This window comes from Perca flavescens, chromosome 16 (genome assembly GCF_004354835.1).
Source record: "Perca flavescens isolate YP-PL-M2 chromosome 16, PFLA_1.0, whole genome shotgun sequence".
Classification (NCBI taxonomy): Eukaryota; Metazoa; Chordata; class Actinopteri; order Perciformes; family Percidae; genus Perca; species Perca flavescens.
In genome coordinates, this window is record NC_041346.1 from 18,791,377 (window position 1) to 18,910,464 (window position 119,088).

Sequence of the window (119,088 nt, forward strand, 5' to 3'; positions counted from 1 at the left end):
TTGTCTTTTGTTTCTCTTTTGCTCACAGCATAAAATCATTCATGAAAATCAATCCAAACATAGCCCGCTCTTCTGTTTCTCAAAACGTAGCCTTCTGCTGACCTCAATAAATCGACCAGTGAGCGTTAAACATTTCACTTAGTGCCCTTAAAGTGGCCTTTCCACAAACATAGTTCTTTACTAAAGGGGGGCAATGAGAGCTGTGTGTGTGTGTGTGTGTGTGTGTGTGAGAGAGAGAGAGAGAGAGAGAGAGAGAGAGAGAGAGAGAGAGAGAGAGAGAGAGAGGAGGAGGAGGAGCATTATAGTAACCACCATTGTAGCTAATAAAATTATGGCCCATTGCCTATTACTAATGATTGTGTCTGATAATTTTAGTTTATGTTATTTTAAGGGGAGGGATCTTGTTCAGTCTGCCCTTTTATCTGAGTGTCAAATGAAAAATGAAAGCTATGATTTGTAGTAATGTTAGCAGCATGCCTCTAGGGATGTCAACGTTGGCCTGTCGGTCAGTCCACCACTTTGGTCCAGACTGAAATATTCTGTGAAATATCTCAACATCAGGATGGATTGGGTTGGTGCCAACTTTTGTACAGACTTCTTAGTGAATAAATCCTACAAACTTTGGTGATCCCTTCACTTTTTTTTCAGCACCCCCCACGTGGTTTTGAGTGAGATATCTCGACAATTATTGGATGGATTGCCATGAAATTTGGTACACATTCATGTTCCCCTCAGGATGATTTTAATTACTTTTTTCTTCCTTCATCTTGCATCTAGCACCATCATCAGGTCAAAATTCAAAATTTTGTGTTTAATGCTTATTAGCTATCATTACCATGCTCAACCTCAAAGAGCAGCTAGAATAGAGTAGAATACACTTTATTGTTCCCGAGGGGAAATTTGTCTTGGACACAGTGCCACATCCGTTGCTTCACAACACAGACACTATGTAACATAAAAACATTCTCAAGTTAAATACAGTAAAATAAAATCAACATAACTAGCATACAACAACTAGCATGGCTGTCAACACTTGTCTTGTTTACTTTCTGGTAAAGTTGTTTGGTGATTTTGAGAAACCACTCTAAAGACATCGTCTGCTTTCCAACCAAGCATGTATTTTTTATCCTGTCCGGTTCAGGGTTGTTTCAGTTCATCCCCCTGCAATCATGACCAGATATTTCCTAAGGGCTGAAACCTATCCCAGCATGCAGCAGGCAAGAGGTCCCAGTATTCCATTGTAATTTCTTTATGTCCTTGGCAGTTTTTCTCTCGGGCAAGGACCTCTTAACCCAGTGCCATGTTGGTCTAAAGTAGGGGTCAGCAACATTAGGCACGGGTGCAACTATTGGTCACTCAACCAATGGCAGACTAGCAATAAGTGTGCAAGAGTTTTTTTTGGAAATGTTCCAATCTGCATGCTAAATGACCTCTTCACAGCCATTGGCAGGAGCACAGCCTGTTATTTACGGTAGTTTGATTGACTTTTTCCCCATCCCCATTCCCCAAAGACCCACCCTACTCTGCCTCTGACTGGCTAGTACTTGTTGGCTTCTTCACAGAATGCGACGCAACAGAAAAAAAATAACACAATGATGATGGCAGGCTTAATACTGACATGGCACACTGATTAACAAGAACATTTTAAAATGTTTATGTTTTAACTTTATGTTACAAAAGGTTACCGACCCCTGGTCTAAAGGCACTGCCTACAGTATTAATTTACAACAGCTACTGCATTACCTTCTATTCAGTCCTCTCCAGTATCCTCTGCTCTCAGTCAGCCGATATTATCTTATCTCAACTTGTAATCTACACATAGCACAAAAGCAGTGAAAAAAACAGAGCTCTGATTTCTCTATTGAATCACCTTTTAGCACCTGTTCCTTTAGAGGGGCAGATGCCTATGAAGGGGCAGGTGCTTGAGAGAAACAATGTAGTCTAAAGACTCAGAGCCAAGTACGTTGCCCCCCCGTTATATTTTGTTTGTTAATATAAGACGTTGAGCAGCATAGACAGCGTTATATGTACTCCATCATTCTGAAAATGCAGGGTTAAATAAAACATATTATCTCAGATCAAAAAATTCATTTTCTTAAAGGCTGGAACCCCAAACAATGCAACTCAAATGAGAGTCCCAGTTAAAAGCCGGACTCCTCCATTCTGTATTGGACCTTACAGTTAAATCAAGAAGATGACGATCGCCATTGTGAAAATAAATTCAAGACTTTATATAATGGAACAGAAAAATGCATAAGAAACTCAGACAACGAAGTACAATCATTTCAACATAACCTTGTAACAACGCCAAATATGCATATAGACATCTAAATACGTACTTTTTCAGCAGCTTCTCTTGACATAATGTATTATGCACTTTTTTTTCGTTTTATTGGACTCTTGATGTTCAGTTTATTTTCAGTTACAGGCAAGTTTTGCGTTACCATATGGAAATGTAAATACATTTTATTATATTGTGGCGAATATATTACTATTTTTTCATTTTTCTCAAATAACATTATGTTCCATAATGTAATTACTCACCTTTTGCAAAGTATGATTTGGTCCAAAATACAGTGTAACCCTACAAACTGTATATAAAATAAAGCAAGAGTGACACATATTTATGTTTGCTTGTCCTGAGAGAAGGATTGTTTTTCTGCATCTGGCTGTTTGGATATCAGTGTGGGGGTGGAGCAATTGAAAGGCTGTGAATTCCTGAAAAAAAAAAGCGGTAAGACGAGTGAGAAGGAGAGAGGGAGGTCTTTTGGCCACTTGTGGCCTTCACAACCCATGCAGACACAAATCATAGAGGGACATGGCAATCTGAGTGACAGATGAACAATACTCCCATTTTCCAGCCCCCTGCGAACAGGCCCATCCATCACAGGAGGGGAGATTAATTCAATTCATCAGCTTTTTGTCTCCTTGGGCCCCTTAATGCCACCTGATATTGCTCAAGGGGGACTTATAAATGTTTGTGGATTTGATCTGAGCCTGCTTGCTTGACACTGAATTAAAACATTATTTTTTACTCTGTACTCACAATACACTGGTTTTGCCAAAAGCCTGCCTGCCAATCCTGCCATAATTCTGATGAAGATGAATTCTTCTGAAAAGGAAAATGTTTGCCAAAGGCAGCGAACAATAACATCAATAGGAGTTTGCAAAGTGAGAAGTGCTTTGGCTGGTGGTTACAGAACAAAATACAGGTCCTGTAAATGTTTCCTAGAAAAAACTTTTAATGAAAAAGATGAATCATCACTGTGAGGATTCAACTTTAATTTAAATATTATCCAGGCACAGAAGAGCAGCTTTAGGCCTATTAACATAACACTGTAAAAAGGCTATTCAAACAATGAGCAATCTATATAATTTATATATATTCTCTCTCTATTCTGTTGGCCAACAAAAGAATATCTTGTTTCTAAATATCTACACAAATGTAGCATACATCAATTATGTAATGATTAGACAGACATCAAATGATTCTCTTCAATGAAAATTTTTTTTCCAAGTTATTCTCTTAGATTAGACATGAATAAAAACATAGAGGACCTAAAGCCCAGTTAAGGTTGGAGTCATGAAAATTATGCTGGTAATCCCAGATCAGTATGCCAACAAAGGGAGCCAAAGTTAAGAGATCAATGGGCTGGTGTCACATATTAAATATGTGATTGTGCTAATTATATACATAATATAAATTCACTGTATAGTGAAACACAAAGCTTTTTCCAACCGTTGATGTGGGGTTTGACCTTTAAATACTTACACCTATGAATAAAATGTTTACAATATTCAATCAAGTTATTTATCAAGAATTATTTTTAAAATGTTCCAGCTTTAATTGACATTTAATTTTAATGGGTGCAGCAGTATACCTTTACATTGTAGCCAACATTGAAAAATCATTAATCGGGTTTAATCATTAAACATGTTCAACAGTCTCAATATCGCTCTCACCGAAAACACTAATTAAATCGTACATGTAGGAAGTGATTCGATGGATACATATTTATTTTAAAGGTCACTTCTTTGGCTTTTGGTGGGAGACGACAAGTATCATTTCCTAATCCTTCGTGCCTCTTCACCACTATAGCCTCAGAGAATATATTCGCTTTTCAGTTGAAAGGGATATTTTGTACATAATACATTTCTAACAAACTTGTTAGTGAACTGTAACTATTCAAGTGGACACCTTCAACACAAAGAGGCCTCATCTCTGGCATAACATTTGAATGCACCAAAAGTTGTTGAGTCATTGTTTTGAAGGGAATTAGAATGGCTTTTTAATCACTTTAGTGTATTCTCTAAACAAAGACTAAATTTGCTACAGAATTCTGTATAGTTTAAAAATTCACCAGATCCATCCATTAATTGAGACAGTCCAAATTCCTTTTTCCATCCAAGTGCCTAAAAACTGACTTCCTAAAATTGTTTACAAATAAATTTCCAATAGAGAACTTGCTGGTGAAAATCTGATAACTTTGTTGGCAGTTTACAAAGCTTACGTAAAAGTGTGGATAGCTGCATTCCTGTCAGGAGGATATGGTGGAGCATGGCACAAACAATGTTAGTGATGACCCCTAGTGGCCATGACAATAACTTAATACAGGATTAGTCAAAAATAGATTTCAAGGGAAGGATTTTATTTGTTTTTTTGTGAAGTAGTTACAAGAAAGTCAGACTTAAGACAATTGTTAATTTTTTAAAACTTGAAGTACTTCACATTCTGCTTGACTTTTTCATGGTCAGAAATCATTGGCAGGAAAGAGAACAAGCTGTAGAAAAAAAATAAAACACCTACTCCATGGACTAAAGCTTTCAGAGTGACGAGACAATAGTTTCTACAGAAAGTTCTTTATTTTAAGCATTATCCTCCCTCTGAGGCTTATAGTGAATTCTGCCTCCTCTCCAGACACACATGTAATAGGTCATGCTCAGAGATCCCACTAGAGACACCAGCAGGACAGATACTACCAGACAGATTTTCCATACTGCCGATTCTCCTCCTTCATCTGAATCTAACCGGAATTAAAAAAAACAAAAAAAAACAAACCAAGTACACAGTAACATTAGTGAATGTTGTCTGGAATGGACAGTTTTAACAAAAGAGACTAATGCACCGTTACCAGCCCACCTTGTTCCTTTCTAGCATATGCCTCCATAGCATGTGGCTCTGGAGTAGTCAGCAAGTTCTGGTCCTCCGGTGTCACCAGTTCAACAACATCGGGGCTCTGGGGCCATATCCTTTCCTCTACTGCTAGAGATTGTTCAGGGTCTTCATACTGGGGAATCTCATCAGGGATAATCCACTGGCCTTGAATGTATCGAGGAATGTCTGTAAACGTTAAAACGTCAGGAGCGTGGTAGCGGAACAGGTGCTGTATTTTGGTGCCTTCCGAAATAAAATGTTACCAAAATGACACCAACAGAAGTTAAACATCACAATCTTCTTCTTACCTTGCTGAGCAGCTGATAAGGCCAAGAGAGCCAGGAACACAAGCTTTAGAACAAACATGACTGTGCTATGCCAGTGTGTGATTCCTTAGCTCTTTATGTGGGCTTTTCATCTATGGAATTGGCTTCAGCTGTGGCACACTAACTCAATCAAGTTAAATTACTGCAACTGGGCTCTCAAATCGCCTGGTCTGATGTGAGTTTGGGTGCTTCCATTTCATTGGTTAAACCCATCCCTTGAATTACACCTCTTTCATCTGACTGTAGGTTACACAGGAAGTGGAAACTGTGCCTGCACAAAGAGCAAGTTGTTGTGCTGCCACTTGAAATCACACTACAGAAAGGTGTTCTTAAGGCCTTAAAGCAGACGGCGTTTAACATAATACTTCTATATTTTTCACTTAACTGAGCTGTCAATCTCTAAATCCCAAAGCTGCAAAGTGGCTCTTCCTTACTTGTCAATATTGATTTTGTATATGATGCAGGAATACAAGAAAAAAAAAACAATGGACTTAACATGGACTCAACACGTAACTGTATTCTTTAAAGAAACAGGCCAATGGTATTTGAAACTTATGTTTATAAGATCACACATCACACAGAGGACGACGGCTGAATATTGGGTGTCTATGGCTTTCATATTTGATCAAATATTATCCACATTGTGAACCATAGCACAAAGTTTGAGGTTTGAGCTCTTTTTTTTCAGCCAAGGCTGAAAATGTCTCACAAAACCCACTTCCGAACACACCACCACCACATAAGAAAACATTGAAGACTTTCACAGAAAAAAAGTAAACCCTTTTTATTTGGAGCATGCAACAATAAAAATCCAAAGATGTTCTGTGTACAATCTGAAATGGTAAAATTGAATATGAATAGATTTTCACAAGGGGTGCACCAATATGCTTATTAAAGCCCAGTTCCAGGGCCATGTTACAATGCACACTTAATCACTGGCTTACTGGGACACTTAAAGAAAGTATGGGCCTTACTTACACTTGTACTTTCCCTGCTATGAAAAGTCAAATTGCCTGACAATAAAAAGATCCATACCCAGCATCCAAAATTAGCACTATCACCTACTAGCTAAATGCTGGTAAAATATGCAAGTGGCTGGTAGATTTGCTTCACTCAGCCAAAAAACAATGGTAATCTATTGAGTGACTGGTAAAATTTTAACATTCACTAGCCATTTGGCTGATGGACGAAAAAGAACATTTTGGACCCATACCCAAGGTAAAAGTAAGCTTTGTGCTTAAGTGAATGAAAACATCCCACACTGCACACACTGGAGCCTTGAGCACATGTTTTTCAATCTTTTAAAATGCCAACAAAAAAAACATTGTGCACTTTGACATGATCTGGTTGTATCATAAAAACATAAGTATAAGTAAAAGTAAGTATAAAACATAAGTATAAGTAAAAACATAATTGGTGCACCCCAAGTTTTAACAATCTTGTCTTTCAGCATAACTCTCCATGACAAAGTGAACCACAAAGAATATGGATTGACACATTAAACAAAAATTATTGCTAGAAAGGTACACTGTGTGTGTGTATATATATATATATATATATATATATATATATATATATATATATATATATATAAATTGGCAATGATAACCATTACCAATACAGCATGTTCCTCTGTCTAATTTCAAGCTAAATTTTGTATCAGATTTCCCTTCTTATTTCACAACAGCAGGAGAACAATCCCTGTCTTTTGCGAATGTACACATTCCCGAGTTTCCCTTGCATAGTTCAGCATGAGATACAGTATATCAATCAATGAATCTGTATTGTATGAGGTACAACCCCAGTGAAATGTAATCCCATCAGAATAATGACGTGATTATATAAGTACAATATATGACTTGGCTCCTCAAAGAAATGCATAAGAAATTATACAGATGTACAGTATCTGTAAAAGAACCCGTTTCTGCATAGGTATGACACTGACCTCCACAAGTATTTGAGAAGTTCAACACTAAATTGAATGTACATGTACTTGATGGGAATCTCCGGATGGAAATCCTGTTTAAATTGTACACCCAAAACTAAAAGCTTGTTTGGAGGAGTATAATATTTCAAAACAGTTTTAACTTAGTTACACATGTATAAAACTGGTATGTAGATATTGGTGAGAAATAATTCAAATACTTGTGAAGATCTATTTGATGGTACTACAAGTATTCTTAGTTTAAAAGAACCTTATACCATTTAGAATAATATAGATTGTAACCATGGTGTAAAAAAGGCTCCCAGTGCAAACCTTGAACAACAGTAAAGTAATATGAAACAATGAAAAAGTCCATCAAAGGACTATTCAAAAGTAGCATTAAACTTTGTTTTCAGAAAAAAACAAAAAACAGTCAAAGACTAACTTTAAGTATGTAATGAATAAGAGGGACATTATGGCAAACTGGCTTTTTTGGCTTGTAATAACAGTACCACTGTGGCTAATAATCACAGCAAGTGTGGATTTGTATTTAATCTCCTTGACATGTGGACATGAGGTAAGCTCAAGAAGCAGATTCTCACTGAATATTTATACATATTTCATACCATTACATTTCTGTTTTAAAAAATGTTGGTGTCACTATCCAGATTGCCCTAAGAGGTTGAAATTAAGGATCCCTAAGGGGATATTTCATGAAGCAGGAACAACTTCACTTACTTATATAAATGTTAATACATTTTTTTTTTTTACATATTTGAATAACTGTGGAGTCTGCCCCATGAAATTCTTCTTCACACTAGTGCTTCACAGTGGTGGATAACCAGCACAGGTCGACGTAGACTGAACTGGTCTCTACCCAGGAGGGGGCCATTTGTTCTGCACGATGCATCCTTATTTGTGCTTCTCCTCCTCATTGTAGACCTTCCGAAGGCTCGAGTCAAGCAGGAAATCCACTGACCTTCATGGCACCGAAAGTGGAAACATTGTGGACACATAAATACAGCATTTCTGAATCCATTTCATAAAGAACAAGAGCAACTTTAGCAATACATTTTTATGACTATAACTTAATAGTCATGTGGATCTCATTGCCATTGGTGGTAAGATCAGCATCCTGAGTGTAATGCTGCGTTCCAGACACAATTTTTAGCCCGTACAATTACGACTTCAAGTCACGACTCACGACTTGGTAGCGTTCCAGGCAAAGTCACGAAAAACCCTTGTAGCTAGTGTTAGTGTTAGCTAGCGGCTACCTACCGTTGACGTTAGCTAGCGCAAGATGATACTAGCGATTTCTAGTCGGCAACATATTTTGGGCTTCATTTAATAAACATAACCTGTAGTAGTACACAATCATATGTGTATTGTTTTGATTACAATGTGCTGAATTAGTTTACGTTGCCTATTTATGTCTATTTATTTCTATTTATCACTGTTAATGTTACCAGTATACTGTGTGACGTCAAAACTGTAACTGGGAGTACAACGATCTGGTACGAGTTCACGAGTAGTAAGTTACGGGTTTGACTGCCGTTCCAGAGCACTTTCACTGGTAGAAGGTTGTGAAAACACGAGTTACGGGTTGCCTGAAACGCAGCATAAGTATAATGAACTTTATTTTTGTTTTATCTAAACTTTTGAGGGAGTTTCCAAGCTCTTAAAATAAAACTTAAGCTTTTGCATTATTTGAAATATGCTGGCAACACATATTGTGATGTAAAATACCTCTAAATAAAGGAATGTCGCGGATTAAAGCTGGAGTGCGGAACTTTTGTCTCCCCCTCTGGCAGTGTGAGTAATTACACAAACACTGTTGATGTGATTAAGAAAAACAGTGGGTTTCATAATAACACGGGCTGCTGCGGTCTCTCCCCCCTTCCTGCTTGTCAAGGTATTGGGTAATAGAGATAGACTTTAAAGCATCCGTCTTTTTCTTATCGTCAACAAATTCCATTAAAACAAAAACAATGTATTCAGTTCACTATCTCTAGTCTGCGGCACTCAATCCCATTTGTTCCTACTTAAGATATAAAAACATCTGAAAAATATATCCTCGGTCCTTTTGTAAAATAGCTGAGCACTGTAGTTTTTAGCAAACATCACTCAACCAAAAGCAAATAGTGGGGACTATTTGTAGCAGCGGATTAATACACATTTGGTGCTCTAGTGAGTATTTCCAGCAGCAGGACGATGTGAGCAGCCTAACCCTTGAAATGAAATATTTCATCTCACAATGAGCAATTTACATAATCCACAATGCATACACAAAGTAACAAGTACATGTGTGTACCTGTCTATAGGAGAAATAATGAAGGGGATTGTAGAGAGGCCTATAGCTGTAGTGGTCCACTTGCGGACGGGCAGGGGCCACTTGGTGGTTCTGCCCAGCAGGTGTAGTGACGCAGCACATACACGGTTAATGGTGAAGCCCGGGATGATCACAGAGGCGAGGGCCTGCCACACAAACGTGTCCACCACTGCCACCGCTACTCGTGTTGTCTTCCCTGGGTTGTCCCCGTGGGCCTTGAGGGACAGATTCAGGATCAGCAAATGAGTGTAGTCACAGCTATGGCAATGAAGTTTTCAAACAGTTGATACACAAAATTAAATGTATTGATCATTTGAATTTCTAGTTTTTCTGTTCTAGCTTTTTTATTTAGGGAGCCAGTTTCTATTTGATCATCTAATCTAAGACAGTGGTATCCAACCAGTTTGGCTGGAGACCCCTGAAAACAAAACAATGTCTAGTGTGTCAGTGATCTCAGATGATGTTGACATCATATTTATTTATACTCCTTTCTAATATAATTTTACTGACTTTTGACCAATATGATTATGAATGAAGATAACATATACAAATGGATATATCTTACCAGAGCTGCTTTCTTCCCTTTGTCCACAGCATCAGCAGTAACGTACATAGAGGCCACAGCATAGCTGCCCCATACCAAACTCACTGGTACCAGAGCACGAAAAGCCTCCCCGACTTCATTGGCATAGCCTGTAGGCATGCACAGATGCAGATAAGTTATAAACCTTTTAGTCTACTCTAAATGCATCATAACCTTAGCTAACCTTAGTTAACATTAGTACTATACATTTGTTAAAAGATAACTAAAGTTTAGTGCCATTCTGAGCAACAGGGCAGTGCACTAAATACTCAAAAGCTCAGTTTCATGATGTAAAATTATAGTGTCTCCCAATTCCAATACATATATGCTGAAACAAAGAAGAGGCTAATAAACCTTAACTTTATCTCTGACACTGTGTCAGTGAAAGAGGGTAACATTTAGAAAAGGATGTAATACCATTCCACAGGGTTAAATGACTCAAACGCCCATGATACCTTGTTAAGAAGTCACTTGTGCCATACGGCAAAGTACATGCATACAATGGGTAAAATGAACTACAGTCACATGAGAAGTATTATCTTTGGTTCAATGACGACAGAACTATACGAGCGTGGTGAAGTCAAATTTGTCTCCATCTCTGGTACTGCTGGTAAAACTGAGGTAAGCACTGTGCAAACTGACTACACTCTACTGTGCTGAAGAAAGCACTTACTTTACAAACAACAATCTCACAGCCAATGAAACACTGCTTGGTGACAATTTATTTTCTTCCCAATAATGGTCATCGACTACATAAATCAGTTAGATTCTTAGTCTTTATTCTCCATTTAGGTTAAAGCAATCAAATCAAGATCAGATCCAGATTATAGATTTCTGTTTATATCTAAATATTCCACATAACTAGTGGATTATCAAAATACACACAAGATTTTTTTTTTTATCTTAGGCATCAACTAAGATAATCATTGGATTAGGCATCATTAGGTCCTTACAAGTTACAAAAGAGCACTGGTATCTGCAGATGCCCTGAGTTGAGGTGTTGGTATTGGGATAGAAAAAGCTGGATCGGTGCATCCCTACAACTTACAAATTGTATTTGCAATGCATGTATAACCTATTTTATATGTTCACAGTGATTAAAATACTGCCTGACAAAAAGTTCCATGCAGTATTCAAAGGGGGATTATGGACTCCCCTTTTCACAAAATTGTGATGGTTGTCATGGTTTTTGGTGAGTACCTGTACCCCCTATCACAACACATTACACTAATAACTCAACAGCTTTTTCTTGTTTGCTTTATGAATTTTATTGAAATTTAGCCTTATAAGAGTGAATCATGCTTCCTCAGCTTCAAGAAGAGATATGACAGCTTTGGTTTTTATCAGTCTGTAAGCAGTAGCCAAAGGGTACATCAAACCCTTTAAACTCAAAAACTTATGGTTTAGCACTGAGCAATACTTGCCCTAATGCTGTAGCAGTGAACATGACAGCAAAGTAACTACTGAATCTGGAGCTCCAGAAGCACCTGTCAGTATAAGGTTATACGAGCTGTACTAGTATAATAAAACATGATAACAAGGAGAATTCCGATAAGATTATCTTGGTTAATAATAAAATGTGCCATGCCCTGGCACAATAAGCTGAAATCCAATTCTGATCTGTGAGCAAAGGCTAAAAGGGCTTTTAGGCCCATCAGGCTGGTGGGCAAACTCATACATTATATTAAGGTGTTGTAAATTTCTGTGCCTGTGAATATGTGATCTAGCCCAAACAAGAAGATAGTGAGCTCCTCAGGACAGACAGCTGATGACTGCAATGAAGGTGGTTTTCTGGATAAATTGCTGCTTGTTCAGTTGGAAAATTGCCAAATTTCAGGTTGAATCCAGTGTTTGTTGCATAACCACTATCTCAGTTTTTCGACAGCAGTAAAGAATAATCTTTTCCAGACATACTGGGGAATCCAACGCTGGGAATAAATTCATTGTTGGCTAAATGTGTACAGAGGCCATGTAATATGCATGGTATGAATATTTATAAAATGACAAAAGAAGAAATGCTACATGAAATATGACAAAGCATGGCTCATATTTAGACCAAAATCACATTAGAAAACTGATGAAACACTTGTAAATGTCTGTTTACATCCATGTCAATAGAGATATTTAACTGCACAGGCAGGATTAAAGATGTGAGCGAATAGATTATGATTTTATGAAGGGGATTAACAGATTCTCATGCAATTATATGACCACTGCTGGTCCATGTAAACTGTGGAGGAGCAGGAGATTAATGGCATGTTCCCCAGGAGAACTGCCCACATAGTGGGAACTGCTGCAGTATGAATGCCCTTTACGTAACGTTACATGCCCTTCTCAGCTAACAGCTCATTCATGGGTGACAGGGTGTCCTAACGACCGCAGGGTTTCAATCAGAGAAGCAAATCAAGGAAAACAGGAAGTTGTAGCTGCCACATATCAACTGCAGTCTGGTCATGCTTACGGGCGTTTCTTTGTGGTTGTCTCAACTTCCTAAACAACTAACGTTGACGTTACCTTTATTGAGACATACCTGAGCTACAGACACAACTCTAACGCTTTACCTAGCTAACAGTAAACCTATAATACGTTATAGAAACAAAGAACGAAAAACAATATTGTCGTACAGTCTTGGACATCGTCCTTTGCGTCCTGTGGTAGCAAAATGACCTTACTATAAATAGAATTTTAACAGAGTGCTTAGCCAGCTATGCTAACTTTTAGCTAGCTAGCATGCAGCTCCAGGGTCATGACGGCGGATCCAGTGTAACGTTAACTTAACTCTCTGTACTGTTCCGTGTGTTGCCGTCTGTTCAAGGAAAACAGTGGACTGAACCGCTACAAACTATACAAATCCGACAATACATACCTAGGAAGCGGACCCATGTATCGCGATAAATGTCGACCGTTTTGCTTGTTTTCTCTTCAATTGGATCCATGCCTTCCTTCCTTTACTCCATCCCCTATACTGTCTATGGTGTTACCACATAAACTCGGTGAGAGCAGTGAGAAAGCCAACACACGGCAGAGACAGTGAAGTGGGCGTGATCTCTACTCACTACAGCATCCAACCAACTGGCTGCCAGAGAAGTCCCAAACTGCTGCTCAACACACAGGGAGGCAGCAAAACTACTACTTTACTGCCAGCAAACAAGCCCTTTCTTTTCCATTTTAATATTCACAGACAGTGGTGGAAAGTAACTACGTTTACTTTAGTAATGTATGTAGGTACCTTTACTTGAGCATTTCAATTGTATACTAGGCTACATAGGCCTACATTTCAGAGGGAAATTTAGACCTGCTCACTACATTTATCTGACAAGCAGATACTTGTTACTTTATAGATTAAGATTTTAATCTACAATACATGATCAATTTATGATATGATATTGTTACAGTATAGCTATTACCGTAGTTAAAATGTGCTCCACTTCATGTTAGAAGAAGCTCAAGTACTGTTAGAATACTGCTTACAGGTTAAAGCATCAGTAATATAATATGATAATATGATATAATAATCTAATATAACTTTCTGAAAGGGACCTTTCTGCCCAATAAGTTATTTATATTTTTTCTTTAATACTTTAAGTAAATTTTAGTATGACAAATGATAAAGTATATTACTAAATCCAGTAGGCCTAAAACAAAACATGTTCCTATCTTGGAAATCCCTTTTTTTCTATATTATTTGTGTCTTTTTAGCTTTGTGTGTGTGGATACATTATTCTATTAACAAACTAGTTTTGATATTGCAAATTTCCACAGACAAACTGAAAAACAGAAAAGCTGGGACAGGGATATTATTCCAGCAGCAGGAGTACTGGTTGGTACTTGATGAGTACTTAAACAATACAATATATGCACAATGCAAAGAGTGTGGGAGGGTCAATATAGGTCTGCACCCACAGTTCACTTTTGCCTGGGGGCTCTGCATATATATGCATCCCTGGAACATGGTGTAGTAGTGCAAGCTTATAGCTGACAAAGCCCTCAGCAGATAGCCAGCTCACAGAAAAGGCCTAGATGAAAGAGGAACAAATGATGTAGTATAAATAAAGACATGGTGACAATGTCACAGCATACTTACTGTTAATTAAAAAAAAAAAAAAAAAAAAAAACAGGTGACAAGCCTTTCATTGGTGGGACAGCACTTGAAAGTAGGTGCAGTAATAGACCATGAGCATTTCCCAAAGAAATACCTGGATTACTAATAGGATTAGATTGATTAAAATGTCATATTATCGCTTTTTACAGCTCTACTACAGCTGCACACTTCCAATTTAATAAGTTCATTGATTAATTTTCACTATTGACATTATCTTAAACAATCGTACAGTACATCCAATAAAAAGCACGCATTCTGATTGACAATTAAACGGACCAATGGCGACGAGCCATGCAACACAGTGAAGCAATGGGAAGGAAGCTGACGATTTAGTGGGATGAGTTTTGACCAACGATGGCTGCCGCCAGCAGGAGCCATTATTACAGGGAACCCAGATCACCATTCAGACGGAAAATAATGCCTTTTAAATCATACTGGACTTTCGCTTTTCTAATTTTTACTGCAAGCAAGTGTTTGGCTGACGATGATCATGAAATGGAAGAGTTTTTGAAGCGGGAGTATTCCCTTTCCAAGCCATACCAAGGTAACGCTATCTTACCCCGTTATAACGTTACACCCCGTGAACTGTCACAGTGATGTTGATGCACAGGGGCAGGCTGAGGGGCAGATGTTTCCAGAACAATGCATTTATTTAGCGATCACTTAATATAATGTCTTGATTTGATTTGTCTTACAACGCCTTCGTTCTTTAGATGAATCTTGCTGCTGATCTAACATTCAGCCTAGACTCGTATAATACTTTACATTGTGATCCATTAAAGGCCTTTGTGTGCTTGTCTACCTTTTCTTCAGTTGTTTTTGTTTAGTAACAAAGCAGAGGCTCAATGAGCTCTACTGTGCCCTGTCATCTGTTTTTCATGCTGATGGTGCTATTTGTGTGCTCAGGTGTGGGATCCTTGGGCTCCTCGCACTGGGAGCTGATGGGGGATGCCATGGTAACCACCGAGCAGGTGCGCCTCACACCTGACATGCATAGCCGGCAGGGGGCAGTGTGGAGCCGCCTTGTGAGTATACACTTTAATATACTGGTAAACTGTATTACTGTCTCGTGATATTCCAGTGCTGTATAATTGAAAGGGTTTAGCAAATATATTCACAGCCAGGAAACACAGGATGAGAGGCCCTTAAGTAGAAGTTAAACATGCTTGTACACACTCAGCCGTCAGTTTATTAACCAAGCTAAAACTAATGCAGTCTAATAAAACAGCCCTGCATTAAAATCCAACCTCACGAAGGCAACAGCAGTCGTCTTGAATTCTGCTGAATTGTATTTATTGCGTTATTCTGAGTGGTGTTCCTAATATTTAGTCTACCCTCATTGCTATAGATGCTGATTTCCTGACAACTCAGTGTATACCATGCAAGTTATCAAAGGGTTGGAAATATCAGCACGATTTGTACAGTAGCCTAGAGGTAATAGTGACTGCACTGACTGTTAATGATTGCAAGTAGGTATTTACTGTATTCTTTGTGGTTTATGTTTCGTTATAAAGTTTCAACTGGTTATAATTAGCCAGTAAAGTAGAGATTGTTAATTATGGGTTTGGTATTTTAGCAACTGGTTTTTGTTTTCAGACAGTGTGTCATCTTTGCTGTAACCGTGTTGGATCTTATCTCGCACTAACCAAAATAAACACCCTCATCGCCTGCTGCCCATGATTGTGGCTGGGTGAATACCTAATATCTCTAAAACGCCGTCCTGAATACTATCTGACTCAACGGAAGACTTGAACGTTTATACTTTATTTGGTGACTGAGGGCCAAAGGGCTCCTCTTGCCTTGACGTCAACCCAACCAGTCATCTCTCTGACACTCAACAGTGCAACAGAAAACACAATTAAAAGTGAAACCAGACTTCAGTATTAGACTAATTACGTTTTGGTCATAAGGTTTTTAAAGGTGTTGGGTCTTACCAAAGACCTTTACTCCCCCAAATCCAAAATTTGAGAATTTCTTATTGCCCTCTTATATATTGCCTAGTTGTTGGAGTAAACACTATGTATTTCAGTGGCTTTATTTAACTCTTGTGTGTGTTTAGCCTTGCCATCTGACAGATTGGGAGATGCAGGTGCACTTTAAAATTCATGGGCAAGGGAAGAAGAACCTGAATGGTGATGGGCTAGCCATATGGTACACTAAGGAACGTGCACAAAAAGGTAAACGCTATGGGACCTTACTATTTATCTCATAAAAAAATAAGTAATTTTTATATATTACCAACACTGTCTTATGTTACAGGTCCTGTATTTGGAAATATGGACAACTTCACTGGCTTGGGTGTGTTTGTGGACACGTATCCTAATGAGGAGAAACACCTAGAGGTATGCTGGAGTAGCACTGCGTAGATCTCAAGTGTTGTGGGAAAGTACAGTAGGGTTGAGGGCGAGCCATGGACAAAGGCCCTTGCAAATATGTGTAAAATGGCTGTCTTTGTGTTCTTTTGTGCAAACATTTGGAGTCAGGCGCAGAAGAAAAGATATACTCCACGCACACAGGTAACCAGCTTTTGGAACATTTGATGCCTTCATTGGTCCTTAATGCTTCTCTGACTGCAAACATACCCTTGTTTTTGAAACAACACTGTGACATTTTCTTAATCAGATTAATATGAATTCCAAAAGGATAAAGGAATACAAGGAAAAAAGCATGCAACTAAATATGACATTCAAGTGAAACAGTGTAAGTGCAAGTTTGTAAATAAAAGTTTTTAAAATTCTAAATAATGAACGGCCTAGATTTTGTTCATGCAGTCTCTTACAAAAAGCCTACATGACCTAATTGCAAAAGCATCATTGCTACATCAGCGTATGATGAGGGTTTAATTAAAATCAAGACAATTTCCTGATCTCCCTCTTTTCCCCCTGTGACCACAAGAGGATTTTCCCCTTTGTTCTCGCCATGGTTGGGAACGGCAGCATCAGCTATGACCACGAGCAGGACGGTCGCCCCACAGAGCTCGGCGGCTGCAACGCCATGGTGCGCAACCTCAAACATGACACCTTCCTCTTCATCCGATACGTCCGCCGCAGGCTCACGGTGAGAGACTCTGTCTTAAATTATCTACAGTAATAACACTGCTTAGCACACGCAGACACTTCCTCATGTCCTCATCCGTCCAACCTGTTATTAGCATGCACTAGGTAGACTGAGTTTGACCCACTAAAATGTATTTATAAAGTGTAGGTTGGCTGAGAAAACGCCCTGTTTAAGGTTACACTGAGAAATAGAATAACGTATACAGACACAAACTGAACAGAATTCCATTATGCTCCATTAAAGCAGGAACAGGCAGGTACCGGGCAATTATTGAGTATAATCTGGCAGCTACACAGAGGGAAATACATGTTTTGATTTTCAACGTCTTTCCAATGTTTTCAAGCAAGGGCTTTGCACATACAGTGGGGGAAATAAGTATTTGACCCCTTGCTGATTTTGCAGGTTTGCCCACTTACAAAGAATGCAAAAATCTACAATTTTAATCATATGTACATTCTAACAGTAAAAGACAGAATCCCAAAGAAAATTCCAGAAAATCACATCATATGAATTTATTAAAATTGATAACCATCTGATGAGGAAAAACAAGTATTTGACCCCTTGGACAAACAGCATGTTAATATTTTGTAGAAAAGCCATTACTGGCCAGCACAGATGTCAAACGGTTTTTATAGTTGGTGACAAGGTTTGTGCACATTTCGGCAGGGATGTTGGCCCACTCCTCCCTGCAGACAGCCTCCAAATCATTCAGGTTCCGAGGTTGTCGCCTGGCAACTCGAATTTTAAGCTCCCTCCAAAGATTTTCAATCGGATTCAGGTCTGGAGACTGGCTAGGCCACTCCAGAACCTTGATGTGCTTCTTCTTCAGCCACTCTTTTGTTGCTTTGGCGGTGTGCTTAGGGTCGTTGTCGTGCTGAAACACCCATCCTCGAGCCATCTTCAGCTCTCTCACTGAGGGAAGGAGATGTCGGTCCAGAATTCCACGATACATGGCCCCGTCCATCCTCCCCTCAATACGATGGAGTTGTCCCGTCCCCTTGGCTGAAAAGCACCCCCAAAGCATGATGTTGCCACCACCATGCTTGACGGTGGGGATGGTGTTCTTTGGGTTGTACTCGGTGTTCTTTGCCCTCCAAACACGACGAGTTGAGTTGAGGCCAAAAAGTTCTATTTTGGTCTCATCTGACCACATCACCTTCTTCCAGGCCTCTTCTGAGACTTCCAGGTGGTGAATGGCGAACTTCATGTGGGCCTGTACATGTTTCTTCTTGAGCAGGGGGACCTTGCGTGCGCTGCAGGATTTCAATCCATGACGGCGTAGTGTGTTACCAACCGTTTCTTTTGTAACTGTGGTCCCAGCTGCCTTCAGTTGATTCATCAGTTCCCCCCTTGTGGTTTTGGGATGATTCCTCACCGTTCGCATGATCAGGGACACCCCACGAGGCAAGATCTTGTGTGGAGGCCCAGACCGAGGGAGGTTGGCGGTGGTGTGGTGCTTCTTCCATTTCCTGATAACTGCACCGACAGTTGATCTTTTCTCTCCAAGTTGCTTTCCGATTCTCTTGTAGCCCATCCCAGCCTTGTGCAGATCAACAATCTTGTCCCTGATGTCCGTAGAAAGCTCTTTGGTCTTGCCCATGGTGGTGATGTTGGATGCTGGTTGTTTGGGTGTTGACAGGTGTCTTTTATACAGGTAACGAGGTGAGGCAGGTGTATTTGATGTAGATAATTGGTTCGGATTGGGGCTGTGTCTTACAGAAAGACTAACTGGCTTGTAGGAGCCAGAATACTTGCTGTTTGTCCAGGGGGTCAAATACTTTTTTGTTTTTCCTCATCAGATGGTTATCAATTTTAATAAATTCATATGATGTGATTTTCTGGAATTTTCTTTGGGATTCTGTCTTTCACTGTTAGAATGTACATATGATTACAATTGTAGATTTTTGCATTCTTTGTAAGTGGGCAAACCTGCAAAATCAGCAAGGGGTCAAATACTTATTTCCCCCACTGTAGATACATACCAAAAGTTATTACCTTTCTTTGTCAGTCAGGAAAAAAAACAGCTGGCTTTGTCATATAAAATGCAGCATTACGTTATGTAATAATTTCTAGTAAACTATGGGCTAAACTCTTCATTCCCCATTGTCCTCCAAGAAATTGAATCAGTCTCCAAGATTTGTTATTTTTTGGGGCTTTTCCCTTTATTGACAGTGGATAGACCGGAAAGGGGGAGAGAGATGGGGGATGACACGCGGCAAAGGGCAGCGGGTCAGATTCAAACCCTTGCCGCTGCAGGGCTCAGCTAACACTCTTACTGGGTGAGCTAGAGGCCGCCCCGAGTATCCAAGATTTTAGGGGATTCTATGTTTTACTCACAAAGTCATTCCCATAACTCAGTAAATCTGCTTTTGGAAACAGAACTGAGATTAATTAGATGCCCCGTTATTTACATTCAGTGGCTCTCTAAAAGTCACTGAATTAACTCTTGTTCCTCAGGTGATGATAGACATCGACGGGCAACATGAGTGGAGGGACTGCCTGGACATACCCGGGGTGCGGCTTCCCAAAGGCTATTATTTTGGAGCTACAGCCATCACTGGAGACCTCTCAGGTAAACAGCTTTCACTGTCCCAAACAGCTCCCCAAGTAATGGGGATTTAAAATCACTATTTTCCCAGCACTTTTTTTCTTTCCTAGTTTCAAAGTCTATTTTATCTGGTAAAAATCATAATTTTTCTGCTACTGCTCGGCTGTGTTTGCATCATTGATTTAGGAGGAAAAAACAGAGCCTTGTAGAAGATACAGACATCACTCACAGGTGTCTTGATGCATACAGTATGCCGTAGCTTGTCATGCCGTGATACTGTTGATGCGAAGAGATAAGATTAAAATTCAGTGAACTAATCCTTTGAGTAATCTGACTGTAGACTGTAGGCTAAATACAGAATATAGAATGTAGCATTAGAGAGATTAAGGAGCTAGATTCGGCGGAAAAGGCTTTGCTCTCTGCCTGAACTAAGGCGATGCTTTTATTTTTGCTCTGTTAGGCATTTGCGGGGAAAGGTGTGAGGCCTTTTAACCACATACTGTATAATCACTTCTAATTGATGTGTGTTTATCTAAATTTAATCATATTTTCTGATTCTCAACTTATAGATAACCATGATATAATTTCCCTGAAACTCTACCAACTGACGGTGTTGCGGAGTCGAAAGGAAGAGGAAGAGGAGGAAGAAGAGGAGATAACCATACCCAGTGTGGATAACATTGAGCTACTCAGATGTAAGACACACAAACATTATTGGGGAATATCAACGTCACTCTCTTCCTCTCTCCTTCTCTGTCTTTTTGCTTCATGTCACTCTTTCCTGCATCTTTTCTCACCTTCACTGTCATTTTTTTTCACCCTTCCTTCTATGTTCCTGACTATTGTCCTCTGTTCCAGTGGGTCAGACTGAAGAAGGGATGAGTGGGTTAGCTATTTTCTTCACCGTGTTCTTCTCCATGTTGGGCTGCATCTTCCTCATCGTTATCGGCCTGGTGGTCTACAGCCACTGGAGCGAGAGTCGACGCAAGCGCTTCTACTGAGAAAGAACAGAAAAAGATGGAGGTGGTGATTGTGATGACTAACTGTGGTCCGTGGACACAACGGAAGTGAGACACCGCTTTCGGCCAGTAGAGCACAGCAGGTTGTTTTCATCCTGAGGACAACACTATGGAGGACGAAGTAGATGTATCACCTGCTACAAATAGCCATTGTCCAACTTTGCCATTGGTCGTCATGAAGCAGTAGGACTTTATTTTTGTCCTGCCTGACACACACCAACTCGGCCTTACCATCTCCACCTCTGTACTTGTTACACAGCAGCAGACGTGCAGTATGACATCTAATGAGCAGCTGCATTTTTATTTTCACCGTTTGCTGCATATGACAACTTAAAATTTCTTTCAACTATTTTTCAGTTTACTGATGTGATTTTATGGCTTTGAGAAACTTAAATATATAAGCATCCAATGTGTCCCCACTCTACAGTGTGACTTGAAGCGCTAACCATATAGCACTAAAAGCCAATGATGCTATGCTTACTGTAGCTCCTTGCTAACTAAAGTTGCAACTCGACTGCTCTTTGAATTAGAAAAAGCGTCTCCGAGTATACTATATAGTATGCTGTATGTTCTCATCATGTAGTTGTAGTGTGCATGACATTTGTTGGATATTTTTTATGAATCATCTAGGCTGCCGCTGTTCTTCGTTACCATGATGCTTTAACTTTTATGTAAAGCATATGCATAAAACTGACCTGTCCCATTGATGCATGTGGCAAAGCAATTTCTTTTTAACAATATTATCTCTCACTAAGTGTTTGTATTTATCACTGTTCCCGTCCCCAGATGTTATGTGAGTATATGAGAAAATTTATCAAAGTTTTTTTGTTGATCAGTTTAGAGCAAACTCTTCTAAATATATTTTAAATAGATATATTTAAATGTCTGAAATGGACTTTGCACTGAAAAGAATTTGAATGACTACTCATTTATTGTAAATCATTTTTCTTTGCACTCTGAACACTAAAATTACTTTTTGTTTGTTTCTTTAGTGTTATATGTAAAAACACCACCTCTGTGTTTCTGTCATACGATATATGCTTTTGGAGTGAACTGAACATGCTGGTTTGGCCTCAGGCTGCCTCCTTTGGATGGAGGTGTTGGCCGGGCCCTATCGACATCTGTACGCTCTGGAAATGGCTGCAGGCCTCATGTCAACAACATCCATTTTTTATGTGGTGCTTTGTTTATTTGTGCAATGAGTAGGGACTTCCTTATTTTCCTGTAGCCACTTTGACAACCGCCCTACCTTATTTCTGTTCTTTTTGTTTTGTATGACAACCGTGTGCCTCATATATCCATTCAGTGATCCATTAATTACAGTTTGTAACTATTCTTGACTTTGTCCTGAACCATTACTATTGCCTCCTTAAAGAGCAAATATTGTTTATTTGAGCTTTCAGCGTGTGTGGGCTAATTTTCGGATGACATAACATCCCGTCAATTCAGGCCAACCGTGTGAGGCGCTTGTCACACAGCCATGTGACGATGCTCCAGATCAATATCTTAGCTTTGTCACATGTCTAGGCAGGGCATGATTTTCACTTAAGTCTTCAAGGTTAATTTCTCCAATTTTTCAGGCTTTACAAACGTTTACAAAAAGATCCTGCAAAAGGCTACTTGAGGTTAAATGAAAGAAATCAACTGTTTTTGAGTCAAGAAATGGCAAGGTTCGGTCAGTTGAGTGTCAATCTTTGTTTTATTAAAAAAATAAAATACAAATGATGACCCAACGAGTACACAGCAGACTTCTTAGCAATACAAAAGCATTTTTATCTATCATTCAGTGCTTTATTTTATTTTTTTACACTTTACTCATTTTGAATTGTTTAAAGTTATTAGGAAAACAATGTAGAAAGAGTTTATTGTGTGTTTGTAGATGTCTGCTTCTTTCTCAAAGTAGGAGGTTTGTAATTTTGGCCAAAAAAAAAAAAAAATCCACATAGCTCAACCATGGCACTTCCATCTGTTTGGTATTATCTATGGTTGAGAACAAAGTACAGTTTACAAGATGTTGGACTGAAACAATGGCACCGATAAGATGTGTCCTGGTCTAATAGTAGTCAACTGTGTTCCATGTTGAGGTCTTTCATATGTATAATATACAAACGTTTTGATGGTGTTGTAATAGCTGAGGATTAAAAAGGGAACGGTCAGTCAAAATTCATCAAGATGGAAAAAGAAGAAAGCTGTTGCTTTAACTGAGAAAAACCAACACGTCGAATTAGTGCAACAATAATGAGGGATGGAAAAGTGGCAAACAGATTAAAGATATCAAACATGAATTCATCCAACAAAAACAACTTTTTCCTCCGGCTTAAACAACCTAATAATGTGGTTTATCTATAGGTCCGGAGTAGAAAGTGTTAGTTGCTCTTTTTTTTCCAGGCAGGAAAAAAGCCAAAAAGAGGGGGGAGGGAGGAATATATAAACTAGAATGGCTTTTTAACTCAAGCCCCTCAGCTGACACTGAAGTATACGTTCCCACCACATCATTGCAGTAGCATTACGTTTTTATTTTTTTACAAGTTTTCTTAAACAAACATGAACACACACACCAACCAAAAGTATATTACAGTACAGTACAGTGCCACAAGTATTCAGAGTTATATTGCTTGTACTGATGCCAACAGACAAATGACAAAGAAAAGGGTCGCAGCATATAACAGTAGGTTTATGTTTTTGCATAGCCTAGATGAGTTAAAGTACAATAGACTACAGAGTTGCGTGATGCAGAAATAACACCAGACAACAAGGGGGAAACAATTATGAAAGAACGGCTTTGGCTTTACGAGACTGGTGGGTCCAAAAAAAAAAAAAATAAAAGTGTTAATTTAAAACTCTAGCACTGCTTGTTAAAGATAACCCTGAGAGTGGGAAACAAAATCGTCATGACAACCACACGCACACCGGTGAAAACAGTGAAAATCTGTGTAGCATGGAGATGGCAGCGACTTTGGTAGATTATTCTGTCGACACTTCTGCATGAGTGGACGTGCCCTCTTGTTTCCAAGGCTACACTTTCTGTTACCAAGACAGAGCGTGGTGGAGGGTGGAGTCACGGTCCACAAAGAGCCAACGGCCCAAAGTAACAGCCACACATGCATCTAGTTATGCAAGGAAGAATCGTTCGCATCGGGAGGGGAGGTTGGAGGGATGTCGCATCACGCACCTCCGTTGACAGACCAAAAAAAAAAAAAAAAAAAAAAAAAAAGGCAAAGTTAAAGCCTATAAAACAAACATACGCAGCCATAAACAATCAGCTATTGTTAAATATGAACTCCACCACGTTAAAAGAACATCCAAACCCAAACACTGACCATGTTCAGACGGTGGATCTCGGCTACCGTGGCTTGAAATGAACAGCACAGAGGAGACAAATCAGTCAGTGAAATAGATGGATGTTTGTCCATGATTGATGACTGATATAGCCCTTAATCTCGGTAAACGTGAAAAACAGGGACGCATAGTGGTTTTTTGGCAATGGGAAAACTATGGACCTCCAGTTCACTCATGCACAAAAGATCCCCTATCCTTCCCCTCATCCCCATCCCCTATTTTGTCTACATATGTATACAAATAAGCAAAAATGCACCTTAGCAAGGTTAGAAAGCAATCTCTTGTTGGGAGTTCATTTTTTTTGTCCTCCAAACACAAATAAGATGAATTGCAACAAAACCATAGAAAACAAAATCGTTTTTCCTCATGCTTTCAAGCCAGATAATCTCACAAACTAATTGCAACCACATCCATGAAACAAAAAAACAGAACGAGCACAAAATCTGGTATTGACTAATTCCATTAGTGCTACAACTAACTAGACACAGTATTTGAAAATTTAACACAACCAACCCACAGATACAAAACAAATAGAAAAAAAACTCTACAGAACATGTGACTGTTTAAATCGTGTGGCTTTAAATGTAACAAAACCACATCCTCTCCTCATAAAAGCAAGCACACTCTCTAAACAAGCTCAGATGCCATTTTCTATCGACACAAAAGCACTTCCCTGCTCTGAAGCAGTCATGCTAGGAACAACACAACTATTACCATTCAAAAGAAACTACATCTACTCTAATAAGGCAGTAGCGCATCCGTTTCTGCATACAGAGGCCATATTTTATTGTGCAGCTCCATAATCAAGACATTTGCTCTCTAGAGATGCAGCAAGGCAGCTTGAGGTGTGTTAGTCAAAAATGCCTTATATTACGTCTGCTAATGGGTGTGCGGTCATGCTCACAGTGTAACAGCTCCTCTGAAAAGGTCGCGGTCATGTTAGTTTGGCTTCATATTTAAGCACCTGCACGACTACGGCAACACAAGGACTGCAAACATCGCAACAGCATGTTGATTAGGCCTATTCAATGAACATGAAACTAAATCTTCTTTCAATGTAAGCCTTAGGCAGCCGTGCATTAGTCTAGTTTCACTCTATATTGATATTGTTTTCCTACGCTTTAGCCACAGCAGTACTTAGTGTAGCTCAAATGGTAGAAACACAAACCACAGCCGGTACAGAGCTCAGGGCTGCTGCTAGCTGGAGGAAACACTTTCATGGGCCACAGAACTGCACGTGTCTTACAATGACATTTACTGCAGAACCCAGTGTCACGTCTTGTGAAGAATTTAATCTAAATGATTACATTAATTTTAATGCCTGTAAAAAAATATATCTGACAAGCTTGAAACGTTAGCATTTACTCCCTACTTTGTCAGCTGGCAGTACTTTGTGAGCATGTGTGCCTGTGTGAAGCAGAAAGACCGACCTGAGTCTTTACACTGTGTCCATTTTGACACACAGCATCAAATAAAAAAAAGTTGTTGAACATTATTCCAAACAAATTGTCAATAAAACATTTAGTGACTTATCAGTTACTGCTCGTCTTGCACAGACTTTTATCTGGCAACAAATCATAAATTTTGTTCTGCGGTAGTTTTCCTATTGACAACAATCAGTTTGACGGCTATACTTTGAATACACACTGTACAGTATATTGGGCAAGCAACATGCAACACAGAGAAGCATGCAGTTAATCACAATAGATTCTGCAGCTGTGCCAACACTGCACAGAGCCTGCATCCATCTCAACTAGCTAAATGCACCTGCCCTCTGCTGCCAAAAATACCCAAATACCACTGCAAATCCCTCACACTGCTAAGCGCTACAGAGACCGCCGACACAGCACCAGATAACTAGCTACCAGCACCGCACAACAGCATAGCATGGCTCACACAGACATAACACAATGAAACTAAAAACCAGTCAATTTCTTTACCCCATATCTGGGTACACAGCTGTGTAGCCACAGTATCCCACTATCATTATGACAAACCGATGAGCAAAGGAAGTAGCACAAGTGCTAGAAAATACCAATGAACTCAAATATAAACAGAAATTCAAGCCTCATGCAAAATACCAGTGCTTTTAATAGTTAATCCACCTCAGTGCTGAGCAAGTGTTACCAGATGCTACAGCACTATACAGATATACAAACACACAAGACTCAACCCTTCCCTACTGCACTATAATATTCACTCATTAGTACACACTCTAGCAGCCCCCGTCAGGAGCTTTGTTGCATTAACGGTGATACCGGCGGCATTTACTGAATTGTAGCTGGTTATGAAATGAAAAATAAAATAAAAATAAAGCACATCCTTCGTTATGAACATCCAAACTCTATACTTGTGTTTAGAATGAGCAAAAGGCTGCTACTACTACTCAGTCTGACATAACACCGTAAATAAAACACAGAGCCACCAAAAGGCTTTTTATTCATTACAAAATTGGTGGCATAGCCCTCTTGGCTATCTCGAATATAATGCAGTCAGACACCGAAGTGGGGAGATGAATCATTCAAAGCTGGTTGTTCCTTACCTACAGTAATGCTAATTTGTGATCACAGAGCTGTGGAGACCACAATATGGATATCAAAAAGGAAAAATGGGCTGGGGGGTGTATGACATTTAACCCAGAGACAAAACAACGAACTCAACTCTTTCTCGTCTCTCTGTTGTTTGTGGGTGTATAGTCTCCCCCACTCTTGATGTGAAAAGTCCCATAGACTTCACACCAGATGCTGGTTGCCATGACCTCAGAGCTGACATCATCAGGCAGCTGTGCCCTAGATTTCACAGCACACACACAAACTCTCATGCACACACAGCTTTGGGGAAAACAAAATGGTGTGCTCTTGTTGATTCATCCAGTTTAAGAGTTTTTTTTTTTTCTTCTTTTCACTCCACCGCCTCAGAGTCACAGTGGGGATAGGGGAGAAATGTTGTTGACCGTAGTGGTATGCTCCGAGCTGACCATCCCACCGGGGGTAAAATATCAGATGGAAGGATGGCTGGAAATGTTGTGATCAAGGAGCGTGGCGAGGCATAAAAACGGAAACATGACAGCAGTGCTCAAGGAGAGGGCAGAAGCAAGTCAATTCTGGTTTCGGTCACAATCAATGGCTGCCCTCTCACCACCCAATGACATTCTCTCATTTAGCACTAAGGGAAAACATACCAAATGGAGCAACGACATGTGTTTGTTGGTTTCCCCACTAAAGAAAAGCAAAGCAAAATAATGTGTCCACACAATGTGTTATTTGTCTTTCCGAATCAGGAGCCATTAAGAATTAGTTATAATCATCATCATCATCATCTTTAACATCATGCCTGTGTGTTAGTTCAAAGAATTACAAACACAAACAGTCTCTGTTGTGGTGATGATGATGATGCAACAGAGATCTTGTGTCACCCTGCGTGAAGCAGAAAGCCTGGCCGGTTAGTTACACTGTGGATCACACCATGTGGTCTCCAGTGCTGGTGCTAGCGGTCTGGCTGGGCAGCTCAGAGGTGTGCTCCTTTTGTCTGAAGGGCTGCTGCTGATGCCCCGGGCAGCAGTCCTGACCGCTGACCTTGCACATGCGGTGCTCCTCATCGCTTTCCTCCTCAAGCCCCGAGCCCTCGTCTACATCCAGCTGGCAAACGCACACCTCAATCCCTGAGTCGCCGGTGACGTGGCGACGCCGAGTCAGGAGCTCCTCATCCTCCTCCTCTTCTGCCGCCATCAGCGCGGCCTCTGCCAGACATTGTGCTGGGACCGGCATAGCCACCGCTTCCTGGTCTGATGATGAGCCTGAGGCCTGACTGTCCACTCTCGGGTCTGCCTCAGGCAGGGGTTGTGGCACCGTGGCGTCTGGCTGGCTCAGTTGTGGAGGGAGTGCTGGAGTAGTCTCAGGAGGGTTTTCAGAGTAGGGAGGTGGTGGTGTCGGGGGGTGACCTACCACCTCTTCATAATCGGGAAGCTTGCAGTCGTTCCAGAACCCTGAAAGTCAGCAAATACAAAAGGGCTTCAGCCTTCAAAGCATCATCCCCATAAGGGCAGTCATACATCCATGTAGAGCTGCAACAATTAATCGTTGAATCAATTAGCCAACCAACAGAAAATTAATTGAAAACTATTTTGATAAATCAATTAAGTCAATTTTTTAGCTACAATGCCAAAAAAATAAAATAAAAAAAAACATTGGTTCCAGCTTCTCCGGTGTTAATTTTGCTGCTTAGTCCTCTATGATACTAAAGTATTGGACAAAACAAGGACTTTGAATAGGTCAACTCAGGCTAGGGGAAATTGCATGTTTTACTATTTGCCAACATTTTATGGACCAAACAATGAATGAATTAATTGCAAATATAAATCAATAAATTAATCAGTAATAATAATGGTTGGTTGCAACTCTACATCACTGTTTTCCAATGCCCAAGATTACGTCCTCAAATGTCTTGTTTTGTCAACAACTCAAAGATATTTAAAAATCGACCCACATGCTTTGGTCTTGTCCTGCTCTGTCGGTGTTCTGGAAATCTATATTTGACTCACCTTCAACCATCATATCCGTTAACATCCACCCATCAGCCTTAATCGGCCTGTTTGGTGTCCTGCCAACTGACCACCCAGTGCCATCTTATCTGGCTGAATATGTTGCTTTTCTTGCGCTATTAGCAAGGTGTGTGATCCTTATGCAGTGGAAGCATCCCCCCTCCCACACCCACTTGAAAATACTTGTGACTGTGCATATTCACTTAAAAAAAACCTCTCTTTAAAAAAACGTTTTCTTAACATATGTCTATGTATCGTTTAGTACTATTTTCATTATCTTTGTCACTTAATTATTTTATTTCTTATACATACATACATAAAGTTTGGACACACCTTCTCATTCAGTGTGTTTCTTTGGCTACGTTCAGACTGCAGGCCAAAGTGGCCCAATTCCGATTTTCTTGGGGTCAAGTGACCAGGTCAGGCTTCTTCAGAAGTAGTGTGAACATTCAAATCTAGCCCAGATCAGATTTTTTCATATCAGATTCAGGCCACTTCCATATGTGGTCCTGAATCTGACCCAGATCTGATTTTTTTCAATGCGACCGCTGTGTGAACAGCCAAGGCGGATTTGATGTGACTGCCTCCAGTGCGGCTGTTAACCGGGGCGGACTGTCCTCAGTGTTCCCCAACCGCGCGTCGCATCGCCAGGGCGGGGATCGGCTCACGTAAAAAGTTGATGTCGTTGACTCACCCCCGACCCGCCTGTAAACACGGACCAAGGAGTTTAACGCGCTCGCAAGCCGGGGTCGCCCCGTGGTGCAATGAAAGTGAAATCCGGTGTGCGCCGGCTGAGGTGGGATCCCGGTCCCTCGGGGTCGGGCGCACCACCGGCCCGAGTCGCCGCACCGCCGGGGAGGTGAAGCGTGTGCGAGGGCGAAGCCAGAGTGGTGGAGGTCCGTAGCGGTCAGGACGTGCAAATTGGCAGTCCGGTCACACAGACCACTTTAGTGAATTTGCAGCCATAACCCCGCAAATTTGTCTCCCTTTCTCTTCAGTCTTCTCCTCCTCAGCACCTGCGCATTAATGTTATGGCTGCCATTACACAAACATTTTAATAAATAAAAATAAAAGCGAAAATGCTGACTTCCTCCATAACCTCCCCAACTTTAGTGCAACAGCGTGCTGCGTCTGATGTCATTGTTAGTGTTCTTTTGCGCATGCGGGTCATTTCAAAACCGCAAACAGTTCACACTGGAATCTATGGAGCCTTTGACTATTTACATTGTAGATTCTCACTGAAGGCATCAAAACTATGAATGAACACATATGGAATTATGTACTTGACAAAAAAGTGTGAAATAATAATAATGTCTTAGATTTTAGATTACACAAAGTAGCCACCCTTTGCTTTTTTTGATAACTCTCCAAACCCTTGGTGTTCTCTCAATGAGCTTCATGAGGTAGTCACCTGAAATGGTTTTCACTTCACAGGTGTGCTTTGTCAGGGTTAATTAGTGGAATTGTTTCCCTTATTAATAAAAAAAGTAAAGGGTGGCTACTTTGAAGAATCTAAAATATAAGACATGTTTTCAGTTATTTCACACTTTTTTGTTAAGTACATAATTCCATATGTGTTCATTCATAGTTGTGATGCCTTTAGTGAGAATCTACAATGTAAATAGTCATGAAAATAAAAAAAGGAAATGCATTGAATGAGGTGTGTCCAAACTTTTGGCCAGTATATGTGTGTGTGTGTATATATGTATGTATGTATGTATGTATGTATGTATGTATATATATATATATATATATATATATATATATAAAAACTAGAAAATATGTTGTCCCAGAACTCTGCCTGAAGATACATTTCAAATGAAGATAAATGGAACATGTCATTAAATACATCGGGGTAACAGGTTTAAAGCTGTAATTTTGGAAGGCATGCCTAAGAAAAAAAAGCTAAAGCGTACCCCGAGAATTTGGAAAAGGCTTATTACTACGTTCCCAATGATATCCTGTGGGAAGAGCTGCAAGACTCAGTATATGTTAATAGGGTCGTTGTGTAAGTCATCGTCTGCCCAAAGTTAGAGTTGTGTTCACATTCTTGACATTAAGTCAAGCATGTTCACTGTGGGTCTCAGATTGTTAACAAGTGTGCCCCTTGTCCCACTTCTGTTTGTGATATAAGGGGATACAATATCAACTTGCAGTCAAGGTCCAGAGTGACCACTGACATCAGGGTGGCATCTCTGCTGTCTGATGCCCTTCTGACAATGTGAGACTATGATCTCCAATATGCCTTCAGGCAATTTACCGCCGAGTATGACAAGATCGGGACGAGATCAGCACCTTAAATTCTAAGGTTATGACTCACTCTCTCTCATGAAAAAGGTCTGTTTCATTCAGGAAGAGGAGAGAACAGCTACTCCAAGGAAAGTTTATTTATCTTGTGGATGTCCTGTCTCTTGTGGATCTGAGTGAAAAAGATTGTGAGATTTGCTGCTGTAATGTGGACGTTTCATTGTACTTTGGTGGTGGACAGAGCAAAGTTCAAAGTCCTGACCCTTACAATAATACTGTGAACATGAAACCTGTAGGATGGCCTTAATTTATCTGATAAGTAGAGGAGTAAAGTTATCCAAGACAACCCTGGTATAGAGCTACTGCAATGCAATGATTCAGGGGAGACCTCAGAGCAGACCCAGCAGAAACTGAATCCCCCAGTAGGTCCATGAGCACATGAGGATTCCATTGGAGGTTGTGGAAAAAGTTGCTTTAGAAAAGATTATCCGGGCTTCTATGTTAACACCATCACAACCCTTGTTCGTAGCACCTAGTCTGTATTATGTTTAATTCTAGAAGGCATCATTGACGACCCCATAGCAAGCACAAAGACTACTCACTTAGATTGAGCGGTGGAGGGGAAATGAAGGAGCTGGAGGCTCCCTGGTAGGCCATGAGGCTGATCTCACGTTGACGTTGCTCCTGCTGAAGACGCATCTTAACCCTCCGGTGTCGGTAGGCACAGCAGCAGCTAAGCATGATGATCAGGGTCCATACCAACCAGAACCCTATGAGGGAGGACAAACTCAATGTAATCCTAATGAACTAAGACAGGCAACAAAAATCCTGAGGAGTTTAAATCTCCAAAATCAGAATTCAATGGACAATAAGGATGTGATTTATGTGAATTAATAAGTGGGAAAAGAAAAAAAGAAAACCTAGGAACTTACACCAAAGCTCGTAGTAGTAGGTGCAGCACTCGGTCTCTCCGCAGCAGTACCCCATGTCACAGCGGTACTGCTCATTGTTTACCCCAAAACAGAACTCCTTCCCCTTAAATACACACAAGAGGTACACAAGTGAAAGTCAACATCACACAAGATAACAAGAAACTGCATAGCAAGCTCTTGAAAAACTATTTCTAGGACATTGTCATTTGTCACTTTAGTGCCACATATTATGTTTGCACATTTCTGTGCTCATTTTCTGTACTGTGACACTTATAGTTATAATATAAAATACAATGAGATTCAGATGGTACCGAGGCAATGCAAGCATTTAAGTACAATTATTAATTACTACAAAAACAACATTGAAAGTGAATTTATAGAACAAGAAGCTAGCAATAAAACAACGCTAATGTTAGTGCTGCCGAACAAGGTCAGTACGTCCACAAATGTGCAGATAAAATGCTAAATTGCTCAAGTACCATAGTGGGTGTTCATATCGTTATCAACTTATTTTGACATAAAACAGCAAGTAGCTAGCTAGCCATATCAGGGAAGGAAACTGGACAAACTGGGACTGACTGTCCTGTCTAGCTAACGTTAACGATTGCTAATATCAAGAACTCTAACGTTATAAATAAACAATAGAAACAAACACGCCAACACCGGGTAACGTTACCAGTTAGCAACGGCTAACCTATTCTTGATACCCTTGGTTCAAACAGTAAAACTGAGGTAATAAAAGAAATCAGTGTATCTTCGAATTATAGCCTAGCTAAATCTTCTGGCAAGTTAACTGTCGAAATATGAATGAAAACTTTGACTAACTGACGTTATCCACAGCATACAACAGCGAACCGTGCCCAGTTTCCTTTGTGGTGGAAACAAAAAGGATCGGCAGAAGGCCTTCACCCATCCCAAGAGCAGCGGCCTCGGCTGGAAGAGTCAGCCGGCACCGGGAGCTCTAGCGGTGGCTTACCTGCACCAGACAGGTCCCGGTACAAAGAAGACCTACAATGGATCCCAGTGCTTTCTGCGGCATCTTTCTGGGTCTTCGACGGTTAACACGACGGGAATCATATAGCAGTCGGTCGAATCGTTGACTTGTTGAGGTGACTGCAGGTGTCAGTTGCTGGTTAACGCTTTAGCCTGTCGCACTCGAACATGTTTTGTTGTTCCTTGACTAGAAACAGCCTATGGAAACAGCACCAGTAGTAACACGAAACGGAGTCGGCGATTGAACTCTAGAGGGCGCTGTGCGTAAGCGTGTGTGAAAACCTATTTTATACAGTCTATGGTGAAATCGGAATGATTGTAGAGCAACTGTATAGTTACAGAAGTTTTATATCTTTTTGCGAGTGTCTTGAAGTAGATCGGGGATGATGTTTCAAACCCGAATTTAAGTTAAATGCAGAAGATTAGCGTACTTAAAAACTTAAAGACCATTGTTGCTTTTAATCTATTTTCCAATTCAATAATTGTTATTTCCTCACTTTGCGCAGTAATTCTTAACACTCGTTACACGTTATGACCTTTCTCACTTAAAGCTTTCTCGAATCAACCCTTTGATTAAACAGAATAATAAATACAATAAACAATAAATACATGTTCGTATTTACACGACAATGCTGGCAAGACCACTCTGCTGAAACAGCTGGCAGCTCTAGCTGAGTCACACACTGGACATGTCATCTTCTCAGTTGTCACACATTTCCTCACATACATTTCTTCATTTTCCAGTCAAACAGAATTCCAAATCAGGCTTTAATTTACCTGTGGTGAATAAATTAAGCATTAAGCATCCATGTTATATTTCAACAGGGCTTCAATATAAAAAGTGTTCAATCATGATATTAAAATAATAATGTTTATTTGAAGCACTTTCCAGAAAAATCAATTCAACCAAATGAATATATATCAAATAACAAATGCCAATTAAGTGTATTCTTTATGTATTCATGAAGAAGCCATACAAATATTTTTAGGGTCATATTTTGCATGGTGCATGTTTGGTTTCGTGCAGAGAGATGCACAGCTGTAACCCTGACGTCACAGTTCCCCTGGCAACAGAATTTAACAGCTGGGAAGCATGGAAAGATGTTAATCCATTTAGTCTGAGCAAAGGGACACAACACCAACACCTGAGGAAACATGGTGAGTCATAACGATTCACAGCCGTGGCTGCTTTGGAGTTAGAGCATGATAGTTTTAGTTTATATCTTTATGGAATGATAGTAGTTGTTATTATATGACATAGGCTATGTGTGTTACTGAAAACTGTTAGCTACAGCCGGCTAGCATTACTTGGCAGTGAATGGGGCACCTAAGTAGTTTGAATAGAAAACATACTGAATTAGTTTTGTGTCAATGATAATATGGGTTGTCACTGAAAATAGCAATTGCAAATTGTAATAGTTTTAATTCAAACAAAGTTGTATTCTTTTTTGGGGATCATTCAATCTCAACAAGCATTTTTTATTTTATTTGAATTTGACACTATAAATAAAATTGATTTAAAATAGTGTTACTAAATCAAGAAAAAGCCAAAGAAAACACTGTCACATGTAAGTGCCCATGATACAGGTCACAATTGTGCAGTAACAGCAGAACACACGGCAAGGTAAATGGCTTGAGCCAAAGCCTTCCTTACCCCCTTCTCTGACACGTGTAGGTCACTGCAAGCAGCTAACAGCTAAGTCCTCATGCTCTAGATGGTTCTTGCTGTGGGGTGAGTGTTCAACCTCCTGTACACGCTATGCTGGGTTCCACTGCCAACCCCTGACGCCATGCTGGCCTCTGACGACTGGTGCTTTACATAATACAGCTTAGGCCATGTAACAGTAGTGAGAAAAAGCTTGCAGGTTTGTCTACATCACCTTTGAACCTGCTATCCCATTGAAGGCTCTTACTCCGCTCCACCTGCAGGGCCTGTTGTCCATTCTTCGGAGGCTAAAGCAGTCTCCAGAACAGGAGGTGCGCATACTGTTGCTCGGCTTGGACAATGCTGGCAAGACCACTCTGCTGAAACAGCTGGCAGCAGAAGATATCAGCCACATCACCCCCACACAAGTACAAATAGGCACACATCTAGTAGCTGAGTCACACACGGTGGAGATGTCATCTTCTCACAGTTGTCACACATTTCCTCACATACATTTATTAATTTTCCAGTCAAACAGAATTCTAAATCAGGCTTTAATTTACCTGTGGTGAATAAAGCATTACGCATCCATGTTATATTTCAACAGGGCTTCAATATAAAAAGCGTTCAATCATCTGGCTTCAAGTTGAATGTTTGGGACATTGGAGGTCAGCGCAACATCCGCCCCTACTGGAGGAATTATTTTGAAGACACGGATGTGCTGGTAGGTTCTCTTTGATGTACTTAACCTGATTGTTACTATTGCCAAAATTCAACATCTACAGATAGTTTTCCTCACAATATAGTATTTCATACATGGTATAAACCATTTTGGTAATATCTATGACTGTTGTTTGCAGATCTATGTGATTGACAGCTCAGACAGGAAAAGGTTTGAAGAGACAAGCCTGGTGAGAGAAAAGAAGTGCAATAATTAGATATTTCTTCTGTGATCACTAAGGACGATATTCTCATTGTAGGAGTGCAGACTCAATTTTAACCATATTTCCTAATGGTGTTTGGTGCAATTAAAGCCAAAAAGTCAATATTATTTAGTTTTCTGTCTCAGCCAGTACACATATCACTGAATATGTGTGTGTGTGTGTGTCTGTTCCTCCAGGAGCTGGCTGAGTTGCTGGAGGAGGAAAAGCTTGCTGCTGTGCCACTGCTAATCTTTGCCAACAAGCAGGACCTGGTGACAGCCTCCCCAGCGTCTGAGCTGGCAGAAAGTCTCAGTCTGCACACTATCCGGGATCGCATGTGGCAGGTCCAGGCCTGCTCAGCTGTCACTGCTGAGGGAGTGCAGGTAAATACAGTACACACTGCAACATGCAAGAGTTGTGACAGGGTGGGCTGCAGAATGGCACCAACCGTCTTTGCAGTCAGTTTCAGAACTCACAGAATATTGGCATTGATAACTTTACTTAAATTTATATTGTGAAAACATATGATGTCTATTTATCATATACATATACTCTAAATGTTAAATGAGAACAAGACTACTCCCTACTCAAACTATAAATACTATGTATAAGATCGCCCAGATTAAAGGTCTGAAGTTAAGCATGTTTGTAATGACCAAAGAGGCTTTGCTCTTGTGTCTTCACCATATGTATTCAGATGGTTCAACCTATAACAATGTCATATTGCCCTGGACATCAGCAATAAACTATGGCTTTTAAACCTACTTTTAAGCTGTGGCTCACTAATTTTCATAGCACAAACAAATTGTCTGCTTCTTTCCAGGATGGCATGACCTGGGTTTGCAGAAATATAACGTTTCGGAAGAAATAATTCAGGAAGCAAAAGATCCGTGAAGAATTGCAGTTGCACTTTACATTTGACCTACACAGTCATCATTTTATGTGTTGTTTTTTTATGAAACTTTCTCTTTTGTCATTCTGTCTTCACTTGGCACTATAAAAACTAAGTAGACGTTGCCTATACAGTGATGTTCTTCTTAACCCTGTCAATGCCTATCATTAAATGTATATACTGTATATATTAGGTTGTTTTATTTAAATTGTTGGTTCTGCACAAAAGTCTTTTTGTAATGTGCTCCTTTTAATGCAATGGTATGTAGGCATTCACTGTCTGAATAAAATTCAGTATTATTATTTAATATTCTGTGTGGTGTATTCATGACTGATAGGCGTTGTAAGCCTGTGAGTCTCTCTACCTAAAGCTAGAGGGCGGCCTTGCGCTAATGTTGTCTCTCACAGCCTAATGCCCAATTATTAAATCTCCTACGTCCCATGAATGATGTGGCATCCTGTGCCATATTTGATTTGTTTGTTTCATAATCACCAATCTTTTCTTTAATCAATATATTAGTATGCTCTATTGCCAACCACAAAGTCTAGGTTTGAAATATGAGGCCATAAACAAGACAGGAATTAATCAGCAGTAATTCATTTAGTGATGCTTCAACATTTTTGCTCATTTACACTTTCGCAGGGCGGCTTATGGTCACACTGTTTATGCTCAGGTACAGAAAAAAAAATCTGTATCATGAACAAAATGACCGTAACACAGGAAAAATGCACACAGGAAACAGACCTCAATACATCTCTCTTGCCTACACAATACAGAAACACCTTGGCCATTCAATTACTCAACAATTCACCTTGTTCACCATGATTTACCACAAGGCAATTGCATTTTCTGTCTATTTTTCTATTTTGTCTTTTGCAGCACATTTGCCACAAACCCCACTAATCTGAACTGGCCAAGTGCTCCGCTGTGGTCCTATAGGGCATTTACATACAAACCTTTTCCAGGACTAATAGCTCTCCAATACAATTTGCATTTATATAGCCCTGTTCATACCAACATGATTTGGCGCCTTTGCCCATGATAGAAATAAACCTCCTCCTTTGGCCTTGAGTTACTGCCCCGCTGCTGCTGGCGAGTGTGTTCATGTGCGTCCCTCTATGTATGTAAGGGTGGCTGATTTTAATATGTCAGAGTTGCTTGATCCTTCGATGGAGACTGAAACAAGTGCGGAAAGCCTCAAAAAAGACCTCATAATGATTCAGTACGGGCTTTGGTCTCATGTGGTAGTGTATTATCTGCAATACAGTACACTTGAATGTTGTTGATACAGCAGTGTGGGACACTTGACTAGGCCACAGAGTCACAAGTTAAATATTAAGCCCCAACTGATTTTCATACCTACCCTTATTCAGTTAAAGCTGCTTTCAATTTGCTCGTACAAATGCATTCAACACTGTTACAAAGCTCTATGGTACATCAAAAGAGAGAGAAAAAAGTAATGAATAAGGAAGTGAAAGTCTACCATGTGAGACTAAGAATAAAATGTCCCCTCTCTCCCTTTGGAGTGCTTAATCATTAACATCTAATCCATGTGATTATCACCCAACCTGTAAGAAATATTCCCAATTACACGTAGAAGTACTCTGATAAATCTTTCCAATTTCATCTACCAATAGTATGTGCATCACATGGCAAACGCTGTGAGGTGCCTTTAAATCCCAATGTAAAACTGAATAAAACTGGATTTAGCAAATAGAAGAGAGGATTGGATCAACCAGTCCTTGTTACCTCTGGCTCTATCATCAGCGAAGTGAGGGGCATTCAGGCCTGCAAAGGGCCATAAATCATGGGACTTTCCCCAACTACTCAGGCCAGCACACCGGTCTCCCACACAGGGGAAACGAAGGGCAGAGAGTCTGATTGACTCTCAGGGCCAGAGAGAGAAAAAAGGGGAGGTGAGATCCTGTGACTTAATTAAAGTGTTGTGTATCTCACACACTGTAACTACAGCTCAGTCACTTTGGTGCTACAGCAGCAGTGTGGGATGCATCAGCATTGAGGAAAGTATTCCGACCTCAACCACATCTAAAGAAAAATGCATAGGTGATTTTAAATGTGTGTGACATTCTGTGACATGATATATTGCAAGGCAGAAATCTACAATACACTAGTATATCGGTATAACTGAGGGGGGAAAACATGAAATGCTTTAAATTGAGAAACAGTTTTTAACAAAGTACATCGGGTCTTAGCAATTTTAACAGGAGCATGTATAAACCATGATTAAAATGTAAAAAAAAAAAAAGGCTGGAGTGACAGAAAACAAAACAGTCCCAGAAATAAGAGCTAATGTTTGTAATAAAGGAAAGAAATCTTTCTATTGGTTCGATTATTTGTTCCACCCCTATTCAACCCAATAAAAAGGGAACGTATTGTCTAAGGTGTTGTCAAATTGTCTAATGTTAAGGAGCATACATACTGGACTAGCTGCGGCTGAATCCCTCAGATGCATCTTTACTCTGCCTGGGCTTGCAATGTTAAAGTGTTCTGCTCTCTCTTCAAATAAAACTCCCATGTACCTTGTAAGCTGCTACTACCAAAATGAATCTGGCTCATCCCTCCAGTAACGATTACAGTGTTGGGGATAGTTTGTTTGGCCAGAACAGCATCCCTCCTGCCTCATTCCCAGGGCAATCCTTTATGATTAAGCAGATAAATGCTGGTACTGGATGATAAAACAAACAACAAATGTCCACATTCCTCTCATAGCTCCTTTGATGTGTGTGTGTGTGTGTGTGTGTGTGTGTGTGTGTGTGTGTGTGTGTGTGTGTGTGTGTGTGTGTGTGTGTGTGTGTGTGTGTGTGTGCCTTTCCGGGGCTCTTACCTCTCCAAGCCCCCTTTGCTATAATCAAACTGCAGAGTCATAAACAGCAAGGGATGGTGACTATAAAAATGATTGGGAGGCTCTATCAGTTTGGGGACAGCAGTTCACACCTCGGAGCGGGTCAGACTCAGAGCGTGTGGGGGTCGGCCTGGTAGGGGGTCCATGGCTCTGTTTGATGCTCCTGAGACAGAAAGCAGAAAGGGAGAGATGGTGTAAGGGTGAAGCATGACGTTGTGTGGTAATATAGTGAGATGCGAGAAACGTTGACTGACTTTTTAGTAGGGAATTAGCTGGAATCTGAGCAAAGTATGTAAAGATCTGGGATAAGTCTTGTGTGTCCTGTTCAGATTATGCTTCTGGCCTTTGGGGGCTTTGTGCACGCATGTACATTTTAGTACAGTTTATTACAGAACTATTTGATCAATTCTGAGAGTATGTGAGGGCCGTTTCCTCAAAATAACCAAATGGTGAGTGCGTGTCTGTACAGTGGATGATGATTTCCAATTTGAGTATATTTATTTTACAGAGAAATGATTTCCACTTGCTAATCAAGTCCTTGTCACGCGTTTGTGTTAAAGTAGTCACTGCAAATCACTGCAATTGGAAACCAATCATGTCCAATAGATAATAACATGGGTAAACTGTGAAGACCATGAATCAATGACTGTCCCGCTCTTCACTAGCACGAGGTCAGAGGTCATACTCTTGACCCCTCACCGACCCTTGACTCCAACCTGCACTGGGAGGAAATAACACTTTCCACCGTCCAAAACGTTCCCAGATTGACTGATTGCCCTTATCATGTGACGGATTTGGTCCAATTCTCTCTTCTCTGTCTTTGCTCCCCCACACTCCCTTGTCCCTCCCCGGCACTCATAATACGACTTTTTATCGCCTCTCGCTGAAACAGAGACCCAGCGCCATCCGTCATTACAGCACACGCTGACAGCTCCTCACACATGCATGGATTTTTACATTTGACTCAATCCAGGGGCTTACTTTACTGTAACCGATTCAATATTCCTCAAATGAGCCGACAGATCTATATACACGCCACAGTGGATGGGATGATCTATAGCACAGCCTTAATAGATTTCCCAGGCCTCAGAGACTGGCTAGTTTAGGAGACAGGGCATAATTTGTGCAATAAAAACATAATTATTCATTTGACTTGCTTGATAATTTATGTTCTTAGGCATTACAGCTTAAATGTGTGTGTGAATTTTGTGCGTGTCTGCATGCTGGAACTGTGTGGACTCAGGATTGGGCTTAACTATCTACTCATGAATCCATTTATAAGTTTGTGTGTTCCTAAATTCTTAACTACTACCTAGTTTCAATCTAGTGATTACTAAATCGAGTTGCACCATTAAAACTTGAGTAGTAGTAGTAAAGACTTAAAGATGGAGTCAGCAATTCTATATACACGTTTTGTCAAATTCAGTGAATATCTTCTCACGATATGCTAGCTGTCTGTTCTGTGTGTGCGCGCAAAGAAAATCTATAAATAAGAAACAAACAAAGTGGCTTGGACTGAACCACACAACACTATTCCAGCCACTGTTCCACGCCCACGAGAAACAGAGCTACATCATGATGAAATGTGAATAACATCGGAGATATTACCTTGCCAACTTGGTATAATATTTGTATTTGTTTGGGTGTTGAGTTCAACAATCAACAATCTTTCTCCAGAATTGCTGACTCCACCTTTAAGTAATAAATCAGTTACTTAGAAACATCTGCGTCCAATATAAAGCTACATTACTGCAAAGAATAACAGTTATAGTGAGCCAAACAATATAACTTACCAGAATCCTTTGTAAATGTAGGTCTGAATCTGTTTTGCATATGCACACAAATATGTTTGAGTTAGTAGTATTCACATAATTTAGAGTGATAGGGAAATAGCTAATTATGCTAACGTTAACCTAACCAATGTTTAGGTTAATGCTGGCAAAACATTTTCTAATTGTCAGGGTATTTGTAAGTCTACATCCTTATTAAACAGCATTTTGATCAAGTGAAGTCACCTGAAACATTTTTAACTAGCTAGTAGTATTCATGTAGTTAGTTTAGAGTGAGAGAGAAATATCACATTAAGCTGACACTGACCCAAATGACATTATTTGGTCATTTAGGCTACTGTCACGTTGGCATGACATTTTCTACTTTGAGGTATATGTAAGTTTACATCATTATTAAACATTTGATTAAGTGTCAGATCAGTTATGTCGAATATACCTCTTTCACCTCTCATCCGATTAAATGGGTAATATGCTAGCAAGCTAATATTTTGTCAGTTGGTTCATATACATCTGGCAGTGACTTGGTGTGAATAATTAGTAACAACTTATCTCTATGTGGGAACTAGTTTGTGTGGTGTAACCCTTTTTAAAGATAGTGATATAAAGTAAATATAAATATGCACTTATTAAACACCAACATTATAAGTAGGCTAATTTGCAGCTATAGTGCAACCACCTCCAGTACTAGAAGCAATTTTTACAAACTGACAACAAATTGAGAGATATCACAGTACAACACACAAACAGCCTTAGTGTTACCTTATTTTTAAATAATCTATATTTCCCGCAGCAGTATGATGAAACATTTATGTTTATGATGTTGCTTTCATATTATAAATAAATTACAGCAGAACAGTGGTGTGTATTTGTTCACAAATCTCTGCACTGTCTGACAAACTGTGATTGTGTGTGTGTGTGTGTGTGTGTGTGTGTATCATCAGAGAGGCAGAGGCTGTAGAGAAAAGGAAAATATTGTTTGTGTTTTTATTTTGTTTATATCTTCCTGCCTTTTATGGCCTACGCTGAAGCTTTGCGAGTGCCAGAGAGGGTAAAAGAGAGGGAGAGAAAGAGTATTCTCAATTTCCTTCTAAAAAGAAAATTCATTTGCAGTTGCTAATGTAATGTCACCGTTGTGTTTACTGAGCGTGGATGATGTATAGGGGATGTTGCATTGAGTGAGACTGCTTAATGATGCATAGAATTAAGTCTGTGGCTTTCAGCTGAGCTCCCCTCTCTCTCTCATACTCTCCCTCTTCCTCCCTCCCCTACTCTCTCTCACTCTAACTCAGACTCCCCATTCCCTTCCTCTTTCCTTTTCTCCCTTTTACCTCTCTCTTCATTTAATCCCCACCCTCCTCCTCCTCACCACCACCACACCAACCGCTCTCTTTCTCTCTCAGAGGCAGGCTGTCTTGGACTGTTGGCCACACGTTGCTCTGTGCTCTGTTGCCTAACTCCATCAATCACTAGGAAGGGGGAGAGAAGAGAGTGTGGAGGGAGATAATGGGAGGGGGGGGTGGTATGGTAAGATATGGTTGGGGAAAAATGAGCGGGATGAAAACACACATTGGGTATAGACACCGTACAGTTTTAAAAACCTGGAGGGAAGAGAGCAAACGATTGGGAAGAACACCTCTTACATTTAATGATCCGCTGTCCAAATAATTGCCTGAATACTGTTCAAATATATGGATAGAATTGGGTTATTACTGGCTCTAACTATGATTGTAAGTGTGTTGGGACCGGGGACGATGATGATAATGATGATGATTATAATGATGTGATTTTAGTGCTTATGCTAACGGTTATTACCTGAGCGAGATGACTACCTGAGTGGGATGAAAGCTGAGTGGGAGGATTGAGTTGCAAGAGATAGTATAAAGATGATTTTTTTTTGGTTAAAAGGGAAATGTATTCCTTAATTCATATATCCAGAAGTGATGTGACTGAAATACACTTGTTTGTTTTTGTTCTCATGATATCTACGTCCACTTACTGCTTAAAATGATTTGTCTGCTTTAAGAAAAGCAATGTTGATTCTTGGAAAAAGCTTTGCTTGATTCTATGTTCACTCTTCTGTTAAATAAGCATTAGAAACCAAACAGCCTGTTATGAAGATCCCACAGAGTTGACTGACAGTTACAGCAGGACTGAGAGTATTTCAGTACAGTCCGATTATAAACATTTATAAAAACAAAGCATAGTGGTCACAAAAGTCACCTGGGAAAAGAAATAAAGTTTGCATTTATTGTGTCATGATTAAATGGAAAGGTTTCATTATGGAGCATAGATGAATACATTTAAGAACATTTGTTTAATGAATATACGTTGACTAGAATGTGGACACCTGTGTCCATATATGTACTTTTAATCTTCGGTTGTTTCTCACGGTGTGGGCTGGGCCTGAACCTCATCCAACACCTCTGTGATGAATGCTCTGGTGCTCATTTGGACTGAGATGTCCAACGATCACATATATGTGTGATGTTTCCACATTTTGATTTTACCAATTGAGACTGGGATCAGACTTGTCCGCCCAGAGTTGGCCTGTTACAAAACATACAAAACCATTTCAGTTGTCGGACAGTGTTTAGTTTGTGTGTTGATTTTACAATTTCTCTCTCACATGCTTCTCCTTCATCGCTCTCTCTCTCTCTCTCACTCACTCACTCACTCACTCACTCACTCACTCACTCCATTGCTCCATTGTGATCCAGCTGTCCACCCCATTCATCATCCCGCCACTCTCCCACCGCACAGAATTATTATTTTTTTGATGTGTTACTATAGTTGAAAACAAATCCATTTTTCTGGCCATCAATTTATCATTTAGAATGGGGGGTCACACTTGAGTTGTAGGGTTGCAACCACATTTTCCCAATTTCAACTTGCACTGTGTGTGTATGTGTGTGTGTGTGTGTGTGTGTGTGTGTGTGTGTGTGTGTGTGTGTGTGTGTGTGTTGTGTGTACGCAGCTGCGTTTGTGTACATGTGAGTGTTTATCTGTGCATGTGAAATGCATCATGTTTTGATCAGATCTTTCAGCACATGTGAGATGCAGGATGAGAGTAATCAGAGGTAAATATAATAGGTGTGTGTGTGTGTGTGTGTGTGTGTGAGAGAGAGAGAGAGAGAGAGAGAGAGAGAGAGGGGTTCCCTCTTCCTCCAGTCACCCTCCTTCACCTAACGTCTGTGATAATTTATCACTTCTCCTAGCTTGGCTGACAAACTATTTGCAGGAAAATGAGTTTTTCCGCCACGGATTTGTCCTCTGGGAATAGAAAGGGGAGCTGCTGTTTTTATTCCATCACACACACACACACACACACACACACACACACACACAGTGTACGGTTGTTCACGCACACACACACACACACACACACACACACACACACACACGGATTGAGGTCTCCAGTATTTATTGGGGGGGAGGGGGAGCTGGTTAAGATAAATGAGGTAAATTAATAGAGTCACTGAGGGAAAAGATCTGCTTCCGCACCATCAGATCTGCAACTGACACACAAGAGATGAGCACATACACCCCCCCCCCCCCCCACCTCCATCCCCTCATTCACTCCCTCTATTCCTACCTCCCCACCTGCAAGACCATCTCTACCTCCCTCTCTCACTTTGCTCTCCAGTCCTCCTGATCCCTCGTTTGCCCTCCCACAGATGACAAATGTAACACTCAGACAAACAGCGATCTGGGCCATACAGCATAATGTCAGCTTAGATCAACACTGGGACAAAAGCAAATACCACAGCATCAACACTGCATTACAAGCACTGTGTGTGTGTGTGTGTGTGTGTGTGTGTGTGTGTGTGTGTGTGTGTGTGTGTGTGTGTGTGTGTGTGTGTGTCGGTATTACGACGAGCTGGCCCGGGGTCACTGGATTCCAATCTCACTTTCAACCTCATCAACCAAGCTATTGACAATGTGCTTGACGGAGAATTACACGACAGTAAAGGCCTAATTACATTGCTATTACCCTGGGCTGTCCATAATCGTCAAACACAACGCATCAGTGGGACATCACAGCAGTAAATCAGTTGTCTCTGTCTTTCTTAATGCCTGTAACCAATACAGTGTTAACATTTCTTTCCACTTTATTGTCTGTAGACAGCAGAGACAGCCAAATATACTGAAGTCAGTCACACTTACATTTTATGAGTAATAAATATAAAATTGACTGTATGAAAATATATGGTTGCGTGCCTAACTACGCTCTTCTATTCTTACACACTTCCCTATGTATAGCTTGACAATAAAAATGTCTATCAAAACAAGATAGAGAATACAACTAGCTGCTAAACTTCTTATTGTGGCAGTGCACTGGTTCCACAGTATAGTATGTGTTGTTTAGCTTCCTTTTTGCTTGTCAGATGTTTCTATGTGAAATTTCCGCTATGGGGTATATTAAATAGCCCTATAACTGGCTCTATCTGGGCAACAATACACAATTTATTTGCTTTACAAAAGTAAATGGGGTTTTTAAGTATGAGGCGATGAAGAGATTCCAGCTTCAGATGTCAAAAGCCAAAGTTAAATTGGAAAATTAAGCTTTTTTGTATGCGTTAAAGGGCCAGTTCATGCAAGTTGCAACAAGCAGCTGTGTGAGGCTGTATTTGGGCCCAGCAGTGCTTTGAGCTAATTGCTAACATCAGCATGTTAACATACCACATGTAATGGTGATCCAGTCAATAGTTTTTCACTTAATTTCACAAATGTCAACTTTGGGGATCATCAAAGTCAGCCGGGTTCATCATCTGGGTACCAGGAATGCCTGTACTGCATATAATGCCAATCTATCCAATAGTTGCTGGGATCTGGACAAAAGTGGTGGAGCAACCGACTGATCCGCCGACAGTCATTTATGGCATTGCTTGAGCTACTTTCCACATCAGAAGATTTGGTTATATTGACCCTTTTTAAATTCAGTCGATTATAAATCTATAGTCTTTCTCAAAGACACTTGTGTATAACAAAATCTTGTTCTGATGTAAAGTGGCCCTAACATGTTTTTTTTTTGTCTCTTTAGCAAGTTAATTAGAAGCTGAGAGTAACAAGAAACTAATCCACAAGAGGACACAACGTGTTCTGGTTTCCTTGCTGACATTCAGCCTGCTGACAGAGTTGTGCTTTGATATTTTCTGCATTACAGCTACATACTGCTAGGTGGATAATGAGGCTATTCTACTAGCCATTTGATTAACTCTGTGGTCTCCACTTATAAGAGGAGCACCTGAGTTCCTTTCATCTCAACACCCCTCAAAACATCACAGCCAATTGCCACCTATGTGATGCCCGTCTCTGTGGAGACCGACTCTGACTGACAGGCATGAAGACAAGGTCCACTCTGATGGACCGCTCTGATCATCAAAGTCTACTGCAATCACTAGTGTGTGTCGATGGGGGTGCATGTGTGTTTGTGGCCTGTATCGCCCACATTGAATTCATTCATACGGTTGGTCAATTCTTACACACTATTTTAGTTCAGTAACAGACAAACAGGAGCAGAAAAACTTGACTGAAGAGTTTACATCTGACCACAATTCCAAATTGCATGGGGGCTAAACACAACTAACCACAGGCCAAGCCCCTCTGTTGCTAATGGCCATTACTGCCTGTATGCCATTGTAGGCCTTACAATAGCGATCACGCTGGGATTTTGTGTGAAGCTTGCTGGCAACAGTTATTAGCCTCCCAAAAAAACTCAAAGGGGGAGCAGTCAAGAGAAGAACAAGAAGATTTGGGGTCCTGCATGGGGGAGACGTCAGCAGGAGGCACAGGGGGAAGGACAGGGTGTGAGGTCAGAGGGCAACACCAAAGCGGAAATGGGAGGCACAGGGGAAACAATGGATGGGCCTGGACTAAGACAGACAAAGCTGGAGGGAGGGTGGACAGTGCACAAAACACAGGAAGATGAGGAGAAAAAGATGAGGGGATAGAATGGAGGGGAGCCAAAACAGATGGTAAAGGCTGGTAAGAGAAAAGAGGGCGGCACTGAAAGGATGAAGGGGGGAAAAGCTGAAAAGCTATTGGTAACACATGAATCATGACAGTAACACCTAAACATGGCTAACTCCCATATGGTAACAAATAGGCAACACATAGACCACCATATATACAGATGTTAAACAAAACTCCTCATATTACTGTATCTGTATGGACTTCACTCTCTCTTAAGGGCGATGTCTTGTTAGAGCACTTGATGTCCTCAAAAAGCGCTACAGCAGGCATCATTTTTAAACAAATAAAGTCTTAAGAAATTTGAGTATGACTGGCATTCTCCTTTATACATTGCAAAAACTTGTAATTATTCTCCAGTTGAATGTCCAAATTAACCAAGAACAGAGCAGAAAATATACGTTTCAGCACTTGTGAGCTGGGGAAATCATCGTCCTAATGGGATCATCAATAGTGAGGTGTTTCTGCAGCTATTATGACCTAATTATCTGGCTCATCTCGACTCGCTGACCACAAAGAAGACGTGCGCTCGCTCGGCTAGATTTATTAAAGTTGTCATTAAGTGGGTGATTTTCCCCGGGAAGCATTCATCTTTACGGGAGCGCGCAGAGGAGCAGGAGGTGATGCAGAGTTTGATGAAAGATGAGAGAGGATGCGCTACTGGTGAAAGTAAAAATCGGACTTTTGTAAAATTCTTGAAGGGGTTTTATGCGTGCATGAACCAGTCACTGTGGGCTTCATAATTTATCTTCAACAGGTCTCACTTTAATATTCCTTTAATAGGCCTAGATGCAGTGTGTCTCAGGTTTAGGCCTATCCTCTATCAGTTTATAATGGCTTTTTATTACCATATTCCTCACGTATCTTTCAAGTTATTATTCTACTGTTTAAATTCCCTATGGTGCATTATTGTGACGTATAAAGTTTAGTAAAGTTTTTGCCATAACATCCCTGAAAAAATATATTAGACGTGTAGGCCTAGGCTACAGTTTGCCTGTAACTCGTCTTTTACAGAAGTCAACACAGGTCTACAGATTGTTAAATTCATGGTTTTATATCAAAATCGGATCGTTTACAATGTATTGTGTGCTGTAGGCTATAATAGTAACATCCAGGTAGTTTCCTTTTTAGAGTCGAGTTGAAAATATCCCCCAAACAGCCCAAATGGTCATGCATGTCTCCTTATCTCAGCACTCGGAAGTCTTCGCTCTGTCTGACCTTATCTCCTCACCTCTTGTTGCCACCTGTCGCCGCAGGTTACGCTGCTTCTATTTTTTTTTTTTTTTTTTTTTTGCGGAGACACAAACTTTGCTCGGGGTAATAATTCCGGAGATACACCCGTCAAAAAGACACACCCGAAAACAAGAAAAGAAACATATTTTTTTTCTAAATTCACCTAGGTGCCTGCAACTGTAACACCCAGGATGAACGGCGAATAACGAAGCAAACTCAGTTGTTCCTATGAAATTATAATTTGTTCCTCTGAAATTAGGCACTTTTAATAACGCCAGGCAGTTTTCACCATTTTTATCCCAGGTAAATGCAAAATGTAGGCTACAGTCTAAACAGAAAATCAGCAGCATAGCCTAGGCTACTTTATTGGGAAAATGAGTCAAGTGTCTTTGAATCGTTCACTCATATTTATATTTTTCCACAATAGATATAGCCTATATTCTTCGTTTTGAGTGACACAAGAGGCGATGCAAAAAAAAAAGTTATATTCAGAATTTATTTTCCAAGCTGCACCTTGTCTGCATCAGCAAAGCATTTTATTGAGCACTTTTTAATCTCTCAGTATGTGCTTATAAACATGTAGGCCTACAAACACTTAAAAAACCTGCCTGTTTATAGGACAAAAAGACTCATGGGCAAGTTCATATTTACAGTAGAACTGCATGTTATTTTATTAATCTGTCTATTGTCATTTTACTTTAGGATATCAGATTACGTTTTAAATCAGGAATAATAATATAGGTATACTATTTTTACACGTTTGATTTAAATTACTACAAAGCCTTAAATAGCAATAATTCTAACGAAAATGCATTTCTTTATTCCTCTACTTGCACTGTATGTATCAGTAGTGAATTGGTGGCTTTTAACATGAAAAATATTGTTTCTCAAATGACAACTATCCTAAATAAACCTAAATGATACCTGACAGCATCCTGGCAGCGCATGAAAACGGCTTGATATGAAAACACGAAGCTGCTTCTTTTCTAAATATCGGCCTTTATGCCTTATGAGAGTCCGGATTTAGGGCGTGTGTGACTCCTGCCCCTTGGCAAGGGGACCCATGTAATTAAGCGCTATTTTAATTCACAGTATCATCATGATAAGATACCAATCTGTGAGTTTTAATCCCTTGTTAAACTCTAGCTAACCTCTTTCTTCTGCCACTTCTCCGCTCCGGGCACTTGTCATTTCTCTCTGGTCACTTTACAGAGGACTGTCTCTGTTTCCATCTCAGGTTATGATTCCCTTTAGTCTCCTGACGGTTTTATTTATTTAAAAACAGTCGCTCCATTGTCCTGCAGAGGCACTGGGCTTTTTAAAGACGAGGGATGAAGGACTTCAATCAGAAGCTTGGCGAGATAACGACTGAAGTTGTATTTTGGTTCCATTTTCTTGTTGTAAACCTGTCGTGAAACTAAACAAATGTGCATAAAACTATTATTTAATTCTCGCAGATTAACCGTTACGCCAAGAGAAATAATTTACTTAAATTTGTTTCATTGTCTCTGAAAAGCTCCATATGGCTGAATAAACCTGCTTTTCCATCAGACAGGCGACACGGTACCACGGATGGCTGTCATTAGAGGTGTTGTGTTTGTTTTACAGGCTCGTGAGAAACAACATTAACAGCGTTTTAACTCAGGGGGATCCTGACACCCTGGTGTGACATCACGCGTGTAGGTTACACAGCCCTGTTTCACGCGGGGTGCAGAAAGTAAAATCAACTCACTTCCCTGAAGCTTCAAGTCGTTTTCATGCATGCAGGAACTCTGCATAGAGGACAGACATCTCCTCTGATGTCCTACAGCATGCCGAGGTAGCATCACCGCTGTTGCATGCATGCCCTAAACGTCTTTGTTTTTATTTTATTCTACTCATTTTATCATTGTCAAAAGATGCAGAAAGGTTCGCCCTGTAGTGCTTTGATGTCACTTAATTTTCTAAATGGATTTCAAGGAAAGAGCAAGATGAGCTATGAAACAGCCCAATCAAATGTGATCCATGGACATATGTTATTATGTTTAGGTTACACCATTACCGTGCCTTTAGATTCCACATTAATCTTAATTAAAATATAATTAAGACCAAATTTGACCCAAAAAGATGCCTATCTGGAAGAAACAGTCACCACTACTTGAGATTGAGTTGTTTTAGATGTTTTCAGACAAAAAGCAAAAAAACATGTTTATCTTCCTTTTTTTCAGCACTAAATTCATACACGGATAACAAATGAAATAAAGAGATCCATAAATGAATTATTCCTCCTATAATGACAAGCCTGATTTGCTTTCTGAGCTTGGTAACATCAGTGTTAAGAATATCATTCATTTATTATAGAATTTAGTGAAGGTCAATGGTTTGGACCGAAATCTGCTTTTACGCCTTTCTACTTCCACTTTTTTGCAAAAACATAAAAAAGATAGTCTGAGTGTTCGGTAAAAAAGTTTTTGAAACATATTGGGTGTTAGGGATTCGCCTTCCGTGTTTAAACTGCCGGTCTGTTTCTCAGTCAGGTGTAGCTTATACCTGTCCGGGAGAAACTGTGACTGATTGCAGAAAACCAGGCACTAAATTGTGTGTGAAAGCAGCGTTCTGACCGGTGTCTCATGCCTGTACACAGTTTAATTAAAGCGGGGCTGTCGCTGGAGGTGAATGGAAAACAAGCCGTCTCCTTGACAAGTGCTTCCGTACAATCACTCGGTGGGTGTAATGCCATCAAAACACAGTGTCAGTCATCCTGTCTTTTTTTTTCGTCCTTTTTTTGTGTGTGTGTGTGTGTGTGTGTGTGTGTGTGTGTGTGTGTGTGTGTGTGTGTGTGTGTGTTTCCATAAGACCACACCTCCTCCTCCTTCCTCTCCCCTCTTCCTCAACCAATGGCTGCAGGGCTTCGTCCTGCGCGCAGCCCCGGTTGGATAAAACCTGGCTGGAGTGTTGGCAGCACACACACAACACAACACAACAGCAGCCCTGCCTCCTCCAACGCAAGCCCGGACACGCACCGTATATCACACCGCCAGAGTCCTCATCATTTTGGATAATATCATAATATCTGCTGGGGGACGTTTGTATTTTGAGCTGCGTCGTTAAAAAGGTAAGCTCTCATTTCAATTTCTAACTTGTGTTATGTGAGGTTTGGATGGCTGTATCGCTCCGCAGTCCTGATAAAAAAAACGGTGTAAAACGGTACAGAGGAAGCTTATATAGGCTATATGGAAAAAAAAAAAAAAACTGCAAGACGCACGATGCACTTAATGTCGCTCTGCTTTGGGGATACGTCAAATCATAATGAGACCAGTTTATTGTAATGAAGGTAGAAGATGGGACCCGGGTGCAGGTAAGCGTAAAGTTTTTTGGGGAACGGTAATAATAATCCAGATTCACCTCATATAAGCAGTCGTCATTGCACAAAAAGAACTGAACAATTGTGGTGAATTTGCAGAAGTGAATCGCAGTTTGTGTTATCATTTCACCGCTGGAGCTTCATGCATGAACCTTATTGGGCCCAAATGACCGGCTCTAGGCTGTAGTTTGGATTATTACAAAGCTTATTCCTGTCATCTGTGGCATTGAACTCTTCAAAACGGAACTGTGAAAAGACAAAAATATGTAAAGGAAAAAAGGAAAGTTATGGTGTCCCTTAACAGAAACTGTTTAATACTTAAAATTAATAAAATAATTATTACAAAGCAAGTTTAAATAATTCACAAAACAACTGTCAAATAGAAAACACAAAAGAGAGATAGATATGTGTTAAAATGCAAAAAGTCACTTGAAAAGATCAAATAACAGACCCGAGATGTTAACTGTTGAAAAATACATTTAAAATGTCTGCAAATCCCGCAGGAATTGTCACATTAATCTACAGGCCAAATAATATTAATTACTAGTATCACCAGGAACAATTAATAACAGTTGTTATAGTATTGACATTATAAAGGCTAGTTATACTTACCAAGAGCCACACAGTTGAGCTACATTAAAAAAAAAATGTTTCCAATCTTTTCTCGTATTTTTTTTAGTCCCATAAACCATGTGTCGCCGCAACTAACTGATTCCATCGATTAGGGGTTTATTAATGACTGAGATTTATATTGTGTTGTTCTAATAATAACGTGAGTTTGCTAAATTTTTATTTCTGCCAATCAAGAAGAACAATCATAACATTTTAAATCATGTGTAATTTTTCAATGACACAAACCAGCTGCTTTTATTTTTGTATTTTACCAATGACGCTTGGAATTATATTGGATATTTACTTTAACTCACAACTTCAACACGCTCATGCTGAAAAAAAAAAAAAAAGTTACACTATATTTTCAAATGTACTTTCAAAAACAATTACGAGTGTCAGTTGAGATAATCCAAACACAAACATCAACAGATAAAAGCTAATTAAACCTTCAATGCACAGTATAGGCAGGTAAATGTTATTAGCTGCAAGCCAAAATAAGTTTGACTTAACTTACTTGGTCATCAATCACCACATTGAACAGATATGAACAATGTTTGACCGTCTGCTGATTATTTGGTTAATTTTTAAAGTGTCCACCCAGCAGGACATGACAACACCTGACACGCTTAAATGGCATTAAAACAGTTCCACACAGTAACGTTAACAGTCACTTGAATCATTTCCGCAGGGGTGTGGTTCTTTTCCACTTGTGTCATGTTACTTTTTAAATCACATTTTTCCAATAATTGTAGTTGATGTAAAAATGAAGGTGCTTATTTAATACAAAAATATCACATGATGTTTGGCTCGTATCAGTGTGAGCCTCGTGGAGCTGGATGTTGATCCAGCAGTGGAGTGGTGTGCAGCAGCTGAGCAGATGGAGCCTGTAAACAAGGCTCACATATGGGCGATAACTACTGCCAGCTCCCACATTCACAGCAGATTTAACATCTTTTAGTTAAGAGTTGAAGATCCTAATAATTTGTCACATCTCTGAAGTCCATCACTGTTGCTTCTTCTTTGTTTTTAGATGAAGCAGCCACTTGATATCTTTTAGACAAGTCCTTTCATGTATGTTCACTTGATCCATCGCAGTGGTTTAATTCAGGTTATTTTTGTTTAATAGTCATTTTGTTCCAAAGGTTAATATAATCAGTAGGCTAATTCAAACACAGTCCTGAAGAGTGATTCTCTCTCCTCAAACTTTTTCCACTTACCGGTACACCAAATCTTGGCTTTACATCATGATACATAGGCTACATCACTGCTCCATTTGTTCAAAATCCAAAATAAAAGACACTCTCTGGTTCTAATAATTATACTGGGATTAATGAGACCAGTCAATCCTAATTACAAAGCGGATAATGAAGGGAAATTGTATGCATAACAGGAGTAGCCAACAGGGCTGGCCGAAGGGGAATAAAATCTGTAATGTTTTACAAGTACTGAATATTAAATTATACTATTTGTACACAAATACAGATACACAGGCCAAAATGATCTCTTCTGCTGTCCACAGCCTGTCTCACTGATAAACAGAAACAAAGACAGACACGTCCAGGTGATTTGAAGACAATTTTCTAGTAGGCTATCTTAGCTGTTATAGAGGGCCACCCAGCTGAGAATTTGAGCTCAGAGGCATCACATATGACAAGCAGCCAGTTTGATAAACCACTGTCCTCCTGCAGCGTGGTCGACAGTGCGCTCAGGAGCACACTCATGCCAGACGAGGCAGGACGGGGAGTAAAAACACTTTAACTGGGACAGCGTGGAGCCGACCGTCACGTTCAGCTGGTGGAGCAAGGACCAAAAACTCAGGGATATGTCCAACAACGCTGGAAGAGGTAAATACACAACACAAGTTGGCCTCTCAGACTCCTGTGAACAGATTAGCTGAACACATTTGGCATTTCCTGACAAGAGAATTGTGATCTGTCTCCATATTATGAACCCCTTAACATCCACTTTCCTCTTTTATATTCCCTCGTGTTAAGCTTGAAGTTTGGAAAGAAAGAAATCCCCTAAATCTCCAATTTAGTATTCAATGTACAGACATTTAATAAAAGCTTTTAAACACACATACAGTTATGTAGTTGTAAGCAGATATGTGTTTATTTATGAATTACAACTATAACTCCTTCTGTTGGAGGCTGCTGTATAAACAGAAAATACATGAAAATATGGTCAATATGTCTTTATAGCCTATGAGAAGTTATGTTTTGACAAATAGGATACATTTAAAAAGAAATGCACATTATAGGCCTATCCTTTCATCTTATCAACATTATAGTGTGTTTTAAACCATTCATCAAATGTTCACATATAACAAACAAATAAATATGGGAAATTAAAGTTGTGTGGCATGACATATTAGGCATCTTGGGAAACTTTGGAATCTCCAATAGAATTGAAAATCAATCTCTGTGGGTTTATAAGATGCTTTGCTGTATAGCATTCAGCACAATATTAGCTATGAAACATTGGAAACATTGTTTGGAGAACGTAGGCCTACAATGGGATGCAGAGAGGAGTCTTGTCTGCTCAATGTAAAGGAGTGAATGGTTATTTTCCTCTGGTCGTTGTGCAGGATATTGAGGACGTTAATTGGTTGTCACTTAAAGCTGTCAGATATAAATTTAGAACAATCCTCCCCTGGCCAGAGCCACTTCAGCTGGGTCAATCATGGAGCAGCAGGAGGCTAATGGCTTGTTTCTATCTATCTATCTATCTATCTATCTATCTATCTATCTATCTATCTATCAGTTTTCTCGAAATGAATTCACGCTTTGTTTTTTGTGTGCACGCGGTGTTCACGCACCGTGCGCGTGCACGTGCGCGTGCTCACCGCCCCCCGGGTCTGCTCGGCTTTAATATCCTGCAGGTTGATGAAGCTTGGCGGGGAGATTTTTTCCACACTCCGCTGGCAGCGTTAATAGAGGCTCCCCTCCCTCTCTCCCTCTCTCCCCTCTCTCCCTCCCCTCCCACGGCCTCGTCCGTCCGCTGTTTGATGTGGAAATGAAAGCTGGGAAAAGGCTGAGAGAAAAGAAGCGTCTCAATGGGTTAAATTAAAAGCAATGGTGTTCTTGCAGAGTCACCACCGTGCAGTCTATAGAGAAGATAGTGGAGCCTGCTGGTTGAACGCAGCGAGCGTTTTGTCTGTTGATGTTTACCGGGAAACCCAGTTCTTATGATGTTATTTTGCAGAAGCACGCTTTGACAGATCTGTGAGTTTGATTCAGATTGAATGCACGTGCAATATATTTAATATTTATGACAAATATGACAGTGTTAATAATATTGATACATCTAGAATGGATACCAAAGTAACTTATTAGGCCTATATTGTAAAGAGCATATTTACTATGTACATAAATAAATACAACTAAGCAATGTACCGTAATTTTCTCAAATATTCCTGAGGAAAGATCAAGTATAGCTATGTAATAATAACAATAGCATAGAAAAAGATGCAGAAAACGTGCTTGACTGAGCTCGAAAAAATACACACAAAACGACAGATAAAAAAAAACGTATGAGCTTGACAACTTTAAATTTAGTGTCTTCAAATGAGGGGAATCACCATAAATACTACATTTTTTACTGAATAAAGATCATTTCTAATCACACAACAGTCCCCTTCACTGATGCCCACCGATCCTCACGTCACAGGCCTCAGAACAAACGAGACTTGTGAGGTATTATTATTTATAGGCATGTGATTATCCTGTAAGTCATATAACAATCATCCATTTAGAAGTATGAGCTTTGGTGTTGGGTAAAGTTAAATAGGGGCATAATATAATAAACTGATAAGCACCAATCATATTCACATAATGAATGTAATCATTTTTCTAAACACAAATAAAAAAGTGTCAACGTATTGGAAAAAAACTTATCAAAACTGAAACTAGATCCAACTTTATTGGTCAACTCACCTTAAATCTTCTTTTTAAATAAGGGCAGCGCCGGCGCCAGACGCTTGTCAGTAGGGAGCACAGGGTTTTCACAAGTTTATAAGTTATTGCCGCGATGAGCTGCGTTCTCTTTAAGACAGAAGCGGGATCTCACAGTGCATCTAGATACGATGCCATACTGGGGACGAGGACTAGACCTACGCTGTGACCTCAATATAGTAGCTACTACAAAAGTTATCTCTGACAATTAACTCCAACTCTGAAACAAAAAGAAGACGATAACTTCGTCCAGCCAATGCAACGAGCAAACAGCACCCGAGGGAGAGGTGCAAGACATGCGGAGGCTATCTCAGTAGGACCAAGAACACCAACAGCAAAATAAATTCATTCCGTTCATCTCAACACCACAGGATTTACAGCCCACATAGCCGACTAAAAGCCAACAGCTCATTAAAAAATATACGCCATGATAAGCCACTCTGAACCACACATAAGAGAAACGTTTATTATCATATAATAAACATCCCCAAAACCAGATAGCAAGGATGGTAGCTTACCACATATAACAAACACAAGTAGGCTACACTTTATAAGCCCAATTAACCATAAAGTGGTCTTACCTTATGTAATGCAGTTCCACGACTCATGCGAAAATATCCATGATATCAGCAACAGTCCAAATGAATCAGTTCAATTCAGGCATGAGAGAAATTCTCTTGTCAACATTAGTCCTCAATTCATTTCTAATTCTGGCATTCTGCCAAAAACTGATAATAAATATAGCGTTGACAATTATTGTACAGTAGGCCTATTAGGCCACCCCGTCCCGTAACTAACGACCTAGCAGTATGGCTAATGTTAGCAACGCAGCCTCCTGAGCTACCTATTATAGGCTACTGTATGATTGCTCCGGCCGATGTTTATATTTTTGGCATAGGCCTACTGCACTTGACATAGGCTATTGGAACATTCTAATTTTTTTTCTGGCTTACTAGTATTATAGTATAGTATGTAGTATGTGATTTGAAACGCAGCGCTATAGCTACGTCCCGATGTCAATCGCTGATTAAAAACACCTGGGACAGCAGCAGCACGTTCACAGGCGCCTCTCCGTGGCGCAGGGCGCTGCTGTCCGCCTAGTGGCGGGCGGCTGCATAACATTTCAGATGCAAAAGCCACAGATAACCGGCGTCCATTTATGAAATATTAAATTTGGGGGTGGCGCAAAATTTCTTTTGGGCAGGCTTTGACCCCCTATGCCCTCCCATGACATTAATAAGTGTGAATAAATCCTGAAAGTCACAATCTTCGACCATTACTCACAGCCTTTGTGTTTGCTCACTGCAGTGAAGGTTTGTTGCTTTTCATCTTCTCCCGTGTCCTCGACTTTTTAAATTTAAAACTTCATTATGCTCCTGACAGCTCCGGCACTGCTACAGTTATTCATTACAATTTAAGACACATCTATGAAATATGAATGAAATAATCTTCTGTAGCCATACTTTAGTTACTTTGATGTTTTTGATGAAATCGCTTAAGCAACAAGTACCACTAGATTCCCTCATCCTTTTTCTCTCTTATGCTTTTTTGACAGCTACTTTTTCATTATCACTTGCAGTGTTAAATTAGTTGATGACATGAACATGAATTACATAGGCTACAGACAGAAACTCTGAGTTGAGTGTTTGTGTATTTGAGCAGTGCTGGAGTATCTGTGTGTGTGTGTGTGTGTGTGTGTGTGTGTGTGTGTGTGTGTGTGTGTGTGTGTGTGTGTGTGTGATGCATCCATAATCAATGAATGTGCGGATAATACTGACCATGAGAGACAGCTTTTAGGGATCTAAATAGCCATCCCTGGTTAGGTTTCACAGCTAAAATATTTTCTTAGGTTAGTCTTTGTCAGCTGCGTCTCCAAAAAAGTGTGTGTGTGTGTGTCCAGGTGTGTGTGACTTTGTAGTGTGTTGACATTGGCATGTCTCAGATCTCAGGTTCCATGACATTTATGAGTGTTCATCCCCCCTCTTCCCCCAGGTCATGGGGGTCTTAACCAACTAGGTGGAATGTTTGTTAATGGACGTCCACTACCGGAGGTAATCCGGCAACGCATCGTGGACATGGCCCACCAGGGGGTTCGGCCCTGTGACATCTCCCGGCAGCTCCGAGTCAGCCACGGCTGTGTCAGCAAGATCCTGGGACGGTAAGCAAGCACCTTTACTCAACTTCCTGTTACTGTTAATCACCCTGGGTGTGTTCTTTGACCTCTGCGAGTCTGTTTACTTAACAGTAGTCACTGGTGTTTGTCCGAGCCAAAAAGTAATGACTGAAAACCTCAACTTTCCTCCAGTTACTACGAGACAGGCAGCATCAAGCCTGGCGTGATCGGGGGCTCCAAGCCCAAGGTGGCCACCCCGAAGGTTGTGGATAAAATCGCAGACTACAAGAGGCAGAATCCCACCATGTTCGCCTGGGAAATCAGGGACAGACTGCTGGCGGAGGGAGTGTGTGACAGCGACACGGTGCCCAGCGTGAGCTCCATTAACAGGTGACAAACTGAATAATGAATGAAATCATGTTAGAGGTACTGATATGCCACTGTGGATCAGTGGCATGTAGATAAGTGGCTTCTTGGGCGTTAGACGAAAGATGAATGAGGAAGATCTACCAAAGATTTTTCATTCCTTTAAGCCCATATTTCATATGCCTAAACGTTCCCCTCTGCATATCCTTTCAAAATTCATATGCTATCATTATGGCAATGCTTGCACCAACCAAACAACATTTAAAGATGTGTGTGAAATGTGAAATTACTGTTCACTCACTTTCTTCTTTTTGTTTCAGAATAATTCGAACAAAGGTCCAGCAGCCATTCAATCTGCCTCTGGATGGAAAAGGCCTGAGTCCAGGGCAAACCTTAAGTAAGTCTTTACCAAATTTATCATACCATTTACAAACACACACACATGCACAATGAAGGCTGTATCACCATAGCAACCGTCCACATCACTGAGCATTATCATGTGATGGTGAAGGATTAAGGTTAAAGATAGTGTACTTATTGCTGTTTAGGATTAAGCTCGAGACATTGTGGCAACAGTGAGATGTACAGTATCATTTCCGCTCTCTGTCTCAAGTCTGTCTGTCTTTGTTTCTCTCACTCTCTCAGTTCCGAGTTCAGCAGTCACCCCTCCCGAGTCTCCACATTCAGACTCTTTGGGCTCCACCTACTCCATCAGTGGCTTGTTGGGTATCCCTCAACCCAGCGCCGAGGGCAAGAGGAGCCATGATGACAGTAAGAATTAGACCAAATGAAGGAGATAACACAACATTGCCGTCATATTGTTTTATTGTGGCGGTGCATATGGAAACCCATCAGATGTGTACCAGTGTGAAAGATAGAAGAGGGTTTTTTTGGCTAGTTTTGGTGCAACGTACTTTAATAATTTCCAAATACAAACACTTACATTCAGCAGCCTTTTTCAAGTTGATGTTTAGTTTCTGACTAGATCTGTTGCATACAGTGTATAAGCATCCTGCTGCAGTTATTGCCTCTAAAATATAATGTCTCAAAAAGCTGAAAAACACCCATCAAATTTTCTTTATTGAATACATTATTTGACCTTTATTTGACCTTATTAAGACCAAGTTTTTTTTTTCACAAAGGAAAATGGGCCAAGAGGCACCAAACAAAGAGCGATAAAGTGTTTAATAAAAGATCTGTTCAATCGAGCAATACTTTAATACATTCTTACCTTAAAGGGCAATTTAAGGCGTGCTCGTGTTGGAAGCATAAAAAAACAACACATAAACAATTTATTCACACCCTTAAAAGATAAACCTCATGACACCCTTTCTTCTTTATTTTCCTCTTATGGTTAAATGGTTGAGAGTCATTTTAGCATTTTAACATTTTAAAAAATGAAATAGTTCAACTTTTGAGCACAGAATTCTTTGTATTTTTTATATTTTGCTGGAGAAATTTTAAATAGCACAAATGTGAGGATTAAAACCTTTAAACAAACAAAATGAGTGTGTGTAGTTTCACCATACACATCACACGTAAACATCTTTTTTCTTTTTCTCAGGTGATCAGGAGAGCTGTCGGCACAGCGTGGACTCTCAGGGCAGCGCCGGCGTCCCGAGGAAACAGATGAGAGTAGATCACTTCTCAACCACGCAACATCTGGACTGTGGGTTTGATCGTCACCACTATCCCCCGGACTCATTCGGCTCTGCCTCCAGCAGTAAGACAGAGCAGGTAACAACAAGCCCATTAATGAATGCTAAAATGCAGCTCAAAAGAGAATACAGTAATTTCTAGATATACTTATATATATATATATATATATACACACTATATTTTTTCCATTTCAGATTTATTTGGAACTGTAAAAAAAAAAAAATTCTGCCTTTGTTTTTTGACTTGCACACATGCATATTTGCTCCTTCTCATACATGAGCACACTTTACACCAATAGCTAATCCCTGTTCATCATCCCCAGACTTTGTACCCGCTGTCCCTCATTAATGGCAGCCTAGACGAGGCCAAGACCAGCCTCTCAACATCCAGCTCCGCCATTGGACGGAATCTGACGGCGCACCAGAGCTACGCCATGGTGACTGGTGAGACTCTTAGATGATGACCTTTGACCCGCGTCTCTTACCTCTCTCTCTCTGACTCTCTCTGAGTCTTGCCATCAGCATCTTTTATAGACTGTTACACAACAGTACCACTGTCCTGAAGCCACTCCCTCTTATGTTTTTGACATTTCACTTTAAGTTAAACGTTCCACTCATGTTCACCATTCATTTTCATTCTCTCACCCACCTGTGCACTGGCTGCCACCCCCTCAGAGCCCCTACAGTCCCTGCCGCTCTGTCTAAAACAGGAAATGTCCCCAGAAGTGACCAGCACAAGCCCCTCCCCAAACATGGCAGCGTCCAACCTGGCATTCGTGGAGCTGCAGTCGCTGCAGAAGCCCGTTTCTGTCAGCAACAGCTGCAGCCACTCCAACCATTTCCCCAACGCCTTCAACTCATTCTCCCATCATGCACCGGTGTACGGGCAGTTCAGCAGTCAGTCTATCATCTCAGGTAACGGAGGCATCCATCTCATTCATGTTCACACTCATAACAATTGTGTTTGCATTTGTGCTGTGCAACTTCTCGCAACGAGAAATCTTTAAATATCTTTTTTTGTCTAGAACTCTAAAACACTCGATCATACAAGACAAAGAAAACCAGCAAATACTCACATCCGATTTTTGGCCATTTTTCCTTAAAAATATAACTTAAATGATTACGAGTTTATTATTATCTTGTAGCTGTAAAAACAAGTAACTTAACATTATGTTCAGTGTTAATGTGTGTGTTTTGGTGTTTGTTTTTAGGGCGTGACATGGTGAGCTCCACCCTGCCGGGCTACCCACCTCACATCCCCTCCCCTGCCCAGTCAGGATACTCCACCTCTGCCATCACGGGCATGGTAGCAGGTAATGGACATTTGTTTTTAAGGTTGTTTTCACCTACAATTAAAAAGTCAAATGATAATTAGATGGAAAATAGAAAGTGCTGAATGAGTCAGACAGGTAGACAGAAAGCAAAGGGATGGTGACGAACGTAGGAAGAGAAGGAGTAAAGAGACAGAGAAGCAGGGACGGAGGCTTGTAGATTAACAGAAGACAGGCTGAGTCAATGAGTAGTGTTGCTGGGGTGGTGAACTGTGTTGTGTGTGTGTGTGTGTGTGTGTGTGTGTGTGTGTGTGTGTGTGTGTGGGCCCAGGGGGTATACAGGGAACAGGCTGGGGGTTCCACCCTGCTGCCCACACTCCCCACCCAGACACCTCTGACCACACATCGCCATGGGAACCAGGGGGCCCAGGAGGGAGATGCAGGGTGGGCGGAGGGGGTGTAAAGTCTGGGTATGAGCGAAGAGGAGGAGGTCTTTGTGGTGTGTGTGTGTGTGTGTGTGTGTGTGTGTGTGTGTGTGTGTGTGTGTGTGTGTGTGTGTGCGTGTGTGTGTACGTACGTACGTGCGTACGTGTGTGTCTACGTCAGAATGCCTGCATATTACCAGAGAGAGAGAGAAAGAGAGAGAGAGAGAGAGAGAGAGAGAGAGAGTGTGTGTGTGTGTGTGTGTGTGTGTGTGTGTGTGTGTGTGTGTGTGTGTGTGTGTGTGTGTGTGTGATGTGCCTTTTTTTTATTTGAAGTCTGCCCTCCGAAGCGCGAAATGAGAGGGTCTGATTTATTATTTTTCTGGTGGGCTCGCTGTGAGGAAGCGTTGATACACAATTACTGAGTGAAAGGGGGGAGTTAGGACAGGAGGAGGAGGTGGGGGCGCAGGGATTCATTCCAGCCAACATAATTACCAATTAGATATTAAAAAAGAGAAGAAAAAAAAAAGAAAGAGGAGTGCCAGAGAGGCTAAAGCAGGAAGTGTAGGACGGAGAGAGGAGGAGGAGTGATCTGAGGGGCCGAGGGCTGAGGAGAGAGGGCGTAGAGGCTAGCTGCATGCACCACTGGGTCGAGGGATTTTACCCCCAGCCATCCACCTGCACCACAGATTAATGGTTTACAGGCTGCACTAACTGTTGGTGAATTATGAGCTAAGCCCGGCCAGACGCTGGCACACACACAAACAACACAGCTCCATGGAGCTCTCAGGGACATCTTAGCTTTGCCTTTTAATAACAATCTGTGTTGTATTGATGTGTTTTATCCGGTGATGACGTTTTTTTCTGTCCTGCAGCAGGAACAGATTATTCGGGTCAGACCTACAGCCATTCGCCCTACACCTCCTACAGTGAAGCCTGGAGGTTCACCAACTCCAGCATACTGGGTGAGTAAGGACCCGCTGAGAGTAGTGACAGTGTGGATGCACCCACATTTCTGTTGCTTGTTTACTGCACTCTGCACATTACCTTTGGATACATTTATTTTTACTTTGAGGAATCATCACTAATTAATTTAACTCATGAAAGTCCCCTGAGAATTTAGAGAAACTCACTTCTACCGACTTTATAATTCACAAACATTTCATCATGATGAGAATATAAATAAATGGCTGCAGGAAAGAAGAGAGACTTGCAAACTGCCTCAGTCTCATATGAAACCATTAGGCACATTGCTAACTAGGATTTACTTAAGGCTTATTATTTCAGTTTTTGTATTATTTTTCACTTATTCAACCTTTGTTTAATCAGGAAAGTTCCTTTCAGGTTGGAAACCTCTTTTACAGCATGCAGGCAAAAGATAAAACTAAACAACAACAAAAAGGCTAAAATAAACAACGAAAGGAGTCATTTACCATATTTACAATAAGATACTCATTTTAAATTCCTTTTAGGGACTATTCCAGATAATATGATGGCATTCTTTCCCATCTCACACATTCACACATCATTACATTTACATGTATTCATTTGGCAGACCCTTTTGTTCAAAACAACACACTAATGAGGTACAATTCAAAAATAAGTGTCACAACAATCACTTGTTCCACCAGACGTTGGGGACAGACTGCTCATATATGTCTTGTAGTCGGAGATAATGACTACAAGATCAAACTTCCACTTAATGCCATTAGCAGAGATATAGTGATAAAATTATACAAAAGTTAAAAATGAGATTGCATATCACACAGTTTTTTAATTGACATCAGGGGGGGGGGGATCTCTTCCACTGCATCACCAATCAACCTGGTTAGAAAAGGAAAGTCCTGCATCTCTCTTATCTTTTCGATAATTCTTTAGGTGTCATGAGAGGGTTTGAGACTCAGTCCACTCTCGCAGAACAAACCAGTCCAAGCAGCTCAGACGTTTAGCTCAACCATCTGCTCTAAAACCTCCGATAAGATAAGATGGATAAAGAAAGTCTGATCCTCCACCACCATCACCTCCCACTTCTGAAGGCCTCCATCTGTGTCTCCCCCCGCAGGTTCACCCTATTACTACAGCACGGCCTCCCGCACCGCCCCACCATCTGCCGCCTACGACCACCTTTAGTCCCCCCCCACACCCACCTCCCCGCCTGCTGCGTGGGTCCTGACTCCACCCGGACCAAGACTGGAGAACTCAACATCAGCTGACACATCTGATTACGGACCAAGGCATGAAAGTCAAAACTGGATGTGAACTTGAGACTCTGCTGATGAACCAGCAACAATTTTTTTTTTTTTTTTTTTTTTTTACCACACCTACTTATATGTTATTTATTTGTCATTACTGATACCGTTGCCCGGGGTAACTTTGACTCATGCACGTTTACACATTGCTAAATCTCCTCCCATGCAGGGCCTGTTTCCAGAGACTCAGCCTGACGTCTCATATCGAGGTGCATATTTTCAGTATAGAATGCTGTTTTGGCCAAAGACTATCTTTCATCGCACATCTGCAACTTGACACTGATCCAGTGAATACGGATATGCAACTTCTTTATACTGAACTATGCCTGCTTTTGTTTACAATGCTTTCTGTCCTGTCATCACACATTGATTCCTTTTTCTTGATCTGTATCTGCTTGCAAATTCATTTGTATGACTTGTTTTCACTGTAAATGCAGATCTTTTCCTGTAGTGAACATAGACTAAAGGGTGACACATTAAATCACAATGACAACAAAATGCCCACATATGCCCCTCAGAGACAATTAATGTATTTGTCTAGCAATATGTACATGTTGTAAATGATGAATTACTTATGGGGAAGTGATGCAATTTTACTCAGAGAATGATTGATGACGGAGGGGGATGATGGTGATTCGGCTACAAAAACCAACAAGGCTTGAAATACCTTTGTTTTGCTTCAAATAAATTTAGTTTGTTGTCATGCTGATGTTCTGATGTTTGGTAAGAACTGTGACTATTTTTTCTTATACTGTTATTAATATTATTGCAGATGTAAATAATGAATTTCTAAAGAATTATTTTAATTAAAGCATGACAAATTTACTGTTTTTACTCATGTCTTGTGTGTTGCATAAATAATACCTATATGTTAATAAGTGTTTAAATCATAGTTAACTCACAGCAAGGCAGCTGGGGTCGTTTAGTGTGCTGACGTTTATTTTAGAGAGCCTTTGATTTTAAATATCTGCTTATATTATCATTATGATTATTATTATTTGTAGTAATAGCTCGTACTTACACGTTAAAAGTCAGCTGAAATGTTGCATATTTTTTTGCACCTTTCAGCATTTTAAAAGGACGAAAGCAACGATCCTGAAAACACGCGCATCTGTTTAATTTCTTTTTTTTATTTTCTGCATCATGTAGTTTTATTTGCAATTATTTCGTCCCTCTTTGCGGCCTCATAATTGCGGCGCGTTAACGACGCCACGGTTCGGCGGTGCGGCGGCCCACCTGGTGCCGCCGCGTGGGACGGCGCGAGGATGATGGAGGGAGGCCTGCAGCACGTGACACTGGGTGTTTAGGCGCGTGCTCAGGCAGTTCTCTTTACACATTGCAGATATTGTAACGATTGTAGTGGTACCAGTGAATAATGCGGTGCATTATCAGCTATGAGTTCAGAGTTTTATTCATTTTTAAAATATAAATCAAATGAATTATGTCTACATGAACATAATGATGAAAATGAATGTGAAGGGAGAGAAAACTGGCTGTTGCAAAATAATACTTACCTAGCCTACCTAAATAATATAAAACAGTATTCACACTCATGTCAAAAACATACTCCTATGTAGGCTATTTTAGGCCTATACTATACATTAGTTTAAGCACAATGTTTTATGAATAGTGGACAAAGTCCATAGCTGCTTTGGAGCTTTCAATCACAACACACAATCTTAAAAGATTACGTTTAAATGCCGATATATGCAGATATGTGATGTAATAATAACAAATGTAATGTAATATAGGCTATGTAATCATAAATGTAGACAAAGTTTACATATATAGCCTAGGTAAAAATGTACCAATGTTTTACAATTTCTCTTTATGACCAAATAGGCTATTTACCAATATAACAAATGTTAAATATTTTTATATTATTATAAATATTATTTACCAATATATGACCAATATGAAGTCATGTATTTATTTTATTTATAGTTTTTGGTTATATTGTCTTTCTTCTTTTTATTTTAATTAGCCTATTTACTTTTTGAGTAGCTATTTTTGACCTGCCAAAAATCCCACTTTTTTGTTTTATGGGTTTTGTTTTTGTACCTTTTTAAATTAAAGCCAGAAACTGCGCTTGAACTTGCTCCAGTTTCAGTGCTGGGTTTTATGCTGTTTAGTCTTATTAGACCACAACAACCTCTGCAGTAATTCTCAGTTCACGAACTTCTGTGTGGCTCATGGCCTAATTCATCATTAAAGGAACCCTCAAACCTAATTACATAACTTTTGAATGAGACAGGATGAAGGGTTTTGTCTGACTTCTGAGGCAATCACTTAAAGTCCTCAATATCAGTTCAGTCAGAGCGGTATCTGTCTGCTGATGAAGATCAGCCCTGACGTCTTTCTGTTTACAGTATGCACTTCTCTTTCTCTCTCCCTCTCCAAGCCTCCCCTCTCCTCACATTTCACCATTTTCCTGACTCACCTCTTTACACCCCTCTCTCTTTGTATCCCTCTCCTGCAGCCACACTACTGTACACACCCTGTAAACTTTAAACAATAGCTGCACTTCATCCCATTGTCGTCCAAGTGGCCTGGCCCATTCCAGACAGCCCATCTACTGACTGGACACTCATTCTTTTCAGTTCCTTGCTCAGGCATGCAGAAATACACACATCCATACACACTCATACATATAGAGGAGCTTTCAAGTCAATGCGCCTCACAGGGACGACGAAAACCTTTTCATAGAAACCATTTTCAAATTCCTCAGCCAGCTAATGGCCGACCAGAGAAATAACAGCAGTTAACGTTAAACATTAACAATCTCGCTACCAAAAGAGTAAAAGACAAAACATTACACTGCTACACACAATCCGAAATAGCAGAAATAACTCCTCTCTGTCTCTCTCTGGGCCTATTAGCGAGGAGGTTTCGGGCCACAGTGCTTCTGGTAATGAGCCCGGCAGCACAATACAGGCACCGGGCCGGAACAGCTGAGGGCAGACAAAGCTGGCAGGACGGGGCGACTGGGACTTACTACATTTTACACAGAGCCATACTAACACTGTGTCCGCGTGTGTGTGTGTGTGTGTGTGATGGAGGAGAAGGCATGTGTCCCATCACCATTATGGGGACAAACTCAAAGACAGAATAGGGCCCCCTGGAGAAATTGCTGCCAAAAAGGCAGCAGTGGAGTGTGTGGCAATCAGTGGCATGACGGGTCGGGGTTGTCCTGCGTCAGTCATCTGGAAAGTTCTCCACTTATCTCTGGGCCCGAGACCCTGGGCCAACCAATTCAGCCCGGCAAATTATGTAGACTGACAGAATTTGTTGTCCAAATGAGCTGCAGAACACGCTGTTGTTTTAAAACTGTACTGCTGTGTGGGCCCACCCGGTTTAGGCTTCTTTGTGGCCGTCCAGAAAACCCAGATTGTGTAAGTGAACCCATCACCTTGTATGTTAATGGTTTTGCATGAAGGCTGGCTGATTATTCTTAACACTTTGTCATCTTTTTGCATTTATTATTAGTGTGAGATTCTTATTCTGTTGTGAAGACCTAGCCCGACTGCTAATACCAGCTTCTTTTTCTCCTTTGGTTTCATACACTTATAACAAGATGAAAGGTGTCCGTCTGCTTTAACCCCCCTCCCACCACATCTTTATGAATGTTGGAATTGTGGGAGATGCGTCCGACACTTTTTGCAGCTTTCCAAAACCAACAATCTCGCCCACTTTACGCAGTGATTAGCCAGGTGTGCATACATGAGAATTTAGGTTTTCTTTGTTCATTCTTTACACTTAAAACTACTTCTGCCACTTTTCTTATGTACAACCAAGCACGTACAAAAAGCCATGAATAGAGTTGGGGCTGAAGGGAATGTCGTTAGTTTTGCAGGCATTCGGTCATAAAACAAAGCAATGGACACATGTTTGACCTGATGATGGCACTACTGTAGATGAAAAGTTAAAGGTCCCATGGCATGAAAATTTCACTTTATGAGGTTTTTTAACATTAATATGAGTTCTCCCAGCCTGTCTATGGTCCCCCAGTGGCTAGAAATGGTGATAGGTGTAAACCGAGCCCTGGGTATCCTGCTCTGCCTTTGAGAAAATGAAAGCTCAGATGGGCCGATCTGGAATCAGCTCCTTATGAGGTCATAAGGAGCAAGGTTACCTCCCCTTTCTCTACTTTGCCCGCCCAGAGAATTTGGCCCACCCATGAGAGAGAGACATCATGGCTTTCAAACGAGCAAAGTGACAGTTGGTCAAGGCCACACCCCCACCCTCCACCTTGCCCCCCCTCTCTCCTCTTCAATAGCTACAGACACAGAAATGGCACGTACTAAGGAAAGCTCATTGTGGGACTGGCTCTAGTGGCTGTAATTCTGCACCAAGGCTGAATTTTGGGAAAGAACTTCAGATACAGTATTAGGGGACCACTAAGGCCTATATAAAAGCATCCAAAGAACACCATGTCATGGGACCTTTAAGGGATCAGTTGAACGTTGTTACAATACATCCTCAGGTGGACATGAATAGCTGTACCAAGTTACACGGCAATCCAAAATAATCTAACTAAACATGATCCAACTTTACAGCTTTCAACCACATGTCCAACCACATGGTTGAAAGCTTCGGGGCAACAAATTAGTTTGTGACTTAACCTTTTTTCTGTTTCCAAGCTAAACAATCAATAGCTGTCAAGACATTTCACTATAAAGTGTCAATCTCATGGAGGCAGAAGAGAACAAGACAACACCAAAGTCTGAGGGATTCATTAATCATGAACCATGAATCACTTAAGAACATTTTGTTCTAATCCATTCAGTAAATGTTGAGATATTTTACTGGGTAACTAAAACCTCTGACCTGTTGGTGGTGCTAAATGAAAAGTCATATGATAATGAATCATCCTCAGAAGAGGATGGCAAATTATTGACTTCATGGAAATCCATCAGACAGTTGCTGAGATATTTCAGTCTGGACCAAAGTGGTGGTCCGACCGACCAACCGACCGACCGAATGTTGGTATAAGAGACATTATGGCCAGAAGAAAGGCCTCCGAACACCTGAGCGGACTTCAAAAGACAACACCTTCCTCAAATTTCAAGAAGCTATCTAATCTCCTCCACCTTTAACCATAATGCACCTGGAACAAATGTGCCAGTCAAACAGAGCAAAGTGGCCCAACAGAGGATGTTTCTGTGTAGCAGCAGGCGGAGGGAGGAAACACAGGTGCCCTGTGTCCGACCAGCCTATTAAACAACACACAGGCCCTGAAGGCAGGAAGCTGCTATTGACTGGAAGACATCAAGAAAAACGCACCTTTCAAAGCACACACACATTCAACACTATACACACAAACGGAGGTGGATAAAATCAGCCAGGTATCAGGTACTGCCCCGAGGGAGAGGGTTGACCTGTGGAAGCTGGGGGAATCGAACACACAGCTCATTCAACGTCACATACACATCTCCATAATGCTGTTTTATCCTTGAAATGCACCGTAGGTAAAGATCATTAACTAGAGAAAGAATACATTTAAATATTCATATATTTGAGTGTAGTTAAAACTGATTCCTGTTCGAGTTGACAGATGAAATGAGATAAGATGTAGGAGATTAGTTCACAAACATTCCTGCTCTGCTCTATACATTGCATTAACCTATGGAGCGCCGACCGGTATGTTTGTCCTGCATGTTAAAAGCCACTGAGTCTGTGCCCGAGGAGTGTTGTCAGAGGCAGGAGTGTGTGTGCGTGGAAGAGGCGAGGGCAAAAAGAGGTCATGCGTTTAAATGCCCTTAAGCAAGGCACTTGCCTTAACTCTCTCAATGAGAGGCTCCTTTGCTACAAAAAGCCAGCATTTGTGAAAGGGTCTGATAGGCAAATAAAATGAAAATGTCTGGCCATGAGAGAAGCAATACTAATGAGTGCAGTCTGCAGGGAAAAAAAAAAGATGTTTTTCTTCAGTGCCTTCCATTTCCTTTAAATCAAGTTAGAGCAATAAAAGAATATCACTTCCCACTAAAAATTACAATTGTATGGAAACTAAAATATATTGAATGCATTTGTACAAAGGTACAGGAGATGTCTGGTGCAAGTGGACACTTGGAGAGAATAAGAAGCGAGTTATTAGTTAGTGTCTCAGTGAAAGAGGTGAATGGAGTCTAAGTGGAAAAACAAAACCCCTGAGAGAACCACAGAGAGGCTTCGAGGGCCCTGGACGGAGAAATCACAACAGCAGCAGTCAAGAGTGAAGGATGGAGGGGAGAGAACACCAAGAGGGAGACCAAAAAAAATTCAATAGCCGGAGTGGGAGAAATCGAGTGTTGATAAAAGATAAAAAAGTAACAAGTAGAGCGTGCGAGGCGTCAGCAGCAGATGGAGAATGTGCGTCAGGAGGAGCACTGGGGGCAGAAAAAAGAATCCCAGGGATGAATGTGAGTGTTTACAGTACAGTTTATGTTTTTTGGCAGTGTTTGCAGGTGTTTATATTTGCATAGCATTTCAGAGCCATTGTGGATGTTGAGCAATGTTCAAAGCAATGTTGTGTGTGAGGGGCGGGGGAGGAGGAAAGCAGAAAAAAAGGGTGACCTTACATGTCGGGGTCTTTTTTTGGAGCCCATGCTGGACAAGCCCCTAATGATCACAACTTGAGCTCTTGCCTTTTTAATAACCCACCCAGGCCTGACTGAGTCGCACAAAGCTCGAGAATGGAGTGGCGCAGATGGAACAAAAACAGGCCAATTCCTTGGGAAGGATGCCCTCTGAAACCAGCGGCTAATGCAGCCCCTGCCGCTCCAGCCGGTCATTATTGTTGTTGGAGAGGAGGAGAGAGATGGCACTCCAAAACAAGGCCACCACCACCGCTGAAGTCATGGTCCACAGGCCATGTGAGAAGAGGCTTTTGGTCGAGAGCTCCTGTGCGACGCCAGCACACAACCAGCACCTCCAGCACAGATTGTCTCCCCGAACATTATTAAAGATTTCAATTTGATCTGAACAACAAGAGGCACTAATGGCTGCCTCTCGCTGTAGCATTTCGTCACAGGCCCGAGAGCATGTAGGTTAGCCGAGTGGCGTCGCCTTTTAGCGTCGCCTCCCACCCCCTCTCAAGGTGCTATGATGGCCCCCGGGCCCCTGTCACTCATGTGGTCCATCAGTCACCCTCATCTGCAGAATCTGACTTTATCTTAATGAGCTGTTGTTATTCCTGAGAATGAATGGAGACTACTTCCATTCATAGGACAAGAAGTTGAGCATTATCACGTTAACTAAGCACCACAGATTATCTGTTCACCTGATGTCTGTCCAGGAGGGAAAAGTCTTAAATAAATCTGAACAGGGAGCTTTGGCATCAATGCAGCGTCTGCTTGTCCAGCGCCTCGATCCAATTCGGACACCCAAACAGTCCCTGTCTGCATTGTCTGTGTTCTTCATTGCGTTTCCTATTGTCACATCACATTCCTGTGTGTGTGTGTGTGTGTGTGTGTGTGTGTGTGTGTGTGTGTGTGTGTGTGTAGGTGGGGGGGGGGGGTCTTAATTCCAGACATCCTGCTCTTATTGTTGGCCGCCCCAGGTTGACCGCTGCTCAACATGTCAGGCTCTAAGAGAACAAAATGGGGCCCGTGCCGCAGAGAGCGATCACACAGACACACAACTAGAACACATGAACACACTCCCAGGTCTGCTCCATCTTTTGACTTTTCTGTAGTTGAGGTGACATAATGAGAATAATTCAAATTTAGAAATGCAGTATTTGAAAAAAGTGAAAGATTAGAAAGAACATTTTTCACAAAATGTTAAACAATATAAGGTTTTGTCATGTAACTGCAACCAGAACACACACACACACACACACACACACACACACACACACACACACACACACACACACACACACACACACACACACACACACACACACACACACACACACACACACACACACACACACACACACACACACACACACACACACACGTGAAGGGTTATAGATGCTACTAAAAATCATATGTTCTTTGTTTTACTTTGTTGAAAATTAAAGATTATTTTTTGGGGCTTTTCCGCCTTTAATGGACAGGACAGCTAGGTGAGAAAGGGGAGAGAGAGGGGGGAGACATGCAGGAAATCGTCACAGGTCGGAGTTGAACCCTGGACCTCTGCGTCGAGGCATAAACCTCTAAATATATGTGCGCCTGCTCTACCCACTGAACACACTTTGTTGAAAATTATTGATGCATCTTTTAGTCTTACATATCACTTTGTTGTAAAAGGAAACAATATTAGTACCTGTCTGTGTAGCAAATGTCTGAATTAGTAATAAAGTAAATACATTTGAACCGAATTACAGGCCCTCAAACCAAAAGTGTTGACATCCATAAATAGTCACCCATACCGAATGATGAATAAAAGTAACATTTTATTTTTCCCCAAAGAGAAAAAAAACCATAACATTTCAGAAATAACCCCTTCATTTGAAAACAATATGCAACAATGGCATCAACATATTATACACAATATTATAAACAAATAAATGTGCAATTAGGATTCTTTAAAAAACGGCACATTCTGTCCCCCTCTTTTCACTCAGAGTTGTGTTGTACTACAGCACCCTCTAGTGGTTTACATTTTTGTAAGTAAAACTAACACATGAAAGCACATTTGTACCATTTGGAGTACCACTGCAGACAAAAGTTAACACAACAAAACGAAATAAATTAGGTCCAGACATTTTGAGTCACTCAACAAATCAGGTTCACGCGTTCTATCCTGAGAGACATTGAGGGTTTGGGATTCCCTGAGGTTTATATAGTGCTGCAAGATAAAAATGCAGAAAGACTGCCTCAGATATGGCTCTGCTGTTTCTCTGCTCCACTGCTCCATGCTCCCACAAACTAAAAGACTAAAGTCTTGTCAGCTCACAGCAGAAATGTATAAATCCGCATTTTTAACTGGTCACAAAACACCTTTCAGGCCTCTTTGACCCACCGAGGAATGATGGGCCTGCGATAAGTCCGTCTTTCTGAAATGTTGCGTCTGACTTTGATCACCGCTGAAGGAGCAATCTCCAGGTCCAAAGAAGGGCTGGAGTGGGACTTTTTCAGCCCGCCTTCATCCTCCTCTTCTTGCCCCACAGAGTCTGCACACACTGCTTTATCAAACAGGTTCAGGTCTGCGATGCTCAACCTACCGGTCTTCCTCACGCTCTTCCAGGCCTCCAGCCCCTGGATGTAGATCTTATAGCGACACATCTGCAGGGTTTGAACAGACACAGGATCACTAATGGGTCCTTTAATATTCAGAATACACACAGTTTCACTCACAGTGCTTTCATTACCTCGTGGTGCAGGTACTCCGCTTTGACGCGATGCTCCTCCAGCTCCTTGGCCTTGGCTTTTTTGCCCTCTGGCAGGTTTTGCTGCAGGTAAGACAAGTCTGCCTCGAAGGACTCCAACATTCCTGCATGAGACTGCAGCTGGCGTTCCTGCAACGCGAGAAGAGCAGCAAAACAGATAAAAGCAAAAATCATGCAAATCCGTTTTATGCAAATCCTGCTGAGGAACAAATAGAAAGAATTATCCCCGTCGTACTCCAGCTGCAGAGGTGCACAAGCGTTCCATTTCGGTAATGTACTAACTTTTATCTAAGTTGCAATAAAACTGCATTTTGAGAGAATTTTTCTTCTTTCAATTTCATAGATTATGTGGGAAGGAATCATCCAAACATGTCAAGGGAGACTATCTAACCTAATTCATGAGCAATTACAATTGCTGCTACAGCCTCATTTGGTCTGGTATGACCAGTAGCTTACGGAGTTTATAGCTTAAGTTGCTATAACAGACAATAGTTTTAGCATTTATGATTATCAAGTAATTGTTAAATGTAGCCACAGAGGCCACTGTTGGGCTAAAATTGACATAGATGTGGTTTAATAGGACAAGAGACATTGTTCAAAAATAGATATGTGACGTTTAATTGGTTGTTCCTGTTACGAGAGAGAAAAAGAAACAACAATTCGAAAAAATGTAAACAACGGCAAGTTGAAGTTGGATCATGCAACAGGTATTTTGAGACAATGAATTAGGTACATTCCTAAGACAGGTTCAGTAACAGTTTTGTACCATGAAGGGCGAGCATTTTGAAAAAGTGTTGTTTGGTGATTGCGTTTGTTTGGTTTGTCTTTATCTGTCTGTAGTATGCTTGGTGTGTTCGGTCTATTCTCTGTGTGTGTCTCCCTCTAGCTCTCCCCTGGCAGTCGGTTTGGGGTCGTGCCTGGCCTGGGTTTTCCACACACCTGGCGCTGATCCAGTCACCACAACTAAACCTCACCTGCTCGTCGAAAGCAGACTTAAAAGGACAGCCAGACGTCCAGTCCCCGTCGGATCCTTATGAAGTACTCAGTACGTTTAAACCGCTACCAGTATAGCGTTAGATGCCAGCCTGTTTCTGCCAGCTTCTATCTCAATTTCTTGCCAGTGTTGTTTGCCTGCAACTGACTTTTGATCGCTCTGTCAAAGTAAAGGATTCTCCGATCTCGGTCCTGGAGACCCCGTCACCTACCCACACCCTCTGGATCACTGTCTTTTGGATCAAGACCCACACTCAAGTCTGCCAGCCAGCTGCTCTCTGTACCGGAACCCACCTGGACCCTTCCCCCCTCCCTCACCTACTCAGTCTGTTTGCAAATTTCTAGTCTTTACTGCTTGACTCACTACAACAAACCTGACAGTTCATATAAGTGGTGTCTAAACACACAGTATATATAAATGAAAGTCACAGTAGAGTTGGGATTTCTAGAATATATACCAGGAATTAAAACTGTGACATTATCATATGTAACACTAAGCCAAAACATCTTAAAATACTGAAAAACACATTCATACACAAAATGACTTGCAATCATGAATAGGGGAAGTACAGTATGAGTGTGTACCAGAGTTTGAGCAGACTGTGAGCAGGGGAGGATCGGTCTGAAGAACCTCCTCTGAGAGCCGACGGCGGCGGGGAACGGAGGCGAGGAGTGAAGAGCCGAAACCAGGTTGATGCGGCTGATCCATGAATACATCTCCACTTTGGATCTTAGAGGAAAACAAACAGTGACACTGACTGCTCGACTCTCTGACACAAACAAAAACACACACACAAGCACAAGCACACTTCTGTGACTTACGAGGCCTGAAAGAGGAAAATCCTCCAGTCAGCCGTCTGCAAACGGAAGACGTGTGGCTTCTTGGTGTAGTCGGCCGCCTGCTCGGCCAGAGAGTGGTGCACACTCACCACCTCCTCGTTAGTCGGCTGATCCCTCCTGTAATCATCCTGACACACACACACACACACACACACACACACACACACATTACCTATACTGTAGTGTGACGACCCCTACGTGTGCCCAGGCTATTTTAGCCTGGCTGCAGTGTAGCTCTGGGCTCTCTTTCGTTGGTTTCCCTTTTGGTTTCGTTTACGTGGTTTTCTTTGGTTGCACTTTTCACTTACGCACACACATCATCACTCATGCACATTTACACCACTGACAATACTGAATACCACACTCCACACACAATTTGCCTGCAAGGTAGGCAATCTCTGTATTGTGTGTATGATTGTGTGTGATTTTATTATACTACCTGCTGCATAACAAACTGCCCCACTGGGGGACAAATAAAGTAACTTAACTTGACTTGACACCTTAATAATCCTTTTATTTGGTCTAATTCGGTTTGATTTAATAAAATGACCCGGCTCTAGGAAACAATAGGAACACAACAATAGGAAAATAAATATTGAATGCTATTGAGTGCCGTTGGATAATGCTGAAAAACCAAGAGTTGAGTTACTGACCTTCTGTAAGTAAAGGACCATTCCCCTCAGCACTCCATAGAAAGTCTTCCAGCCTCTCTTCCCCCATGGAGCTGCCACACAGAAACATTCATTAGACAGCATTGATATTAAAGTCCTTCATAATGAAGGCCACTTGTTACAAATGAGAACTTAACATCATCAGAACGCCAAGAAATTATCAAAAATGCAGGGTTCACCAACAAAGAAAGAGCTGAAGCGGCCTACTGCATTATCAACATGTCCGAGAAGTATCTCAACTTTAAATTATCAGTTGAAATTGTATACAATCTCTTTATTTCTTTAACTGACAAGAGCACTGACCCATTGCGTAGTTCTTATAATAGTGAGTGCTGTTGAGTTACCTAAAAATAACATTTTACAGGATGTGGTGTGCTCAGTCATTGCATGCATTTAAAAAAAATTTAATCTATTTAAAACATTAAATGGTGATTATTAACAAAAAAATGTTAATTTAAATAAAACGTAAAATCCAGCAAAAAGCGAAATAAAATAGAAATTAATAATAATAATAATATTTATAATAATAATTAAACATTTAAATTACACATCAAATTTCATTACACAATGTGAAAGGTTAGAGTTTTGCCTCCTAAAGGTTTACTATAGGCCAAATGACAATGAAATATCTTAATAACTAATTAATTTAAGATAGTCAAACTAAATGTTTGCCTTTAAAATAAAAATGTGGTTAAAATCATGATTGATTACATATATTTCATTTCAGACACCGTAGCAAAGCCAAACATCAGAAATCCTCAGTTCACCCCAATTCCCATCTGACAGAGGATCTCATGTTGTTTTTTTTATGTCAAATTAACTGAGTTACGGACTGTGCCTTTAAATCCTGACTATCCTCAAAGGCTAAATAATCTAGACAGATGTTTGTGTCTCACTCACTGCGTTTGCCGTCAATGTCAGCATGCAGCTTCCTCTGGAGGAATCCCTGTTTGACCACAGGGGCCGTTTTGTCATGAGGAACGTCCTGGAAGGGGTTGGCTCTTGAACGCAGCGGCGCATCTTCTCCTGCGTCTTCGTCCACCAACACAGAGTTCTTCAACTCCTCCTCGTCACTTTAACATGCAAGGACAGATTCTTACTGTATGTGTGAGATTATATATGTGAAGAATGAAGAACAGATGATGTTTTATGACAGTATTTATATCAGTGCACTTACACAGCCCACTCCAGCGGCTCACTCTTTATGGAATTGTAAAGACTCTGCAATGTAGATGGAGAGGAAAAAGTCCAATTACTTTCACCAACAAGGATTTTACTTTGGTTTCTGAAAAAAATAATCAGCGACAGTAATTACCTTTAAGAGATCCTTGCTGAAGTTTTCTTCTTCATTCATCCCATTGAGGTTGGATACGAATTTAGATGAGGACATGGATTTTCCTACATTCTGTTAAAACACACAAAACGTGTGACTGACTAAATGCCTCACAGAGATCATCTGGTAACACAGTGCCATGTCAGAACAAAACTTAAGACGTAAATAGTCATAAATGTTTCCTACCTGTCCATGCAAGTCAGTGTTGAGAAGCATCAAAGCACATGTGAGAGCCAATACAGGCTCTGAGGATGTAAAAAAATAAATAAATAAATAAATAAAGAGGAAAAATTACTCATTCATCTGTCATATGTGAGCGCTCGCTGCTGTATCTTTGAGCAGAGAACGAAGAGTAAACCATGACTGAAGCTCACCTGAAGAGGTAAAGCAGTCAGGGTTGCACTGATGGAAGCGGCAGGCGAAATGCTGCAGCACTCGCTCTCTCTCCTGAGTCTCTCCTATCAGTACCACCACCTTCAAAAAAGATCTGTGAAAGAGAGAGCGAGAGAAACCCCAAGGGAAAAAAGAGATTGTCTCGTAACATTTTATGAGTGTGTTTTGTGAGAGATGTTACTGCATAAAAAAAATCCAAGCTCCGCCTTTGTAATTCTCACCTCAGGGCATGATCGAGACTTTCCCCGGTGAAGTCAAAGAGTTTGAGGTATTCCTCCCCGACAGCACGACTGAAGTCATTACTAAACAGACACACAACACATTCTGTATCAGTGTTATGACCACTTAATGTCTTAGAAATCATACAATAAGCTTTATATTAATCTAAAAACTTTTTTTACTGGGACAGAATAGAAAACAAATAAAGTCTCTTTGACTCAATATCTTGACAATATTTCAGGGATGATTATGGCCGGCATTTAATATAAAAAAAAGGGAGGCAAAGGAAAATGATGTGGTCTGGATAAAACAATAAAAAAGAAAAGATGGCTTTTTGAATATGATGGCCGAGCATACAGAGGAACTTAGTGGTCATTTCACTCAACTCAAACTGTCAAAAAGGTCCAGAAGACATTCAGAATTTACTGTAATGTGACCTGTCACCAGGACAGGATGATTTTTTAGCTAAATCTCAATGTTATAATAACCATAAGCCAATGACATGTGCAACCAGAGACGCGGTGAAACACTGCTTTTCTACCTGGTGTTAGGTTTCTCTTTAAAGGGGTATTCCAGCAATTTTTTGTCAGGCAGCAGAGGTTAAGATACCCTGATTTTTTGTTCCATGCTACGCTTCCCATAATGCAACTCAATAGCATCTTTCATTAGACTATGGACCGGATCTGGTTAATACCAAAGTCTATTATCCTCTACGCCCCCCAGTTTGTAACACATACTTTCTGTTATTAATTGGTAGCCGAGATGCCCCCTGATGACATCACCAGGGTTATTTTCTCTGACTTTTAAAAGCTCCCAAAAAAAAGTTTTGGGTTTAGAGTTCAAAAGAAAGGAAGATAAAATATGAGTATGTGAAATGGGCTTACTCTTTGTCTAAGTGCTTCACCACGTCCACACGTTGGATCCCATCCAACTTAAACAGCCGTTCAGCGAGGCTGCAGGCCATCTCTCTGTTCACGTCTTCTCCATTAATAGGAGGCACTGCAGTCTCAGAGGGTTTGGTTTGCTCTCCATTTGCAACAACTGTTTGCCCGGATCTATCCTCAGCACCTCCTACTTCTTCACCCTGACGTGACGTCTCAGCTTGTTTGTACACCTGATTGAACTCGGCCTCTGCTGTCTGCTGATTGACCTCGGTCTCGGGAGACAGATGTTCTGTTATTTCTGACTGGTCTGTCTCTGGCTGCACAAGCTGCTCGGAGAGCGTTGGCTGAGACAAGTCGGTCGTTTGCGGCGTCTGCTCATTTTGCTCGGATGGCTCCGTCTGTTCTTGCTGCTCTGCCACTCCGGGGTCTTCAGCTTCGACACAAACTGCCTGCTGCGACTGAGTGGAGTCCTCTGGCAGGTCTGCATTTTCAGGATGGGTTGACTCTTCTGTCAGTTCCATCTCTGGTGACTGTTCCAGATGTTGCGACAGTCCTGACTGCTCCGAGTCTTGTGTCACCTCTGCTTGGATCTGCTCTGGCTCTTCGGCTGTCACAAACTGCTCGGATTCGGCGTGTTCAGGCTGTACGTCTACGTCCTCTACGTCCTGTGAGGTCGTTTGGTCACTATCTCGTCGCTCAAAACGACAGTTTTTTTCAGTCAGCTCTACTATCTCTGGTAAGTTTTCTATTCTCTCTGCATTATCTGCCGCCTGTATCGATGGTTCTTCGCTGTCGTCCGCAGCCTCTGACTGTTCAGGGTCCAAGTTCTGATCTACATCTTGACACATTTCTGGCTCTTCAGCCTGAAATGTGGGATCTTCATGTAACCGTTCTACTATCTCTACGTCCTCTCCAGTCCCTGAGTGCCGCCTTTCCTCCAAAAGCTCTGACTGCTGCAGATGAATTAGCTTATCTGGGTTTATGGTTGGTCCAGCATCGTCAGCTTGTACTGGCTCTGCAGGAAGCTCCCTACAAAGTGCAGATGAAATATGCATTGTAGTTATAATAGCACATAATACCGTACTTAACATAATGAATGCATTTACTGTTCACACACACTTCCTGTTCCCTTTCTTAAATTAAGCCCATGATACTCACACATCACTCAGACGACTGACAGTTTTTGCCTCATCACTCTCTTCAGTACAGGACACTTTTATCTGCTCCTCTTCTCCCTCTTTTTCCTCCTCTTTCTCAACACCATTTGCAGAAGTTTGCTCTTCCTCTGATTCTCCCTGTCCAGTCAGCAGAATGCTGGGCTCCTCCTGTTCCTCTTCTAGTTTTAGATCTACAAAACTGTCCGCTTCATCTTTTGAGACTTCATTCTCTTTAAGAATATCAATTAAGTCTGCAGTTTCTGGATCTGAGGTTCCTAAGAGTCCCTCCTCTTCTTCTGAGTCCGTCCTCTGTGCAATTTCTGTAAGAAGAAGATGGCGAATATCACAGTTTTGCAGCTAAACCAGAATATATTTCTAGTAAAAATGAACAGGCCACAAGCATAACACAAACTCCAGAAACAAAGAATCATGAATTATTTAACTGAACCACAAATGAAAACAAAAAAATTCCCGTTTAAAAACTAGAAGATAGAAAAAGACCAGAAAGTGTCTCTCCGAGAAATACGTACCGTTATTACAGTCTAACAGCTCATGTGTTGGATCTTCCCTTTCCTGTGTCGGTGGCTCTTGCACATCTGCAGCATCACATGGCTGGAAATTGCAACACAGGCCATTGATCATGAAAATGATTTGTGCTAGAGCTTGCGATTGCCAGCTGTTTCATAGTAAGAAGCTGCACTCTGAGCCTCATCCGGCCAACATTACATCCACTCTATTACTCCCACCACTGCTCAAGCTACTACAGTGACCCAAACACTCGTCTCAGCAGAGATAGAGACTGAGGTGGTGAGGCCAGAGTCAAGTCAGCGCTTAGAGAAGGAACGGTTACTGGCAAAGGAAACTATCTAGAGGCGTATATACACACAGAAAATGCACAGATACAGACAAAATTCTAAATAATGGCAGCTTGACAACATCACACGTCGCCTTGTATCTCCACACACACAGTACGTACCTCTGAGCTGGTTTCTGTCCACTCTAAATTGGAGTTCTGAAGCCATGAATCAAACCCATCTTCTTCCCTTTTGCCCTCCCTCGTGTAAAGCTCAGCATTAATGGCTCGAGATTGGTGAAGTGACGGGGAAGTGATGTCTAGACTCGTCACAGCGCCAGAGTCCGCCTCACTGGCCGAGCTGCTGTCAGTCATGAATGAAAGTGTCTCCGCAGAGGGATCGGGTATGTCCCACTGCACTGTGGCAAAGGAAAGCTGAGGACTTGTGCAGGTCATGGGGCACACCGGCCATATTATCTGCTCCCATTGTTCTGTCTCCTCAGGAGTCTCTCGTCCTGCCTTTGGGGAGGGATTGAGTTGATCTGTCCCGTGTTCCTGGTTTATCTGTAGCTCTGTGTCGCCCAGATCAATGCTCTCCTGCTCTCCATTGATGTACTGGTGGTCGATAGAGGTCCATGAGTCTTGTTGAGGCGGCTGAAGGACTGAATCTATAACATCTGGCAAAGAGGTGCACAAGTTTTGCTCCTCCATTAGCAGCATGAATCTCTGTCAGTTCCGTTGTTGGGGCGTTTGTGGGTTTTGGTAAAAGATGCTGTAGCGGTAAATGTCTCGCTACAAAATGTCCTCCTCTGCCGGATGAATGATGATCATTTTGTAAGATCCCATGAATGTGAAATCCTGCAGCATGTTACAACCTCCACTGGAACCATTCACAGATCTGAGACAAGAGAAAAAACCCATTAACATTTCAAAGGTATTTTACCACAACCCTATCTGAAGCAGCATGAACAATTCTTCCCTTGAATTTTGGGAGCCGTAACATCGTGTAAAAACAAAATTGTTCTGCTAAATGGATTCTTCATTAAATAAATAAAAACTTGTTGGGAAGGCTACAGGAGAAACATCTGATTTGCTGAGAGACAAAAAAGCCATTCATAAGACTACTATATTTGGTAGTAGAGTTAGTGGGTCCGAGCAAGAACATAACCAAAGTAAAATAATGTCTGGCCCTGATAGCACAAAAATACTCCACACACTCACCACTTGTATGTCAAATCCAATCTGGAGAAGGTTTTTTTTAGCATGCAATGCTCATTTCTCAATTGTTTTTAACTTCTTGGTGCGGCACTGCAGGAGTGCAGGGCAATAGACCTTTAGTGAAATGTCACACTTATACTTCCTGACCACAGACACAGAAAATCTGCCGAGCAAGAGAGATAGAGAGAAAAAGAGACAGAGGTGTATGGTGTGGATTAAGAAAGAGGCAGAGGGTGGGGTTGAGGGGCTGTTTCTGGTGAGCAGTTTAACTGCCTGCGTCCTGTGTTTATCATTTTATCACCACGCTGCACAGTGACTCTGGGCAAAGGATAAAACCGTGAAAGGGTCCAAATTTGAACTGCATGCAACAGCGATAGAACTTTAACAACAACTTATCATCTGTGTTTGTACAGTTGATAACAGTTAAAATATCAAACTACATATCTTGTTCTCTTCTTCCTACTTTAATCTTTGATATCACCTTTGTCTATCTTTCCCTCTCTGTCATGCTTTTTATTTCTATACTTCTCTATCTTAATCATTCTATTCACGTCATGCAACCAACATCCGGGACAGACCTTGACCACATTTCCTGTGTGGGTGCTCACTTCTCAGTTCCTGTCAGGGTGCGACAAGTGCTACAGTACATAACATGTACAAGAGTTAACAAAGATTAACAAAGAGGATCCGCCTCCTGTTAAACAAAAACAGTTTGAAACTAAAATGTGTAGATACTAAAACATACATTTAAAATGTTAAAGCAGCTGTATTGTCTCCCTTAAGGTTTATAAATGAGAATCTGAAAGTTTAATAAACTAAAATTAGAAATAGTTTGGACCATTCTGATGTGATACGGTAATGATTACAATGTCTTGCTGCTCTTTCAGAAAATGTTGTTTCAAATGATAACACAGTTTATCCTCTGTGTGTGATGTTATCTTTGGCAGCACTGTTGATGATGAAACACTTAGACGACTGCGGAGATAGAAACTCTTTTTCACCTCCATCAAATCAAAAACAAAAATAAAGGATACCTTCAGCCAAACGTTACTCAAACAACCCACAGTAAGTGGAGAATACCAGGAGATGTTGCTTACAATGCATGGGAGGTTTATACAGCCACACCACAGGCTTGAGAGGATGATGAACAAAATATTAAAGAGGAAGTTAAAATATAAAAAACATACCAGAGAGGATCAAATAAAAAAGAGGAACACAGTCACAGTGGGTAAAATGAAAGTTGTGAAATGACTTATGTGTATAATAATAGAATTTGTCTAAAGAGGATAAACACAAAAACTCCCTGTGTCACTCATTAAACATGGTACAGACCTGAATTTGAACACTATCCAAACCTCAAAGAGCTTAAAAAAAATGAAAAAAAATCCTATTAGTAGAAATCTTTTCAACTGTGAAGCATGACTTACCCCCTTCAGGCTCTTTAAAGCAACATCATATGATGAACAGGCTTGTGAGGTTTTAAAGTCTTGTGAGAGGGAAAGACACGCCGCTGTGTTATACCAGGTTTATACTACTGTCAAAGTGCTGCACCTTCACAGACACATTCACCCACACACACATGCACACAAGCATACAAATAACCCTCAGTTACATCTGAACCTGCTGCGCACAACAAAAGAGCCTCACATCCGCTCTCTTTAAGCCGAGCAGCCTTATAGTCTGTGGTGTCGCATAACGATGCATGCAAGTCCTAGACTGGACCAGGTCCTCCTCCTTCTTCTTCTTCATGCTGCCTGTCCATCTGGGATAGATCAAGAACCGACGTCTCTCTCTGTAGGTATGGCTGTGGAAAAAATGGGATAAATGTATTCAAAGAGGAAGAAATAAAGGGGACATTGTGATTGGCAGATGACCTAATCGCTCAGACACCTTAGAGGCCTCTGTCCACGCCCACTACCTTGAAGGCATGCAAGCACACACATACAGGTCAGGTGAGGGGAGCGGCTCAGCTTCATTCCTGCAAATGACAGGAGGAATCATGTGGCAGAACTATCTAGATTCAATGTACACAAGTCATTAGCTGCACTTGAATTAGCTGGGCCTCTTACTATTGGTTTACTGGCTTGGTGTCTGGCTATGGGAAGAACCACCTGTTTAACATAGACGTGTGTTAAAAGGCTTACCTTCACAAGATTGCATATTTCTTTTTGTTAGAATTTTTCTTTTCTTTTTTTTAGCGCTGAATTACTTTATTTCTTAGTTTTAGCATTAACTTACTGTTTGCAGCGTTACTGGCTGCTTTGTCATAATTAGCTATCATTACTCACATGATTAACTAGCTAGCAGTTGCAAAATCATTATTAGCTTTTCTGGTATGGCATTCATCACGGGTATCAGTATTTTTAGCTAACTAATTAGTATTTTCATTAAAATGATTAGCACTCCTGTTACTACCTTTGTTGCAGTTAGCTAGCGTTACGTTAAAGTTAGAGCATACTAACCTAAGTAAACATTGTAATAAGTTCCATTAGCATGATAAGCATTTAGATTACCGTTGATAAAATATTAGCATTACCTAGCATTTATGTGAGCATCCTTGCAGCTGTAGTGAGTTAGTTGCTATCTAGTGGCTGTAGTAGCTGATTTAGTAGAGGTGGTGGTACTAGTAGTATCGCTAAGTAGTAACGTTAGTGTCCTAGTAGTGCTGCTATAGTTTTGCAGTTCTTCTTGTTATTTAAACACCATTTTCACCGTTGTTATTTGTGTAAACAGTATCACAGTAACGTTAGCTTGGGCCCCGGCTAATCTAACGACTCCCCTCCACACCAGCAGGGGCGCTGCAGACTTGTAAGCAAAAACAAAACCAGCTTCTCCTCGCCGTCACTTTCGTGCGACTGTCTCCTGCTTTTGTTTCTTCCGCACACGGCAGCACAGAGTCGCACAGCCACACACCCACTTTTTTCCAGATACTTTCAACCGTGTACAAAACATCTGGCGAGTTGTCCACAGCTGCAACCGCTCGGTCTAACATGGCCAAGTCGAGTGATCTCAAACTCTTCCTGGAGTCTTCTCTGAATGAGATATTTAAAGCCACAGTAAGCGACATCCTGGACTCAGTGGACCGGACCCTGTCTGAGTACCAGGGCACAATACACAGGATCGAGTCTGAAAACGAGGGCCTGAAGCGGCTGCTGCTTGCACAGAAAAGTACAGAGTCTGCTGCAAAAGGTATGGTCGTCTACGCTCCGCAAATATAAGGGTGTCTGCGTTGCGACAATGGACACTGTAGTATCATGCAGCCGATGATCTTTTGTTCGAGCGTTCCCTGCATCGTCAGCAAATTGTGCCTGTGTATGTGTACACTACAGGAGGAGGCAGAAGACCGGAAGCAGACGTAAATGCAGGTTTAAGTACATTAAAAACAAGCCCGTGCAAACGTTTATGAGGTAGAAAATAGGCATTGGTTTCAGTGATCCTGTCTAATACAGTACTAATTACACTGTAGTACATTACTGTCACAGTGTCCTGCCCATACTGATGGTAGGTTAAGTTAAAGACAATTCTACTATAGACAGTAAACCACAAATCTGTGTACCTGAAGATGTAAATATGTACAATATTTTTCAAAATGCAGGAATCAATCACACTTTTCATCTAACGTTACTGTGTTATCTAGAACTTTTAAACTGTGTGCACCAAATTCTTTAGAGTATGAGCCTTAAGAACAGCTACTGCAACTAAGTGTGTGTGTGTGTGTGTGTGTGTGTGTGTGTGTGTGTGTGTGTGTGTGTGTGTGTGTGTGTGTGTGTGTGTGTGTGTGTGTGTGTCAGTCCATCCATCCATCCCAGTGTTGGCCATCAATAAAAACATCAACACCACTTCCTTAGAATTTCTACAGATATTATTTTAAGAATGTTCCAGACATATTTTTTTTACACATTGTAATATCTAATCTGTGATATCCCCTTGTATGAAATGCATTCATCATGTTTAGTTCAGCCTTAATAATACTCATTTTGTGTTGTTTACAATAAAAACTCATCAGGGTGCCTTTATGTATCCTCTGGGTAAAGCTAGGCTAATGAATGTCTTAATATTTGAAGTGCATCAAATGGCTTTGTAATGTTAAGTGGGTCAGTTGCCGTGACAAAGCCCCAGCTGCCCTCAGCTCTATGGAGCATTTTGGTGTCTTTCAGCTCATTGTTCTTTTTCTGGCCCGCAACTTCACTTAGTTCCAACTCGTCTCCACTTATAACAACTCTAAATTACAGTCTGTACTAGTTTGTTGAGTCATTATTCTTTTATTTTTTTACAGATGTTTGTGAACAAGATGCCACTGAAAAGTCTTTCACTTCAGAATGGAACAGTCGTCTCGTCAGCTCCACCCAGGGCACGTTCAAGATGTCCATATGCAGCAGTGACAAGAAGAGCTTCAGGAGAAAGCAGAAAGACAAGATGAGGGAGAGCATATCCCCTTCCTCCTTTTTACTGCAGACTGATCATATGGTAGAGAGACCATGTATGAACACAGCAGAGGTAGGTGTGTCAACCCCAAACTTGATATCTGTAAAAACAGAGCCTGGCCTGGATGAAAGTGGTGCTATTGACCTCTCCCAGCCTCCATCCCTTCTCAATCTGACAATGAGGCCAATAAAAAATGAGAGCACGGAGGTCAGTTTTGACAGTCATGATGCATATGCACCACTGCCGCCATCTACAGGCCTTGAACAAGAATCCAGAGGCAGTGACAGTGAAGTTAAAGTCACCATTGTTTCTGACACTTACATGCAGGGTGGACAGTTCATTAAGACAGAGGAAGAGGAGCAGAGTGGCGTGCTGCAGTATGGTGACAATGACATTTTCTCTAAGCAAGAGTTGGAGCATGCAATGAGATATTACCCTGAATCAGAAATAGATCCTGAGGCAGCGAGCAGACAAGTTGTGGAACCAGAAGTAATGGTGCAGGAGAAAAACGCCGTTGTTCCCGCAGATGGCTTTTTGGAGATCCGTGACAACTTTCTCCGTTGTCCCACCTGTCCCAAAACATTTAGTCGAGCAGCCTCGCTCAACATCCACATCAAGACACACAGCGCTGAAAAGGCGCACAGCTGCAGCTACTGTGGCAAACGCTTTGGCCGGGCCGATCTCCTCAAATCCCACAAGCGTACCCACACAGGAGAAAGACCCTATAGTTGCAACGTCTGCAGTAAAACATACGCCCATCCCAGTCAGCTCAGGATACACAAACGCGTCCACACGGGAGAGAAGCCGTATTCCTGCTCGCACTGTGGGAAGCGCTTCAACGAGCATAACCAGCTCAAAGTCCACTTGCGGACACACACCGGGGAGAGGCCTTACAGCTGCCAGGAGTGCGGCAAAACTTTCAGCAATGCAGGCAACCTGCGTATACACGAGAGGATCCACACCGGTGAGAAGCCCTACTGCTGCGCTCAGTGCGGGAAACGGTTCAACGGCTTGGGTGACCTCAAAACACACTACAGGATTCACACTGGAGAGAGGCCCTACAGCTGTGAGCTGTGTAAGAAGACCTTCAGCCAGGCAGGCCACCTCACCATACACATGCGGATGCACACAGGAGAAAGGCCGTACAGCTGCAACGAGTGCGGCAAGAAGTTCACGGTGGCCAGCAGCCTGAAACTGCACCAGAGGACTCACACCGGAGAGAAGGAGTACAGCTGCTCGTACTGCAGCAAGAGCTTCAGCAGGTCGGGTCACCTGAAGAGACACGAACTGGTGCACACCAAAGAGAAGGTCTTCCTCTGCAGCCAGTGTGGAAAGACCTACACTGACCAGTCCTCCCTTAAAAAGCACCTGAAGATGCACGCCACCAAGGAGCAGAAGGCTCAGAGCGAGGGAAGCACCAGCGAGGCGGAAACAATACGCCCATCAGCTTCGGAGACACCTTCAGAAATTAGAACCAAAGTCTTAGAAGATGAGTAATATAAAAGCTGAGAATGAGTGCTGTATGTAATTTTACTAAATAATCTTAAATCAAGATCAACTAACTAGCTTTTTCAGAATCACATCTCACAGCCTACATAAGCAGGTATTACAGCTTTAACTGTTGTGCAGTATTTTGGTGTCTAATAGTAATAAGCATTTAAATGCTTTGTATTAGTCTGTTAATTAAATTGGACTTCCTGACTTCCGTATTTTATCGCTTCTTTGGTAACTTAAATAAAACGCCACCAATGCAGCCCCCTGCACTGTTTTAATGCAGGGCTGTTGTGGTGTGCTGTGGTTGAAAGCTCCAGAAAAAGCTGTTAAGCGGAGCTTGAGTTTAGATTATTATTGTCTTAACTGCTGTTCCTGAGTTCAAAACTGTAGTTGTCGTTGTGGTACAGTGCAATACACTGTTGTCTAGTCTTTGCTGTGATTTAGTAGGTCCATGACTGATTGATTATTTTTTATCTTGATTGATAAACTTTAATATTCCTCTTGTCTTCTTTCTTGCAGCAGTGTAAAGAGACAGATAATGAACATTTCATTAAAAGAACAGTTGTTCTTTTAAACATGCTGTATGTTACCAAAATGTTGGTATTTTTGAAATTTTTTAAAGGAGGAGTTCAATGCAATGTCTGTCAGATTGTCAGGATGATTTCAACCGACCTGCTGAAGCAAGACACTGAAATACAGGTTCAGGTTTCTCTTCTGTTGTCCTGACTTTTGACCTCCTTGAAAATAAAATGTTCCCACAGGGGTCAGTATAACAACAATAACATAAAAACAACAACATAAGTGTTTTAGAATTAAGATATTATGATGCTCATGTATACATGTCGTAGTAGTCAGAGGGTTAGAAATCTGTGCTGCACCAGTGACTTAAGGTGAAGATCATTCATATATTGCTGTATATAGCTTTAACTATACAGTCGGCAATCCATTAAACTGACACGAATGTATTTGTCTAGTAATGTTACTGAAAATAATGTTCCTGCAAATAATCCGTCTCGATTGAATAGTAAATAATTGTTTTGCTGATCTCAGAGAATGTGGAGCTTCTAGAGGATCCGTTTTAGGTCGTTCACTGTTGGAAGCGCATATCTTACCGTGAAATATGTACAATTAACACACAGGAGTAAAATGTCATGTTTATGATGAAAGAGCTACTGTTTTGTGTGGCAGCTGGTTGGTATACCTGCACAGCAATGTATATTAAACTGAGTGTTTGCTACTAGGACTTTATTGTGACTTACTTTTGTGTGATTTGTGTCTAAATTAAAGAGAAAAGTTAACCAAAAGCTTTTTGTATGTCTTTGTTACGTAGGGATTGGTAATTTTGGTGTGTGTGTGTGCGCCTGCGCACCACTCTCTGGCCGAGCAGGCGGCCGACTACACCAAGTAGCCACAAGTCTTCCGTTTGCAGACGGCTGACTGGAGGGTTTTCTTCTTTCAGGCCTGTTTGTTTTCCTCTCAGAACCAAAGTGCAGTATGTATGTATTCATGGATCAGCCGCATCAACCTGGTTTCGGCTCTTCACTCCTCGCCTCCGTTCCCAGACCGATCCTCTCCTGCTCACAGTCTGCTCAAACTCTGGTGCACACTCATACTGTACTTCCCCTATTCATGATTGCAAGTAATTTTGTGTATGAATGTGTTTTTCAGTATTTTAAGATGTTTTGGCTTAGTGTTACATATAATAATGTCACAATTTTAATTCCTGGTATATATTCTAGAAATCCCAACTCTACTGTGACTTTCATTTACATATACTGTGTGTTTAGACACCACTTATATGAACTGTCAGGTTTGCTGTAGTGAGTCAAGCAGTAAAGACTAGAAATTTGCAAATGAATCTCCGTCCACATGAAAACGCAAAAACACGCTGTCAAGCCATTGCAAAGAATCATCAACAAAGCAGTTAGCGGCGCACAATATGACGTCAAACACAGCGGATAACGGCGCACACTGACGTCGCAAGGCAAAAAAACCCGGTTATACTGTCCACACGTCAACATTGTAACCGGCGTTCCTGAAAATGCTCACCCTGGCCGGAGTTTTCAAAAATGTTCGGTTACAGTGCCCTGAAACTGCGTTTTCGTGTGGACGGAAGGCCGAACCACAGTAAAATAAGTCACGGTTATAAAAATACCCGTGTCCGTGTGGACTAGGCCTGAGTAGGTGAGGGAGGGGGCTAAAATAGCCTGGGCACACTCAGGTGTTCCAGGTTACTCTGACGAGCTCCTCAGTCAAAGAGACCGGTGAACAGCCAGACGTGTGTGTGTGTGTCTGTGTGTCTGTCTGTCTGTCTGTCTGTAGATCGGCCTCTGCCTGAGACCGTGGCAAGCTCACCTTTGTGTGTTGTCCTCTGCTGCTGTGGAGCAGCATTGCACATTTCTGTTTGTTTTGCTAATAAATTGTACTGATAATTTTGTTACAAGCGCCTCCCATCTTTCCATTACAATGGAGATGGATGGAATTTCAAATGTGGTGCTCAAAACATTGAAAAATTACTACTTTCCTGGTTAAAATATCCACAGAAGACACTATCAGCTGATTTCATGGGGACTATTATTGGGGACATTATTTCTGGAAAGACAAGTTGCAGGTTCTTGTAGTTTGTTTAAGTGCCATATTTGAAAATTTTAACAAAATTCCATTGACCTCCATTGTATTCAGGTGTGAGAGATTTGGTATCTCTTAGGGCTGCAACAGTTATTTTTATTATCGATTTATTGTATATTTTCCAATTAATCGGCCAAATCAATCAGAAAAGCCCATCACAATTTCTTGGACAACAAAGTGACATCCCAAATATACTTCCATGTAAAACAAGAAAAGATTGTCCTCAAATTTAAAACTCTGGAACTTGCATTTCTTTTGCAATTTTTAAAAAATGTAAATAATTAATCCCAATGATTAATTTTCTGTTTTTGAAATAATTGTAGGCAATAATTATTTCAGCTCTTGTTCATCTCTAAACCTAGACAAATACAACCCATACGTGAATACATTATACCACCTGAGATAACAGAAATTATTTTGTATTTTTGGTGAACCGACCCTTTAACAGAAAAGCTCAACATTTTGGGATATATGCTAATTATGTTATCTGGCAGAGAGAATTTATGAGAAATCTATAAGTCTAAACAATATGCTATTTATTAATTTTGCCTCAGAACAGACAAGAACTGAATCTTTGGAGTCATCCTTGGTGCATGAATTGGGAACCACTGGAATATACATCTTTTTAATAATCAGCATTTTCAACATCGGACTAAGCAAGAACATAATATTTCCTACTATATATTACACAAAAGAACATTCATATGAAAGCAAACAGGTATCCCTATTGGATTTGGCTGGCGCCAGGCTGGCAACAGTTGAGCTTTTCCTTGGACAGGTAGAGCATCGGCTGAATGCTGCTGCTGAAGTCCATCAAGCCGAATGCGATATAGTGAATGTAGCAAAGAAACACGTCAGAAGAGAAGTAGCCCTTGAAGGGAAACAGTGCGACAGGTGGGAAGTAGTTGAACACTATGATGGCCAGGATGATGAGAACCATCTTGAAGGCTCTCTTCTTCACGGGATGCATCTCGTCTCTACCATGCCCAGGCTGCCTCAGCACCCAGAGAATCGCAATGTTGCAGAACACCATGAAGGCAAACGCTGCGAGAATTATCACCGTAAAGACCTTGTCAAAGTTGTTAATGTTGTTCACACATTTAGCAGCGGCGTAGGCCAGAATGATTAGCCAGACTATGATGGCCAGGACTGCTCTGTGGTGACGGTCCTTGAGCTCGGTGAAGGTGATGGGGTGGACCACGGCCATGTAGCGGTCCAGGCAGATGCAAGAAAGGAAGAGAGGCGAGAAGTCTTTGATGCCGTAGAAGAAGCGCAGGACGTACCAGGTGCTGCTGGTGCTGAGGAAGACTACGTTGGCCAGCTCAAGTGGAGGGATGAGACAGAAGAGTGTGTCTAAAATCGCCAGATGAAGGATGAAGATATCTGAGGTGGAGGAGTCCCTCTTGTTCTTTTGGATGAGCCACAGCACCATGAGGTTGGCCGGGATGCCCAGGAACATGTTGATGAACTGCAGGCACAGGTACCAAATGATAACAGCAGGCATGTGTTGGCATTGCTCATACACTGTCTTCTCACCGACTGTGGAGTTGTTAAAAAGCTCCATGACAGCAGGATCAGAAGACACCAGCCGGAGGAACAAAGATCTTTAGACAAACACATAACATGTTCAGTTGTTAGTTACAATAGAGACTGTATAGTATTAGAACAGCCCAGTGAAGTGTCAGTTATCTATTAGAGGAAGGTTAATGAAAAATGATACAACGGTCCGTTTATGAAACATGCAAATACGGTTGTGAATGGTTGCATTGATGCATTGCTAACTTGCTTTGCATGTTGTGTTTAACACCTCAATGTCTGTGATGGATTTTTAGAAATGCTAGTGCAAAGTGACATAGTTTCGAAACTAGCTGTTCAAGCGGAAATTCAAGCAAAATCCTGTAAAGAAGCACCAGTCATTGAATATTGCCACATACACTGTTACAGTTTTTTTTCGATTGTTAAACGACAGTGGGCACAACTGGAGTCACATGTGCAAAACTCAACCCACAGTCTGCACTACCAACAGTCACCTGAGTTCAACAGTTCACATCACCTGCAAAACTCATTCAAAGCAACACAACTCTTAACACAGCTAAAATTGCAATCAGCAGTGTTTGATAGGCACCAGACTGAAATCTGTTCTGTTTTGAATGTGTGGTTAACAGTTTTGACAGCAGTGTGTTAGCATCTGAACAAAGTGCTGTGCACGTTGTGGTTAAAGTCATGGGATAAGTGTGTAGAGTTTTGAAAACTGTGTTCAAGCAATGAGAAACAAACTAGAGTTTGGTCCACATGAACTGCTGCTGTGCAGACTGTAGTTTAAGTTTTGCACATGTGACTCCAGTTGTGCCCACTGTTGTTTAGCAATCGAAAAAAATTTAATATAGAGGAACTTTCTCAAAAATGATTTTTAATGTGATTAACTGTGGTTTCACAGTATAAATTTAACGTCCAGCTTTGGCAGGAAGTGAATTGTGACTTGAAATACTTCCCCTAATTACCTAAAAAAAACCTCCCTAAACTTATTGAGTAAAACACATCAATGACACTGCAGACGACAGTAAAACAATAAAAAATTAAGTGTAGGCATGCCCTTTTGGAAAACATCATAAAGAAAAATGCATATTTTTGCAGCAAATGCACTGATCAAAAGGAGAAAAGGCAAACATATGATACTGTGGTATCAAACTATATTTCAGTCTGTATCAAAAGCTTTATTTTCTGTCAGAACAAAAGTTGAAACAATAAGAAAACAATGGCTTTCACTCAATGCATATACTGGAACTTGACAAACAAATCACACACTAAGTGGAATTTTTTTTTGTTCTATGCAGTTTTGCATGGTAAATGAAGCCTCTTACCTTGAAATGGTGCATATCTGTCTACTGAACTTCCCCTCTGCCCTGAGCTCTCTCTGTCACACTGTCACACTTTGACTTGTTAGACTCCTCAACCCAGTTCCTCTCTTCACCCATGTATGCATTACTCGACAGCGGCTTTATTAAAAAAAAAAGGCTCACGGAATTGTTTGCATGTCTTGCTACACGTTTACGCCATGTCAACAGGCAGCCCATTTTGCTGTCTCTGTATCTCAGGGTGATATGTAAATATGTAACCTGACTACATAGAGGGCCTAGTCACCTGCAGAATATTGCCGCTGTAAAAGACACGGCTACAGACTGAAGAACACTCCCAATACACAAGACAATTATGTAAAATTGCAGAATTTGAATTTAGAGGTCAGGAGTTACCATTCTGTGGTAACATGACACTCACCTGTTCAACAGGATACTGCAGCACCTTCCTAAAATGACTGATGTCCCCACTCTCCACTGAATCCTTGTGTGACTCCTGTGTACTTCTGTCCCAGTGTGAGCAAATCCTGAGCCCTCACCTCAAAATGAATGGAACACATCTTTTGGAAGATGACCCAACACTTCAGGGATCTTGATCCTCCAATCACAGCGTCAAGACAAGGGTGTGGAAGCTGAGGCTCTCCCCCTGGATGCCACAATGTCTTGTTTGGCCCCATGTACATCCATCATCCATCAAACTTTTAAAATTAAGAAATAAAATAATCATAAAACAAGGATGATGATAAATGACACTTGTAGAAAATGAGTTTGGTAGGGGGGGGCAGAGAAATATAATCTAAGTTTGTGATAAGGACATGTTGTGGCAAGTCATCATCCATTCACACCGATTGGCAATGATGCAACAAACCAATGGTGCCTGACGGAAAATCGGCAGTAAACAACTGATGCAACGGTCCAGAAAATCACTTCTGATTCAATTCAGTGTAACGATGTGTAATATGTTACGTAAGGGCTGACACGTTTGGAGGTGTGATGTCCATCGGCGGGTTTGTGCTGCACCCAACATGCAGAACAGGGACGTGTACAGCATCTCTACTGAGGACTACAGATCAGATCACGCCACAAATTACACTTAATTACTTACTTATTTAGTTGTGTTTTTCTGAGTCTTAACTTGTTCATGGCATCTAAAGAGTTGTTTTTGAGGCTTATTGAATGACATGGTGAACAGGTTGACCTTAGGCTTACTCCTACTTTAATAGACAGTAAAAAGCAGGGGTGAGGGAAGTACTCAGAACATTTTCTTAAAAGTATAAGTAAGTAGACAATACCTATACCTATACAAAATACATAATTTTACTTAAGTATTAGTGTCAAAATATACTTATAGTAGCAAAAGTACTCATTTTGCAGAATGGCTCATTTCAGAATAACGTAACATATAATGGTATTATAATTATTGATGCATTAACATGCACTGGTTGAGGCGGGGCTAATTTATTTTATATATATATATATTTAATTAATATTCTTTGTTTTATGTTAAACAAAAAGCTTTCTCTTTATCAGAAAGTTCTATCTCTGTAGGGATCCTTTCCATAATGTTGTCAGACACTCTATCTATATATAATAATCTGAGCCTGTCAGTGGCAAAAACAGCAGTGTGGTTAGTGTGTTTAGTGGATGCAAACTGACAGAGTGCATTTTACATTGCAGCCCAGTTCATGACTGCTGGTTACAGCGTTCTTACTCAATACTGGACCACAGATTTCAAAGATTTTGGTTCACATTAGTCACTTAGACCATTAGGCAAATTGTAAAAAACTGTAAATACTTGGAGACAGCCCCATGTCTCCTACTCAGTCTTCTATTTTTAACCACCCAATAGTCTCAGAATGAGAAGTGTCAAGATTAGATCTCATGGGAAAGTTCAGAATAAGCCTTATAACCTCATTTACTATATACTTGAACACATTACTTTCTGCCAAGGTTGCAAAACTAACAGATTTTTGTATTTCAGATTTTTTGTCTGTGTGGCTCTTACTGGTCTGAAGCGGGCCAGACTCAATGCGGTAAAGGGTGATGTTAATGGTTAGTTGTAGGTTAATGTTATAGAGCAATATTTTAAATTTGAAACCAAGTTTTCAGGGTCTTTAAAATTAGCGGTATATCTACTCTGTCTAAATCTACTAATGTAAAAAATATTTTTTATTTCAGTGACTGTTGAACACAAGATTGTTCCTACTTCATTGTAAAATCCATTCCACATCACACTCATGTTAAGATAGCAAGTTGTGATGTCACAAAATCATCTCGTATGTGCCCGTCTTAAATTTAGATTTAAGCTAAACTTTCCCAGCGTATGAATGTGAAAACAACCCTAACCCTAACCCCTTTCATATGAATGTTCTTTTGTGTAATATATAGTAGGAAATATTATGTTCTTGCTTAGTCCAATGTTGAAAATGCTGATTATTAAAAAGATGTATATTCCAGTGGTTTCCAATTCGTGCAGTCTGGGTGCACCAAGGATGACTCCAAAGATTAAGTTCTTGTCTGTTCTGAGGCAAAATTAATAAATAGCATATTGTTTAGACTTATAGATTTCTCATAAATTCTCTCTGCCAGATAACATAATTAGCATATATCCCAAAAGGTTTAGAGGTTTATTTATGAAGAATCATTGTTGTAGGATAAATGTATATATTATATATATATTATTTGTGACTAAGTAGTTTCTTGAGTTGACAGCTGCCTCCATCCATGATTCACTGCACCAACTGTGCAGGTCTCCAGTTACTCCTCATTAAAACCAAGCAGAGCTAATCACATCCAAGGGTGAAGTGGAAATGTGGTGCATGAATTACATCAGATCATTCTCACTATCTAGGGACATTTCCTTAATTCATGACAGGAAATGTCATAAGAGAACAAATCAGAACAGACCATCCTGGAGATACACAGACTTTCTCATGGAAAGTTGAGTTTTTCTTTGTTTTAAACAGCTCTTTCACTGAAATCCAAATGGGACATGCTGTATATGAAATTGCAATTGGCCTTCACCGACCACTCAGGCACATCAAAACGTGGAAGCAGAAACCACTGGGTTAGTGTTGCTCAGTTATGATTTACTTTAATGTTGGCAACGGAGAGATCAGATTCTTCATTATTGTCATTTACCACATCTGTACAAAGGTTTGAATACAAATACAAGGTTAGAATAAATTGTGCCATTGTTAAAAGGTTGTCTTCACATGGAAGGACAACAAACTTTTAAAACGTGAACAATATATGTGATAATTTCTGTAATCTACATTTGATGTTTATTATGCATTGCTTTGGTTTACAAGGTTTTGAAATCCATCATTTTATACTTAGATATAAGTGTTTATACTAGTGTATTGCAGCATTGTAAATATGAGAAAAACACATTGCAAGGAACCACAGAATCTAGTCAGCAGTGTTTGGTCGTATTTATTATTTTACATTTTCTCTGAAGTTTTGATAGAAAGCTGAAGGAAAAGAGTTTCACTCACACATAATGTAGTTTGAGCAGCAAGAAACATACAATTAAACAAGTGGGAAACAGACATCAACAATATGTTATGTGCAGACATCCCTGCAGTACCACACAGATCCATTATAAAGCTATAATGTTTTTTTATTATACCGCCACCCACTAACGAATATTTCTTTTGTAAACTTTGTGGATGGCTGAGTGTTTTTACAGTTTTAGTCTAAAGCCAACCGTTTCATGGCTGATCCTGGTAAAGAGGGACGCTTACGAGTACTACATGGGTTTTTACATCTGTGCTAATCTCCAGGTTTCAAACTAAATCTCTTCAGAAGATAAATATTTTGGGGCTGAAAATACAACCCATGCAAAGAATCCACTGTAAAGACATACAGGGGATGTAGCACTAGATAGCCAAAGTGATTTTCTTTTGTTTTAAGCTCCCAACCAAGGAGCTCGGTCTCCAACACATTCACCATCTGCCATGTTTGTCCTCCTCAGCTCTCTTCTACGTGCAAACTTCCAAACTTCTCAAGTCTCTCTGCCTCTACATCTCGATGGCTTGTAGGCTGTCCTCCCATCTCTCTTTTTTTCAATCTTAACAAAAAAAATCTCAAAATTCATAAAAGGTCCTAACATTAATAAACATGCTACCATAATATAAAAACTGTTGTTTTCAGTAATTCCTGTCTCTCAGTGTTTGAAATGAAACACTCTAAAACCCATAAAGCCAATGTCAGGTAAACATATTATTATTAAAAGAAAGGAAATACTAAAAGACATGGGCAAAGTGTAGCTTAATATGATTTAGATCAAAGTACAAACTAAGATAAATGTAATTGATACATCACAGCAAGCAGATGCAGCTGGTGATTTGTTTATATTAAACTGTAAGAATATGGCATTTTATTCCAACAGAAATCATCCCCCCACTAAGTTAAAGTTCATGTTTTTTTATGTTGCCTGCGGAGCAACAGAAGTAAAAAAAAATCTTTTTTCTTTTGGGAGTGGGAATGGAGATCTTGCAGATGCTGTGATCCTGCAAGAAATGGAGTGATGGGATCTCATGAGACCCGACTGGTTTCTTGATAGCGTTCCAGCCTTCTCAGCTCAGTCGGAGTGTTTATGCAGGACACCTAAAAGGCGCCAAGTAAGGGACTCTCTCGGGTCAAGTCATTTGGGTCAAGTTGTCCTCGGAGTATTCACATCTAGGTAGTGCATAGTTTGGGGTGGAGCGAAGTATAGTAGCTACATGCTGCAGTTGTGTGTGTGGGGGTGTCATGGCTGAAAGGTGCATCACTGCTACAAGTGTGGGTAAACAACAGTCAGCTTACAGTCTTATAAACGTTTTGCTCCAGACCAGCATCACGATGATTCCAAGCTGAATCCTGGTGCTAACATGCTATGGTGTTGGTTGGAGTGTAATTTTTTTCAGATGAAGGTGGAGTCCATGGTGCTGGTGTCTTGTGCACTGTGTGCTCGAGCCTCAAACAGCTGTTTTATCAATGCTGACTTCTCCTGCTCCAGCTGCGCAATCCGCTCGCTCCTCTCCGTCACCTCCTAAATGAAAAGAAGGAAAATAAATGAAGTGAGTGACTGAAAACAACAGCACTGACTCGTAACTATTAGTGACTCCTGTCTACTGGCAGTGCGTCGACTGTGTCGAACCTGTGTGAGAAGTCGGTTCTGGTCCTTCAGTCTCTGGATGGCTTGTGGAGGGGCCGGAGCCGGGGGCTGGGGATTAGCTGCTGTCTGAGCAGCGCTGGAAGGAAATGACTGCTGAGAAACAAAGAGGAACCAGTGTCAAAGGGAAAGTGTCATTATTTACATGTCTAGTACAACCAGCTTCCATGAACCTGGTGCAGACAGAAATTTCACAAAAGAATATTTAGTTTTAATATTCACAGCGTTCAGCTTTGAGACACACAAATTCCCCAATAATAAGCTAAGCAATGTCAGCATTTTGACATTGTTTTTACAGACATGTTAGCGGCTCTGAGACTATACTTAGGCACATTTAAACAGTTTCTTTCCACAAGCTGTGATTGCTTTGAACAAAGCACCTTAAACTAGGCACTTTAAATCTATGTATGGATTTCATTGTATAGCATTTTAATATTGAGGTTTCATGTGGCTTTGTTTGTCTGTTTTTATGTTGTGTCTTCTTATGTGTTGACTTTGCACTTTGAGCTACTTGCAAATTTTTTCCAATGCGGGTTACACTGCAAATGGCTAATAAAGTGAATCTGAATCTGAATCTGGTGCTTTGAGCTAAATGCTAACGTTAGCATATTAACATGCTAATAGTGACACAGTAAACATGCTAATGTTTACCATGGTCTTATTCTTAGGTTAACATGTTAGTATGCTAACATATGCTAATTAGCATGAAACACAAAGTACAGCTGGGGCTGATGGGAATGTCGTTAGTTATGATGAAGGTATAAAAGTATTGAAAAAAATTAAAATGTTGACCTAGTGATGGGCTCTAGATGAAAAGTCAGGAGATCACCAAAGTTTTTACAATTCATCCTGAGGGGGACATGAATGTCTCAACAAACTTTCAGGACATTGCCATCCCTAGGGCCATGCCACTAGTATGGCTAAAAATCACCACGTAAAATAAAATGATGAATAGGCCATCTGATAAAACTGTCAGTTATGACAATCACTTAACATTTACCACAATCACATGACTTGTGAGCATACTGGGGTTCATAAATGTGGTATAGTCTTGAATTTCTTTGTAATTTTTAACATTTGATGTTAACATTTCTCATAACATCTGTCGGAGCTTCATGTGGAGCAGACATTGACCTGATCCAGTGGCACACCCTCCAACATCCAATTTAATCAAAACATTGTGCAGTTCTAGTTTTGTGCGACAGCAAATCACAGCAGGTATCCACACAGTGACCAAGTATCGAAACACCTATAAAAACTCCCATTTGAATACGTCCATACATATGATCATTTATATTTACGTTATATATCAAGATAGTGAGACATTGAGAATTACTTGACTAATCTCAATCCTTAATATCACATAAAATTGCAAAAGTCAATGGGGCAGCAAACACTCACCATCCCAGAGCAGGAAATAAGGTCGTTAAGGCAGCGGTTGACTTCTTGCAATTTGGGAATTAGAACATTCATGCGACTCTGATTGGCTTCTGTGAAGAAATCCTGAGAGTAGAGAACATAAAAGACAATTAGTATGAAATTTAAGAAAGTATTGAAAGGTCTGAAAAATGTCACGATAAGGAAGGACGATGACTTAACAAACTCATTACAAGATTTGGTAAAGGGAAGTTAACTTAAAATAGTAAATGAGGAGAATATACTCTGAAAAAAACACTTGTCAAAATGTTTTTTTTTAATACTTGAGAACATATTCTTCCGCAACTGCCAGTTCATACTGAAGGGTTAGGATTAGATTACAGATTACTGAGGCTACTGTGGGTTAGGGTTAGTCAGGAAAAAATGTTGCCTTTTCTTCTACCACAAGGTATTTTACCCTGTTTGACTGCTGACCATGAATAAAAAAAAACTGAAAAAAGGAGCCCTTAAATTTCTTTTCGGACGAACTTTATCCAAATTCTGATACTTTAAGTTTTTATATATCTCTCCCAACAGATATAGAGTTCATAGTTCAGATGTTTTTTATGTTCAAAACATTTGTCAATATTGTTTTATTTGGAAATATAAGAAGTTCAACAGCTATAAATCATGGAAATATATTCTCATGATTAGATATTTTCCATATCAATAATAATAATAATAATAAAAAAAGGTTGCAACAGTGTTTGAACTGACCGCGCAGTGGGAGCTCTGGCCGACCTGCCGCTGTCTCTCTGTGACATTGTGGATTTGTCCCTGGTACCAGTCGCGGGCCCGCTCCACCACTTCCAGGCCCGCCAGCAGGGAGTCCTTCTCCTGCTCCAGCTCTTTCATTTGCTTCAACTGTGTGAGTTGAAAGTTAAAAGGAGAGTATGTTGTTGGAGAGTGAAAAGGAGGGGGACAGGAAAGGGGTGGAAGAGGAAAAAGAGAAAAATGTAATTAAAAACAGACAAAAACAAACCCGCCTGAAATCACTTTCTGTGCTGATCTAACATATAGACAGAAAACATTTCTTTTTTTTTATTTCCCATGCCATCACTAAGACAGCTTTCAGATCGCTGCCAAGATTAAATCTAATTATTGATTTCTGTCAGCAGCCTGCATGGTAGACAAACTCCCATCTTTTCACAAGGGCATCTGCAGCAAACTCTTTTGTGCTGGCAGAGACAATAGCGCCATACCAATTGTGCCGGACTCTTTCCCATCCTGAACAATGTTTAGAGGAGCAATCAGTCCGGCGTCATGGCAACCGCGCAGCAACCTAAGAATGGGGTAAACAGCACTTCAACTATGGCCACCCCAGTGTGTGTGTGTGTGTGTGTGTGTGTGTGTGTGTGTGTGTGTGTGTGTGTGTGTGTGTGTGGAGGCTGCATTGAGTTGTGCTGACCAGGCTGTCCATGCGGCACACTGCCACAGTCCAGGCCTCATTGCTGGCATTCAGCCACCTGGTGTGTCATCTTTCTGTCCACCCATCGCTCCATCCCTGCGTGTGGCTCAGTACATTCCTCTGATCATTGCTCATCAGTGCTGTTTAAAACACAGCCATGCTCATACACAGGGATACATGTTGCGAAAGTAACCTGAAATGGGACAAGGGATTCAAGAGTCTAAATCAAGCCCTGTTTAACATATTTGTGCTCTTTCCCAAAGAGCCTGCAGCGAGAGAACACACAGAGGACGATAGGAAGGGGGGTTTAGGGGAAGAGGAGGGGGTCGGAGACCCGGAGGGGTATGGCCCGTGTCTAGAATGAAGCATGACCCAGTGTCAAGCTGCATGAATGTACCGTAGTCCCCAGGCAGGAAAACCCACTGTTTAAAATAAGTTAGAAAAAAAGAGAAAATACACACAGAGAGGGAACAGAGCAGCAAATTGTGCAAAGGTTATGGAAAAGTCGGCGCATGTATGTTTGTGTGCTGGCTGAATGAGCCGGCATGAATACACACGACAACGCACATACAATAACATGACACCCGTTGCACAAGCTGTTTAACTGAAAACACAAAGAACATAACAGCCTTTCAAACTGCATCTACAAAGCACTGTGAAACTGTGTGGTCTGAACCTTGAAGCTCTTCATTACGACAGCAGATCAGAGGCAATATACAAGTCCAAAAGTCCCTGAAACAAAGACAGTTTAGGGCTACAACTAACTATTTACATGGATTCATCTGCCCACTATTTTTGTGATTAGTTGATACAAACCTAAATATATGCAATAGCTTTATATTAAAGAGAGAAAAGCAGCAAACCCAAACATTTAGAAGGATATATTAGAATGTACTGTATTCTTGATCAATAACTTAAAATGTTGTGGTTGATTCTGTCAATCAACTAATCAACTCCTTTCAGCACTTTCCAAAACATAAAGCTCTACAATACCACAAGAGGTTAGAGCTAACAAAAAGACCCAACGCTCCTGAGGAAGAGGAAAAGATTTCATTATTGATTGATTGATTGATTAATCAATTAATCATAACTGTAAGTTTATGAAATGTTCGAAAAACACTGAAAAATGCCCATCAAGTTCTCTCTTGTTTTGTCAAACAAAAACTTCATAACTCAAAGATATTTAACTTACAATAATATAAAACATAAAAAAGTAGTAAGTCATCATTTGAGGAACTGTAACCAGCTCATAATCGTCATTCTCGCTTGATAAATGACTTGAAACATTGTTGTTAATTAAATTCTGTCAATCTACTAAACGATTAATCAACTACTCCTCTCAGCACTAGTTTAACTACTAAAGCTCGACAATACCACAGCAGGTCGGAGCCTACAGTCTAAAGTCTAAAACTAGCCCAAATAACTAGTTTATTCTGTTCAACAAACACAAAAAATTTGTCAACTGTCACAATTAAATATCAAAACAACCTGATGCATATCTTTGAATGCTGAAATACACTCTCTATAAAACCATCTGAAGGACAAACTTTAATTTCGTATATCCTCTACAACCATCTCTCCCTTTCCTTCTCCGTCTTTCTCTCCCTCTCATCCTACTCACCCAGAGGAAAAAGTGCAGGGCCTTGCTGCTGTAGAGGCTACTGCTGAGGGGGATGAAGACGGTAGTGTAGGCAGCCAACACAGCTGTCCAGGCTGGGCCGGGCCGGCTGAGCGAGTCCTCTACTTCTACCAGGCCCCTGGGCCCGACCCGGCTCACTACCATCAGGGCAGCAGCGGGCCAAGTCGGCCTGGGTGGGAGGGCCAGAGGGAAGGGGGAGGAGGAGGGGGGCAGGGAGGGAGGGAGGGAGAAGGAGGGGAGCCGGATAATCAGCCTCTCCAGACACAGAGGCCAAGAGACGGAGACGGCGACACAAACAGGGAGAGAAAGAGGGAGAGGAGGCGAGCTAGAGAGAGTGAGAAATGGTGAGGCAGGGGGAGAGACGGAGAGTGAAGGGAGGCATGAGCTCCCGACTGAAGGGTGGGAGGGGCAGAGTGAGGGGGAGGCAGAGGGCGGAGGGATAGGAGGCCAATTGAGAGTGAAATGGATAAAAGCCTCTACTAGAAAAGCTTTTCCTGGAATTTCCATGCTTCTATTGTTTACTTTTCTGTGTAACTAAAATATTTTCTGACATGTCTTTAAAAGCCTCAATCCCTGTTATATCCGATCACACTTAAAGTCATCAATGTTTTAGTCCAAGCAGACCTCTGTCTCTCTGAAAGTTGTTTACTACTGATCCTCTACTCTTTTACCCAACACTAGAATGAGATAGATACTAAAGAAAAATAATTTAAAATGTGCCATGTCTAACACTTTCCACCTGCTGAGGAATGATCAGCTGAAAACTATGAAAAATCTCCCGAACATCATCCTTTTATATTAAAATCAGCCACACATCTCTCTGTCTCTCTGTATGTAATGTTACACCTTCATCCAGTGGTTGTCACATTTTGTCAGTTTTAACAACTGGTGCAAAGTTACTGGACATGGTTCTTTAGGGCTGCAATTAAAGACTTTTTTTTTATTACTTATTGATCTGGCAGTCTAAGAAATGAGAAAAAAAAACACAAAAAACACATCACAGTTTCACAGAGCCAACAATGACATTTAAAATCAGTGTGTTTAGTTCAACCAAGAGACCAATACCCAAATATATTCAATTTACCTTCATATACAGTAAGTCAAAGAAAAGGCAGTAAATCTTCACATTTACAGTAAGAAGCTGGAACCAGCAGTTTTGGGCATTTTTGCTTGAAAAATTATGATTATTAATCAATTACAATCACTCTGTTGGCAAAAAAGCATCAGAACAACCTCCACCTCGCTTATTTGACTGAAGACTGAGTTAAATCTAATACAGTGGAAAGAAAGCCCACTAATTGCTACCGCACGTTTTGTTTGTGCTGTAATGTAAACCAAACGCGAGAAGAAGTGTTTCCAACATGCCGTACCGTCTTTTATATTAAAATCAGCCACACATCTCTCTGTCTTTGGTTCTTTTTTATCATCAAAATATGAGCTTTAGTGGGATATTCCAACAGAATGTGATGTTTGCGTGTCAACTACTGTAGTGATGTGCAGTTTTATTAGGTTTGCACAGTTTGGGACTGTGGTTTTACCTGTGAAGTTTAAAGGTTTTGAAATGAAGTGATATTTTTAAAGAAGCAGGTTGGAAATGGTAGGTTGTTCACAGGTAAATGAATAGAAACAGGTCAGCAGACCCATGCATCACTGTCAACTAATGACCTGGATTGCTGTTTAACCAGTTATGAATGAAAACTGTATGCATGCACAGCACTGACATACTGAATAGTTCCTTAATGAAACATGAGTAAAACTATGGCCCAGATGTGGCCCCTTTAAGACGCTTTGTAAAGACTGTTGGGTGTAGAGGTGTGTGTGTGTGTGTGTGTGTGTGTGTGTGTGTGTGTGTGTGTGTGCGCGTGTGTGTGTGTGCGTGTGCGTGCGTGTGTGTGTGTGTACCAACCATTCCGTAATCGACTCCGTTGGATATGGTATGACGCCTCTGCTCTTCCCGACTCCGCCCGTGTCGCCTGGAGCCGCTAGTAAATCCTGTTGCTGATTCGCTCTGAAATCTTTGTAAACCTGATTTCACAGCACCTAGACAAATATGAAACACACAGACTTAATCAAGACTGTCAGGTAGGGGTGTGAATCTTCACTGGTCTCACTATTCAATTTGGTTACAATTATCCTGTCAACAATTCAAATTGATGCGATTTGATATCCCGATGCATCAATCCCTATATATTATTATTTATTGCTACACGTGGTTTTCATACAACAAATTCAGTCAGTCATATATGAACTCCGCTTTTTATTGTATCTGCTCTTAAAAAAGACACTTCCTGAATATAGCAGAGATTGAACACAGCAGACAACAGACAAAAGGCAGAAACAAAAAAAAGCAGTGACCGGAAAATCAACAAGTAACATCAGTAGGCAATAATCGATTATGGTCTGTCACTGCATCCATGCCAAATCGTCCAGGTCCGCATCGCCATGCATCGATGCAATGATTCATTTCAACACCCCCAAGGTCAGGTATGCACTCATTAATAACTGCAGTTTCACTGGTTGCCGGCTGAACATAACTGTGATAACAGTGTAGGGAAAACACTTTTTGGGCTTGTAATGACAGATGTATGCCACACAATTCTATCAAATATGCAGAATGATGTCTTTTCCCTTATACAGGGGGAAAACGCTCAACTTGCAATGTCTTAAAAATGGCATGCAACACTGGGCAAAATACTATAATACAATAATTTGGCCCCATAATGCATTTGAGTTGCCAGTGTATACCACAGGAGGGAGCTGTACTCTGCAAATGAGTCTGGACACTAAACTCAATCAGGTTTCCCTGTGTGTTTACTTGACTGAGGATGAGTTCAGTGGAGCAGACAGAAATATGTGAAGTATCTGAGCTTAAGCACACTGTAGAGAGAACATCTCAGAAAGCTCAACAACAGGACAACTGCTCTGAATTAATGATACTTTCAGAAACCTAAAGCCTTACAATCAGTGGTAGTAAATACCACTTTCTGTTTTGTTTTTTTGGCCGGGTTTCCCAAAAAGTTAGGATGTTTGCTTTGTTGTGATCAAGAGAAAGACAGAGAGTCAGACTTCTGTCCACTTTATCAAACCCCATCTGCCAAGGAAGATCATGATGTGATCAAAAGCTCCAAAGCTAATTAGACCTAATGCAGAGAGTGTTTTGTCAGCTGCCATTTCCAAGCTCAAGAACGAACTTTGAAACCCAACTCAGTTATTCCGAATATAACATATTAAAAGATTTCTCTGCCCGGTTCCCCTTCAACTCTCAGTCAATCTCTGCTTATTTCTGTGTGGAGTTTGTACGTTTTTCAGTGTGTTTCTGAGGGTTTTCTATCACAGCTGAAAGATGTGTCGGTCTGATAAAGTGGAGGCTAAACTCCAAGCCCTCCGAATTGTGTGTAAACGTGTCAAAGCATCGCAGTGGTATTTGTTGTGTGGTATTTCCCACATATCGTTATCAGATTTTTAGACTAAAGAACACCACTGCTACTTTACCAAAACCATGAGAAAGTGAAGGAGAGTGAAATAACTTTATGGTGCTGTCTAGGGTGTTGGGGAGATTTCACCACTGCCGTGATTCAGTGAGCCCTGGCCTGTCTGATGTAATCTGGCCTAATCCAAAAGGGCTTGGCTGCATGTGAGAGATTACACTGCTGGTCTGCTAAAAAAGTAAGTGGACATAATATTACACACATAAGTGATTTTTGGATGCACTAATCACATCTGATTCCACTAATATGGGCATTAATATGCTGCTGTAACAGTCCTGCTACTCTGTTAAAGCTTTCCACAAGATTTTAGAAACAGGCCAATCATTCATTCATCCTGTTGGACCGGGTTGAGGTGCAGGCTCAAGTTCTACCACACCAAACTCAGAGAGCCTTTTTTTTGCTTTGTGCACAAGGACATTGTCATTGTATATTGTAGCATTAAAATTTCGCACAAAATACTGACAAACGTAAACAAGAGTATGTGACCTTTTGGCCATATAGTGTATCAGTCCATCTATCCATCTGAAGAAAAACACTGTACTTGTAATGAAAGTGGTCTAAGCAGTAAAAGCCCTGAGGGCTCGAGAGAGAAAGTGTGCGAGTGTCACTCTTATAGCTCCAGCTGTACAGAGATCAGCAAACTCGGACAGACTAATTGTGTGTGTGTGTGTGTGTGTGTGTGTGTGTGTGTGTGTGTGTGTGTGTGTGTGTGTGTGTGTGTGTGTGTGAGAGAGAGAGAGAGAGAGAGAGAGAGAGAGAGAGAGAGAGAGGATGTGAAATAACTCATATGATTGTGAGAGCAAGAGAAACCAAAGTGAGTTTGTATGAGCGAGAGCCTGTATGTATAACAAGATAATGAGCAGGCAAACTGGGAATTTCTCAGCAGCGGCTCCTCCAACCTACATCCAGCTCACCAATGAAAAACTGAACAAATGAACACGCATACAATTGAACATCACAGTCGTTCACCAGTCAGAGGGTGAAAACCCTCAAGATACATTTCTGAAGGAATTTCTGACACGACCTCTGACCTGACCTGGGGTTAACAACAGCAATTATTCAACTAGCCACCCAAAGTTAACTCAGAAGCCCTTAAACAGGGCCTGTTTAAGCTGTGACATAATATTGATATCTGAGAAGTGTGTTGTCAAAAACCAACAATAACTGTTGTAGATGAGATGCACGTAAAGACTCACTTTTAAAGATACCATTTCTACCATTGTAGGGCTCATTCTGGATGACAAATACTAACATACAAGTCTGCAAACATTGTGCACTTGTGTGTACAATAGGGATCACTGCATCCAATTAAATTAGAATATGAGATCGAAGCTGGCAAGGACATATTAACTCAGTTATGCAAGCAATCAAATGTTTTGCTTATCGGAATTCCGTCTCAAGTGTATTTTGTTCTGTGTTCGGGTGGATATGCAGGGACGAAGTAGCTCTTCTTCTAACTCATGTTCATGCACATGTTTTTGGTATCCAGATAAAAGTTTGTCTTTGATTTAAGTCAACAGCAAATCTAAAAACTAAGGCACAAAGAGTTGAATTATAAATTAACGTGGGATGGGAATTAAATTGCATTCAATCATTGTGAATTCAATGTTTGACTTTTGTACAGTTGGTCAGTCAAAACAAGCAATTTAAAGACCTCACTGTGCTTTCATGATAGGTATTTTTCACTATTTCCTGACACGAGCTAAACATAAATAGAAAAAAGAACTAACAGATAGGCTTACTGAATTACAGTCGATAAAAGGAAGGTGGTGAGATGTAGATACAACTGCATGACATGCGGTTTGCATTTTCTATTGAGTGTGTGTTGATCTGGATTTTGACAGACATAGTCCGCTCCTCAAACACGCACGCACAGACATCATTTAGAACTATATACATAGGCTTTTATGGTAGGCTACTTACTTCCATCGAGCTGCGGTGACTCCAGAGCGAGCGACTCAATAGACCTGACCCGGCTCTGCTGGGGCTGTGTGGGTTTGGTGGCATGGCCCGGGTCGGCCCGGTAACACCCGCCCCCTGTAGCGACGGAATTCTGCTCCAAACTCCGCCCGGACCTCTCGAAGCCCGCGCTGTACCGCACAGGTCCACACGCGGGGTACCCTGCCCCCTCCTCTGGCCTGGCCCGGCTTTGCAGAGAGGACGCCCGGTGCTGCTGGGTGTTTGTCACGTTGCTCGGTCCCAGCGGACGGACCTTGTTCTCAACCCGAGTCCCAACACTGCATGTGGACAGCGGGGCGGGTTTCTGGGGCTGCTTTGGTGCCTGCTGCGGGTGGACGGCAGCCTGGGCCTTGAAGTGGGCGCTGTGCTCCGGGTTGAGCATGGAGTAACGCAGCCCCGCAACGAACCGCTCAAAGGTGAGGCAGCCATGCGGTGGGGTGACCCTCCTGAGGCAGCCCAGCACCCCGCCGGGCAGTTCCCGGGTGTCTGCCCCCTGCCAGCGGCTCTCGATCTCCGAGATGTGGACATAGCCCCGTCCACCATCATCCAAAATGTCAAACAGGGTCCTCAGGCTGTGCAGAAAGGCTTTTGGCAGGCCATCTGTTGAATACTGCGTCTCTTTTGGCTGCATTTTGGCAGTTTTAAAGCCCTCCGTCTGGCCTTGAAAGACTTCTTTTTTTGGCCCAACTCGGCCGTAAATCGACGTTCCGTTCAGTTTGCAGCCCTGATCGGTCGCTATCAAAGCCATGAATGTAGCTAACGTTACTGATAATCTTCGACTAATAAATCAAAAACACACCAACACGAGTCGGATAACTTTAAACAAACACACAGCGGATCATACAGATTAATAAAATAAATACAGGCTTGCTGAGTGGCAAATTACATATCCCAGTTTGAAGATGTTTAGCCTCAAATATGTCCTACATTTAACCGTTTTGGCCGTATACTATCCCGTCAAAACTCTGCTGCCTGTGTTCCATACTTTCCTTTTTCTACCGTGGACCGCCCTTCAAACGGCTCTGCGCAAGAGTCCCGGGACCAGCTATTGGCCGCGGTGTGCACGAGCTCAGCGCTCATTGGTGCAGGCCTGAGGTAGGCTCCAGTTTGAGTTGTGCTTTTGTTATTACTAATGCTGAGACGTTATTCATAAAGCCTGGATATTACCCTCTTCCACATAATCAGAAAGAGCTGGATAAACTATCACCTTACAGCCCCACACAGCCATAATGGGAAACAGAGTCCTTTTGTTTCACCGCGTTCAATAACTTAAACTTTGGATGGAATGCAATATGTAATTTTAATGAGTATAGGCTAAACAATTTACCCGTATGTTGATTATATTAAAATGTAGCCTACCATTATTGTTCATTGTAAAATCCCTGGTCAAAACAATAATACTACAGCAACAAAATCGTTATAACACAGTGATTTGATGGCAAAAATTACTGTGAACTATTTACTGTAAAACGATTTAGAAATATCACAGTTGTACATACAGGCTAATTGTAAAGCTCCTGACCTATGTGTATTGCAAAATAATTGTTCAACACCTCTTTATACAAAAAACTGAACAAGAGCTATTGTTCTATGTTGCATTAGATTGTACAGTGTTCATGGTATTGTGTCCACTCGCTGTATTGTGTGTATCTGCTTGGTCCAGTGATTCATTGCAGATATAAGTAGCCTACATTGAGAGTGTATACAGTTGCCATTTTTATGGAGGTTATACTAGAATTTAAAATAATCTATATATTTGCTCATATTTTTAGATGTACCTGAGTTATTTCATGTTATGCATCATGTGGTGATATCTCAAAGACACAACCACTGATATGTAACAAGTTACAATTAAAGCATAAAACTTTACCTAATTGATTTGGTAATACCTTACACAATAGCCCTTCCTCCAACTAAGGCTACTATCAAGTGAAAACAATGACAATGTATACTATCTTAAGTGTTAACTGTGTTTCTTCCTTCCTTACAAAGACCCTTTCATCATGCATCACCTTTGATATAACATAATGTGATGTATATCAAGGTTTTCTCTCAGTCAGGCTGGACAGCTGCAGTCACCCTGCTCCATAACACACATAAATCCAACTTTCACAGATTCAAAACACATTGCAACCATTTCTGGCACTTCAGGGACACGTCTTCGGTTTCTTTAGCAATGAGTCACACAAGAGAAACTATCTGTCCCTGCCCCATGATTATCTATAACCTGCCCAGACTTGAGCTCTCATCCTGTCATCATCTGCATGACCTTTAGCAGCGATTAATGTTGAAGATACTGTCACACTCACACAAAGGACTCTTTGTATTTACCAATTGCCTAATGCATGTTATTCAGTTATTTTTCCTGTCAGACCAGGTATTGAATCATACATTTTCCATATGTTTAAAATGCACTTTACATTTTTCTTTATGAGAGAAGAGGCTGAAAGAAAGGACACACAATCAATAAATCCCCCACAAACATGTGCTGTCACCCACCTCCCGCTGACAGTCAATCACACACCAGTTGTTCTTGTTAACACATCAATTTGTTTGAATTGATCATGACTCTAGGCTAAACAGAGAGGCCAATAGATCAGATGTTCAAAAACCCAATAATAGTGTTGCTGTGAATAGTGTTTGTTTTTGACCTTTTTTTGGACTTGCATTTCAGGCTTGGTCGCTATATAACCAAAGAAAGACAGAAATTGAAAGAAAGAGGAGAGCACTCACTGTCCAGTTGCAGCTCAGCTCACTCGACTCACAGGGTCAGACAACTGAGCACACTCACTCCTGCACTCATCTTTCTCATGTTGTCACACGCATGTACTGCTGCCAAACACACACACACGCACCATCCAAGTGTTCGCCAAGAGTGCCAAAAGGCCAGTCCATACTGCGGTTTGTTTTAGTTATTGGACATGTAGATCTTCAGCTCCACCGGCCAGTCAGTCCTCGTCATGTTATACACTTAAAAAAAAACACACACAGTCTTTTCCTTCATTATTTCTGGTTTGCTCTCCATTTCTCTAAAGTCTTTTCCTTCAGCAGTATCAGTGTGCATGTGACAATGGATATGACAGCTTATTCAATTCATGACGCCTCGTTTTTTTGGATGGAGAAAGACAAAACCTTCAAATCTTGGAGATATTAAATCAGATTTGAATAACAGTGGCAGGACTGGAGCGAGAAAAAGCAAGGGTGTAAAAAATGATGTAAAAAGAAGAAAAAAAGTTTCCTATTGCAACGATAGAATTAGAATCTCAGAATTGGCTTGTTCTGAGTGAATCAAGGGCCTGGACTTTGGTCGCTTCAATCACTCGGAGTGTTAAGGCTTGAAAGACTCTATTGTTGTTTCCAATGGCCTGCACTGCATAGTACAGATTCTATGTTACTAACACCTTATTGCAGAAATCAGTTCAGCTGAAGTGATTAAACTGGAGTCACAGTGGTTTAAAACAAAACAGAATCATAATAACATTTTGCTTTTTGTGGGCATATCTACCAACACACAAAAAGATTCTGTGTCGACAGAGCTTAAATGTTGTAAGAGATTTTTGCACATTTATTTAAATTTTTTAAATAAAAGATCTTATTTACATGCATTTTGAGCACTTCTGCAGAAACACTACAGGCAGCAGTTGTAGATTTTAATAAAAATAAAGAGTACGTGTCCACAGATCTTCTTACTCAGTTTTTACAATGACCTAAATCCAATGACAATTTCTTTATAATGCTTTTTTTGTTTGGGTCTCTGTAAATTATAGTAAAGTGTCCTGAAATAACTTCTGTTATGATTTGACAATAAAAATACAATTGAATGGAATAATAAAAAAACAGCAAATTCTGAATAAGCAATGACTTTCCTGTCCAAATCTTTTCCATCTACCTAACCTATTGCTCATGCTGTCATCATAAATTAGCACCTAACCTCATGGAATTTATGTTTTTTGCACAGATATTGAAATAAATCAAAACAATATTTAGTCATCCTGAGATATTGCAGGAGAATATCACTGAACTGGAGGCAATGAATGAACATGCAGTGGCTAAAAGTGACAACAGTAAATAGTTTTCATGTGGATTACACTGCTGCCCGGAGCATTTTATTAAATAACTATGAATGCTCATCTATTTAAAAGGATGAATCATTCCACAACGATTTGCTCTCTGTAGTCCAAGGCATACATAATTAAAAGTATCAATGTGTAATTTAGATCATACGCTTGACAACACAAACCAGTCATTTACTGGTTTGGTTGACCCACCAGTGAGAACAATATACAGCTCAGGCTAACCCTATGGGGTACACAGTGACAGCTAGTGGCTGGTTTTGGCAGTTCAGTGTTAATTCTGTTGCATGTCAAACAAACACATCCAAATAATAATACCGGATCACAAGCTTAACATCGGATTCCCCCTAAAAACCCAAACTAATTCCTGACCTCTGATTCTGGAAACTGTTTATCCATACAGTAATGCTGTTATGAAATTCAAAAGCTCCACAAACTCTGAAACTGAAAACTAATATTTCACGTCCAGGGTTAGGGTTAAAGTCAATAAATGGCGTATCTGAATATCTAGTACATTTTCTGAAAAGGTGTAATTCTATACAGTAGATTCAGAAATTTGCTTAAAACAATGTTTATTCTATCACATCGCCATATTTTGTCTTCTCAGGTCCTTCTTTTGATACCTCTGGTTTAGACACTGAAAGACAAACAAAGAGACAGACATAGAGCATTAAAGTCTGCAAACTGTCATTATTTGGTTCATCATGACAGAGGAAGAGAGCTGGCACAGATAAATCTGCTGAGAATACTGAGCCCAGAACACAAATGCATTCACTTCCATAAAACACTGTTGCTTCTCCTATTCAAAGATGATCTAACAAGACAGTTATCACCACAACAACATCCACATTTCATAACTCTACATTATGAGCCATGAGAGATGGCGAGCACACTGTACTCACCCTGCGGTGGCGATCTGTCCGGGACTTTTCCTGTTTCTAGCAACAACCAAAGGTCTGAGCATTTCTGCGTTTCCCAGCGAGTCACTGCATAACTTCCCACTGATGACGCCACTGAGAGAGAAGCGAGAGAGAAGCGAGAGAGGCAAGGTTAGAGAGGGGACAGGTAAGCTGGGAGGAAGTAATGGGTAGCTAGGGAGTCGTGTGTGTTTGTATGCTTGTGTAGTTAAAGCTCATGTTTAATTTGTTGACCTATTGAAATGAGTAGGTTCCATTGAAGAGGATAAGGAAGCTTCCTCTGGAGAACCTTCTGAATGGCAAATAAACCACCAGCGCCTGTAACAGCAACACAAGACACATCTCAATGGCACATCTGTTACGCATAATGAACAGTCAAACTTTCTGTGACTTATTTAGTATCCATAACACTCAGTTTCATTTCGACAACAGCACAGGTCCTTTGTAACCCTATCGTCCTCTTGATCCTACAGGGGATTTATTTTGACCTGACAAGGATCCGACTAGGATCAAAACATTGTCCAGTTGTGGTTTGGAGTCGATCTGCAGGCAATATTCTTTTCATCTATACTGATTTCCAATAACCTTGCACCTGCATGTGATGCCCTCCTAGGAGATAGGAGATTATGGGAGAAATGAGTGCACATTTCTTTAGATCTGGCAAAAGTTCCAGATTTCAGTTTTTTTTTTTAATCCTGTAGGCGAAAAGAGGATTAGGACGGCAATGGCAGTGCAATGTCCACTAACAATAATGACTATAGGGATGGTTAACAAAAACATGGACCAAAACATATATATTTCTATTTCTTGTGTCCCTTCATCCAATGCCAATATACATTATACCTGCTAAGGTACAACATGTGAAACCACAGATGACTGTCTGCAGTTCATCGTGTTAGACTTCATTGAAAGAGAAGCCAAGCCGAATTTATGACAATACATGAGACCACAGAATCGGCTACAACCACTGCTGGGTAAATGATTATTATGATTATACAACCGTTATCATTCTGTGTGGCGTTCAGTGTGCACTATGTAATGGAAAGCATCCTCCTTTTTGGATAACAGAAACATTTGCAGAATATAGCTCCCTCCTGTGGTATACACTGGCCAAAATGATACTGCTGACTGTAGTTTCATTGGTCTTCTTACAACTTACTTGGTGTTTATCTACAGACATGTAGGAATATAGCTCAGTAAAATGTATTCATAGATGTGTTAGTTCAGGGGCTGATTTAGAGACACTGAAAGACAGAGTGTAAAAATAGAAACAATCCAATATGATGTTATTTTTAAATGTCTGATAATTCAGTAACAATAAAGATGACAATACAGGGTATTTCCTAACGTGGAAAATGACATATTACTTACCAAGTATAAAGGTCCCAGTCCCCCTCATGAAGGCATGAGACTGACAGGCAGCGTACCTCTGTAAACCCTGCAAGACAAAGTGAGAAAACAAACCAACTTTTACTACACGATTTAAACCTATGCTTGTATGCACGTCTACAGTATAACAAAGGTTACAATATGTGCAGCAGCTAATTCATTTGACTGCCAGTGTCAGTTTCAGTGTCCAGAGATCAGCAAGCTGCAGTGAAGAGGATAAAAAAGGTCAAAACAAAAAACCCACCGGGTGTTTTGCTGCCAGTGCATCGTCTACTTTGGTGAGGCCGATATTGACCATTTTGCCGGCTGTTATGAAGCTGGAGGTTAAAGTCTTGGATGGAAAATAGTATTATCTAACGAGACTGTGTATATACCTCATGGATGCATGACATAATAACTCTACTGATAGAAAACTTCCGTGATGCAAACCAAGAAATTCAGAAAGAGAAGAGGAACAGCTGTGTGTTTAAAACACTAGCGACACCTATAGGAGAGGAGGTGGTACGGCTGCTTCTCATCAATTTAAAGTTCATTTGCACAGTGGCAACATGCACATAAATATCACTAACGGACAAAAGGAGAGTTCTGGTGATATTAAAAAAAAAACGCAAACTATTATAAATTATGAAGTCATCTCACAAAAAGAAATAAAACAAGTCTATTCAGATGGACAATCATTAAATCCTCTGTCTGAAACTCTTCCAACCATGGACAAATGTGTTGTTGTTATAATAATAAAATGTTATATACACCAAAAAAACATTTTATCTATCCCCACACATTAAACTTTGATTTTGGTGCTTCAAATATATTGCATTCCTCATTTTTAGCCACTAATAAATGTAAAAATGTAAAAATAAATGTAAACCGTTACCAACAGCAGCATTACGTTAAAGGACCAGTTGACAGATGGACATTTGAAAGTTAAATAAAGTCATAGTAGCCTTTCATTGTGTCTGTTGCATTCCATGTGTGATCTCAGGCCTGCCACAGCAGCACAGCCTGCTGACCCCTATGTTGAACCTTGACACCACAGTGACCTCAAGGGTTCTGCTGAAGGCTGGAGATGAGCTGGAAGAAGAAGAAGAACAAGAGGCAGCTGGACAGAATCCAACTGCTGCTGAGACAAGTAACAACACAGAGGCTTAAGTTACCAGACAGCTGTTACTTGTTACACAGGAGAAAGAATAGATAGACTCCAGAGAGTGATAAAGACAGAGAGTTGAAGAAAGGCTTTGTATGTTTTAAAAGGTATTGGGTAAAAAGAACCACAAATTAATGTTGTGCACAAGTTGGGGAAAAAAAACAAAGTTACCCTTTAACACTATTTTATCTAGATCTAGATTAAGATATTTAATTTACAATTATATAAAACAGAGAATAAAAAAATCAGAAGCCTTAACAAGCAAATGTTTTCATGATAAATGGCTTAAACTATTTATTATAATAAAATAGCTTATTAATATTGAGCGTCAAAAGGAGTTACCAATTATTTCAATAGGTGTCTTGAGTGAGTCTTGTAACATAGTGGGACAAGTCCAGCGCCAGGGGATATACAATAAAAAAAAAACTACGAAACAACGTAGAAGAGGTGAAGTTACCCTGCCCGGAGGAAGCCCTGGGCCCCCGTCTGGAGCCAGGCCCAGATGGTGGGCTCGTCAGCGAGCGCCTGGTGGCCAGGTTTGCTACGGAGCCCGGTCGGGCACAGGCCGAAGAAGCAACGTGGCAACTCCCTCTCCATCCCATGGGCCCACCACCTGTGGGAGGAACCGCTGGGGTCGGGTGCGCTGTTACACGGGTGGCAGTGAAGGTCAGGGGCCTCAACGGACCAGACCCGGGCAGCAGACGCTGGCTCTGGGGACGTGGAACGTTACCTCTCTGTGGGGGAAGGAGCCGGAACTAGTGCGGGGGATGGAGTGCTACCGGTTAGATCTGGTGGGGTTTACCTTTACGCACAGTCTTGGTTCTGGAACCATACTCCTGGATAGGGGTCAGACTCTTTTCTTCTCCGGAGTTGCCCAGGGTGTGAGGCGCCGGGCGGGTGTGGGGATACTCACAAGCCCCCGGCTGAGCGCCGCTGTGTTGGAGTTTACCCCGGTGGACGAGAGGGTCGCCTCCCTACGCCTGCGCGTTGTGGGGGGGAAAATTCTGACTGTTGTTTGTGCATATGCACCATATGATGATTGGGAGGAACGGCCTCCCTGATCTGAACCAGAGTGGTTGTTTGTTGTTGGACTTCTGTGCTAGTCATGGATTGTCTATAACAAACACCATGTTCGAACATAGGGATGCTCATAAGTGTACGTGGTACCAGAGCACCCTAGGCCAAAGGTCAATGATTGATTTTATAATCGTTTCATCTGATCTGAGGCCGTATGTTTTGGACACTCGGGTGAAGAGAGGGGCGGAGCTGTCAACTGATCACCATCTGGTGGTGAGTTGGGTCAGGGGGTGGGGGAAGACTCTGGACAGACCTGGTAAGCCCAAACGGGTGGTGCGGGTAAATTGGGAACGTCTGGAGGAGGCCCCTGTCCGACAGACTTTCAACTCACACCTCCGGCGGAGCTTTTCGTGCATCCCTGTGGAGTCTGGGGGCATTGAACCCGAGTGGACAATGTTCAAAGTTTCCATTGCTGAAGCTGCGGCGAGGAGCTGTGGTCTTAGGGTCTTAGGTGCCTCAAGGGGCGGTAACCCATGAACACCGTGGTGGACACCGGTGGTCAGGGAAGCCGTCCAACAGAAGAAGGAGTCTTTCCAGGATATGTTATCCCGGAGGACTCCGGAGGCAGTTGCAGGGTACCGAAGGGCCCGAAGGGCTGCAGCCTCTGCCGTGAAAGAGGCAATGCAGCGGGTGTGGGAGAAGTTTGGAGAAGACATGGAGAAGGACTTTCGGTCGGCACCAAGGTGCTTCTGGAAAACTGTTCGCCACCTCAGGAGGGGAAGGGGAACCATCCAAGCTGTGTACAGTAAGGATGGGACACTGTTGACCTCAACTGAGGAGGTAATAGGGCGGTGGAAGGAGCACTTTGAGGAACTCCTGAATCTGACTAATACACACTCTATGTTAGAGGCAGAGCTGGAGGATGATGGGGGATCATTGTCAATTTCCCAGGTGGAAGTCACTGATGTAGTCAAACAACTCCACAGTGGCAAAGCCCCTGGGATTGATGAGATCCGTCCAGAAATGCTCAAGGCTCTGGGTGTGGAGGGGCTGTCCTGGTTGACACGCCTCTTCAACATTGCGTGGAAGTCTGAGACAGTGCCAAAGGAGTGGCAGACCGGGGTGGGTGTGTGCCAATTACAGGGGTATCACACTTCTCAGCCTCCCTGGTAAAGTCTACTCCAAGGTGCTGGAAAGGAGGGTTCGGCCAATAGTCGAACCTCAGATTGAAGAGGAACAATGCGGATTCCGTTCTGGTCGTGGAACAACGGACCAGCTCTTCACTCTCGCAAGGATCCCGGAAGCAGCCTGTGAGTATGCCCAACCGGTCTACATGTGTTTTGTGGATCTGGAAAAGGCGTATGACCGGGTCCCTCAGGAGATACTGTGGGAGGTGCTGCGGGAGTATGGGGTGAGGGGGTCTCTTCTCAGGGCCATCCAATCATGACCGAAAGAACGAGATCCAGGGTACAAGCGGCCGAAATGGGTTTCCTCAGGAGGGTGGCTGGCGTCTCCCTTAGAGATAGGGTGAGAAGCTCAGTCATCCGTGAGAAGCTTGGAGTAGAGCCGCTGCTCCTTCGCGTCGAAAGGAGCCAGTTGAGGTGGTTCGGGCATCTGGTAAGGATGCCCCCTGGGCGCCTCCCTGGGAAGGTGTTCCAGGCACGTCCAGCTGGGAGGAGGCCTCGGGGAAGTCCCAGTACTAGGTGGAGGGATTATATCTCCAACCTGGCCTGGCCTGGGTTGCTCGGGAAAGGGAAGTTTGGGGTCCCCTGCTGGAGCTGCGACCCCCGCGACCCGACACCGGATAAGCGGACGAAGATGGATGGATGGATGGTACCACTTCACTTTAACGTCTCGTATTTAG

The 119,088-nt window shown here is 41.1% G+C and overlaps 10 protein-coding genes across 22 annotated transcripts; 4 read left to right on the top strand and 6 right to left on the bottom strand.

Moving 5' to 3' along the window:
- Positions 1–4,628: 4,628 nt before the first annotated feature.
- LOC114571161 (uncharacterized) lies at positions 4,629–5,603 on the bottom strand. 4 transcript variants are annotated; one of them, XM_028601994.1, is made up of 3 exons: positions 5,464–5,603; positions 5,141–5,320; positions 4,629–5,018 (listed from the first exon to the last, which is right to left on the bottom strand). In XM_028601994.1, exons 1-3 carry the CDS (start codon positions 5,519–5,521, stop codon positions 4,867–4,869), a joined length of 390 nt encoding a protein of 129 aa, XP_028457795.1. In that variant the 5' UTR covers positions 5,522–5,603; the 3' UTR covers positions 4,629–4,866. The 4 variants fall into 4 exon arrangements, with proteins under 4 accessions (XP_028457795.1, XP_028457794.1, XP_028457792.1 ...); XM_028601993.1 differs by having other exon boundaries at positions 4,629–5,024; positions 5,464–5,597; XM_028601991.1 differs by having other exon boundaries at positions 4,633–5,024; positions 5,141–5,341; positions 5,464–5,581.
- A 419-nt stretch (positions 5,604–6,022) lies between these two features.
- On the bottom strand, positions 6,023–13,409 carry mtfp1 (mitochondrial fission process 1). Its single transcript, XM_028601588.1, has 4 exons — positions 13,184–13,409; positions 10,300–10,427; positions 9,717–9,949; positions 6,023–8,384 (listed from the first exon to the last, which is right to left on the bottom strand). Exons 1-4 carry the CDS (start codon positions 13,251–13,253, stop codon positions 8,318–8,320), a joined length of 498 nt encoding a protein of 165 aa, XP_028457389.1. The 5' UTR covers positions 13,254–13,409; the 3' UTR covers positions 6,023–8,317.
- A 1,361-nt stretch (positions 13,410–14,770) lies between these two features.
- On the top strand, positions 14,771–22,771 carry lman2la (lectin, mannose-binding 2-like a). Of its 2 annotated transcripts, XM_028600819.1 has the most exons (9): positions 14,771–14,963; positions 15,326–15,444; positions 16,479–16,596; positions 16,679–16,761; positions 16,903–16,935; positions 17,315–17,476; positions 19,934–20,048; positions 20,594–20,719; positions 20,883–22,771. In XM_028600819.1, the coding sequence occupies exons 1-9, from the start codon at positions 14,774–14,776 to the stop codon at positions 21,023–21,025; spliced, it is 1,089 nt and encodes a 362-aa protein (XP_028456620.1). In that variant the 5' UTR covers positions 14,771–14,773; the 3' UTR covers positions 21,026–22,771. The 2 variants fall into 2 exon arrangements, with proteins under 2 accessions (XP_028456620.1, XP_028456621.1); XM_028600820.1 differs by lacking the exon at positions 16,903–16,935.
- Positions 22,772–23,977: 1,206 nt separating this feature from the next.
- Positions 23,978–33,359, bottom strand: wbp1 (WW domain binding protein 1). The gene is made up of 4 exons (XM_028600821.1): positions 33,078–33,359; positions 32,102–32,204; positions 31,772–31,939; positions 23,978–28,367 (listed from the first exon to the last, which is right to left on the bottom strand). The coding sequence occupies exons 1-4, from the start codon at positions 33,138–33,140 to the stop codon at positions 27,841–27,843; spliced, it is 861 nt and encodes a 286-aa protein (XP_028456622.1). The 5' UTR covers positions 33,141–33,359; the 3' UTR covers positions 23,978–27,840.
- A 757-nt stretch (positions 33,360–34,116) lies between these two features.
- LOC114570520 (ADP-ribosylation factor-like protein 3) lies at positions 34,117–36,731 on the top strand. Of its 2 annotated transcripts, none has more exons than XM_028600822.1 (6): positions 34,117–34,252; positions 35,024–35,167; positions 35,347–35,463; positions 35,600–35,650; positions 35,860–36,045; positions 36,486–36,731. In XM_028600822.1, the coding sequence occupies exons 1-6, from the start codon at positions 34,250–34,252 to the stop codon at positions 36,531–36,533; spliced, it is 549 nt and encodes a 182-aa protein (XP_028456623.1). In that variant the 5' UTR covers positions 34,117–34,249; the 3' UTR covers positions 36,534–36,731. The 2 variants fall into 2 exon arrangements, with proteins under 2 accessions (XP_028456623.1, XP_028456624.1); XM_028600823.1 differs by having other exon boundaries at positions 35,024–35,071.
- Positions 36,732–51,403: 14,672 nt separating this feature from the next.
- On the top strand, positions 51,404–65,040 carry pax8 (paired box 8). The gene is made up of 12 exons (XM_028601464.1): positions 51,404–51,504; positions 54,054–54,209; positions 58,311–58,476; positions 58,624–58,821; positions 59,118–59,194; positions 59,443–59,568; positions 60,362–60,534; positions 60,779–60,899; positions 61,131–61,370; positions 61,667–61,768; positions 63,027–63,113; positions 64,211–65,040. Exons 2-12 carry the CDS (start codon positions 54,188–54,190, stop codon positions 64,276–64,278), a joined length of 1,380 nt encoding a protein of 459 aa, XP_028457265.1. The 5' UTR covers positions 51,404–51,504; positions 54,054–54,187; the 3' UTR covers positions 64,279–65,040.
- A 7,717-nt stretch (positions 65,041–72,757) lies between these two features.
- On the bottom strand, positions 72,758–85,362 carry LOC114570687 (PH and SEC7 domain-containing protein 4). Of its 6 annotated transcripts, none has more exons than XM_028601130.1 (18): positions 84,751–85,362; positions 84,133–84,192; positions 83,642–84,018; positions 81,180–81,894; positions 80,734–80,815; positions 80,205–80,523; positions 79,047–80,075; positions 78,165–78,245; positions 77,925–78,037; positions 77,737–77,795; positions 77,533–77,622; positions 77,395–77,438; positions 77,118–77,290; positions 76,200–76,270; positions 75,529–75,674; positions 75,292–75,436; positions 73,696–73,842; positions 72,758–73,609 (listed from the first exon to the last, which is right to left on the bottom strand). In XM_028601130.1, exons 4-18 carry the CDS (start codon positions 81,714–81,716, stop codon positions 73,328–73,330), a joined length of 3,318 nt encoding a protein of 1,105 aa, XP_028456931.1. In that variant the 5' UTR covers positions 81,717–81,894; positions 83,642–84,018; positions 84,133–84,192; positions 84,751–85,362; the 3' UTR covers positions 72,758–73,327. The 6 variants fall into 6 exon arrangements, with proteins under 6 accessions (XP_028456931.1, XP_028456930.1, XP_028456932.1 ...); XM_028601129.1 differs by having other exon boundaries at positions 84,105–84,192; XM_028601131.1 differs by lacking the exon at positions 84,133–84,192 and having other exon boundaries at positions 85,132–85,362.
- On the top strand, positions 84,380–89,414 carry LOC114570689 (zinc finger protein 771). 2 transcript variants are annotated; one of them, XM_028601135.1, is made up of 3 exons: positions 84,380–85,403; positions 86,491–86,711; positions 86,967–89,414. In XM_028601135.1, the coding sequence occupies exons 1-3, from the start codon at positions 85,205–85,207 to the stop codon at positions 88,134–88,136; spliced, it is 1,590 nt and encodes a 529-aa protein (XP_028456936.1). In that variant the 5' UTR covers positions 84,380–85,204; the 3' UTR covers positions 88,137–89,414. The 2 variants fall into 2 exon arrangements, with proteins under 2 accessions (XP_028456936.1, XP_028456935.1); XM_028601134.1 differs by having other exon boundaries at positions 84,381–85,403; positions 86,491–89,414.
- A 7,614-nt stretch (positions 89,415–97,028) lies between these two features.
- Positions 97,029–109,674, bottom strand: sapcd2 (suppressor APC domain containing 2). 2 transcript variants are annotated; one of them, XM_028601970.1, is made up of 6 exons: positions 108,649–109,674; positions 105,144–105,277; positions 100,908–101,054; positions 100,176–100,277; positions 98,760–98,867; positions 97,029–98,651 (listed from the first exon to the last, which is right to left on the bottom strand). In XM_028601970.1, the coding sequence occupies exons 1-6, from the start codon at positions 109,430–109,432 to the stop codon at positions 98,523–98,525; spliced, it is 1,404 nt and encodes a 467-aa protein (XP_028457771.1). In that variant the 5' UTR covers positions 109,433–109,674; the 3' UTR covers positions 97,029–98,522. The 2 variants fall into 2 exon arrangements, with proteins under 2 accessions (XP_028457771.1, XP_028457769.1); XM_028601968.1 differs by having other exon boundaries at positions 98,760–98,870.
- A 2,646-nt stretch (positions 109,675–112,320) lies between these two features.
- Positions 112,321–115,514, bottom strand: tmem141 (transmembrane protein 141). Its single transcript, XM_028602061.1, has 5 exons — positions 115,308–115,514; positions 115,046–115,112; positions 113,909–113,992; positions 113,660–113,770; positions 112,321–113,394 (listed from the first exon to the last, which is right to left on the bottom strand). Exons 1-5 carry the CDS (start codon positions 115,359–115,361, stop codon positions 113,330–113,332), a joined length of 381 nt encoding a protein of 126 aa, XP_028457862.1. The 5' UTR covers positions 115,362–115,514; the 3' UTR covers positions 112,321–113,329.
- Positions 115,515–119,088: the final 3,574 nt, after the last annotated feature.

Bases quoted from the DNA above. Each gene is read 5' to 3' on its own strand.
- LOC114570689 (XM_028601134.1), top strand. From the start codon at position 85,205: ATGGCCAAGTCGAGTGATCTCAAACTCTTCCTGGAGTCTTCTCTGAAT. The intron at 85,404-86,490 runs GTATGGTCGTCT...ATTTTTTTACAG, and splicing joins TACAGAGTCTGCTGCAAAAG to ATGTTTGTGAACAAGATGCC.
- LOC114570520 (XM_028600822.1), top strand. The intron at 35,464-35,599 runs GTAGGTTCTCTT...TGTTGTTTGCAG, and splicing joins TTGAAGACACGGATGTGCTG to ATCTATGTGATTGACAGCTC. The intron at 35,651-35,859 runs GTGAGAGAAAAG...CTGTTCCTCCAG, and splicing joins GGTTTGAAGAGACAAGCCTG to GAGCTGGCTGAGTTGCTGGA.
- pax8 (XM_028601464.1), top strand. From the start codon at position 54,188: ATGTCCAACAACGCTGGAAGAG. The intron at 59,195-59,442 runs GTAAGTCTTTAC...TCACTCTCTCAG, and splicing joins GAGTCCAGGGCAAACCTTAA to TTCCGAGTTCAGCAGTCACC. The intron at 60,535-60,778 runs GTAACAACAAGC...CATCATCCCCAG, and splicing joins CCAGCAGTAAGACAGAGCAG to ACTTTGTACCCGCTGTCCCT.
- LOC114570687 (XM_028601131.1), bottom strand. From the start codon at position 81,716: ATGCTGCTAATGGAGGAGCAAAACTTGTGCACCTCTTTGCCAGATGTT. The intron at 77,439-77,532 runs GTAATTACTGTC...TCTACATTGCAG, and splicing joins TCAGCAAGGATCTCTTAAAG to AGTCTTTACAATTCCATAAA. The intron at 73,610-73,695 runs GTAATGAAAGCA...CAAACCCTGCAG, and splicing joins CGGAGTACCTGCACCACGAG to ATGTGTCGCTATAAGATCTA.
- LOC114571161 (XM_028601991.1), bottom strand. From the start codon at position 5,521: ATGTTTGTTCTAAAGCTTGTGTTCCTGGCTCTCTTGGCCTTATCAGCT. The intron at 5,342-5,463 runs GTAAGAAGAAGA...TAACGTTTACAG, and splicing joins CTTATCAGCTGCTCAGCAAG to ACATTCCTCGATACATTCAA. The intron at 5,025-5,140 runs GTGGGCTGGTAA...AATTCCGGTTAG, and splicing joins ATATGCTAGAAAGGAACAAG to ATTCAGATGAAGGAGGAGAA.
- sapcd2 (XM_028601968.1), bottom strand. From the start codon at position 109,432: ATGGCTTTGATAGCGACCGATCAGGGCTGCAAACTGAACGGAACGTCG. The intron at 100,278-100,907 runs GTCAGTTCAAAC...CTCTACTCTCAG, and splicing joins GCCAGAGCTCCCACTGCGCG to GATTTCTTCACAGAAGCCAA. The intron at 98,652-98,759 runs GTTCGACACAGT...CTTTTCATTTAG, and splicing joins AGAACCGACTTCTCACACAG to GAGGTGACGGAGAGGAGCGA.
- tmem141 (XM_028602061.1), bottom strand. From the start codon at position 115,361: ATGGTCAATATCGGCCTCACCAAAGTAGACGATGCACTGGCAGCAAAA. The intron at 113,771-113,908 runs GTCAACAAATTA...CTTCTCTCTCAG, and splicing joins GAACCTACTCATTTCAATAG to TGGCGTCATCAGTGGGAAGT. The intron at 113,395-113,659 runs GTGAGTACAGTG...TTTGTCTTTCAG, and splicing joins GGACAGATCGCCACCGCAGG to TGTCTAAACCAGAGGTATCA.
- mtfp1 (XM_028601588.1), bottom strand. From the start codon at position 13,253: ATGGATCCAATTGAAGAGAAAACAAGCAAAACGGTCGACATTTATCGC. The intron at 10,428-13,183 runs GTATGTATTGTC...GCATGCCTACAG, and splicing joins TACATGGGTCCGCTTCCTAG to GCTATGCCAATGAAGTCGGG. The intron at 8,385-9,716 runs GTACACACATGT...GGTGCCATGAAG, and splicing joins ATTATTTCTCCTATAGACAG to GTCAGTGGATTTCCTGCTTG.
- lman2la (XM_028600819.1), top strand. From the start codon at position 14,774: ATGGCTGCCGCCAGCAGGAGCCATTATTACAGGGAACCCAGATCACCA. The intron at 14,964-15,325 runs GTAACGCTATCT...TTGTGTGCTCAG, and splicing joins CCTTTCCAAGCCATACCAAG to GTGTGGGATCCTTGGGCTCC. The intron at 20,049-20,593 runs GTAAACAGCTTT...CTCAACTTATAG, and splicing joins CATCACTGGAGACCTCTCAG to ATAACCATGATATAATTTCC.
- wbp1 (XM_028600821.1), bottom strand. From the start codon at position 33,140: ATGCCGCAGAAAGCACTGGGATCCATTGTAGGTCTTCTTTGTACCGGG. The intron at 32,205-33,077 runs GTAAGCCACCGC...TGTGTATTTAAG, and splicing joins CCGGGACCTGTCTGGTGCAG to GGGAAGGAGTTCTGTTTTGG. The intron at 28,368-31,771 runs GTGAGTAGTCTT...GCTGACTTTCAG, and splicing joins CCCTCCACCGCTCAATCTAA to GGTTCTGGAACGACTGCAAG.